Below are 143859 nucleotides of genomic sequence, written 5' to 3' on the forward strand. Positions count from 1 at the left end.
CTAGTCCCAGCTGCTCCACTTCCAATCCAGCTCTCTGCTACGTCCTGGGAAAGCTGTGGAAGATGGCCCAAGTCCTTGGGCCCTTGCGCCTGCGTGGGAGACCCAGAAGAAGCTCCTGGCCCCTGGCTTCTGGCTGTGGATTGGCCCAGTCCTGCCATTGCGGCCATTTGGGGAGTGAACCAGCAGATGGAAGGCCTTTCTGTCTCTCCCTCTCTGCCTGTAACTCCACCTCTCAAATCAAGCAGTGGGAGGAGGAATTTTCATTTTACTTCACAGCCTCTTGGCTATGAAACGTGGAGGAAGAGGGTGGGGACGCAGCTTCACAGGGAGAGCAGGCGCAGGCGCAGGCTCGGCAGCCGCTCAGTGTTCCACTGCCGTGCTTTTCTGCCCCTTGTTCTAGAGCCTCTGCCATTGCATCACACTGATCTTCTAGCACGTCATGATTTTCTGAGTTGTTCTCTTCCTTTTTCCTCAGCATGTTTCAGTCTTTAATTAACTCATTTATTAAGAGGGTAAGCCACTAACTTTTCAAAAGATAATTTTCATAGTGTCATTTACGGTCCTAAATGTGGATAGACAGATCCTGAGTGTGCATTTTGTTGCTCGTTAATTGAAAGTTGAATTCTCATGTATGGAAGAGATTACTTCTGTTTGTCACTAGCAAGGAGAGGAAACTTGTCTCTGTGCCAATCACTTATTTGTTGGGATTTTAGGGGAGCAATAGATAACATCCCTTTTTCTCCCTGCCACTTTAGAACTAGAAGGAGATACAGGAGTCAAGACAGAGTAGAATCTCACCTGCTTTGTGAGACTATGATCTGAGGAAATAGCCAGAAACCGCTCATTGACCTGTTTGCTTCCCCTTGAATGGAGCTTGCACCAGCCCTCTCCCCAGCCCCATCAGAACTTGCCATCAAGCCCCCGTATGGCTGGGGATGCAGGAGAAATGCAGATTTGAAGAGAAAAAGGGTAAGGAGCCAGGCCAAAATTTTTTTCCTTAAAGATTTATTTATGAGGCTTGTCCTGCAAGGCCACACTGTCGGCAAGAGCAGGGTGATGGTGTTCTTCCCATGGGAAGCATGGGGACAGGCTTCAGTAACATGTCCAACTTTATTCACAGCCACGTACACTGTTAAAGGGCAGGCAGAAGGGGCGTAACTAACTCGGGACAGAACTGACACTGGTGCCGATATGACTCTCTAATCAGCTTGAAGGTAGCTCTCCTGGTGGACCTGGGCCATACCCGGTAGCAGTTTACCTGATTGGCAGAAGGCAGAGGTGGGGTGAAATGTGCCTGGGGGTCCTGCCGCCTGCCAGCAGTCAGGCTAACTGCATGGGCTAGGCAGGCAGCCTCACAGGATCACCCAGTTCTTTACTTGAAAGGCAGAGAGTTACAGAGAGGTAGAGGTGGAAAGAAAGAGGTCTTCCATCCACTGGTTTACTCCCTAAATTGCTTCAATGGCCAGAGCTGCATCGATCCAAAGCCAGGAGCCAGGAGCTGCTTCTGGGTCTCCTATGTGGGTGCAGGGGCCCAAGGACTTGGATCATCCTCCACCACCTTCCCAGGCCATAGCAGAGAGCTGGTTCAGAAGTGGAGCAGCCAGGACTCGAACCAGTACCCACATGGGATGCTGGCATTGTAGGCGGTGGCTTCTCCACCATGGTGCCGGCCCCTCTTTTAAGTTTTTATGTATTTGAAAGGGAGAGACAGAATCAGATACAAATCTTCCATATGTTGGCTCACTTCTTGAATGCCTGCAACATCCAAGACCTACCTGGACCTCAATCTGGGTTTCTTTTCTCAACACATAACTGCTGTAACAAATAGCTACTAGTATTAGAAGCCACCACAGATTTACTGTTTACAGCCTGGTCTTTAGTTCAGACATCAGGCAAACTCAAATTACTGAATAGTGTTGAGGAAAATATTAAACAGTTGCCTTAATAACACTGGAGATTTTCAGTGTGCATTGCTAATAGGGAGCTTGTGGTGATCTTGGCCATGGAGTGTGATGCTGAAAGTGGAATTTAGAATGCTTTACTTAGTAATTGATTTCCAAATGGATAGCAGACAAAAAAAAAAAAAAAAAAGAATAGATGTAGGGATATTAAATAGTTGCTCAATGTGAAATGAAGGAATGCCTGAATTAGATTAATTACACATGAGAAGTCCAGGGAAGCCAGGCCTAATGCTGTGCTAAGCCAGAAGAACCGTGTGGCTGTGAACAGGACCAGGCTCTCCAGAGAGAGATGTTGGAAGGTGGTGGCCCTGTGGGTCCACCCTGCTCTGCCTGTCCTCCCTCCCTGTGGGAGGTGATTGTGTGTAGGGTTGGAGACCAGCTGATAGGCAAGCATTTTATTTAGTCAGAAGCAGGGTGAGTGGGAGGGCACATGTAGAATGAGAGGATAAACTATAGACATAAACACCTGTAGAGTAATCTTAATGATGCGAGTACAGAGGATACTCCATGGTGCAATGAAAAATACGAGATTGGAAGTCAGACGTCAAAAGTTCAAATCTAGAAGTCCTACTGTTTACTGGTTATATAGCTTTGGCATTTTTCATCCATAAACTATGTAGAAAGTCATAAAAGTTATTTTCTGTAAAGGGATTGTCTAGTTAATTCCAGGTTTATAATGTGAAAGGTATTTGTAAATAGTTTGATATGAGTTCCTAAGATAACCTGTCACTTTGTTATATGTATTTTATTTCCTTTAGGCTGACTGCAGTGTCCAAGATGCATGAAGGGAATCACTTCCAGGTTATGTCTATTTCTTCTGGAAAATAAGGCTTGAGTACAAAGGTGGCACCAAATAAATCAAGAATGAAAGCCTCAACAAATGTTTAACAAGAGGGGTGGAGTTTTTCTGTGTTGTGTTGAGAATCCATCCTTGTGTTTAGTCAACTGGAGTGTGTACATGGACTTTTTTTTTTGAAAGATTTATTTTATTTATTTAAAAGACAGAGTTACAGAGAGAGGTAGAGCCAGAGAGAGGTCTTCCATCTGCTGGTTCACTCTCCAGTTGGCTGCAACAGCCAGAGCTGTGCTTATCTGAAGCCAGGAGTTTCTTCTGGGTCTCCCACATGGGTGCAGGGGCCCAAGGATTTGGGCCATCTTCTACTGCTTTCCCAGGCCACAGCGGAGAGCTGGATAGGAAGTGGAGCAGCCAAGTCTCAAACCGGCGCCCATATGGGATGCTTGCACTGCAGGCGGCAGCTTTACCTGCTACACCACAGTGCTGGCCCGTACATGGACTTTTGATAGTGCTTCCTGCCTTTAGCCAATAGGACAGTTTACTCCTCCAACACCTGACGTAGGTGAAAATTCAGGAATTTGTTGGGGTCGATATTCTGATAAGGTTGTATCTTCTTCCCTCTGAGGATGATTTGTTTACAGTCTTCGCTCCCTGCACATGTGGGTACAAGATATCTGGCAAAGTCAGAAAAGCCTGCTATAGATTTTGTCTCCAAATCCAAGAATTGATCCTTTGCAAGGTTATACTGCTTTTATGAGTATTTGAAAATAAAAAAGAGGTGGTGGTAGAAGAGATTGCAGGTTATCTCTGTTTCTTGTCCTCCTCTTCTCTCATAAAAGAATTTTTAGCTGGGTACATGGCTGACTAAAATAAAAGTTAGCCTGCCGTGGCTGTGTGATTGCCAGTGAGGGTGAGCAGAGGTGCTGCGTGCAGCGTCTGGCTCTGGCTCATGCCCCTCCCCACTTTGCTGCTGCCTGGCCTGAACATGTGGTGGGGAGCCATCTGGGACCAAGTGGATGTGGATGTGAGCAATTCCTTGGGTAGGAATTTCCGAACTTTGCTGCACATTAGAATTACCCCAGGGAGCTTTCAAAAGTCCCAGTGCCCAGGCTACCCCCTGTACTGATCAAATGAGAATGTTTGGGAGTGGGAGCCAGGAATCAGTGTGTTTTTTTTTTTTTTTTAACTTTATTTGCAAGGCAGAGTTACACATAGTTACACAGAGAGAGGAGAGGCAGAGGGGTGGGGTTTGTTCCATCTGATGGTTCACTCCCCCAGTTGGCGACAACGGCTGGAGCTGCACTAGTCTGAAGCCAGGAGTCAGGAGCTTCTTCCAGGTCTCTCACATGGGTGCAGGGGCCCAAGCACTTGTGCCATCTTCTACTGCTTTCCTAGGCCATAGCAGAGAGCTGGATTGGAAGTGGAGCAGCTGGGTCTGGAACCGGTGCCCGTATGGGATGCCAGTGCTTCAGACCAGGGTGTTAACCCACTGTGCCTCAGTGCTGGCCCCAGGATCAGTTTTTTTTTTTTTTTTGACAGAGTGGACTGTGAGAGAAAGAGAGAGAGAAAGGGCTTCCTTTTGCTGTTGGTTCACCCTCCAATGGCCGCCACGGCCGGTGTGCTGAGGCCAGCGCACCGCGCTGATCCGATGGCAGGAGCCAGGTACTTATCCTGGTCTCCCATGGGGTGCAGGCCCAAGCACTTGGGCCATCCTCCATTGTACTCCCTGGCCACAGCAGAGAGCTGGCCTGGAAGAGGGGCAATCGGGACAGAATCCGGTGCCCTGACCGGGACTAGAACCCGGTGTGCTGGCGCCGCTAGGCGGAGGATTAGCCTATTGAGCCGCGGCGCCAGCCAGGATCAATGTTTTTAAAAAGTGTCCCAGTGGTTTCATTATGCCGCAGTTTGGGAATCACTGCCTCTGGGATTGCAGGGTGAAAGCATTGAAGAAGTCTGTGTTGCTGACAGTGGACCGGTCTAGGGACTGTGTGCAGCAAGGCCATCACATGTCTGAGAACTGGACTTGAGCTTCTGTAAGCCCATTGTTTGCAGTCTCTCCTCCAGCAACTGAACCTAAATGCCTATCGGTGTATAAATTCATATGTCTGTGTACCAGGGTGAGTTCCTGTCTTCCAAGCTGACCACCTGCAGTTCACAGGATAGTGTTGTTTCCATGTTCTAGTTTCCAGGAGACCATTCACATACGGGCTCAGAAGTTTTTTTTTGAGATGCTCTGGCAGTAACTACTTAGCACTTTAAGTTTACCCACGTTGTTACATGTATCATTAGTTCATTCCTTTTTGTTGCCGAGTAGTTTTCCATTGTAGATATTGCCACAGTGTTTACACATTCACCAGTGGAGGGCTATTATGAGTAAAGCCGTTAGTATTGTGAGCCTGAGTGTTTAGTTCTCTTGCGTAAATGCCTAGGAGTAGAATTGCTGGGTTATCTCAGTATATATTTACATTTAGAAGAAACTGTCCAAAGTGTCTGTCCTGTTTTATGTTCCTGCCAGCAGTGTATGACAGTTCTAGTTTGTTCTATCTATGCCACATGTGGTCATGTCAAGTTTTCTGTTTTACCATTTTAGTTGGTGTGTAGAGTGCTTGTTTACCATTCATATATCTAGTTTGATAAGTGTTCAGACTTTTGCCTTTTTTATTTAAAAAATGATTTTTCTTTTTTTTATGACTGAGTTTTGCGAATGCATATAAATTCTGGATGTGATACATGTTTTGCGTATATTGTCCATGGCTTGTCCTTGCATTCTTTTGAGAGTATTTTCAGAGTATCCCCCTCTTCCCCTCCCCCTCCATCTCTCTCCCTCCCCCTCCCTCCCTTCCTCCCTCCCTCTCTCTCTCTCTCTAACTCTGCCTTTCAAATAGAAAAATTAATCTTAAACTATCTTATGAAGAGCAGGTTTTAATTTTGGAAATTTCATTTATGATTTTTTTCTTTTATGAATAATGTTTTTGGTACAGTATCTAAGAAGTTGCTTTCCAGTCTTTTTTTTTTATATATAGATTTATTTATTTATTTGAAACAGACTAAGTGAGCTTCCATCCGCTGGCTCATTCCCCAGTTGGCTTCAATGGCTAGAGCTGCGCCGATCTGAAGCCAGGAGCCAGGAGCTTCCTCCAGGTCTCCCACATGGGTGTAGGGGCCCAAGAACTTGGGCCATTTTCTACTTCTTTCCCAGGCTATAGTAGAGAGCTGGATCAGAAGTGGAGCAGCCAGGATTCAAACCAGCACCCATTTGGGATGCTGGCTATGCCACAGCACCAGCCCCTGTGAGGGGTATTGATCAGTAGAGCTATCTTTTCTTGCATTTGTCTTGTCCTATTTTGTATCAGGGTAGTATGAGGGTCTTTGAGGAAGTTCATAGAAAGTGTCCATTGGGGGCAGTGTTCTGGTGAGGTGGGTTAAGCTGCCACCTGTGATCTGGCATTCCATATGAGCACCAGTTTGAGTCCTGGCAGCTCCCCTTCCAATCCAGCTCCCTGCTAATGCATATGGGAAGGAGCAGAAGATAGCCCTAGTACTTCGGCCCCTGGCACCCACATTGGAGACTCAGATGGAGTTCGAAACTCCTGGCTTCTGCCTGGCCCAGCTCTAGCTGTTGGCAGCCATTTGGAGAGTGAATCAGCAGATGGAAGATCTCCCTCCCTCCCTCCCTCCCTCCCTCCCTCTCTCTCTCTCTCTCTCTTTTTCTTTGTAACTCTGATTTTCAAATAAATAAATCTTTTAAAAAAATGTATACTATGAAAAAACTACATGTGGATTTCAAAACTTTGGGCGCCAAAATAAACTTACCTTTTATTCTATTTTTTTTCCCAGAAACCTTTTATTTAAGGTATACAAACTTCATGCATTTAATAAATACAAATTTAGGAATGTAGTGATTCTTCTCACCCTACCCACCCACCCTTTTTCCTCCTCCCTCTTCTATTCCCATTCTTATTTTTTACTAAGATCTATTTTAAATTAACTTTATATACATAAGATTAATCTTACACCAAGTACAGAGTTCAACAAATAGTATTAAAAATAAGATAAAACAAAACTGTTCCTCTAATGAGTACTCAAACAGTATATTTCACTTTGTGTTTCTATGGGGGTGCAAACGGTTGAAATCTTTACTTAATGTATACTAAACTGATCTTCTGTAAAAAAAAAAAAAAAAAAAAAAAAGAAAGAAATTATCAATTCCCAACTTGACTCTCACTGGGATTAAACATGACAATAGGTCTGATCTGATTTCATCATCATTTAAAAAAAATCATCTATTATTTTTCACTTTATGTTTCTGTGTGGGAGCAAACTGTTGAAATCCTTACTTAATGTATACTAAGCTGATCTTCTGTATATTAAGATAATTGAAAATGAATCTTGATGTGAATGGAAGGGGAGAGGGGTGGGAAAGGGGAGGGTTGTGGGTGGGAGGGACGGTATGGGGGAGAAGCCATTGTAATCCATAAGTTGCACTCTGGAAATTTATATTCATTAAATAAAAGATAAAAAAAAAAAGAAAATCATATGATCAAAATCAATAAATGCAAAAAAGTAAAAAAAAAAACAAAAAAAAACAAAAAAAACAAAACTGTTCCTTAACAGTCCAGACAAGGGCTGCTCAAAGTCATCCCATGTCAAAGTGTCAATTTCACCTCTATAGATTACCTCTTAGGTTCTCTGTTAGTTACCACAGGTCAGGGAGAACATATGGTATTTGTCCTTTTGGGACTGGCTTATTTCACTAAGTATAATGTTTTCCAGTTGCATCCATTTTGTTGCAAATGATGAGATTTCTCTCTCTCTTTTTTTAACAGCTGTGTAGTATTCCAGGTGTACATATCCCATAATTTCTTTATCCAGTCTTCAGTTGATGGACATCTGGGTTGAATTCAGTCTTTTTTTTTTTTTTTGACAGGCAGAGTGGACAGTGAGAGAGAGACAGAGAGAAAGGGCTTCCTTTGCCATTGGTTCACCCTCCAGTGGCTGCTGCCCCTGCGCACCGCGCTGATCTGAAGGCAGGAGCCAGGTTCTTATCCTGGTCTCCCATGGGGTGCAGGGCCCAAGCACTTGGGCCATCCTCCACTGCACTCCCTGGCCACAGCAGAGAGCTGGCCTGGAAGAGGGGCAACCGGGACAGAATCCAGCACCCCGACTGAGACTAGAACCCAGGGTGCTGGTGCCGCAGGTGGAGGATTAGCCTATTGAGCTGCGGCGCAGGCCTGAATTCAATCTTAGCTATTGTGAATTGAGCTGCAATCAACATGGGAGTACAGATAACTCATATGGTGATTTCATTTCCCTTGGGTAAATTCCCAGGAGTGGGATGGGTGGGTCATATGATAGGTCTATATTCAGATTTCTGAGGTATCTCCATACTGTCTTCCACAGTGGCTGTACCAGTTTATGTTCCCATAAACTTAACTTTTAAATACATTTTTTTTCCATAAAATTTTTGAAGAACCTTAGTCTTACCTCCATTTTCTGGAGGAGATTGTGTAGACTTGGTATTACTTCTTCCTTCAGCCTTAGAATTCAAAGGGAAACCTCTTCCGTCTATTATGTTGCCATCTCCTCTCCTTTAGCTCTGTGTCACAGGGCGGTGTTCTTTCGTCTTCTGCCCTGTCCCTCCCCCACCTGAGTGTGCTGTGGAGCAAAGTGCAAGTAGGAAGTAGCTCCCCTTTTATCTGTGGCTGGTCTGCTGTCCTTCAGCAGTTCACAGATAATTTCAGCCTGGTGCGTCTGACCCCTCTGCTTGGTGGTGCCGCGTTCCGCAGTGCTTCGCCTCTGGTGACTTGGTGCTGAAGTTGTGCCTCTGGCAGTGTGTGTCTGTCTGTCTGGATTTCAGATTGCTTGGATAGCTTTCTGATGGGGTTAAGGAGAGTAATGATTATGAGGATAATTTGGCTTTTTCTTATTAGGACCTTATCAGTGATCTTTCCAGCACTTTCGACATCAAAAGTAGAAGCCAAAAGTCAAAACTGGTGTGTTCTGCCATGTTTATCATGTTTATCAGTAAAGGGCTTTACTCCATGGAAACAGATATTTCCGAGTCTGAATGATGAAGAGTGTCTTCATATTCTAAGACATGGTGGCTGTGGAGTTACCAGTGCTGCCAGCTTTCTTGAGTGATAGACATTGTACCTTTTATTTATGTTCTCTGAGGCTTTAGTGTCATGAGTCAGACATTGCCTCAGGCAGTTATTTTAAGGTTTCTTGCAAGGTTTATGCCTCATTTTAAATTCCTTGGTCCTTGGCTAGACAGGTTTTCTCATTCCTGGGCTAATCTTGTGGCTGAATTTGAATCAGTCTCCAAATGACGAGTTTTCAGATGCCCTCTGCTGACTTCCCAGACCTTGAGTAGGGATGTGGCCCTTGGGAGTGTGTGTCATGGTGATGACGTCCTTATCCTTAGTTTTTGTTCTAGTCCCAAAGAGGCTCTACTGGGACACATTCCCAAGCTGGTCTTTACCTTGTTAGTCTCTCATGCTCTGACGTCTTCTAAATGACTGAGAAGTTGCAAGGTTTGATCTCAGTGGCGGGAGGGGCCAGCATGTCGGCACTCTTTACTGTTCTGGAAAGAACATGTGAGACCAGAGTGAGAGATCTGTGACAGGAGGTAGTGAAGTGGATATGGGGAAAAACATGAGCTGTTCCTGATTTGGTCCTATCAGGGTGAGCCGTTGTCTGACAGTTTTGAGAATTGCTCCTCTGAGCTTCCTCATTTCCTGGTCTTTGCTGGTCAAACTGGAGGCTTGATGCTTAGGTACTCACAGTACTGTGGTCCTTTATGCAGCCCAGACCAATTTATCCTTGACAGTGTAGTTTGCTTTCTCTCTGGTTTGGTCAACAATGTGGGGAGTCATCCTGGTAGATATCCTACTTCTAGTTGCTAGCTTCTCCTATCCTAGTTGATCTTCCATATTTAAACCAGAAATAACACCCTATAATTGCTGCTTAACAGCCTTAATAACTGCTTTTTGTCTGGTAAGCCCAAATATAGTCTTTCATCATTCTGATTAAAGGACCACTACTTGCTTTGCCATGGTGATGGCCAACATTACTATTATTACGTTCATTCCTGTTGAATCCAGATGCAGCTTTAGATATTTTCATTATGCTGTGTTCCAAGCAGCCACAAATAATTAGGAGTTGGCTGGTAACATGAAACCTGTGTTGGTTTGGGTTCCCCAAGAAGCAGAGTCTGAGACAAGCATATGAGTGCAGATAGTTTATTTTGGAAGTTATCCTAGAAAATGTCCCAGTTGTTACTGTGGATACCCACATGTGTGTCCCACTAGAGGACTGAAGACCAAGATACTCAGAGGTGCAGCAACCAAGAGATGAGGAAGCTGGAGTCTTTGCGTACCACTCGTTGGCTGAGGTCTGCTTGTTGGGGGTATGAAGCATTTCCTGTTTGTTCTTGGTGCAGGCTAAGGTTGCGGTGTCAGCCAGTGAGACGGTTGCAGGGAGAGCAGTCTGCAGCAGAGGTGCATGCCCAAGGCGGGCCATGCTCCATGGGCAGATGCCTTGTGCAGTTAGCTGGTTTAATGCCCTGCCACCACCTTCCTGAAGTGTTGAGTAATTTTGAACAAGGGACCCCCAAGTTCTGTTTTTCACTAGATTCTACAAAAAATAGCTAGACCGCGCTGTAGCAGGTAGGGAACATTTGGCCCACAGGCCGTATAAGACCCACAAAATCACTCAGTTGGTCTGGCCCTGCCAAGGCAACCACAGGTGGGACCTACAATTCACTAAATCTGTAGCAGGCTGATTTTTATTGATAATTTTTTATGACCCATGATTGATGTCATAAATATCCAAATGGCCTTTGGCAGAAAAAAGGTTCCTCACCCTGCTTGGTAAGGGAATGTGAGTAGGGCTTCAGTTGCTTCTGTTAAAAACCAGTATCATATTTATCATTCTTGTAAATTTTAAAATAGAGGCTATTCTTTTTTTTTTTTTTTTTTTTTTTGACAGGCAGAGTTAGAGAGAGAGAGACAGAGAGAAAGGTCTTCCTTCCATTAGTTCACCCCCCAAATGGCCACCATGGCTGGTGCACCACGCCAATCCAAAGCCAGGAGCCAGGTGCTTCCTCCTGGTCTCCCATGCAGGTGCAGGGCCCAAGCACTTGGGCCATCCTCCACTGCCTTCCTGGGCCACAGCAGAGAGCTGGCCTGGAAGAGGAGCAACCGGGACTAGAACCGGCACCCCAACCAGGACTAGAACCTGGAGTGCCAGTGCTGCAGGATTAGCCTAGTGAGCCAGCCAAAATAGAGGCTATTCTATGCCTGTTGTCCAGGACTACACTTACCATGGGATGTGCTCAATGAATGTTTTAAATGATTACATTTTGTTTCCTGTTTTTGTTTTTGACAAATGAAAGTCTCATTGAAGTGAGAACCCCAGGGTCCTCATCTCCAGTCCTTCCTCCTAGCTACCCATCCTCACTGGGTTCTACTCCTGCTTCTGTCTCCCTTCATGTACTTGTGACGTGGGTGTCACAACCTTTGAGCTGGAAGGGAACAAAGGCAGACATGTCCTAGTGTGGGTAAAGGATTGGAATTGAACTTGCTGCCGAAGGATGGTGGAGGCAGGAAGAAATCTTTCATAGGGAGTATATTGTAGGCAGGAACGTGGCAGGTAGAAGAATACTTGGGATTTGTGGGCTATGTTAAAGGGTCTTATGTTAGTTGCTTCTTGCTCTGTTTTCCTTGAAGATTGGTGATTGAAAACAGTGAACATTTCTCTCACAGTCTGTGAGTTAGCAATCTGGAAGTGGCTTAGATGAGTAGCTCAAGCTCAGTGTCTTTATGGCATGGCGGTGGCATCTCCAGAGTAGTGACTTAAAGAGAGAGCATAAAGAAAGCGACAGTGTTCTCTCTCTCTCTCTCTCTCTCTCTCTCTCTCTCTCTCTCTCTCTCGTGTGTGTGTGTGTGTGTGTGTGTGTTTACTTATGTGAAAGGCAGAGTTACAGAGCTGGGCTGATCCAAAGCCAGGAGCTTCTTATGGGTCTCCTGTGTAGGTGCAGGGCCCCAAGGAGTTGAGCTGCCTTCTGCTTTCCCAGTTGCATCAGCAGGGAGCTAGATCAGAAGTAGAGCAGCTGGGATTTGAACCGGTGCCCATGTGGGACTCTGGCATTGCATGCAGTGGCTCTTCCTACTACGCCACAACACGGGCCTGCTACGATGTTCTTTATAACCTAGTCTCAGAGATCACATACCATCATTTCTGCCTTATTCTGTTTGTTAGAAGTGTGTCATTAAGAGCCCACCTCAAAGGGAGGGAAATTAGGCTCTGCTTATTTCAAGGGAAGAGCACCAAAGAATTTGTAGATATATGGGAAGATGGCCACTGAGTTTAAAAGATTACACTTGGTATGTGTGCGGCCTTTGGAAGTAAATTCCCATGCACTTTACCTGTGAAGTTGCTGATTTGATTTGCATTGTTTAGTCACCCTTTCCATTTGATGATACAGTAAGCAGGGTTAATAACTATCCTTTTTTGTCTGAGAAGATAAAAAAGGACCCCAAACCTTACAGTGGACAAATATGGAAGGAAAATATGTGAGTGTATTATCAAGGGGATATGGTAGTAGTTTTCACTTTTTTTGTTTTTAAAGGTTTATTTATTTGAAAGTCAGTTACAGAGAGGGAAGGAGAAACAGATCCAGGGCCAATGCTGGCATCCATGTGGATGCTAGTTCAAGCCTCTAAGGCTAGCTTTTCACCAGGACTGACACAGGTCTTTACGAATGCTGTGTTCAATGCCCAGCAAATTACGAGACTTCTAGTCTGGCTACCACTGACTATATCACATGCAGACACCACCCCTGTGCAGTGTATCTCTGGATGCCGTTCCCTATGGTCCTTCGGCTCACTGTTTCTCTGTTCTTAGATGGTTTTTTTACACTAAGGAGCCGCAGAGATGAGAGTTACAGACTTCCAGTGCTCCCCCCACCCCGGCTGTCTTCTCTGTGTGTCTCTACCTTGCGTGTTCTCACTGTCCCACCTTCTCCCCTTTCACTTTGTCCCCTCCACTCAGTGAAACTGCTGGGCCATGTTAGAGTTCCTTCTCCCCGGGCTGTGTCCCAGGAGCAGTGTCCAGAAGGAAGCTGGGCTCTTTGCATACATCATTTATGTGGACCATTACATTCCTTGGTTGCCAGCTTTTTTCATTCTGTTTCCCAATTCAGTTTAATCACTTGTTAATAATTTATTTGGTACCAAAGAAGTACAGTGTAATAAGAAAAGAAGCATCTGTTAGAAAAACAGCTCAAGGGGCTGGAGCTGTGGTGTAGCAATGCTGGCATCCCATCCCATGTGGGCACTGGTTCGAGTCCTGGCTGCTCCACTTTGATCCAGCTCTCTACTATGGCCTGGGAAAGCAGTGGAAGATGGCTCAAGTCCTTGGATCCCTGCACCTGCATGGGAAACCCCGAAGAAGCTCCTGGCTCCTTGCTTTGGATCAGTGCAATTCTGGCTGTTGGCTCCATCTGGGGAATGAACCAGTGGTTGGAAGACCTCTCTCTCTGTCTCTTTGTAACTCTGCCTTTCAAATAAGTAAATAAGCATTTTTTATAAAAGAAAGGTATCACCAAAAAGAAGCCAGACAACTTGGCCTCGCCGCTTTCATTGCCCTTCTTCTCTTGGGGAGCACAGTCTCTGGGACTCTGAGTTCAGTGTCTGAGTATATTTTTTTTAATATGATTATCTGAATTTGTAGTGGTTAAGGCACAAGAATAAATCTACTCTATGTTATTCTGTCATGGCCCCAAAGCAAAAGTCAGTAGACTGAATTCTTTTTTTTTTTTTTTTTTTTTTTTTATTTTTGACAGGCAGAGTGGACAGTAAGAGAGAGAGAGAGAGAGAGAGAGAGAGAGAGAAAGAAAGAAAGGTCTTCCTTTGCCGTTGGTTCACCCTCCAATGGCCGCCACGGCCGGTGTGCTGCGGCCGGCACACCGCGCTGATCCGATGGCAGGAGCCAGGAGCCAGGTGCTTTTCCTGGTCTCCCATGGGGTGCAGGGCCCAAGCACTTGGGCCATCCTCCACTGCACTCCCTGGCCACAGCAGAGAGCTGGCCTGGAAGAGGGGCAACCGGGACAGAATCCGGCGCCCCGACCGGTACTAGAACCCGGTGTGCCGGCGCCGCAAGGCGGAGGATTAGCCTAGTGAGCCGCGGCGCCGGCAGTAGACTGAATTCTTAATTCAAATTGTTATAATTTTACTTTCTAAAATTAAATTTGATTCTTGAAAAATAACTAGAAAATTTTTAGTTTCCTGTGTTTTGTAACCATTTTCAAATTTTGTCATATTTTCTTTATACATAGTACTGGTTATGTCATTTTCTCTTTCATGATGCAAATATTGATGTTTTATGAAATTCTTCACTGCTCCATCAGTGTGAGAACTGGTAGAAACAACAGTGAAATATTGGCTATTTTACACTTCGTATCCACTTACTGCTCTGAACTGCTCTTTCTGCATTTACAGTGCTTTGTGTTAATCCTTTGACATGGGTTAAATATGGATTTTTGTTTCTTCCAATTTTTGGGCTACAAATCCAGGACAACTGTAAAGCAAAATCATAGTTTAAGGTTACTTTGGGCCCAACCAAATTATAAAACCAGTTTGGGTAACATATCTGCGTGATTGCTGACTGGTGTTTGGAAATTCTCAAAAAACAGTTGTTTGCTTTTTTTCCTCTTTCAGAGTAACTTTCCTGACGGTCTTGTGTGTGGTATGAAACATCCCTTTTCTGACTGTAAAGAAATGCCCCAGGTTTGTTGGGCACAGAATCTCTCCCAGGTTCTCCCTACAGAAACTGTCTCTGAAGACTGTCCTGTGTGTGCTGGACCCCACACACCTAAGAAAACCGAGACTGACGTGTCTGCAGATTTAGCAGATGCCCCAGGGTAAAGGCAAGTTTCTTCCCCGGAGTCCTGCCTGTGTTTGTATTTTGGCTTAGAGGATTATACTCTTGCTTGTACTTTTATACTTTTGGATACATTTTACATTTTTTTTAAAAAAGATTTATTTGAAAGGAAGAGTTACAGAGAGAGAGAAAGAACAAGAGCTTCCATCCACTGGTTTACTCCCCAAATGGCTGCAGCGGCCAGAGCTGGGCCCATGCTGAAGCCAGGAGCCAGGAGCTTCTTCCAGGTCTACCATACAGGTGCAAGGGCCCAAGGACTTGGGCCACCTTCTGCTGCTTTCCCAGGTACATTAGCAGGAAGCTGAATCAGAAGTGAAGCATTTGGGGGCCGGCGCTGTGGCACAGAGGGTTAATGCCCTGGCCTGAAGCGCTGGCATCCTGTATGGGCGCCAATTCTAGTCCCAGCTGCTCCTCTTCCGATCCAGCTCTCTGCTATGGCCTGGGAAAGCAGTAGAAGATGGCCCAAGTCCTTGGGCCCTGCACCTACATGGGAGACCTGGAAGAAACTCCTGGCTCCTGGCTTTGGATCAGCGCAGCTCCATCCGTTGCGGCCTTCTGGGGAGTGAACCAGTGGATGGAAGACATCTCTCTCTATCTCTACCTCTTTCTGTAACTCTATCTTTCAAATAAATAAATTAAAAAAAAAAAAAGTGAAGCGGTTGGGTCTTGAACTGGTGCCCATTTGGGATGCCAGCACTGTAGGTGGAGGCTTAACCTGCTGTGCCTCAGTGCTGGCCCCACTTTTTTACATTTTATCTCAGAATTTTCCAAGTTGTTTTTATTAGGAGTCCTACGACTCAGTCTCCCACATTACTGGAAATGGAATCCCCATTAACTCCTGATTAATTCCTGCATTTAACCTGACACTAGGATCGCTGCTGGGATGCAGCACCATCTACTTGGCCAGTGCTGCTCTAAGTGTACTCTGTGGGCTAATGGTGGTCTGTGGCCCGGTTCTAACCATTCCTCAGTAAGATCCATACAGAAACTGGGAGTGAGGGTGAGCCAGTGAACTCTGCCTTTTCTCGGACTGGTAATAAGCAGAGATGCTCCATTTTGTGTCATGTCCTTTGGTCATCAACTGTTGATTAATGAGTTTGAATATCATGGCCTCTAAATTAGGATGGTTTTCATTTTTATTTTTAAAATTTCTATTTGAAAGGCAGAGGGAAAAGAGAAGAGGGGGAGAGAGAGAGAGATTCTCTGGTTCACTTCCCTGTAACAGCTGGGGCTGGGCCAGACCAAAGCCAGGAGCTGGGAACTTAATGCATGTCTCCCATGTGGATGGCAGGGACCTAAGTACTTGAGCCATTAGCTTCCAGCTCCTAGGATGTGTGTATTAGTGGGAAGCTGGAATTTGGAGTACAGCTAGGGCTCAAACCTTGGTACTCTGATAGGGGATGTGGGCACTGCACAAAATGCCCATCCCAAAGATGGCTTTTTAGAGTTTTGTGGGCAGTTAGATAAAACTGATGAAGTCATAGATGCTCTGCCTAGAAATATGTGCATGTATAGCAAAATATAAAGGTATGTGTTACACAGATTTTCTTAATTATTATAAACAGTGTGTTTTTAAAAAAGATTTATTTTATTTGAAATAGAAGATATTCCATCCATTCGTTCACTCTTCAAATGGCCACAACATTCAGGACTAGGCTAGGCTGAAGTCAGAACGTAGGGACTCTTATCAGGGTCTCCCACGTAGGGAGTAGGGACCCAAGTATTTGGGCCATCACCTTCTGCCTCCTGGTGCATAAACTGAAGTAAACAAAGGCTAGACTGAAAAAAACACAAGGGAGTAAGTTGAGTCATTTGTTAATCATTCAACCAGTCTCAGATCACTATTCCAGGAATTGTGTTATTTTTCTATCCCTCAGCACCTGAACTGCTTCCTGCATTAAGGATATTCCACACTTGCATAGCCTTGGTGGGAGGCAGGAACCAGTTCTGTCCATGGAAAAGGAAAGTTCTCTTTCCCCAGCATTAGTGCAGTTGCCACTACATGAGGCTTGGGCTCTCCCAGTCACATGATCCATCACCTGCCAGGCTCTGATCAGGATGGGATGCAAAATGCCTCTTAAGATGGCGCTGAATGGGGCTGGTGCTATGGTGTAATGGGTTGAGCTTTGCGTGCTGCACCGGCATCTCATATGGATGCTAGTTTGAGTCCTGGTTGCTCCACTTCTGATCCAACTCTCCTGCTAATGGATGGACTGGGAAGGCAGTGGAAGATGGCCCAAGTGCTTGGGCCCTTGCACTCATATGGGAGACCCGGAAGAAGCTCCTGGCTCCTGGCTTCAGATCATTCCAGCTCTGGTTGTTGCAGCTATTTGGGGGTGTGAACCAGTGGATGGAAGACTTCTCTCTCTATCTCTCCCTCTCTCTCTAACTCTGCTTCTCAAATAAATGAATTTTTTTTTTTTTAATGGCATAAACGTTGGGGCCAGTGTTGTGGCATAGAAGGTTAAGCCTCTGCCATCCCATGTGGGTGCTGGTTCAAGTCCAGCTACTTTACTTCTTTTTTTTTTTTTTTTTTGGACAGGCAGAGTGGACAGAGAGAGAGACAGAGAGAAAGGTCTTCCTTTGCCATTGGTTCATCCTCCAATGGCTGCCACAGCCGGCGCACCGCGCTGATCCGATGGCAGGAACCAGGTACTTCTCCTGGTCTCCCATGGGGTGCAGGGCCCAAGTACTTGGGCCATCCTCCACTGCACTCCCTGGCCACAGCAGAGAGCTGGCCTGGAAGAGGGGCAACCGGGACAGAATCCAGCGCCCCGACCAGGACTAGAACCTGGTGTGCCGGCGCCGCAAGGTGGAGGATTAGCCTAGTGAGCCGCGGCGCCGGCTTTTTTTTATTTTTTTTATTTTATTTTTTTTTTGGACTAGCTACTTTACTTCTGATTCAGCTCCCTGCTAGTGGCCTGGGAAAGCAGTGGAAGATGGCCTAAGAGCTTGGGCCCCAAACCTGAATGGGATACCCAGAGGAAGTTCCTGGTGTCAGATTGGCCCAGCTCCAGCTGTTGCGGCCATTTGGGGGGTGAGCCAGCAGATGGAGGACATGTCATTCTAACTCTGCCTCTCAAGTTTCAAATAAATGAGTGTCAGTAGTGACTGCGTGCCAAGCCACAGGGTCCATGTCCAGCTTTATGGTGTCAGCCGTAGGGGAAGTAGTACCTGTGTGGGACTTGATCTAGGGTAGACTTGTGGATTCTGTTCCTGGCTGTGTAGCTAGTCTTGAGCTTAGTCCTGTGTGACATATATGCACACATGTGTATGTAAATTCCTTATGTTTGGGGCCGGTGCTGTGGCACAGCAGGTTAACGTCCTGGCCTGAAGTGCCAGTATCCCATAAGGGTGCTGATTCTAGTCCCGGCTGCTCCTCTTCTGATCCAGCTCTCTGCTATGGCCTGGAATAGCAGTGAAAGATGGCCCAAGTCTTTGGGCTCGTGCACCCACATGGGAGACCTAGAAGAAGCTCCTGGGTCCTGGCTTCAGATCAGTGCATCTTCTATCTGCTGGCTCACTCCCCAAATGGCTGTTGCGACCAATTGGAAAGTGAACCACCAGATGGAAGACCTCTCTCTCTCTGCCTCTCCTCTCTCTGTGTAACTCTTTCAAATAAATAAATAAATCTTTAAAAAAATTCCTTTATGTTTAAATTAGAAAACCTTGCATTCCATCATTTAAGAAGTGAGTGATAAATCTGTGTGGGGAGTAGATTCAGAAAGCAGCATTGAGAGATTTATACTGAGCTGAGAGTCCTGTCCTATATCTTCCATCTGACTAAATCTGTCTCTCAGTAGAGGAAGTGACACGTATCTCCCAGCGTCATGCCTCATAATCAGCTAAATAGACTCTCCCTTTCCCTGGAACAAACAAGACTGTAATGTGGATTTAAGACCCGTCTTCCCCTGGGCATTTGGTGGTCACTGACCTCAGTGGTTCCCAATCTGGTGGGGCACCAGGATTGCTGCTGCATTTGTTATAAAGCATCCAGGTCTCTAAGCAGATCCACCATCTCAAGTATTGCACACAAGACCAAGGACTGCTTATTTACAGGCCTTATGGGGGAGGCTGACGCACAGATATGGGAGTTCTGGTCACTGTTCTTGCTACCTAACCATGTGGTCTGAAGACCAGCAGCGTCAGCAGCAGTCATGTCCTAGATGCAGAATCTCCTATTCAATTACAGACCGTCTGAGCCTTACGTACCGTCCAGACGTACCAGCTCTGCAGCAACACTGGAGGTCCAGGGCTCATTCCTTGTTCTTTTTCTCTGACAGCCAGTCACTCCGTTTTTGTGGCATCACCCCTCATTTATTTCCCTGGCTCACACATTTCTCCTCGATGTCCCCAAACTTCTCTGTCCAGCTGCCAGTCCAACCACTTCAGCTGCAGTTCTGTAGACGTCTTGGCGTCCGCGTCTCTGCACTGAAGGCTGGCACTGTGCCCTCCTCACCTGTGCACCTGCTGCAGCCTTCCACCTCTCCACTCAGGGCAACTCTGCCTTCCTGATGACACAGTGTCACTTTTCACACCTGTATCTCAAACCCTTGGTTCAGTCTGTTAGAAAACTCATCTCAGAGTCTGTAGAATACCACTTCCTGGTGTGTCCAGTGCTCACAGCCCAGCTGAAGTACCTGACATCTCCAGCCTGGAGCTGGAGTCCTGAACTGCTTCCTTATCATTTCCCTCCTGCCTCACCCCCGACTATTCCTGTGGGGAGCAATTCGGACTAGACTAAGTTACTGGAATTAAGACTTATTCTATGCATCTGCTCTCCCACAATATGGCACTGGGAGAGAAGAAAACAGCTTTTACACAGCTGCCTCCAGTTCAACCAATAAACTGTAGGACTTGCTCCTGATTGGAGAGCAGCGTACTCGGCGTGTGGGCAGCCGAGTTGGGATTGGCAGAGGAGGACTATAAAGGAGGAGAGAGACGGCATGCACCAGGAACATCTAAGGGGAACATCTAAGGGAACACCTGTGCAGCCCCCGAGAGAACCGGCCGGCGGTGTGCCGCTCCCCTGCGGAAGTGGGGAATGTGGCCAGGGGGAACTGCCCTTCCACGGAGGTGGAAGGGACAGTAGCCAACCCGGGAAGAACCAGCAGCAAACCCGGGGAGGGCCGAGCAGATGAAAGAACAGCGCAGGGTCCTGTGTCGTTCCTCCACGAAGAGGGGGAGCGACATAATGGTGCCGTGACTCGGATATGAAGCCTAGGCAGGGTTTAGTGTTGCTCCTCCACGAAGAGGGGGAGCGACATAATGGTGCCGTGACTCGGATAGGAAACCTAGGACGGATATGAAACTTAGGAGGGAAGAAACGGGAAGAACTGGGAAAATACCGGAGAGAGAGACTAGCAAACAGCCTAGGGAAAAGCCGGACGAAAAAGGTGCCGGAAGAAGCTATTGAAACCCTAGGCATAGACTCGGATACGGACTACGGGGGGAAGCTGGGAGAAATCTCTAAGGTCGAAAGCGAAAGTGAAAGCTAGAACAAACAGACTCGGATGCGGACTGTGGGGAGAGGCCAGGAGAAATGAGGGAGGAGTATTGTTGGAGGAAAGCTTGGGGAAACATACCGGGTAGAGAAAAATGTTAGGGAAATTGAAGCCGCGGGGGGCAGACCAAGGCGGAAACGAAAGCCACTTTGGGATTCTCAAGTTAGCCCGGGAATAGGGGGCGAAAAGTTGAAACCAGAAGCGGAAACGTAAGCCGGATTGGGATCCGTCTGATTAGCCCGGGGAGCAAAGGACGGGAAGCCAAATCGTGGGGCGGAGACATGAGCTGGGTTGAATTCGCCAGGCTAGCCCGGGGAACTTGGATTGAATGCTAGTGGTGGAGACGTGAGCTACGCTGTGTGACTCGTGGAGGCTGCCGCGCGCAGACAGAGCGTGCGGGGCTCAAGTAGATAGGGAACGCTGGGCTAAAGCGAAGCTGCGCAGATGAGAGAGGCGCAGGCTGAAGCGGCTCAGAGCCGGAAAGCTGCCGAGAAGCAGCCTCGGGGCGCCGGGAAGCCGCGGGGATAAGAGAAACAGAAGTTTAGAAGTAAAATGAGAGAAATAGGAATGTTGGCAGACAGAAGTAAAATGGGAGAAATAGGAATGCCCGGAGATAGAGAAATAGAGAAATAGAAAGGCCTCCCCACAATACTGCAATGAGAAGGCTTGGATTCGGTCTGCCCGATTAGTGAGGCGATGAGCACCTGCGGGCGGCTAGCAGCTTATGCGCCGCAGGTCACCGAAGACAGGCACGAATTAACATCAGTAAGGCCTCCCCACAATACAGCAATTAGGAGGCTTGGATTCGGTCTGCCTGATTAAGGCGGTAAGCACTAGCAGGCGGCTCGACCAGAGTGTGAGCCGCAGGTCACCGAACACAGGCACGCATCAGCGCCTAAAAACCTCCTCACAACATGGCGAAGAGAGGACCCGGATTCGGTTTGCCTGATTGATAGGACTTGTAAGAACCTGTGGCAACTCTAGCAAGCAGAGCAGAGTGTGTGCCGCGGGACACCGAAGACAGGCGCATATCAACGCCAAAAAATAAAAAGAAAGGGGGATCTGTGGGGAGCAATTCGGACTAGACTAAGTTACTGGAATTAAGACTTATTCTATGCATCTGCTCTCCCACAATATGGCGCTGGGAGAGAAGAAAACAGCTTTTACACAGCTGCCTCCAGTTCAACCAATAAACTGTAGGACTTGCTCCTGATTGGAGAGCAGCGTACTCGGCGTGTGGGCAGCCGAGTTGGGATTGGCAGAGGAGGACTATAAAGGAGGAGAGAGACGGCATGCACCAGGAACATCTAAGGGGAACATCTAAGGGGAACATCTAAGGGAACACCTGTGCAGCCCCCGAGAGAACCGGCCGGCGGTGTGCCGCTCCCCTGCGGAAGTGGGGAATGTGGCCAGGGGGAACTGCCCTTCCACGGAGGTGGAAGGGACAGTAGCCAACCCGGGAAGAACCAGCAGCAAACCCGGGGAGGGCCGAGCAGATGAAAGAACAGCGCAGGGTCCTGTGTCGTTCCTCCACGAAGAGGGGGAGCGACAATTCCCACAGCACGTAATTCTAACAAGTATTTTATTTACTCTGAGTTTATCTGTCTCTTCACATTGGCAGACATAATCCCCAAGACTGGCCTGTTTTTAGTTCACTGATCTAGAGATAAATAGTGTGGTGCACACAGTGCTCAACAGATATACTTGAATGATCAGTTTAGAGCACCCCCACCACCACCACCACACACTGTCAGAATTTTTTAAGATTGATTTGAGAGGCAGAGTTAGGGAGAGACAGAGGTCTTCCATCTGCTGGTTCACTCCCCAAATGGCCGCAACAACCAGAGCTGGACTGATTTGAAACTAGGATCCAGGAGCTTCTTTTGGGTCTCCCATGCAGGTGCAGGGGCCCAAGGACTTGAACCATCAAATACTGCTTTCCCAGGCAATCAGCAGGGAACTGGTTCAGAAGTGGAGCAGCCAGGACTTGAACTGATGCCCATATGGGGAGCTGGTGCCACAGGCGGAGGCTTAGCCTACATGTCACAGCGTTTCTTGATGGAAGTAACCTCAGAGCAAATGCTTTGTGGCAGCTACAGAACAGTGTGCTGTCACATAGACGACTGCTCTCACATGGGAGTCCGTGCTGCCTGTACTTTACTCATAAGTGCTGTGCTCCCTTTTTCTCTCGGCTTTTGGTTTCCAGTCCTGCACAGCTCAACACATGATGACATTTCTGTCTTGGGAAAAGATATCCTAGCCTTATGAGCTCCATCTTCCAACCAAATATAAATAAAGATTGGAGTCTGCTGTATAAGTCCATGATTTTTGATTTGAACTGTATGGGTGTGAAGAGGGCATAGGTGAACAAACAAAATAGAAACTTAACAGCAGTTTATTAAGGTGAGAAGTTATGGGATCTTTCCTCTTTGCTATCCTACAGTCTGGATCCTTGAAAAAGATTGGGGAAGAAACAGAATAACAGTTGAGCGAATGGTCCAGAAGGAGGGCAAGAGTTTGATGGGTCTGAAAATCCATCTCGTGGTATCACAGACCCTCCCTCTGCAGGGGCAGACTGGGCCGCGGCCGGCGTGCTCGGAGTCGGCCATGCTCCCCAGTTCTTCCCATTATGCTGGTAGAACGCAGACATTCAGATGCTGACTGCAGAAAGGAATCAGGAGCTCCTGAGGTCAACGGTGGTGTCTTGAACAGATCTTGCCACGCTGAGTCTCGTACAAAGCAGCTGTCACACTGAGGAATAGTCAGGAAAGAACTCAGATCAGCTGCTCCAAGTGGTGACCTGAGAATGTCCTGACCCGGAGACTCCCCAGGGCCCCTCTCCCACCTAGACCCTCCAGGGTCTCACCTGTAGAAGCTGTGAGAGACCCATCAGAGTCCTGGGTACTGTCGCTGCCTGGGGCAGAACAAACAAGACCTGGTCAGAGGCCACGGGAAGTGTGGATGCAGGAGGAGTGGTGGGGTGCATGGACTCCCCCATGGCTCTGTCCACACTGCCCCAGGGCCTCAGGGGTCACCCCCTTCATCCTTACTTGCAGCCTGAGTGTAGCTCCCCCCTTCTCCACCTGTGAGAAGAAAATAGCCGGTCAGAGGCCAGCGAGCAGCAAGGGTTACGAGACCCTAAGGAAGCTTCCCGGCCCGTGACTGCAGACCTTGGGCAAGAGGGGGACACAGGGGAGGAGGTCTGCCGGAGGCAGGTAGCTCCCCTTCTGGAGGGTTCTCAGCCGGGCCCTTCCGCTCTGGCCGACCAGGTTCAGGCCCCCATCACTGCAGTCCCCAAGGTGGTAACTTGGTCCTTTATTTTCACACGTGGGCTACAGTAGCGTAAGTGTTCCAGTACCTGTGTGTGGACTGTGCTTCCTGTAAGCGAGGCAGGGCACACTTCTACCTGGCACTTCAGTCCATCAGTGAGACAAGAAAACCCCATCCTTCACCCTTCCCTACCTGAGCTCTTCTTCCTCTTTATCACAGCAATGAGCATTGCTGCGGCGACCACAGCTCCAAGAATGAGGCCAGCGATGGTTCCCACGATTAGTGCTGTGGGCTGGGATGACCGCTCTGGGAAAGGGAGGGAAGACGAGGGGCCCTGCTGTGGTTTGGGTATAGTTTGTTCTGCATGGTTTCTATGGCAGAAGTTCGTTCCCCAGCATGGCAGTGTTGAGCTGGGGTACCTTTAAGAAGTGGGTCCTGGGACACTGCCTGTGCTGCCTTTGGAAAGAATTAAGGTAAGACCCTGAGTTAGGGAAGAGCCCCTCCCTGTCTCACGATGGGGCTCTCTGCGCACAGTCCCCTGCCACTGTGGTGCCATTTGCCACAAGGCTCTCACCAGAGCTGAGCTGAGCTGATGCTGGCACCATGCCCTTGAACCATTAGAACTGAAATAATAAACCTCAGGTATTTCACTACCATGATGGACAAATTATAAAAACCAAGTCTCAACCCTGACCCTGCTGACAACTTCATGTTTTCCCTGACAAGAGGCCCCACCCCTTCTGCCCTCCTTACCCCATGTCAGGGTGAGGGGCTCGGGCAGCCCCTCGTGCTGCACACGGCACGTGTATCTCTGCTCCTCCCCAGAAGGCACCACCACAGCCGCCCACTTCTGGAAGGTTCCGTCGCCCCCAGGCCTGGTCTCCACGAGCTCCGTGTCCTGGGTCTGGTCCTCCCCATCCTGCTGCCAGGTCAGCGAGATCTCCTTAGGGTAGAAGCCCAGGGCCCAGCACCTCAGGGTGGCCTCTTGGTCAGAGATGGGGTGGTGGGTCACACGTGTTTCTGGGGGGACTGAGGGGGAAAATAGGGAAATTCAGACATTTTGCATTACCTCCCAAGGACCACGGAAGCAGTTCTCATGTGACCATCTGGGAAGGGACAGGGCGGCTGCAGAGGAGGAAAGTACAAACTGACACCACCCTGGGCTCAGCTCACGGTAGGGGGCCCCAGGTCTCTCAGGTTCTGGCCTGGGGGAAAGACCCTGAGACCTGGAAAAGCTGCACTCAGCCCCTGAAAGACATTGGGTGCAGGGCCGAGAAAGCCAGAGAACGTGACCCATGAAACCCAAGAGTAGTGCGGGTCAAAGGGAACTGACCAGTTATTTTAGGAATTATCTTAAAAAAAATTTTTTTTTGACAGGCAGAGTTAGACAGTGAGAGAGAGAGAGAGGGAGGGAGGGAGAGAGAGAGAGAGAGAGAGAGAGAGAGAGAGAAAGAGAGAAATGTCTTCCTTTTTCTGTTGGTTCACCACCTAAGTGGCCACTACGGCTGGTGTGTTGCAGCCGGTGCGCTGCACCAATCCGAAGCCAGGAGCCAGGTGCTTCCTCCTGGTCTCCCATGCGGGTGCAGGGCCCAAGCACTTGGGCCATCTTCCACTACACTCCTGGGCCATAGCAGAGAGCTGGACTGGAAGAGGAGCAACCGGGACAGAATCCGGCGCCCCGACCAGGACTAGAACCAGGGGTGAATCCACCGCAGGTGGAGGATTGGCCTAGTGAGCCATGGCGCCGGCCAGGAATTAGCTTTATCTTTCGATCCTGGAGAGGCTTGACCCCTTACTGTCCTGAGAGAAGGGCTGGCTTCAGTGACTCTCTAGTACAGGACCTGGGTTCCCTCTGGACCCAAGGGAGAGCAGTGTTCTGGTTGGCACCACTTTCCTCTCCTCTCGGGAGGCAGGTGACGAGACGGGAGGTCCGGAGGTGCCTTACGTACCTGGGCTCTGCAGCGTCTCCTTCCCCATCTCCAGGTATCTGCGCAGCCACTCCACACACTCCCCCTCCAGGTAGCTTCTGCGGAGCTCAGCTTGACCGCACGCCTCCCACTGGCGCTGGGTGATCTGAGCCGCCGTGTGGGCTGCGGTCCAGGAGCGCAGGTCCTCGTTCAGGGTGATGTAGTCGGCGCCGTCGTAGGCGAACTGTTCGTACCCGCGGAGGAGGCGCCCGTCTGGCCCCAGATGGCAGCCGCACATAGACTGGTAGGTGTGAGACCCTGGCCCCGGCCCCGCCCCGTGGTCAGTCGTGGCCCCAGGGCGACACCGACGCGAGGTGACTGTCAGAGCCTCCTCCCACCCCGCCCTGAAGTCCCTCAGGTTCCTCTGGGGTCACAGGAGACTGGCGCCGTCTCAGCCTCGTGCGCGGCCCGGGCGCACGGACGCCGGGGACAGGCCGTGTGCGCCTCCTGGTCACGTACCGGCCTCGCTCTGGTTGTAGTAGCCGCGCAGGTTGTCGAGCATAACTCGGTAGTTCTGTGCGCTGCGCTTGACGAACCGCGTGTTCCGGTCCCAGTACCCCGGCTCCACCTGCCGCATCCACGGCGCCCGCGGCTCCACCCTCTGGTTCTCGGCGTCGCTGTCGAAGCGCGCGAACGGCGTGTCGTCCACGTAGCCCACGGAGATGTACCGGGCTTCCCCGCGGCCCGGCCGGGACACGGCGGTGGTGAAGAACTGCAGGGAGTGGGAACCTGCGGTCCGAGGGCGCGGCGCTGAGCTCGTGTCCTGGGTCTGGTCCTCCCCATCCCGCTGCCAGGTCAGTGAGATCTCCGCGGGTAGAAGCCCAGGGCCTAGCACCCCAGGGTGGCCTCCCGGTCAGAGCCGGGGTGGTGGGAGGAGCGTGCCGGGAACCGGAGAGACGGAGCCCGGGCTGGGGGCCTGTGGCAGAGCGCAGGACTTGCCGGTCAGCAGGGGTCGCAGGGCACGGAGAGGTTGCGGGAGGGGTCAGGACAATGGGTGACGATATGTTGGGGGACACTGGGCCGGGACGGCGGCTCCCCCGGGTTCCTGAGCCCCTGTCCCGTGGCGTCTACTCTTCTACCCCGCTGAGGCCGTCTCCGCACCCCGACCTCGCACTCACCTGCCCGGGTCTCTGCCAGCACCAGGGCCCCCGAGAGCAGCAGGAGGGGCCGGAGCCCCAGGGTCCCCATCCTCGAGTTCAGGGGCAAAGACTGAGTCCCGACCAATCAGCTAGGACTTTAGGCTCAGGAACGGGCGAGGCTGATCTAGAAACCAATGGGAGTGAGACCCGAGCTCGCGTCACCGGCGTGCGGGCAGAAGAACCAGAGCCGGGTTGTGCGAGGGGAAGTGAAAGTGCCCTGTCCTGGGACCCTGACCCCACGCGGCGCACAGCGGCTCCCAGAGTTCTCTTCCCGCAGTGCTCCAAAGTTTTCTATTCCAGGGTCTCTACATGCGCTCAGGAATCGGTGAGGACCCCGAAGGTAATTTATTTTTCTGGATTATATTTAGCAATATTAAAATTAAGACCGTTTAAAAATACTTCGTTCAGAAGGTTAATAACCATTGTATGTTAAATTATTTTTAAATGTGAGAAGTGGCTATTTTCCAAAGTAAACAGAACAGTGAGAAGAGTGGCATTTTTACAGTCCATATTTTTGCAGGTGCTTTTCTATATGACATCTAGATTTTTGTATCTACTTCTGCATTTTACCTGGTATTTTGATCAAAGCATATTAAAAAAATCTAGTTTTACAAAAATATACAGGAAAATATTTTTAAAAAAGGATTTCTTTATTTGAGAGGCGGAGTTAGAGAGAGAGAGAGAGAGAGAGAGAGAGAGATATCTTCCATCCACTAGTTAACTCCCTAAATTGCCTCAATGGCCTGGAGCTGGGCCGATCAGGAGCCAGAAGCCAGGAGCCAGGAAGTTCTTCTGGGTCTCCCATGTGGGTGCAGGGACCCAAGCACTTGGGCCACCTTCTGCTTTCCCAGGTCATTAGTAGAGAACTGGATTGGAAGTGGAGCAGCTGGGACTTGAACCAGTGCCCATATGGGATGTTGGTGCTGCAGGTGGAGGCTTAACCTACGCCATAGGGTCGGCCCCTTGATTGTATTTTTTTTAAATTTCTCAAACAGATTTTTATTAAGCAGCAAAGCAGAATTGCAACACAATTTAAATATTTGTCAATTATTTTAACAACAGGTATGCAAATGTTTGCAGTAATTACATATTTATATAGCTAATGCCATCCATCAAATCTTACATTAATACATAAGATTATTTCATGATAAAAAGTAGGAAAACTTAATCATCATAAACTATATTAGTTGATCTCTTTTCCTAGAATATTTTAATATTATTTCTGACTTTGATTATTCCCTTACCAATCTATAAACTAAATTTTAAAAATTGTTAAAGGATGGTGAAACTCTGCAAACCAAGTTGAGTTTACAGAAAATTCTTGGAGAACAAATAAGAAAAAAAATACTTGGGCCAGCACTGTGGCACAGCTGGTTAAGTCTGCAGTGCTGGCATCCCATATAGACACCAGTTCAAGTCTCAGCTGCTCTACTTCCAATCCAGCTCCCTGCTAACACACCTGGGAAGGCAATGGAGGATGGCCAAGTGCTTGGGTCTGGAAGAAGCTCCTGGCTCCTGGCTCCTGGCTTAGGCCTTGCCAGCCCTAGCTATTGTGGCCTTTGGGGAGTGAACCAGCAGGTGGAAGATCTGTGTCTCCTTCTCTCTCTATAACTCTGCCTTTCAAATAAATAAATCTTTTTAAAAAAATACTGAGCAAGATAATCAATTAGTACATATGTAAAGCTCTCCCAATTTATTCATGATTCTGATACTAATATACTCAAGGAATCTTGCAGTTGATTTTGTGTATACTACAAATAAACCCTGAGACCAAACTCTTTGTAACTATTCTCTTCCAGTGATGTCTTACATAAGATTAAATAATTCATTTTCATATATATTCCCCCAAATATATACCCCCAAATATATACTCTGTTCCAGAGGTAACACAAACCCGGAGTGAAAACATTTGGAGTTGTTTTACTACTGTTTACCAAGTATTTTTATATCTTATTTTATTTTTCCACAAGATTTTCTAAAAATGCATTTTTTAAAAAAAATTTCTGCATAGTTTTTAAACACACATGACTAGAACCAAGTGGATTATTTTGTACAAAAGGAAGCTTTTTATTTATTTATTTATTTAATTTGAAAGGTAGAGTTACAGAGAGACAGAGGGAGAAGGAGAGGGAGAGGGAGAGGGAAGGGGAAGGGGAGAGGGAGAGATATCTTCTATCCGCTGGTTCACTCTCCAGATAGCTACAATGACCAGAGCTGGGCTGATCCAAAGCCAGGAGACAGGAGTTTCTTCCCAGTCTCCCACATGGGTGCAGAGCCCAAGGACTTGGGCCATCTTCTACTGCTTCTTCTGGGTCTCCCATGGAGCAGCAGGGACTTGAACTGGTGCCCATATGGGATGCCCGCATTACAGGCGGTGGCTTTACCTGCTACATCACAAAGCCAGCCCCAAGGAAATTTTCTTTCTTTTTTTTTTTTGACTATTTATTCTTTCTTTTTTGTTAAAGATTTATTTATTTATTTGAAAGTGAGAGTTACACAGAGAGAGAATGAGAAGCAGAGAGAAAGAGAGAGGGGTCTTCTCTCTGCTGGTTCATTCCCTAGTCAGCCTCAATGGCTGGAGCTGTGCCAATCCGAAGCCATGAGGCAGGAGCTTCTTCTAGGTCTCCCATGCGGGTGCAGGGGCCCAAGGACCTGGGTCATCTATTGCTTTCCCAGGCCATAGCAGAGAGCTGGATGGGAAGAGGAGCAGCTGGAACTCGAACCTGTGCCCATACGGGATGCTGGCACTGCAGGCAGCAGCTTTACTCACTACACCACAGCGCTGTCCCCTATTTACTCTCAAGGAAAAGAAAAATTTTTTTAAATCCTCCATCTGTTTTCAATTGATGAAAGAGAAACCAGCAATCCTATCTCATTACTAAACATCACAAATGACAAGCTCTAGCTGAGAAAGTGTCTTATTTTTGTTAAGTTTCAACAATTAGGGTTCAGGTTACATCATAGATGATTACTAAAATTACTTTTACAAATGTTAAACTGTTTTCTTTGGGGAATGGGTTGGGAAGGAAGAGGCAGATGGGGCAGAGGCATGGCACGGTGCACAGGTGCATCAAGCCATGCATTCGGCACATGAGCTTGGCCACTTTTTCACAACATGCTGGGTTTTCCTTGTATATCTTGCCAGTCATAAAAGATAACTCTAAGCCTATAAATGAAAGCAAATTCAATAAAACATTCATCTTTGAGTGTCATAAAGTTATAACACTGGGATGTTATAAAGTCTCTACAGTACATTTGCACATTTTCATCATAGACTAACATAATACACAAACTTGTGGAAACATCCCGTTAAGTAGTCCATTTTGCCTACATCTGACATTATCTTTGTAATTATTCAGTTAAGCCACAATAAAAGTACTGTAATTTTGGGAATCTATGGAAGTTTTATAGGGGGAAAAAATAAGGGTCAGCAGCCACTCCATGAGAGAAGGGACTTCAGTCCTCTACTTCCTTTTGCTTTTTGTGTCAGTTGTTTGAAAAACACCAGAAGCTGACATGAGGCTTTCTGTATATTGTCCAAGAACTTGGTTTTCTGATTCTAACTTCAGAGTTTCTTCCTTAACTGCATGTACTTTTGTAGACAGATCTTCAAGTGTGTGCTGAGTGCAAACACTTGGTTAGTAAGTTGTGTATTTTCTTCCAGTTCCACCTGATTTCCAGCACCAGCTGCATCCGTCAGCGTTCATCATCTTGGATCAAGAACTTTTTGGGCCTTGGATGTCAAATCCTTGATGAATGTTCTTCCATCTGAGGCACAGAGAAAGGGAGGGATTGAGAGGTTGCTTCAGGCCAGGGGACTCAGATCAACTGTGCAATGAGAATGTTTTCAATAATGTTTTCGAATAACTGAGGATATTAATGTTTGATACTACACTGGGATGATGCGAGTGTTAACTGCTGCTGCTGCTGCTACTTCTTTTTAAAGATTTATTTATTTATTTATTTATTTGAGAGGCAGAGGCAGAGAGAAAGAGAGAGAGAGAGAGAGAGAGAGAGAGAGAGAGAGAGATCTTCCATCTGCTGGCTGCAACAGCCAAAGCTGGGCTGATCTAAAGCCAGGAGCTAGGAGCCCCCTTAGTTCTCCCACACAGGTACAGGGGCCCAAGCACTTCAGCCATCTTCCATCTGCCTTCCCAGGCCATCAGCAGGATGCTGGATTGGAAGTGGAGCAGCCAGGGATGGGATGCTGGCACTGCAAGAGGCAGCTTTACCTGCTACACCACAGCGCCAGCCCCCAGTGTTAGTTTTTTGAATGTTCCTTGCAGTGTAGAACCTGCAATATTATTATTGAATATTTCATATTCTGTTACGTTAAAACCCACAGGTCTTCCTTACACGTTGAGTGGATCCTGTTTTAATGCTTGAGTTTTTAAAAAGTATTGCCTTATTTCATCAAGTTGTGTAGATCTTCCAGTGTCAACACATGGAATTATAAATTGTAAAACAAAACAAAACAAACAATGTGTGTTAATATTACCACAGATTCCTCCAGAGAAGGTTTTAAGAATTGACAGGCTGTGAGTAGTGGGTATAAGTTCTTCAAAATTATAATTTTCTCTTGAGAGCTTACATTTTATTATTGGCAAAAATACTGTCAGTGGATTATCTTGAAGGGACAGGCTGATGGTATTCTCAGAAAGTGTTGGCTAAATGTCTAAATAATCGTTGTTTCTCTGTCATTCATTCTTTCAAGTAAAAATAGTATTCCGTAAAAGAATGCTAGGAGTCACGAGCATCATCTGGTTCTTCCACATGGGTGCAGGGGCCCACGCACTTGGACTATCTTCTGCTGCCTTCCCAGTCACACCAGCAGGGAACTGGATCAGAAGTGGAGCAGCTGGGACTGGAACTGGGATCCATATGGGATGCAGGCATTGCAGACATTTGAGGAGTAAATCAGCAGGTGGAAGATTCTCTCTGTCTCTCCTTCTTTCTTGCTCTGCATTTCAAATAAATAAATAAACAAATAAATAATTTTTTAAAGAAAATAGTTCTTGCAATAATAGGCCTAGGACAATGGTGTTGGAGATGGAGAAGAAAGACAGGAATGTGGGGAAGAGGGGTTGATCTGCTTTTTACTTTGAGGATCTGAGCTGCTGAGGGAGAGTGCTTCTTCCCCACCATTCCTACCAGCCTGGCAAGCAAGGTCAGTTCCCTGAATGTTTTGCTGACCTACTCGGCTTTCCCACTGGTGCTGTCTTTCCTCAGTGCCTCTATTTCGGTCAAGAAGAGGCACTCCTGGGCCTGGAGAGCTCCCAAGTCCATCTGTCCTTAGACACAATCCAGTGATTCTTGGTTTGCGTCTTGTGCTAGAGAAATAAGCAGGAATTGATGAGCTGGAACCTGGAGTCCCACTGAACAGGATGTATCAAGGACTATCAATGACTTGTTGCTTAGAGCTTTGTGGAATTCTGTATTTGTTTCTCTGGAGCTAATGTGGGGTATATAAGTGTGTAGGAAAATTTACACAGAAGATGCCTGCAGTGCTGGCATCCCACATGGGAGCTAGTTCAAGTCCTGGCTGTTCTACTTCTGATCCAGCTTTCTGATATGGCCTGGGAAGGCAGTGGAGGATGTCCCAAGTCCTTGGGCCCCTGCAGCCATGTGGGAGACCCGGAAGAAGCTCCTGGCTCCTGGCTTCAGATTGGCACAGCTCCGGCCATTGCAGCCATCTGGGGAGAAATCAGTGGATGGAAGACCTCTCCCTCTGTTTCTACCTCTCTGTAACTCTGCCTTTCAAATAAATAAATCTTACCTATTAGGCCACAGCACCGTCCTCAAAATAAATAAATACACCTTAAAAAAAATGGTGTGAATGGGGCTGGTGCTGTGGCATAATGGGTTGAGCCTCTGTCTGTAGCACCAGCATCCCATATGGGTGCTAGGTTGAGTCCTGGCTCCTCCACTTCTGATCCAGCTCCCTGCTGATGGCCTGGGAATGCAGGAGCTTCCCACATGGGAGACAGGATGGGGGTTTCAGGTTCCTGGATTTGGCTTGGCTCAGATCCAGCAGGTGTGGCTATTTGAGGAGTGAACCAGCAGATGGAAGATCTTTCGCTCTCCGTCCCTGCCCCTGATACTCTGCCCCTTAAATAAATAAGCAAACACATTAATTAATTATAAATAGATCTTTTAAAAAGTGAGAATCAAGCACTTGCTCTTGGTCCTATACACAGAAAGTTGACTGTCAGCATGAGGGAGTCCACTTCCTCACTGAGGTTGTCCTCTTAGATGGAGCTCTGGGCTGCGGGAAGAGGGGGACCTGGCTTAACCTGTGTGGTTAAGAGTGAGCCAGTTAGAATCTTCTTCCTACAGGATCTGAGCAGGTTCACAGCTTTTTAATGGATCAATCTAGATATCACTTGTAAATCCTTGCTTAGTGTGTTTCCTTGTTGCTGTTAAGGTTTTTCTTCATTTCATTTCCCAAAAGATTCACATCAATATTACAGCAACAAAGATATTTTTCAAGTGCCTAACACAACAATCATGTTTCCCCTCTGTTCTCTCTCTCTCTCTTTTTTTTTTTTTTTTTTTTTTTGGACAGGCAGAGTGGACAGTGAGAAAGAGAGACATAGAGAAAGGTCTTCCTTTTTCTGTTGGTTCACCCCGCAATGGCCGCCGCGGCCGGCGCACTGCAGCCGTTGCACCACGCTGATCAGAAGCCAGGAGCTGGGCGCCTTCTCCTGGTCTCCCATGCAGGTGCAGGGCTCAAGCACTTGGGCCATCCTCCACTGCACTCCCTGGCCACAGCAGAGAGCTGGACTGGAAGAGGAGCAACCAGGACAGAATCCGGTACCCTGACCAGGACTAGAACCCGGTGTGCGAGTGCTGCAGCCAGAGGATTAGCCTATTGAGCCGCGGCGCCGGCCTCCCCTCTGTTCTCTTGCAGTGCGCTCAGGGATGGCTTTGGGCACTAACACGAGGCATCGCTTCACTTAGCACTGTGCTGAGCTCAGCCAACACTGAGCTGCTTTCCACTCCCAGGTGCTAAAATAAGGTGCTTGCTGTGGAGGATTGGAGGGAAAAGCCGAGTGGAAGTTGGAATTGAGGAAGAGACTGGTAGCAGTCTGTCTCCTTTCTCCATGCACCAAGCAATGGTTAATTGCCACCACATGCCCTGCACTGTTTACCTGTGTCCTCAGGTGCTTGATGCTGAGATGTGGTTGAGGCCCATGTCAAGTGCTGTCTGCCCTTTTCCTCATCCAAAAGTCAATACCAAGAGAATTCATTCTGAACACACACTTGGTGAAGAAGAAAGGAAGGAGGGTAGGAGCAAAAACCTGGGTTTTCCCAGAGAGCTCCCTCTCCTGTGACCTGGAGTAGTTAGCTTGAGGGAGGAGATTAGGAGAAATCCAGGAAAAAAAAAAAAAAAAAAAAAGGATAAGGAAGGAGTAAAATTACCCACTGTCAGAGTGAGTCATCCCCTAAGGAACTGAAATAGACCTGTTCCATTTAGAAAAATATATGTATTTTATTTATTTGAAAGGCAGAGTGACACAGAGAGGCAGAGACAGAAAGAGTTCTTCCATCCACTGGTTCACTCCCCAAATGGCTGGGAAAGTCGAGTCTGGGCCAGGCTGAAGCCAGGAGCTCTGTCCAGGTTTCCCATGTGGTTGCAGAGGCCCAAACACTTGGACCTTCTGCTGCTTTCCCAGGCACATCATCAGAGAGCTGGCTCAGAAGTGGAGCTGCCAGGACTCAAACCAGCACCCATTTGAGATGCCGGCGTTGCAGGCATCAGCTTAACCTCATGCGCACCGCAACAGCCTGATGCTGCTCCATTTCAGTGTTCTTAAGGAAGAACACCTTCCTCCTAAGGAGGAACACCTGGTGTTTTAGGCAAAGATTTGAGTGAAAGAGGTTGACCCACCTTCTGCTTCCAGGTCCTGCTACAACGTTGCTGTTCTATGTACTTTGTCTTTTCTTTATATACTAAATAAGTAAAATAGTTCATTTGATCCATTGTCAATATGTTCTATATGCATGATGGGACTTCAGCAAGTTTGTGGAAAAATGACTTAAAAGGTTAGTTTATTATGGTGTCAATTATTTTTATAATTCATGAACACTGTTTTCTTTTTAAAGATTTATTTATTTGAGAGGCAGAGTTACAGGGAGTGACAGAGAGAGAGAGAGAGAGAGAGAGAGAGAGGTCTTCCATCGCTGGTTCGCTCTCCAAATGGCCACAATGGCTGGACCTGGGCTGATCCGAAGGCAAGAGCCAGGAGCCAGGAGCTTCTTCCAGATCTCCCACGTGGGTGCAGAGGCCCAAGGTCTTGGCCATCTTCTACTGCTTTCCCAGGCCATAGCAGAGAGCTGGATCGCAAGTGGAGCAGCCAGGACTCGAACCAGCACCCATATGGGATGCCGGCGCTGCAGGCTTAGCCTACTACGCCACGGCACTGGCCCCCACAGTGTTTTTATAACACATTCATTCCATGAATCTTTTGAAGACCCCTCTTGTATTTTTTTTTCTGTCAATGACTTTCAACTCTGCTGTGCTTATCTCTTATTGCCTACTGGATCGTAATTCCTTTAACAATTTCCTGGCCATAGTCTGTGATTTTACAGGTATTTAATGTTTTTAGAATTATCTCGTGGGATCTGTGTTGTAGCATAGTACTTTAAACTAATGATTGCAATGCCAGCATTCCATATCAGAGTACTGGTTTGAGTCCTGGTTGCTTCATTTCTGATCCAGCTTCCTGCTAATGCACCTGAGAAAGCTTTGGATGATGGACCAAGTACTTGGATCCCTGATACTCACATGGGAGACCCAGATGGAGTTGCTGGCTCCTGACTTGTGGCATTTGGGGAGTGAGCTACCAGATGAAAAACTCTCCTTCTCTGTCTCTCTCCCCTTCCCTAAGTCTGCCTTTCAAATGAATGAATGAATGAATAAGTAAATCTTAAAATAATTAGGGGCAAGTGTTGTGGTGCAGTGGGTTAAGCTGTCACCTACAACACCAATATCCCATATGAATGCAAGATTTGAGTTGTGACTGCTTCACTTCCTATCTAGCTCCCTGCTAATATACCTGGGAAAGCAGTGGAACATAGTCCAGGTACTGGGCTTTTGCCACCCATGTGGGAGACCTGTATGGAGTTGCTGACTCTGGGCTTTAGTATGGCCCAATCCTGACCATTGTGGCCATCTGGGGCATGAACCAGTGGATAGAAGATCTCTCTTGCTCTGTCTCTCCTCTTTGTAACTCTGCTCTTGAATAATTAAATAAATCTTAAAAATTATCTCATCACAGTATTTCAAAAAGCAATCCTTTTGAAATCTCAAGTTGACTTCATAAACCCCCAAATTCCAATGTCTCAACACCAGGGAAGACTGTTTTTTGGTAAATCTACTGCCCAGTGTGGTTCTAATTAAACAGTGTGTTCAAAGGCTGGGAGGTAGTACTGTCTGCTCCTTGCAGTCACTCAGGGCTTCAGGCTGACAGCATGTTCTGTGTGGCTCTGAAGGCTACCATCATGTCTATCCAGAAGCAGGTAAATCAAGCATGTAGAAAATGTATATGGAGCTTTTCTAATTGATTTATGAATCTTTATAGATAACATGGATAATTATACTTTTCCTATTTTTGTTTCCCACTCCTAAATTTATTTTTTTTTTAAAATTTATTTGAAATAGTTAGAGAGAGAGGTAGAGACAGAGAGAGGTCTTCCATCCCATGGTTCACTCTCCAGATGGCAGCAATGACCAAAGCCAGGAGATCCAAAGCCAGGAGACAGGAGCTTCTTCCTGGTCTCCCATGTGGGTGCAGGGCCCAAGGACTTGGGCCATCCTCCACTGCCCTCCCTGGCCACAGCAGAGAGCTGGACTGGAAGAGGAGCAACGGGACAGAATCCGGCCCCCTAACGGGGACTAGAACCTGGGGTGCCAGCGCCACAGGCAGAGGATTAGCCAAGTGAGCTGAGGGGCCGGCCTAATACTTTTCATTTTCTAGATGGAGAGAAGGTGAGGAGGGCAGAGGCAGAGGGGAGGTGGTGAAGAGAACTGTGAAGAGGATTGTGGGGAGCAACTCAGACTAGACTGTTACTGGAATTAAGACTTATTCTGGGCCGGCGCCGCGGCTCACTAGGCTAATCCTCCGCCTAGCGGCGCCAGCACACCGGGTTCTAGTCCCGGTTGGGGCGCCGGATTCTGTCCCGGTTGCCCCTCTTCCAGGCCAGCTCTCTGCTGTGGCCAGGGAGTGCAGTGGAGGATGGCCCAGGTGCTTGGGCCCTGCACCCCATGGGAGACCAGGAAAAGCACCTGGCTCCTGGCTCCTGCCATCGGATCAGCGCGGTGCGCCGGCCGCAGCACACCAGCCGCGGCGGCCATTGGAGGGTGAACCAACGGCAAAGGAAGACCTTTCTCTCTGTCTCTCTCTCTCACTGTCCACTCTGCCTGTCAAAAAAAAAAAAAAAAAAAAAAAAGACTTATTCTATGCATCTGCTCTCCCACAATATGGCGCTGGGAGAGGAGGAAACAGCTTCTACTCAGCTGCCTCCAGTTCAACCAATAAACAGCAGGACCTGCTCCTGATTGGAGGAGGGCAGCGTACTCGGCATGTGGGTAGCAGAGTTGGGATTGGCGGAAGAGGACTATAAAGGAGGAGAGAGACAACATGCACCAGGAACATCTATCTGAAGGAACACCTGTGCAGCCCCCGAGAGAGCCGGCCATTGGTGTGCCGCTCCCCCGCAGAAGTGGGGAAAAGTGGCAGGGGGAACCGCCCTTCCACGGAGGTGGAAGGGACGGTAGCCAACCCGGGAAGAACCAGCAGCAAACCCGGGGAGGGCCGAGCAGACGAAAGAACAACGCAGGGTCCTGTGTCGTTCCTCCACAAAGACGGGGAGCGACAAGGATGAGGCAAGAGAGGTGCAGAGAGGAGGAGAGGTGCAGTATGGTTCAGACGTGCAGCACTTAGAACTGTCGTTTAATGACTGAAACATCCATAGTTCACAGGCCAGGGCTTGGTGTTGTGCAGACACTGAAGGGTATGGTTCTCCTGCAGCTTCCAGGGGGGTAGGCAACCACTAGAGAATGTCTTACTGTAGGTTTCCTCCATGTGGTGGGCCACAGTTTCAAGGGAACTTTCTAGGGGATGATGAGGACCATCAGTGCAAGAAAGGAAAGCCCTCCTTGCTGCACTTGGTTCCAGACAGCAATTCAGCTCCTCTGCACCATCATTCCATGTTCTCTTCAAGCCCAGACCACACCTGTGCTCGTCCTGGTGCTCTGCCTGGTGATTCCACCCCAGTCCTCCTCCCTCCTGAGGCCCTGGCTTCTTGGCCTTTATTACCTGTGGTTGCCACAGCTGCTCACATGCAGTCTTAAGTGGATGTGAGAGGTCCAAGAGATGTTCCTGAGGCTCACCTGATGCTCCCACTGTGCTCCCCATGATGGTCAGGAGCTGTTATCCCTACCCTCACAGTGGCTCCCGCCTTTGCCTGCTGCTGACTGGCAGGTGGAGCCCAAAGTAAACAGGTGGTAGTCACACCTTAGCTCTGGGTTTAAGGGGACTCTTAGTGTGTTCCTTGTTGGGAGCATCCTGCTCTGGAACCCAAACTTCTAGACCAGAAGAGTCTGCTGAGGGCATGGGAAGCACAAACATCCAATGTGGGCTACTGGACTTAGGTGTAAGAGTTATTCTTTCTTACACCCATGAGTGTCAGAGATCCACTTAGCCCACCTTTTGTAAAATTAGTACCCAATCAAAGCTGTTGCTTTCAATCTTGGTGCATTCTTCATTGTGAAGGATAACCCCATTGTTTCAGGTGTCATCTTTGAAATAATAGTATTGGTGCATCCTCAAGGCCATTCCAGTGCCATATGAGCTGCCACAGTCTGTGTGCAGCACTGTGGGATAGCCCTAATAGAGCTCTTCTGCTGCTTTCCTAGGTGCATTAGTAGGGAGGTGGATCGGAAGTGGAGTAGCTGGGACTTGAACTGACGTCCATATGCGATGCTGACCCAGAAAGCTCCAGGTTCCTGGCTTCTGCTTGGCCCAGCTGTGGCCATTGCTGCCCATTGGGAAGTGAACCAGCAGATGGAATATTTCTCTCTCTCTGCCTCTCTGAACTCTGCCTTTCAAATAAATAAATGAATATTAAAAAAAATCAAAGCCTGTGATGGTCTGAACAGCAATGGACACAATCCCAAACCCCATCCACACTGGGCTTTTCCTGTCTTTATGTACAACACAGCCTAGCAAATACATGGATTCTGGAAGATGCTCAGGTATTCTATTTATTTATTCTCAAATTTTAGGAATACTCTAAATAGAAGATGTGTGTGTGTGTGTGTGTGTGTGTGAATATAAAACATTTAAATTGGGGCCAGTGCTGTGGCATAGTGGGTAAAGCCATTGCCTGCAGTGCCGGCATCCTGTGTGGGTGCTGGTTTGAGTCCTGATTACTCCATTTCCAATCCAGCTTCCTACTAATGTGCCTGGGAAGGCAGTGTTTGATAGCTCAAGTGCTTGAGTCCCTGAACCCATGTGGGAGACCAGGAAGAAGCTCCTGGCTTTTGGCTTTGGATCAGCCCAGCTTTGGCAGTTGCAACCATTTGGGCAGATGGAAGTGCTCTATCTACTCTCTCTCTCTCTGTCTATGCCTCTCTGTAATTCTGCCTTTCAAATAAATAAATAAATAAATCTTAAAAAATCATTTAAATTGAAAATGTTGACACTACAATACATCCAATAGTTGTTACAGATGCAATTAGTATATTCTATAACTGCCAGGGTAATGTTATTTTTTCCTTTAAGGAAACTGTAAGTGACACTCTGGTTTAGACGTGTATCCTCACTCTTCAGAAAGCCCACGTTCTATCATGGTGACGTATGGTCAGACTTCACAGCCACAATTGTTAAACACTTGGATCCACTTGGATCGAGTTATAACAAAGCTTTTTTTTTTTTTTTTTTCAAAAGGACGCTGTACACATTTATTTATCAATTCTGGTACCTTAATCATTAACATACAGAAACATGCATCATGAGACGCAAAAAGCATCGGCCATCCCTGCTGCCTGTTAGCAACTTGTCACTCCTGAGCAACCTCAGCTCACTGAGGACTGTGGTCATTTTTCCCATTCATCCTGACAGAGGGAGTGATCTCAGTACAAATGCAACATATTACACAATTCCTTACAAAAGCGTCACACGTTAAACCGAAGTATTCCACAGACTTGCTACAGGCTATAAGCTCTGTCTCCGTCTCCAGCGATCCAACTCGACGTCTGGGCATAATGGTGCCTCTCTCAGCATGGCTGGCACGCCGATGAGTATCTTCAAACAGGAGGCGCCTCCCACGCGTCCTGAGGGCTGCACTCTGAGCCGGGTCGGTCCTGGACCCCTGGGCGGGCTTCCTCTCTCACGCCGAGGTCCGGGCCTGCAGCGGCGAGGCCTCTGCGTCCCGCCGGTAGAGGGAGCGCGCTCCCCGGCACCTTTGGTGGCCGGCTGTTCGCAGGGTCTTCCCGCCAGGGAACTTGGGCGCACCTGGCCTAGGTCAGGCTGCTTTCTTTCACTAAACGTTCTCCAACCGCCCTGCCGCTTCCCGCTGTCCAGGGGAAGAGCCACAGTGGCCAAGCAAAAAAAAAAAAAAAAAGCAAGCAAACAAACAGAAAACCAGAAAACCCCATGGCCTCTTGCTCTGCCAGGAAAAGACCAAGCCGCTGTGCTAGGGTTTCATCATCCCTTCATTAATCCATCATACTCTCATGGTAGAAATTAAAAAAATAAAATCAGCCCCGACCCGCGGGAGGCCGGCGGCGATGACCCGTGAGAGCCTTTTCCACAGGGACTGGGGCGAGCCCCGTCTCTCCCGGGTCAACGAGACGGGTGCAGCCCGTCCGTAGAAGAAGCGGAGGGGGCACTCACCGGCCGCGCCCTGGCTGTGGTAGCACAGCGCGGTGTGCGGGTTCCCGCGGGAAATCTGTGCGTGTCCCGGACCCAGTGCCCCGGGTCCACCTGCCGCATCCATGGCGCCCGCGGCTCCATCCTCGGACTCGCGGCGTCGTTGTCGGGGAGTCAGCGCCGGGTGGGTTCGAGTTGGGTGCTGGATGGGCCGGGGGCGACGGAGACGCGGCTCTCTCCGCGGTCCAGTGTCCTGGCGGTGCGGTCTCCCGGCTCCTGCCCTCCTGCCCCGCACTCACCCCCGCACTCACCTGTCAGGGTCTCGGGCAAGGCCAGGGCCCCAGAGAGCGGCAGGAGGAGGGTCCCGTAACCCCACGGCACCCACCCTGGGCGTCTGCGGAGAATCTCAGGCTTGCTGGTTCCGGGTTTGATAACCTGGGTCCGGCGGCCCTGATTGGCTTTTCTGAAAGCGGACGTGCAATGGGAGTGGGAACTGATGACAGAAGGATCTGACCTGGATTGAGAGAGGAGTGGGATTGGGGAGACCCGAAGTCTGCCCGCTGGGCTCCGCCACTGCAGACGCAGCGCTCGGGACTAAGCCTGGAGCCACGCTGGACCTGGGGCTGCGTGGATTCTTTTCCCGCGCCGAGCGCTCGCCATCACGCCACCTCCGAGAGCTCGCCATCACGCCACCTCCGAGAGCTTGCCCAGGAGCTAGTCAGCGGTTCGGAAGCGTTTTGGTTTCCGAGTCTCTAGATTCTCTGAGAAATTAGTGCGGATTAAAAAAAAAAAAAAATAGTGGGAGGGTTGTTTGGCCGCATCTATGAATCTTACAGTGTAGACTCATTTAATTTCAAGTTACTAGATAAACAGTGGGTACTGTTAGGGTAACTCCCACCAGAAAAGACTGTAAGTATTGGGAAACGGTTGGTCTAGTGGATACATGCGCCCTGATATCCTAACCTTGAGAACTTACATTTTTTTCTCCATTGGCAAAAATATCATCAGTGGGTACTGTCGAACGAACCAACTCCTGTTCGGTTTTGAGAAAGTGTTGGCGAAATAGCTAGGTCCAGGTGATCATGGTTTCTCTGTCTTTGCTGCTGCTTCTTTTTTATATAGAAAGCTTTTATTTATCACTTCTTGGCTTTTTGGGTAAGATCAAATGTAGAAAGTTTTTATCTAATAAATATAAATTTCATAAGTACAACTTTGGATTATAGCGGTTCTTCCCCCCATACCTGCCCTCCCACCCCCACATCCCACCTCCTACTCAATCTCCCATCCCATTCTTCATTAAGATTCATTTTAATTATCTTTATATATGCAAGATTTAACAATTGACACTCGTATATATGATGTGAGTGATCACCCGAGGCTCTTGTCATGAGCTACCAAGGCTGTGGAAGACTCTTGAGTCCACAAACTCCGAAGTTTTTTAGTCAAGGCCATAGTCAAAGTGGAAGTTCTCTCCTCCCTTCAGAGAAAGGTACCGCCTTCTTTGATGGCCCCTTTTTCCACTGGGATCTCACTCACAGAGATCTTTCATGTAGGTCATTTTTTGCCAAAGTGTCTTGGCCTTCCATGCCTGAAATGCTCTCATGGGCTTTTTAGCCAGATCTGAATACCTTAAGGGCTGATTCTGAGGCCAGAGTGCTGTTTAGGGCATTTGTCATTCTATGCGTCTGCTGTGTGGTCTGCTTCTCATGTTGGGTGGTTTTCTCCTTTTTAATTATTTTTTTCAAAATACTTACTTTAATTTGAAATTCAGAGTTACACAGAGTAGAGGCAGAGAGAAAGAGAGAGAGAGAGAGAAAGAGAGAGAGAGAGAGAGAGGTCTTCCATCCGATGGTTCACTCCCCTTTGGCCACAATGGCCAGAGCTGTGCTGATCTGAAGCCAGGAGTCAAGAGTCTCTTCCAGGTCTCCCATGCGGGTAATGGGGCCCAAGGACTTGGGCCATCTTCTACTGCTTTCCCAGGCCACATCAGGGAGCTGGATCGGAAGTGGAGCAGCTGGGTCTTGAACTGGTGCCCATATGGGATGCTGGCGCTTCAGGCCAGGGCATTAATCCACTGCACCACAGCGCCGGCCCCTCTCCTTTTTTATTCTATCAATTATTATTAACTGACACCTGGTCTTATTTATGTGATCCCTTTGACACTTAATCCTATCTTTATGATCAGTTATGAACTTAAATTGATCACTTTAACTAGTAAGATGGCATTGGTACCTGCTAACTTAATGGGATTTGGAGTCCCATGGCAAGGTTTTAGCTTTACCCTCAGGTGTAAGTCTGTGGGAATGTGTGTCGAGCTGTACATCTCCTCCCTCTCTTATTCCCACTCTTATTTTTAACAGGAAGGGATCACTTTTCAATTGGATTTAGACACCTAAGAATAATTCTGTGTTAAGTAAAGAGTTTTACCAATGGTCTTAAGTAGAAAAAGAGGATACTGAAAAGAATAAAATAGTAAGTTATTCCTCGACAGTCAAGAAGGGCTGATCAAGTAATTGCTTCTCATAATGTCAGTTTCACTTCTACAGGTTTTCTTTTAAGTGCTCAGTTAGTTGTCACAGATCAGGAAGAATATATGATATTTTCCCTTTGAGACTGGCTTATTTCACTCAGCATGATGCTTTCCAGGTTCCTCCATTTTGTTGCAAATGACCAGATTTCAATTTTTTTTATCATTGTGTAGTTTTCTATAGGGTACATATCCCATAATTTCTTTATCCAGTCTTCCATTGGTGGGCATTTAGGTTGATTCCATGGGATATGCACTCTGTCCTTGATTCTTTCTTTCTTTATTTTTTAAAATTTATTTGACAGAGTTAGACAGTGAGAGAGAGAGAGAGACAGAGAGAAAGGTCTTTTTTCCATTGGTTCACTCCCCAAATGACTGTTACGGCCAGAACTATGCCAATCTGAAGCCAGGAGCCAGGTGTTTCCTCCTGGTCTCCCACACGGGTGCAGGTGCCCAGGCAGTTGGGCCATCCTCCACTGCATTCCCAGGCCACAGCTGTGAGCTGGATTGGAAGAGGAGCAACTGGGAGTAGAACCTGGCACCCACATGGGATGCTGGCGCCGCAGGCAGAAGATTAACCAAGCGAGCCACGGTTCTGGCCTCTGTCCTTGCTTCTTTCAGGCATAAAGGTATTCCATAGAAAGGAAGGGTCTAGTACAGCTAACAACGTGATTGTCATTGGCACAAAATCCTACTTTGGATGTAGCCTAATTGCTTAGTTGTATTTTCATTTGGTTACATAAGAAGATGTCTTGATAATGTAAACTTCAGAATGCAGACTTAATAAAATTAATATTTTTGAAAACTTCAGCTTTTTAAATAAAATTCAACTAATGTAATAAAATTAGTATTTTTGAGAACTTCAACTTTACAAAACAGGACATGTTTTAGTGAAACTGGCTTTATCCCTTCAGCAGTTTAGAGGTGGTGAAGATTGTAATTACTGCTGCCGTTTGGTCTCCTGGCGTCCATCCTTGCTGAATTTGCTTTTAGTGAAATAATGTATTAGTGGTATCTTAAAGTAGTTTTCACTCTTGGATCATGTGAATGGATCTCAGCAACTCCGAGGATTCCATAGAACACTGGAGAAGGCTGCAGAAACGTAGCTTTTTTTTAAATTAATTTTTTTATTTAATAAATGTGAATTTATAAAGTGCAACTTTTGTATTGTTGTGCCCCCCCCACCTCCCTTCCTCCTGCGGCCCTCCCCTCTCCCACTCCCTCTCCCATCCCACCCTTCATCGAGTTTCATTTTCAATTACCTTCATATACAGAAGATCAACTTAGTATATACTAAGTAAGGATTTCAACAGGCTGCGCTCACACAACTGCACAAGGTATAGGGTATTGTTCGACTATTAGTGTTGTCTTTAAGTTTCATAGTAAAACACATTAAGGACAGAGATCCTACGTGGGGAGCCTGTACCCAGTGACTCCCATTGTTGATTTAACAATTGGCACTCTTATTTATGATGTCAGCAATCACCCAAGGCTCTTGCTATGAGCTGTCTAGGCTGTGGAAGTCCCTTGAGTTCACCAGCTCTGAACTTGTTTAGTTAAGGCTGTATCACAGTGGAGGTTCCTTCTTCCCTTCGGAGAAAGGCGCCTCCCTCCTTGATGGCCTGAGAAACGTAGCTTTGAGATCTGCTGTTCCGAATAGACAGTGGATACTCCCTGTCTGACTCTGTCCTGTTTGCTTCTTCATTTCCCAGCATTCTGGTACCTGAGCAGGACTCCCTGCCTCCCCAAGCTTGGCTAGTGCTCGGCTTCTAAGAGAAGAGACCCCCTCTGTTGCCTGATGGTGTGCTGCCTTGGAACAGAGGTGGCCGCATGAATTTCCCCCTTTGGAGCTGGGAAAAGTTTGTGAGGTCAGGTGGAGATTCACTCAGGACACATCTTGCTTTCAAGTATCCATGTCCCTGACAGCCATCTGATGCAATCTCTAGCTTTCACACAGAGGTGACAAAGTGTGGTCTTTTTTTTTTTTTTTTTCTGTGTCTGATTTGTTTCACGTAATGGTGTATTCTCCAGTTCCATCTATTTTGCTGTGAATGCCAGGATTTCATTTCTCACGTGACTGTCTAGTGTTTCACTACATATATTTACCCCATGTTCTCTTTGTATTCATCCATCAATGGATACCTAGGTTGACTCCATATCTTGGCTATTGTGAACAATGTTGCATTGAACATGGGAGAACAGCTATCTCTGATAAGCCAATTTCATTCCCTTCATATATATATCCAGAAGTGGGATAGCCAAGCCTGATAGTAGTTCTATTTTCAGCTTTTTGAGGAACATCCATATTGCTTTAATGGCAGCTAGCAGGTGGGATGAGGGAGAGATCTTTAGGTCTTTGGGGCCCTGCCCTAGGAAGCTACTTCTTGAGGGTTGGTTATTTAAGCTGAGTTCAGTCCAGCTTCACTCTGTGTTTCCTGGATCACCATGTGATAATTCCTGTGTACCTGCTATGCCATGTCGGGTTTCCCCAAGATGAAGGCATGAGGCTGCCTGATCTGAGCTGTGAGCTCCAAGCTGAAACATGACCAATCTTTCCCAAGATGCTCCTGTCCCTGTCTGGTCTTTTAGTTTAAGAAAGGTTGATCGATACATTAACATTTCTTGGTGTCAGAAATTGTATCTAAAGCAAGCTCTCACGTTCTCCCTGGCAGCCTTCTGGACCAAGGCACTGAAGGCCGACACTGCCTCATGCCCTCTCCTCTCCGCACAGATGCTCGGTGCACCAGGAGGTCCCCTGGTTCCAGATTCCAGTGCTGCAGGTTGGGATTTGGAAGTCAGGAGGGTTCTCCTTTGCTTAGGGCATCAGACTTAGTCCATATGGGTGTGGTGCAGACTCCAGTAATTGTTTTTGGTTGCATGGGAAGGGACACCATTTGGTTGCTACAAAACAGTCATCCCACGTGCTCAATCTTTTTCTGCTGTCCAGCTGTCTCCTGGCACTCTAACTATTTTCATGACTAAATTGGTTAGGTCTCTGGACCAAACAACCTGAATGACTTAAAGCTTTGATGGCCAGAATGAGTTCTATGGAAATTGTACAACTTGTTTATTATCATGTGTGGTTAGAACAGAGGGAAGAATGAACCTCCCAGAGACAGTGGAGGGAATCTTTTAAGTGATATTTTCAGGAATCCAATGTCCCAAGAATACGTTTTTGTTTCTTGAAAGAAAATAACCCAAATAAATTAGAAAAGAAACTAGCACTTGTGATAATAAAACAAAATCAGCTGGTGCTTCCCTGGCAAGTGCTGCTGTCACTTCTCCTATTGCTTCGTGTCTGCCCCTCTCCTGCCACCTCCTCCAGAGCTCACTCTTCCTCTTCCTCTGAGTCCTGCCCCCCCTTCTTCCCTGACATCCTGTACTTTCCAACACTTCTAAGTTTCCTGTTTCTTCTTGATAGCTCCTTTTAAAATCCTAACAACAGTGAATGGGAGCAAACACAATGGGAGCCTACAGTCCTGCATAAAATCAAAACTTTTAGCTTATGGGCTTCCCCCATCCACAAAGGAACTCCTGGAATTCAAACACTGTAGTGTAATCATTAGCACCTGCCAACCTGGCTTTTCAGATCTTTGCAAACCTGTTCTCAGGCTCCCAGGAAATGTCCTGGCCTAGGGATGGTTGCTACCTGCTGGAGGGAAGGAATCCCTTGAGAATATTAACCTGGCTGTTAGCCAAGTGTTCAAAAAAGCAGGAAAACAGGCAGCTGAATTATGAAAGAACAGTCTCTTGACTTTCCCCCACCAGGTAAACTGGATAAACCACCCAGTTTTGCACCCAAGGAAAGAACCCATCCTTGGTTACTTTACTGATTTGCAAAGAACCTGTATTTTACATAACCCGTTTACACTGGTCCTTCTCTGTCAATAACAGCAAAGCAACACAGTTCAGGGAAAACCGTTTCTGTTTCATTGTAATCAGATCCAGGGAGCCCCACAGATAAGCCTCAATCACCATGAATTGGAAACACCCACAGGAACAAGTATCCAAGGCACATTTAATTGCTGGCAAATCTCCTAGCACAGGGGACTTTTTGCCAACCAAGATCTCCTTCTGCCTCTACTCTAAGCCAAGCCACTGAAAAAGTGTTGTGGGCTCCCCTCTCACCATCCATGTTCCCCAGTCGGTGGAAGCCCAGTTCTTTCCTCCACACTCATCACTTCTGCACCAGCTGCCTGACTGTGAGCTCACCTTCCTTCTCTGATTTCACTTCCTCTCAGTGTCACCCAGTGCAGGCTGCTGAGTCTGGCAGCCCTGCTGCCCCTTCCAGAAGATGCCACTCCTTATGACTGTCTTGCTCTGTCTGATCAGCTTCTCCCACCCTGTGCTGGTGCTGTGGGTGTGCCTGGCACGGAGTCCCAGTCAGTATCCAAGCCAGGAGCTGGAGTTATGGGATCAGTGCTGGCTCCAGGAGCTGGTAGTCTTAGAGACTCCCAGCTATTGCCCAGATCCAGAGCTCTAAGAGTAGTGGTAATGCTGGGTGGAGGAGGCAGGTCCCACAGATGCTGTCTGTGTGGGTGGCTGCATCTCTGAGAGTGCTTTTGACTCTATGACAGCAGACAAGCTGTCTTGGGCCACTCTGTGGGGCTGTTTGCTGTGGTGCATTGAGTGCAGTGATCTCAGGCCCAAGCAACAGGTGAACAGCTGTGCTCAAAGTCCTGGAGCTTCTATGGGAAGGACTAGGGCCCTGAGCCTGATGTTGGGCCTCGCAGAGCCCAGGAACTCTCCCAGCGATCCCAGCAAGCAGTAGAGTTGTTGTGTTGTATACAGCCCAGTTCTGTGTCCCAGTGTGCAAGGTTTTGCTGGGCGAGGCAGAGCTCACAGGCATAAGCCAGAGTTCCCTGGGCGTGTGCTGGGTGGGGTCACTGTGCATGGGTGGGGCAGGAGCTCAGAGTGACAGTTGAGGTGGGTGCGATGCAGCACTCTGGCTACTGTCAGTGAGGGGAAGGTGATCCTGGAGGCGACTGAGGTGGAGTTCATATCCCTGCCTTTCACTGTTCCGAGTGAACTGATTGATTCATTGCTCAGAGGGAGCACACGGTCCCAGGGAACTTCACCCCTCCCCCACCCTGATGTGCACACCGTCCAGAGTGCCTGCACACTCTGTCCTGCACCTGCGCCCTCTGTCTGATCCCATGACAAATCCATCCTAGTGTGCAGGGAGCCCTGAGCCTCCCTAGGCAGACTGGACAAGTGCAAGGGAACCCAGCCAGAACCAGTGATATTTCAAGTAGTGGAGGAGGAAGGTATGGGGAAGAACATGATATCCAAATCAGACAGGTCAGGCACCTAATTCTAGAGTCCTAGGGGATATCATTCCAAAAGCCCTGCTCCCACTGTCTGCTGCAGTGCAGAGTGCTGGGTGGGCTGGGGCACTGGCTGCTGGCCTATTGGGCCCAGTATGACCTGGGGAGCTCATTTGGCCTTGCTCCCAGGCAGGACTGTCTTTGGGGTCCCTGGAAGAAGAAGAAGATAGCAAGGGCTTCTGTCTCCCAGCACAGCATGCATTGCACCAGTGACTCCTCTCTCAATATGGTGTCACACCAGCACTGCCGTGGCTTTGAGTGGTGGCAGAGTGAAAACAGTGTGAGTTCTTTCTTTGAAGCAAAGTTGAGTCTTGCAGGGACCCTCCTCACTGGGCTTCTGTCTGTGGTGAGTGGATTCCTCCTGGGGAGGGGGGTGCCTGGCTGAGGGATCCGTGCTGATGGGCTCCACCTCCGCTCTCCTGCTCACCGATTCCCTACACCAAGGACCCCTCAGGCTGTGTGGCTGGAGCTGCAGACACCACTGGCTTGGCTTTGTTCTGCTTTGTCCTCTCTCTGTGCTGCTACACCTTCTATCAGTGTCCTGCTGTGTTCCCAGTGTTCTGTTACTGCATGCAGGGGCTCTTCCTCAGGTGCTTTGGATTTTCTTGGAAAAGGTGGAAGTGAAAGTTGAATTTCCCTGTACAGTCATCTTAATCACCCAGATAAGTGCTATTAAAACCACTTAAATTTACATAGCATCTTTTATTTCTTAAAAAAGATTTCTTTGTTTCTTCTAGTTTTACCTGAGTCCCATTTTCTATGCTCAGTAATGTCCCAGGCCCTGATGGTCCCAGGGTCTTTATCACCCTCTCAGGTTGGCTCCCAATCTTCTGGCTGGAAAATATCCCAGGATCTCTCCTGTGAGTCAGAGATTTCCACAGAGGATGACTGAATTCTGAGAACAGGTTTCTATGTACGTTCTGACTGCTGTCTTATGAATACGGCCTCCTAGAGTTTCACTTTCTCTGAAAGCCTGGAAAATATGCTCAGATCTTTCTGGGATTCATTCTAATAGAAGAAAGAGGAAATTTATGGGTAAATAACCGAAATAATAGATATTTAACCCAATCTCTGTGACTAAGGATGGCTTTGGGAACTAACACGAGGAATCATTTCGCTTAAAAGTGTGTTTACACAACTCTGGAATCACTGAGCCTTTTGCTCCCCCCAAGGAGATCCTTGTGATAACCAACAGTATTGTGGTTGCCTTGGAGGGTTGGAGGGAAAGGTGAAGTGAAGTTGGATTCAGAAAGATAAAAATGAATGGGAATCATGTTGTATCTGTCTCCATCCCACTTGAGCCATGGTGATTTCCCCGTCTTGTGCTATTCACCTATGTCCTCAGGTATTCTGTGCAGAGATGTGGTTTGGGTCCATGTGAGGTCCTGTCTGTCCTTTTCTCCATCTGAAAATTAACACCAAGAAAATTCATCCTGAACACACACATGGTGAAGAAGGAAGGAAGGGACAGTGGGAGAAAAAGTCTGATTTTTCCTAGAGATATTCTGTCTCCTGCAGCATGGAGTGCTTAGCCTCGGGGAGGCAAAAGGGCTGACTTCAGAGAAGGAAGGAAGGAAGGCAGGCAGGCAGGCAGGAAGGGCTGGGATTGTGGCACGGTGGGCTAAGCCAGCATCTGCCATGCTGGCATTCCATATGAGCACTGATTTCAGTCCCACCCAGTTGCTCCACTTCAGATCCAACTCCCTGCTAATGTGCCTGGGAAAGCAGCAGTGGATAGCCCACACATGGACAGCCCCACAGCAGAGCTAGGGGTGGACAAAGTGAGCAAAGAGAGCTGGCTTCAAGGAGAGATGGGCAGTGTTGCAGTGTAATTACGCAACCTTTCAAGTCTTGTCCCCATATGGAGGTGGACTCATGGACAAGCAGCGGGGTCTGGATGGGGAAGCACCAACCTGAGAAAGCCATCCTGGTCCTGGAGAAGCAGCTCCTCAACATGTACCAGATACAATTCAAGGGGTGCAAGCACACACCCCACATGGTACCCTGTGAAGCAGCTTTATCAGGGAACACCCATAAACAGAGAGGGAGCAGAAACCATTTTCCCAGGGTCTCATTGTCCTAGGCAGGGAGTCTGAGCCCAGCATAGCAGATTGTGTTCCTGTGGCCACCGTCCCAGAACTGAGGATGCCCCAAATACCCTGCCCTGACCTGGGACAGCCACGAGGACCGTCTGTGGTCTGTGGCCCAATGGCAGGCCCTGTTTGGGAAGGGGTCTGTTAGAGTGGGCAAGTCTGACCTCAGGGGTGGCTGGTGGTACCTGCTCTTCTGTGGACTGAGCTCAGACCCTCAGACCTGCTGTGCTGTCCAACAGCGTGCCTCATCATCCAGGCTCTGCCGCCACTGCTCCCCAGCCTCCAGACCCACACACACCCTCCGAGGAGTCTCCCAGAATGCCAAGCTCGGACTCCACAGAGTTGCCCCCACCCTACTGTCTTCCAGATCCTGCTGCAACACTGCCATTCTTCTGGGCGCTGTGCCTTCTCTGCTTCTCTACATTAAATAAGTAAAACAGTTTATTCACGACATTCTCAACATGGGAACCTCAGGCATACATGAGGGGACTTCACTGAGTTTATGGAAAAATGATTTAAAGTATAAATTAGTTGTTACCCAGTTTTTTTGAAATTACGCACAGTATTTCATGATAGTTGCTTTCCTTGAATTTTCAGAAGACTCCTGTATTTTTTGTTAATGACTTCCAACTCTGCAGTGTTTAGCTCTTATTTCCTACTCGATACTGGTTTTTTTCAACAATTCATGGACATATACTGTAAGTTCTACAGGTAGACTTTATGATTAGAGTTATCTCATTCAGTATTTCACAACTTTCTTCTCAAATTTGACTTAATACAATGGTGGACATTTGTTCTCCTCCAAGTAAGTTGTGATTAGTAAAAGGCTATTATCAATTAGTGTCTCCACTCAGTGGAAGACTGTTTTTGGTTGATCAGCTGCCCAGTATTTCCTTTTTTAAAAAATTATTTAAACTTATTTCATATATATATATATGTACATCTATATATATCACACAGAGAAAGAGGGAGAGGGAGAGGGAGAGAGAGAGAAAAAGAGGGAGAGGGAGAGAGAGAGAAGGAAGAGACAGATAGATTTCCCAGGGTTGGGACAGGCCAAAGCTAGGAGCCAGGAGCTAGGAGCTTCTTCTGGATATTCCACGTGGGTGCAGGGTTCCAAGCACTTGGGACATCTGCTGATCTCAGACACATTGGAAGGGAGCTGCATTGGAAGTAGAGCAACCAGGATTCAAACCGGTGCAGATACCGGTGCCTGTGCTGCAGGCAGCAGTTTTACATCCATGCCACAGTGCCAGCCCCTGCCCAGTGTGTTTCTAATTCAGCAGTGTGTGGAGAGGCTGGGAGGTGGCACTGTCTGGTCCACGCATTCAGGGTTTCAGGCTGACAGATTGTACTGTGGTCTAAGTAGTTCCTAAGGTTACTATCATTTTCCAAAAGAAAGATGAAAGCAAACAGAGCAGCATGCAAAATGATCTTTTCTTATTGATTTAGAATCCTCCTGATAGAGAGTAAAGATACCTATACTTCTCCGATTTTTTTTCTACCAAACCAAAATTTCAAATAGAAATGATCATCTATTTTACTTTGTGGCTTCTGGGTTTGGATTATACTTAGAAATTCCTTTGTGATCCGAAGGTTATAAATTGTTGAGCATGAGTTGTTTCAGCAGCGAGGAAGTGGAGAGGAGGAGCAATGTGGAAGTGAGGAAGGAGACAAGGGCAGGTGTGCAGAGGAAGAGGCGGTAAGGAGAACAGCTCTAGCACCCAGCACCACAGGCCACAGGCCAGGGCTTGGTGTGCTCTGTGCTGTGGTTGTGGAGTCTGGTTCTTTGTAACCGACCACATGGTAATGAGTTATACCAGGAATATGCAGGTCATTTGCAGAATGGGCAGCAGTCCTCAGTGGCATCATGCCCAGGGGCTGAGGCATACATGACTCTGCCTGAGACAGGGAATGCAGATGCGGTCCAAAAGCACCTGCTACAGTTTCTGCCTCCATCCACTCAGTTCTGCTTTGTTCTTACATTAGGTTTCCTCCATGTGGTGGGTCACAGTTTCAAAGGAACGCTATCAAGCCCAGACCACACCTGTGCTCGTCCTGGTGCTCTGCCTGGTGATTCCACCCCAGTCCTCATCCCTGCACTCTGAGGCCCTGGCTTCTTGGCCTTTATTACCTGTGATTGCCACAGCTGCTCACATGCAGTCTTAAGTGGATGTGAGAGATCCAAGAGATGTTCCTGAGACTCACCTGATGCTCCCACTGTGCTCCCCATGATGGTCAGGAGCTGTTATCCCGCCTTTGCCGGCTGCTTGACTGGCAGGAGGAGCCCAAAATGAACTGATGGCAGTCACACCTTAGCTCCTGGTCTAAGGAGACACTAACTGTGTTCCCTGTTGGGAGCATCCTCCTCTGGAACCCAAACTTCTAGACCAGAAGAGTCTGCTGAGGGCATGGGAAACAAACTCCATGTGGGCTACTGGGTTTAGAGTTTGTAGAACTATTCGTTCTTCTTCTTCTTTCCATTTTTAAGGGTTTATTTTTTTTAACTTTTATTTAATGAATATAAATTTCCGAAGTACGACTTATGGATTACAATGGCTTCCCCCCCATACCGTCCCTCCCACCCACAACCCTCCCCTTTCCCACTCCCTCTCCCCTTCCATTCACATCAAGATTCATTTTCAATTATCTTAATATACAGAAGATCAGCTTAGTATACATTAAGTAAGGATTTCAACAGTTTGCTCCCACACAGGAACATAAAGTGAAAAATAATAGATGATTTTTTTTTTTTTTGCATTCAAGGGCTCATGGCTTTTTTTTTTCTTTTTTTTTTTAACTTTTATTTAATGAATATACGTTTCCAAAGTACGAATAATGGATTACTATGGCTTCCTCCCCATACCGTCCCTCCCACCCACAACCCTCCCCTTTCCCACTCCCTCTCCCTTTCCATTCACATCAAGATTCATTTTCGATTATCTTAATATACAGAAGATCAGCTTAGTATACATTAAGTAAGGATTTCAACAGTTTGCTCCCACACAGAAACATAAAGTGAAAAATAATAGATGATTTTTTTAAAATGATGATTAAATCAGATCAGACCTATTGTCATGTTTAATCCCAGTGAGAGTCAAGTTGGGAATCGATAATTTCTTTCTTTCTTTCTTTCTTTCTTTCTTTCTTTCTTTTTTCTTTCTTTTTTTTTTTTTTTTACAGAAGATCAGTTTAGTATGCATTAAGTAAAGATTTCAACAGTTTGCACCCCCATAGAAACACAAAGTGAAATATATTGTTTGAGTACTCGTTATAGCATTAAATCTCAATGTACAGCACATTAAGGACAGAGATCCTACATGAGGAGTAAGTGCACAGTGACTCCTGTTGTTGACTTCACAAACTGACACTCCTGTTTATGGCATCAGTAATCTCCCTATGCTCCAGTCATGAGTTTCCAAGGCTATGGAAGCCCTCTGAGTTCTCCGACTCTTATCTTGTTTAGACAAGGTCATAGTCAAAGTGGAGGTTCTCTCCTCCCTTCAGAGAAAGGTACCTCCTTCTTTGAAGACCTGTTCTTTCCACTGGGATCTCACTCACAGAGATCTTTTGCCAGAGTGTCTTGGCTTTCCATGCCTGAAATACTCTCATGGGCTTTTCAGGCGGATCCGAATGCCTTTAGGGCTGATTCTGAGGCCAGAGTGCTATTTAGGACATCTGCCATTCTATGAGTCTGCTGAGTATCTCACTTCCCATGTTGGATCAGTCTCCTAAGGGTTTATTTTTTATTTGAGAGGCAGAGTTAGAGAGAGGCAGAGGAAGAGAGAGACAGAGAGATCTTCCATCGGCTGGTTCGTTCTCCAAATGGCCACAACAGCTAGAGCTGCGCCGATCCCAAGCCAAGAGCCAGGATCTTTTCCCAGGTCTCCCAGGTGGGTGCAGGCATCTGAGAACTTGGACCATCTTCTGTTGCTTCACCAGGCACTGCAGTAGGGAGCTGGAACAGAAGTGTAGCAGCTAGGACTTGAACTGGTGCCCATAGGGAATCCAGCATCATAGGCAGTGGTTTCACCTGCTATGCCACAGTGATGGCTCCAGCTGTTCTTTCTCATTGTCAGAGACTCTGTGTCCTCTCATGCTGTTACTTTCACCCTTGGCGCATTCTTCACCTGAAAGACAACCGCATCGTTGCGAGGTGTTGTGGTTGACCTACTGGCATAGCTGCACCCTCATGAGGCCGTTCTGCCGCTGTATCAGCTGGCAGAGTCTGTGTTGCAGGGTGAAGCAGGCCCAGTAGCTCTCAAGGCCCTGTGCTCACTGCTGGATGCTCTTGGTGGAAAGCAGTTCCCACAGGCTGGGGCACTATTGTGTGGGAGCCCTTATTGGAAGATCATACCCATGTGAGCCCTTAGTTCCGAATATGACACTGTGGGAAGGAAGAGCAAACCCATATCTGGGATACTAAGGAATCCTGATTTTTCCAGAGTGAAAGAGTACACATGTACACTTGTTATCAACTATGATTGGTTTCCACAAAGGGTGGTGACCTATTGGAATGGATTTCTTACAGGAAGATCAGCTGTGGCTGTAAGCAAACCAGGCTTGTTGAAGGGAGCCCAAGCCCTTGGTCCTTGAGTGGCTGCATCTCTGCCACCCTGGACACTCCCTTCCTGAGCCTGTTATCCAAGCACCAGTGTAGCTAAGGATGGAGGCTGGCTCACGTCTTCTGACTGAGCAACTGTTTGCTTGGTGGTTAGTCTACTTATAAAATTGGTTATTTAGTGCTGATTTTGAGGATAAGTTTCCTGGGAAATGATTGGTATTCTTTGGTAATATCAGTTTTTTTTTTTTTTTTAAGCTTCGTGTTTCTTCTTGCCTTGCACTGAAGTTTGATAGTTGGTGGGAATCCCCTCTTCCAGACTTGCTGGACTGGTCTCACTGATGAAAGCCCTTCACACCAGTAGGTGGGTGTGACAGTCCTGGCTGAATGGGGTGCAGCAGTTCTGTTGAAGTGTAAGCACAGCAGTGTAGCTTCCATACAGCTCTGTCAAGTGAGGTTGTCAGAGTCGACAAATATTTCAGGATTCCCCAGTGGCCAAGGATGTGGGTGTTCCTAGCTACTATGAGTGCTGATGACATTATCTGTGGGACTAAGGTAGATGGTTTTCTCCTGAACTCTCGTTTTCCTTCATGGTGAAGTCAAGGTGCTTGGGACCCCTCTTCACACCCAGTTCAGCTCACAGGGCCTCTTGTGGTGGTGTCTTGGGTTTCTGATACATAGTGCATCTCTGGAGACAGACCTGAAGTTCTAGCATGTATCGATGGACCATGGCTCTAGGTCTGGGGTGGTGGTGGCACTGTTGTCTGTGTCACTGGTATTTCCACTGCCACATTGTTGATTGTGTGAGTCTGAGTTGTTTATGGACAGTCTGGAAGCAGAATCCAGGTTGTGGGGCCCCACTACAGGGACTGCTCCAACATCTGGACTTGGCAGCTTGTGGAGAGGAACAAAACCAGAATCTAGAATGTGGTCACTGCGCAGCCACCACCTGTCCAGGACCAGGATGGACGTGCCTGCTGCAGTGGTTTTTCTGGTGTCCACTGTGCAGGTGTTCATGGAGCAGTTGTATCCAGAGTGGCTCTGGTTTCTGAGGGGCAGACACATACAAGGAACTGAAGTTGGAGGGCAGAAATGAGTGGAGATACAGTGGCCTTTTGCCTGTGAGGTAGTTGCTGTGAGCAGAGTGCCTGTGGTGTGGGTGTTTGTGGGGAAGCCATGGCTCACAGGTCTCTGGTGGGTTGGAAGAACAGTAGCCCCAGTCCTGTGGTGACACAATGGTATCTCCCTCTCTGGGGATTCCGAGGCAGCACTGTCCACTGGTCAGCTCAGCTGCTGATGTCTTTTGCAGAGGAAACCACCGGTGGCTCTGGGCAGCCTCTGCCACATGACTGTCATTCATGGTGGCTGCCCTTTGTCTTTGTCTTTGTTCCTGTCCCTTCTCTGGTGTCTCAAGGGTGTGATTCCCCAGTGATCCTTCTGTGTGGTTATTCTCGTTTTTTTTTTTTTTTTTTTTTTTGTGGCTGCTGCTTCTTCACTGTAAGCCTGTGCCTACTCAAAGATATTTGTGTTCATGAATAGTGGTGATGAGGGGAATGAAGGCTCTGCCTACTTAATAGTATCCATATTTTATTCTTTTGAAGGCTCTCCAAATGGAATGGATTTCTTAGTATCATTTTAAGGTTGCTCACTACAAATATATCAAACTATTGGTTTGTATCTGAATTTATTTATTTTTGACATGCAGAGTTAGACAGTGAGAGAGAGAGCCAGAGAGAAAGGTCTTGCTTCCATTGGTTCACCCCCAAATGGCTGCTATGTCCAGCGCGCTGCACCGATCCAAAGCCAGGAGCCAGGTGCTTCCTCCTGGTCTCCCATGCTGGTACAGGGCCTAAGGGCTTGGGCCATCTTCCACTGCCTTCCCGGGCCCCAGCAGAGAGGTGGAGTGGAAGAGGACAGAATCCGGCACCCCAACTGAGAGTAGAACCTGGAGTGCCAGCGCCGCAGGTGGAGGATTAGCCTAGTGAGCCAGGGCGCTGGCCTGTATCTGAATTTTGTGTCCTGGAACTTTGATGAATTCCTTCGTTCTGAATTTTTTACTGGATTCCTATATACAAGATCAGGTTACCCACAAATGGAGATGGTCTCACGCTTTCCCATATGCATGGATATTACTTGTAGGAAATAATTTTCCTGTGCTCATTAAAATGATACAACGGTTTTTGTTCTATTGATACATTATATTACTTGAATTTCAGATGTTAAGGCAACCTTGTTTTCCTAGATAAAATTTACCTCATCATGGTGTCTATCTCTTCAATATGGTGCTGTTTTTGGTTAGCTAGGATTTTTTGAGAATTTTGAATATATATCCATAAGAGATATTTGTGTGTAGCTTTTTCTCATGAGCAGTAGTGACCTAAAAGAATGAGCTGAAAAATGTGACTATTTTCTTCTCTTCCATTAATTGGAAGAGTTTGTGCAGAATTAGAATTCATTCTTAAAAACTGAGCTTTAAAAATTCTTTCCAGCTGGCACCGCAGCTCACTAGGCTAATCCTTCACCTGCGGTTCTGGCACTATGGGTTCTAGTCCCGGTGGGGGTGCTGGTTCTGTCCCAGTTGCTTCTCTTCCAGTCCAGCTCTCTGTTGTGTCCCAGGAAGGCAGTGGAGGATGGCCCAAGTCCTTGGGCCCTGCACCCGCATGGGAGACCAGGAGAAGCACCTGGCTCCTGGCTTCAGATCGGCGCAGCGCACCGGCCGTAGTGGCCATTTGGGTGGGTGGGTGAACCAATGGAAGGAAGACCTTTCACTCTGTCTCTCTCTCTCACTGTCTAACCCTGCCTGTCAAAAAAAAATTATTTCCTTGATTATCAAACATTTTTTGTGGTGTTTATTATATACCTAGTGTGTCCTAAACACTTTGCAAATGCTCACTATTCTAAACCTCATGTGATCCTATAAGGTGAAAACTATTATCGTTGCCCCCATTTACAAATGAAGCAGACACAGAAGATTGAGCCACCTCCCACATGTCTGACACCCAGTAGGAGACAGAGCCATGATTCAAATCCAGGCAGTCAAACTCCTCAGTTCCCACAGAAAGCCAGTTGGCAGGATTGCTGCCCAATTCTTTAACTATTTGGTAGAACTCACCAAGAAAGCCATTTGGACCATCAGTTTGATCTCTGGGAGTTTTACAAAAGTATGACTGATTCAGTGACTTCACTTGTTCCAGACATTTTCAGCATGTTTACTGCTTCTTGGGAAGGAAGAATTCAAACTATCCCTCTTTGCAAACGATATGATTCTTTATTTAGAGGATCCAAAGAACTCTACTAAGAGACTATTAGAACTCATAGAGGAGTTTGGCAAAGTGGCAGGATATAAAATCAATGCACAAAAATCAACAGCCTTTGTATACACAGGCAATGCCACGGCTGAGAAAGAACTGCTAAGATCAATCCCATTCACAAAGCCACAAAAACAATCGAATACCTTGGAATAAACAACCAAGGACGTTAAAAATCTCTACAATGAAAATTACAAAACCTTAAAGAAAGAAATAGAAGAGGATACAAAAAAATGGAAAAATCTTCCATGCTCATGGATTGGAAGAATCAACATCATCAAAATGTCCATTTTCCCAAAAGCAATTTATAGATTCAATGGCAATACCAATCAAAATACCGAAGACATTCTTCTCAGATCTGGAAAAAATGATGCTGAAATTCATATGGACACACAGGAGACCTCGAATAGCTAAAGCAATCTTGTCCAACAAAAACAAAGCCGGAGGCATCAAAATACCAGATTTCAGGACATACTACAGGGCAGTTGTAATCAAAACAGCATGGTACTGGTATAGAAAGGGGTGTATAGACCAATGGAACAGAATAGAAACACCAGAAATCAATCCAAACATTTACAGCCAACTTATATTTGATCAAAGATCCAAAACCAATCCCTGGAGTAAGGACAGTCTATTCAATAAATGGTGCTGGGAAAATTGGATTTCCACATGCAGAATCATGAAGCAAGACCCCTACCTTTCACCTTACACAAAAATTCACTCAACATGGATTAAAGACTTAAATCTATGATAACCTGACACCATCAAATCGTTAGAGAACATTGGAGAAACCCTTCAAGATATAGGCACAGGAAAAGACTCCTTGGAAAAGACCCCAGAAGCACAGGCAGTCAAAGCCAAAATTAGCATTTGGGATTGCATCAAATTGAGGTTTCTGTACTTCAAAAGAAACAGTCAGGAAAGTGAAGAGGCAACTGACAGAATGGGAAAAAATATTTGCAAATATGCAACAGATAAAGGCTTAATAACCAGAATCTACAAAGAGATCAAGAAACTCCACAACAACAAACAAACAACCCACTTAAGAGATGGCAAAGGACCTCAATAGACATCTTTCAAAAGAGGAAATCCAAATGGCCAACAGACACATGAAAAAATATTCTGGATAACTAGCAATCAGGGAAATGCAAATCAAAACCACAATGAGGTTTCACCTCACCCCGGTTAGAATGGCTCACATTCAGAAATCTACCAACATCAGATGCTGGCGAGGATGTGGGGGAAAAGGGACACTAACCCACTGTTGGTGGGAATGCAAACTGGTAAAGCTACTATGGAAGACAGTTTGGTGATACCTCAAAAACCTGAATATAACCCTACCACGTGACCCAGCCATCCCACTCCTTGGAATTTACCAAAAGGAAATTAAATTGGCAAATAAAAGAGCTGTCTGCACCTCAATGTTTATTGCAGCTCAATTCACTATAGCTAAGACATAGAATCAACATAATGCCCATCAACAGAAGACTGATAAAGAAATGATGGGATATGTACTCTATAGAATACTATACAGCAGTAAAAAATGAAATCTGGTCATTTGCAATGAAATAGAGGAATCTGGAAAACATCATGCTGAGTGAAATAAGCCAGTCTCAAAGGGACAAATATCATATGTTCTCCCTGATTGGTGAAAGCTAACTGAACACCTAAAAGGAAACCTGTTGAAGTGAAACGGACACTATGAGAAACAATTACTTGTTCAGCCCTTGTCCTGACTGTGGAGGAACAGCTTACTATTTTATTCCTTTTAGTATTTTTTTGTTCTACTTAATACCATTGGTTGAACTCTTCAATTAACACACAATTATTCTTAGGTGTTTAAAATTAACTGAAAAGTGATCACAGTTAAATATAAGACCGGGCATAAGAGAAGGAGATGTACTGTTCGGTACATGCTCACTTGGACTTACCCCTAATGTTAGAGCTAGAAACGTGCCAGGGGATTACAATTCAATCCCATAAAGGTGGCATGTACCAATGCCATCTTACTTGTTAAAGTGATCAGTTTAAGTTCATAATTGATCAAAAAGATAGGATTAAGTGTCAACGGGATTACATAAATAAGACCAGTGTCTGCAAATAATAATTGGTAGAATTAAAAAGGCTAGAATGATCCTACATGGGAAGCAGGATACACAGCAGACTCATAGAATGGCAGATGTCCTAAACTGCACTCTGGCCTCAAAATCAGCCCTTAAGGCATTCAGATCTGGCTAAAAAGCCCATGAGAGTTTCTAAGGCATGGAAAGCCAAGACACTGTGGCAAAAAATGACCTACATGAAAGATCTCTGTGAGATCCTGGTAGAAAGAAGGGGCCGTCCAAGAAGGAGGTACCTTTCTCTGAAGAGAGGAGCGAACTTCTACTTTGAATATGGCCTTGTTTAAATAATGTCAGAGTTTGTGGACTTAAGAGGCTTCCATAGCCTTGGCAGTTCATGAACAGCCTCCAGTGATCACTGACATCATAAATAAAGGTGTCAATTGTTAACAACAGGGGTCATTGTACACTTGCTCACCATGTAGGAAGTCTGACCTTAATTTGTTGTACTATGAGAATTAATGGTAAAACGAGTCTTCAAACAGTGCTTTATACTTTGTATGTCTGTGTGGGTTCAAACTGTTGAAATCTTTATTCAGCATAGAGTTGTTCTTCTATATATAGAGATAATTAAAAATGAATCTTAATGAAGAATGGGATGGGAGACGGGGTAGGAGATGGGATTGTTTGGGGTTGGGAGGGCGGGTATGGGGGATGAAGCAGTATAATCCAAAAGTTGTACTTATGAAATTTATGTTTATTAAATAAAAGCTTTCTATTAAATATCAACAAAACAAAGAGCTTCTTCTTGGAAAGGATGAACAAAATTGACAAATCATTAGCTATACTAGTAAAAAGAATATTCACATAAATAAAATAAGAAATGACTAGGGAGATGTTACAATTAATACCATTGATATAATCAGGTTATTAATATAATTATTGAGTACATGGCAATATATTTGATAACTTACAAGAAAAACACAAATTTTTCGCCACATAATTAATCTTACCAAGATTAATTCATGAAGAAACAGGATATCTAAGCAGGCCAATCATGAGTAGTGAGGTGGAGTCAGTAATTAAAATTTCTTTAAAAAGTCCCAACAATGAACAGCCCAGGGTGAGATGGCTTCACTACTGAGTGCTACCAAAATATTTTTTTATTTTCTAAAAAGATTTATTTTATTTATTTGAAAGTCAGGAGTTACAGAGAAAATGGAGAGAGAGATTTTCCATCCAGTGGTTCATTCTCCAAATGGGTACAATGGCCTGGGCTGGGCCAGGCCAAAGCCAGGAGCCAGAAGCTTCATCTGGGTCTCCCCTGTGGGTTTGGGGACTCATCCATTTGGTCCATTTTGTGCTGATTTCCCAGGCCATTAGCAGGGAAGTGGATCGAAGTGCAATAGGCAGGTCTCAAAACCGTACCCATGCTATCTCTTTTTTGAGCATGCCCACACTCCTTCCTGGGTCTGTCCTTTTGCTTTGTATGGAAATAAATCTTGCTTTTCTGCTGCCCTTTACCTTGTTTCATCCTTGAATTCACTCCTGTGCTAAAGGCAAGAACCTGGACCCAGCCACCCCACAGTGCTGCTTGAATGAGTACAGAAATATAGAAAGGACCTGGGAACTAATAATCAGTAGACACTGGAAGAATTCTGAGGTACAGACCAGAGAAGCCTAGATTTCCTTGAAGGGATTGTTGCTTTAAATGCAAGTATGGATGTGGAATGTAATGCTATATGTACGGCCTCTGTCATCTTAGAAAACACATGTATCATCATGAGCAGAGCAAGACTCAACACATGGACACCAAAGGCCATTGTGGTGAGGTCTCCAGTGGAAATAAGGCACATGTGACTGGAGACTGGTGGGAAGGTAAGCCTTGTGACAAAGACGGCAAGGTGGGAACCCAGCACCTGGCACCTTGGTCTGGCATCTCTAGCCTCCAGAAGCGCATGGAAGTGAATGTGTGTGTTTTAAGACCCCATTGATGTGATTTCCTTTATGGCCACACAAGCTGAATAAGGTGCATCTAATGAAGGGAATGCTTAAATATCTCTTGTGCACTGGGTTATACAAAATAACAAAACAAGAATTGTGTCACAGAGTGAAGTGAGAGAGGCCTGGAATGTTCATAAAGGTAGAGAAAATTAGGCTGAGGGTGAACGGGCTGTGTATGAACAATACACACAACAGTGCTAATAAAGAAAGCAATGCAGTATAGCTCAACACTGAAATGGTCTTCACTGACCAATTCTGCTGGGGCGAGGACTGACAGCCTACAGTGTTGGTAATGGAGGCAGGCAACTGACATTCATACACATCACCGATGGCAATGTATTCTAGTTCAGTTCACCTGGCGCACACTCTGGTTGTTTCTATTAATGTACAAATGTTCATGATCATTGGCTTCATCTTCCTTCCAGGACTTTATTCTCAGAAATGGTCTTAGGACTCTGCAAAGACATTATACACCCACAAGAGATATCAGATAGTATCAATGGCTCCAGCCGCTCAAATGAAATTGATGTTGTAATTAAAGCTTTTTCACCCTGGTGAATGGATAAATAAAATGAAGTATATCCATACCCTAGGGTAATATTCAACAATAAAAGGGACAAAATGTGTAAACCTCAGACATTATTATAAGTGAAAGAAGCCAGATACAAAGGACCATATATTGTTTGATTCCACGTATATGAAATGTTTGGAAAAATAAATGTATATATATTACAAAAGCAAATTGATGTTTGCCTGGAACTGAGAGTGTGAAGACAAGTGACTGCAAATTGGCACAAGGAATCTTTCAAGGGGATGGACCATTTCTATGATGGGACTGTGGTGATGGTTTTGCAAATCTGTAAACTTAGTACAAATTAGAGCTTTTCATGAAAAAAAGGAAACTTCAGACGAACATGTCTCATGAATCCTTAACCAAGTACCTGCAAATGGAATAGAATATATTATGGCCACAACAATTTTATTCAAGGATGCAACATTGAATGAGTATATAAAAATCAATCTAATTTCCCAATTAATGGAAACAAACATAGGATCATCTTCTTGTCGAGAAAGTATTATAAAAATAAACATTTACCTATTCATGATAAAACAATCTTAGCAAATCAAGAATAAAAGACAACTCTTTTACTCTAAAAGGGAAGGAGTGGGCGTTGTGGTGCAGTGAGTTAAACCATGCTTCCAAAACCATCATCCCCTATCAGAGTACAGGTTTAAGTCCTGGTGCTCCACCTGCAATCTGGCTTCCTGCTGATGTACCTGAGGATGACTCCAGTACACGGACCCCTTCTAACCATGTAGGAGACCCAGATGGAGTTCTGAGTTCCTGGCTTCAGCTTGGCCTGACCTTGGCTATTGTGGGCATTTAGGGAGTGAACCAGCAGATGGAAGAGCGCTCTCTCTCTCTCTCTCTCTCTCTTTCTCTTTCTCTCCTCTCCCTACGCTCTCAGTGCCATTCTGCCTACTGAAAGAAAGATCTATTAAAAAAAAGACCAAGACAAGGATGCTCTTTTTCACTACTCTTTAGAGCAATTAAACAAGAAAAAGAAATAAAAGGCAATAATAATGGAAATTAGGAAATCAAACTGTCTCTGTTTACAGATCACATCATATATATATATATATATTAAAATTTGAAAGACTCTAGCAAAAACAGAATCAGCAAATTATGTTATTAGAGTTGCCAAGACAAAAAATCAACATGCTAAAAAAAATCAGCAGTATTTCTAGAAAGCAATGAAAACTTTCTGAACAAGAAATCAAGAAATTAATTCCACTTACAACTGCTACAAAAATAATATTAAATACTCAGAATAAACTTAGCCAAGGAGGAGAAAGTTCTTTACAATGAAAACTGTAAAACATTGATCACGTAAATTGAAGAGTACAGAAATAAATGGAGACACACACCACCTTCATGGAGAGGAAAAATTGGCATTTTTAATGTATCTTTAACACCTGTAAAACTTGCTGTGCTGTTAGGGCTCCTCCTCCCTCACTGCATCCTGCAAAACCTGTCCAGGAGGGAGCTGGATAACTGTAGCCCTTCCCTCTTTCAATGCCTTCTCTCAGAGATCAGAATTCCTGTTGCCCAGTGTCTGGATACTTGAATGGTTTTTCCTATGTCTGTCTGAGTTTGTAGTGTTTAAGGCACAAAAATAAATCCAATTCTTGTTATTCTATCATGTCACAAAGCAAAAACCAATGAACTTAATTTTTATAGCCAATTATTTTTGATAAAGATTTATTTAATTTTAAAGCAGAGCAACAGAGACAGGGACACACACACAAACACAAAACAGCTGACTCACTGAGTGGAGGGGACAGAGGTGTGAATTAGGAGAAGCCTCAACAGTGGGAACATGCAAGATGAAGGCACACAGAAAAGACAGAAAAAAGGAAAGGAAGTTGCATAGGGCCTCCCTGGGGTCTTCAGCTCATTATTTCATGCACGTAAGGGAACTAGTCTAGTACAGGGGAAGAATCACCTGAGGTCTGTAGGTAACAGTGCCCAGTGCTACACAGAGCTGGAAATAGTGCCTGTTCCCAGCAGCCAGAATGAGCCTCATAAATCGCTGGGATTCAACAAGCTATTCTGAAGAGTTTTGAGTCAGGAGGGGTGACTATTTAGCCCAGGAATAAATAGTTTCTACTTTGTCCTTCAACTATTAAAAGTAAAACCCCTGGCAGGCGCTGCATCTCAATAGGCTAATCCTCCGCCTGTGGTGCTGGCACAAGGGGTTCTAGTCCAGGTCGGGGCACCAGATTCTGTCCCGGTCACTCCTCTTCCTGTCCAGCTCTCTGCTGTGGCCAGGGAGTGCAGTGGAGGATGGCCCAAGTGCTTGGGCCCTGCACCCGCATGGGAGACCAGGAGAAGCACCTGGCTCCTGGCTTCGGATCAGCGCAGCGCGCCGGCTGCAGCAGCCGCTAGGGGGTGAATCAATGGAACAGGAAGACCTTTCTCTCTGTCTTTCTCTCACTGTCTACTCCGCCTGTCAAAAAAAAAAAAAAAAAAAAGTAAAACCCCAAAGTCTCAAACATCTCCGGAATAACTTAAATTTTGCCAATAAGAGGTGTTAAAGAATATTCATGGTACATAAATATCTCTTGCACATAACCTTGTAAAGTAGCAATGTCTAGTATCAAAATAATCAGGCAGGAATAAAAACAGGGAAATACCACTCATAAGACAGAGAAATCAATCTAAGCTAAAACTGACACTGTGGTTAGAATGAGTAGAAAAGAAATTTTAAAAGTTACTATAAATATATTCCATAAGTTCAAAATTTACAAAATAGAAATGAAAGTTACATAAAAGATGAAAATCAAACCTGTATGGATAAAAATGGTGAGGTGTAAACAATGGATGTCTGGTGCAGTATTGGTAGACTGAATCATGGAAAAAAAGTCATATTGTACACAGTTCAATATTTTTGAATGATTTATTTATTTACTAATTTTTTAATTTGAAAGGCAGAGTTACAGAGAGAGAGAGAGATGGAGAGACAGAGAGAAAACGCTTCCATCCAATGGTTCACTCCCTTAATGGGCACAATAGCTGGAGCTAGACCTATCTGAATCAGGGGCGTGGAGCTGATTCTGAGTCTCACACGTGGTTGCAGGACCCAAAGTACTTGGGCCATCTTCCACTGCTTTCCCAAGTGCATTAGCAGGGAGCAGGATTGGAAGTAAGCATCAGGGACTCGAACTGGCACCCATATGGGATGTGGACACCACAAGCGGCCACTTTACCTCTACATACAGGGCCATCCCTATAAATATTTTTTTTATAAAAATAAAAGCAAGCAAGAAAAAAGGGTACTTGTCATCCCTAACCCTGTTCCAGGAAGCCCAGTGTGGAGAAAAACATTTTGTTTCCCTTACTTAAGTACAGTCCTTGGACTTGAAATCCAGCACAAGGCCCGCCATGATAAAAACCAGTGTCTAACAGGGACCCACGGCTCTGCTCCTGGGTTCTTATCCACAGACTAAGATTTTGGACTTGCATTAACCAAGAGACCAAGGGATCAACTCCACCACCCTTCCCCCAGTCTCTGGAACAAAGCAGAGCAAGACACAAGCCAAACAGGAGTAGGGTAGGAGAGGGAACTTAGGACCTTGCCTTACAGCTCAGAGCCAGGTGGCAGCAATGAGACCCAGCACCTGGTGAAGCCCAAAGGCTTCTACCTACAGGTCAGAACTTGCAAATGAAGCCTCAAGAGTTCCCTTGGCATTGGAGCTCTGTGTTGCAGTGAGACAGACTTGTTTCAGCATGTATTACTACCAGCTTCATAGGGGTCTAGCCTGCACCCCAAAGACTACCCAGCCCAGGAACTGTGAAACCCACTTGTGATGTGGCTGAGTGACAACCTGCTTGGCTAAAAGGTTGTCTTTAGTGCCCCTCCCCTGACCTTGGGCAGAAGGCAAGGAGCTACAGGACTCTGAATTGGAACTCAGTGCTGAGCTGATAAAATCCACACTGGCCAGATCCTAATGGTCTCCGTCTATACATTAGTGGTTGCAGGCAGAGCTTCTAAGACCTGCTCCAGCACCAGGCAAAGACTTGTGCCCCACTGGGATGGGCTTATCTCAGTGTATATCACTGCCAGCCTCATGTGTGTCGGGCATACACCCCTGGGATTACACAGGGTCTGCTGACCGTGTGTCCCAGGTCAGCATCAGGTAGTCCCAGCTCCGGAGTGTGCCAGCTCAGTATCAGCCTGACTACCCACGAAGATGCTCTTATCACCCCTTCCCCACCCTTGGGCAGATAGCAAGGAACCACAGGGCTGTGTTTGGGAAGGCAATGGAAGATAGCTCAAGTATGTGGGCCCCTGCCACCTATATTTGAGACCAGGATGGAATTCCTGGCTCCTGGCCTGGCTACTGCATGAATTTGGAAAGCTAACCAACAGATGGAACCCTCTCTGTCACTGTGCCTTTCAAATAAATAAATCATTTCTTAGAAATTTCAAGGGAAAGAAACAACACAAAGGAATCCCAGTACACCTGATTGCAGACTTCTCAGCAGAGACGGTACAGGCCAGCAGGGAGGGGATGAGACACTGTCACAGTTAAAGGAATAATACTGCCACCAAGAACACTGCACCCAGAAAAGCTATCCTTTAGATATGAAGGAGAGATAAAGACATTGCCAGACAACAAAAGCTGACAGAATTTGTCACCACCAGACCTGTTCTACAAGAAATGCAAAGTTTCTAAACTGAAGTGAAGGAATGCTAATGAGGAGGATTAAGATACTCACGGGGGGGGGGGCGGAGCCAAGATGGCAGAATAGTGAGGATGCGCACTGATAGTCCGGGAAAAGATAGGTTGATAAAAGAGGAATTACAGTAATCACAGGGAAAGGCTCGGGGTGGGGGGGGGGGGAAATGCAGAGGAAACCCTTCTGGATCTAGTGGATGTGACACAGATGACCAGCGGGGAGAGCAGGGATGCCCACGGCTCTGAGTCCACATGTTGGCGCTGGAAGGGGAGGTGAGCTCAGTAACCCGAGACATTGGCGGGAAATGGCAGACAGATTCTAGAGGGAAGCAGGCTTGAGGTGGGAAAATTCACCAGACTGACTACAGGAGAAAAGGAAGAAAAACAAAAGTGGGGGGGTGTGGGGAGCAACTCGGACTAGACTAAGTTACTGGAATTAAGACTTATTCTATGCATCTGCTCTCCCACAATATGGCGCTGGGAGAGGAGTAAACAGCTTCTACGCAGCTGCCTCAAGTTCAACCAATAACCTGCAGGAGCTGATCCTGCTCCTGATTGGAGGAGAGCAGCATACTCGGCGTGTGGGTAGCAGAGTTGGGATTGGTGGAAGAGGACTATAAAGGAGGAACATCTAAGGGGAACATCCGAATAACATCTGAGCAGCCCCCGAGAGAGCCGGCCGGCGGTGTGCCGCTCCCCCGCGCAAGTGGGGAAAGTGGCAGGGGGGCCCGCCCCTCTACGGAGGTGGAGGGATGGCAGCCAACCCGGGAAGAACCAGCAGCAAACCCAGGAAGGGCCGAGCAGACAAAAGAACAGCGCAGGGTCCTGTGTCGTTCCTCCGCGAAGAGGGGGAGCGACAGGGGGGGTACTGGTACGGGCAAGTTTCTCTCTCTGCCAACTTTGCAAAGGGGAGTAAGAGACAAAGAGCAGGTGCCATTCTGGATATACATAACAAAAGGGTAGAGCTAATGAACTGAGGCGGGGTGGGGTGGGGGCAAGAGACAGCGGGTGAGAGAACTCACAGAGGTCACATGAGTACTCTCCAGAGATGCTACAATTCAGTAACCTAGGCGACCTGGTGGGAGACCGCAGGTGAAACTGAGCCCACACAGATTCTTTGGGTGGTCTGTTGGAAAAAGCAGATGAATGATATACACATAGAAGCCAGAGATCGGAAGTTAAATACCATCAGTTCTGCTCAGCTGTGCAGTATTACTTACCTCCTGAATAAAAATATTAAATAAATAAATAATAAATAAAAAGAGATTTACCATGCATAACCTGAGGATGTCACCTTTGCACACCCTTAACCTTGAAGAACCAAGCAGAGCTCTCTGGTGACACCCATCTCAAGCCTCCAAGGCTCCTCCAACAGCAGACAGTCCACTTAACACAGACACAGTGTGTATATATATATATATATATATATATATAAACCTTACAGTGAGGGAAGAAGAATTAACTATGCCAAGCAACAAACACAAAAATCGAGGGAACAAGATCAACGAAGACACTATGATGCCTCCAAATAAACAAAACACCCCAAGCCAAGATTATGAAGATGATGAGATAGAAGAAATGCAAGATACGGATTTCAAGAAATTTATGATAAGAACATTTAGAGGTTTTCAAAAGCAAATTCTTGAACTACAGAAATCCTTATTGGACAGGATAGAAAATCTCTCTCGTGAAAATGAAATTTTAAGGAAGAATCAAAATGAAATGCAGAAACTAGTAGAACAGGAAAGTGTGATAGTGAAGAGAAATCAAAATGAAATGAAGAACTCAATAGATCAAATGACAAACACATTAGAGAGTCTAAAAAACAGAGTCAGTGAAACAGAAGAGAGAATATCGGACTTAGAAGACAGAGCACAGGAAAACATACAGTCAAACCAAAGAAAAGAAGAGGAAATCAGAAATCTAAAAAATATTGTTGGGAATCTACAGGATACTATTAAAAAAAACCAACATTCGAGTTCTAGGAGTTCCTGAAGGCATGGAGAGAGAGAAAGGATTAGAAGGCCTTTTTAGTGAGATACTAGCAGAGAACTTTCCGGGTTTGGAGAAGGACAGAGACATCCTAGTACAGGAAGCTCAGATCTAGAAAAAATGATGCTGAAATTCATATGGACACACAGGAGACCTCGAATAGCTAAAGCAATCTGTACAACAAAAACAAAGCTGGAGGCATCACAATACCAGATTTCAGGACATACTACAGGGCAGTTGTAATCAAAACAGCATGGTACTGGTACAGAAACAGATGGATAGACCAATGGAACAGAATTGAAACACCAGAAACCAACCCAAACATCTACAGCCAACTTATTTTTGATCAAGGATCTAAAACCAATTCCTGGAGCAAGGACAGTCTATTCAATAAATGGTGCTGGGAAAACAGGATTTCCACGTGCAGAAGCATGAAGCAAAACCCCTACCTTTCACCTTACACAAAAATCCACTCAACATGGATTAAAGACCTAAATCTATGACCCGACACCATCAACTTATTAGAGAACATTGGAGAAACCCTTCAAGATATAGGCACCGGCAAAGAGTTCCTGGAAAAGACCCAGGAGGCGCAGGCAGTCAAAGCCAAAATCAACTATTGGGATTGCATCAAATTGAGAAGTTTCTGTACTGCAAAAGAAACAGTCAGGAGAGTGAAGAGACAACCGACAGAATGGGAAAAAATATTTGCAAACTATGCAACAGATAAAGGGTTAATAACCAGAATCTACAAAGAGATCGAGAAACTCCACAACAACAAAACAAACAACCCACTTAAGAGATGGGCCAAGGACCTCAATAGACATTTTTCAAAAGAGGAAAGCTAAATGGCCAACAGACACTTGAAAAAATGTTCAAGGTCACTAGCAATCAGGGAAATGCAAATCAAAACCACAATGAGGTTTCACCTCACCCCGGTTAGAATGGCTCACATTCAGAAATCTACCAACATCAGATGCTGGCGAGGATGTGGGGAAAAAGGGACACTAACCCACTGTTGGTGGGAATGCAAACTGGTCAAGCCACTATGGAAGTCAGTCTGGAGATTCCTCAGAAACCGGAACATATCCCTTCCATACGACCCAGCCATCCCACTCCTTGGAATTTACCCAAAGGAAATTGAATTGGCAAACAAATAAGTGGTCTGCACCTTAATGTTTATTGCAGCACAATTCACAATAGCTAAGACCTGGAATCAACCTAAATGCCCATCAACAGTAGACTGGATAAAGAAATTATGGGATATGTACTCTTTAGATTACCATACTGCAGTAAAAAACAATGAAATCCGGTCATTTGCAACAAAATGGAGGAATCTGGAACACATCATGCTGAGTGAAATAAGCCAGTCCCAAAGGGACAAATATCATATGTTCTCCCTGATTGGTAACAACTGACTGAACACCAAAAAGGAAACCTCCTGAAGTGAAATGGACACTATGAGAAACGGTGACTTGATCAGCCATAGCCCTGACTGTTGATGAACAACTTAATACGTTATCCCTCTTAGTGTTTTTTTTTGTCTGTTCTATTTAATACTATTAGTTTAATTCTGTAATTAATACACAGTTATTCTTAAGTGTTGAAATTTAACTGAAAAGTGATCCCTGTTAAATATAAGAGTGGGAATAAGAGAGCGAAGAGATGTACAATTTGGGACATGCTCAAGCTGATTTGCCCCAAACAGTAGAGTTAGAAACATACCAGAGGATTCCAATTCAATCCCATCAAGGTGGAATGTACCAATGCCATCTCACTCGTCCAAGTGATCAGTTTCTGTTCACAATTGATCATAATGAAAGGACTAAGAGTCAAAGGGATCACATGAACAAGGCTAGTGTCTGCTAATACTAACCGATAGAATAAAAAAGGGAGAGAACGATCCAACATGGGAAGCGAGATACACAGCAGACTCATAGAATGGCGGATGTCCTAAACAGCACTCTGGCCTCAGAATCAGCCCTAAAGGCATTCGGATCCGCCTGAAAAGCCCATGAGAGTATTTCAGGCATGGAAAGCCAAGACACTCTGGCAAAAAAAACAAAAACAAAAACAAAAACAAAAACAACAACAACAAAAAAACAAAACCTAAATGAAAGATCTCCGTGAGTGAGATCCCAGTGGAAAGAACAGGTCTTCAAAGAAGGAGGTACTTTTCTCTGAAGGGAGGAGAGAACCTCCACTTTGACTATGACCTTGTCTAAACAAGATAAGAGTCGGAGAACTCAGAGGGCTTCCATAGCCTTGGAAACTCATGACTGGTGCATAGGGAGATTACTGATGCCATAAACAGGAGTGTCAGTTTGTAAAGTCAACAACAGGAGTCACTGTGCACTTACTCCTCATGTAGGATCTCTGTCCTTAATGTGCTGTACATTGTGATTTAATGCTATAATGAGTACTCAAACAGTATTTTTCACTTTGTGTTTCTACGTGGGTGCAAACTGTTGAAATATTTACTTAATGCATACTAAACTGATCTTCTGTATATAAGGAAAATTGAAAATGAATCTTGATGTGAATGGAAGGGGAGAGGGAGTGGGAAAGTGGAGGGTTGTGGGTGGGAGGGAAGTCATTGGGGCGGGGGGAAGCCATTGTAATCCATAAGCTGTACTTTGGAAATTTATATTCATTAAATAAAAGTTAAAAAAAAATAAAAAAAAAGAAAGGTTGATCAATACATTAACATTTCTTGGTGTCAGAAATTGGATCTAAAGCAAGATCCCACATTCTCCCTGGCAGCATTCTGGACCAAGGCACTGAAGGCCGACACTGCCTCATGCCCTCTGCTCTCCGCACAGATGCTCGGTGCACCAGGAGGTCCCCTGGTTCCAGATTCCAGTGCTGCAGGTTGGGATTTGGAAGTCAGGAGGGTTCTCCTTTGCTTAGGGTATCAGACTTAGTCCATATGGGTGTGGTGCAGACTCCAGTAGCTTTTTTCTGTTGCACGGGAAGGGATACCATTTGGTGGCTATGAAACAGTCAGCCTGCCGTCACCATAGCTCACTTGGCTAATCCTCTGCCTGCGGTTCCAGCACACCGGGTTCTAGTCCCGGTCCGGGTGCCGGATTCTGTCCCGGCTGCTCCTCTTCCAGTCCAGCTCTCTGCTGTGGCCCAGGAAGGCAGTGGAGGATGGCCCAAGTGCTTGGGCCCTGCACCTGCATGGGAGACCAGGAGTAAATACCTGGCTCCTGGCTTTGGTTAGGTGCAGTGTGCCGACGTATCAACCATTTGGGGGGTGAACCAATGGAAGGAAGACCTTTATCTCTCTCTCTCTGTCTAACTGTGCCTGTCAAACAACAACAAGAACAACAAAAACAGCCTACATGACTAAATTGGTTATGTTTCTGGACAAAACAACCTGAATGACTTAAAGCCTTATTGGCCAGAATGAGTTCTATGGAAATTGCACAACTTGTTTATTTGCATGTGCAGTCAGAACAGAGGGAAGAATGAACCTCCCAGAGACAGTGGGAGGAATCTTTTTAGTGATATATCCAGGAATCCAAGGATCCCAAGAATACGTTTTTTTTCTTGAAAGAAAATATTCACAAATAAATCAGCGGTCAACAAGTTAGAAAAGAATCTAGCACTTGTGATAATAAAACAAAATCAGCTGGTGCTTCCCTGGCAAGTGCTGCTGTCACTTCTTCCTGTTGCTTTGCGTCTGCCCCTCCCCTGCCACCTCCTCCAGAGCTCACTCTTCCTCTTCCTCTGAGTCCCGCCCCCCCTTCTTCCCTGACATCCTGTACTTTCCAACACTTCTAAGTTTCCTGTTTCTTCTTGATAGCTCCTTTTAAAATCCTAACAACAGTGAATGGGAGCAAACACAATGGGAGCCTACAGTCCTGCATAAAATCAAAACTTTTAGCTTTTGGGCTTCCCCCATCCACAAAGGAACTCCTGGAATTCAAACACTGTAGTGTAATCATTAGCACCTGCCAACCTGGCTTTTCAGATCTTTGCAAACCTGTTCTCAGGCTCCCAGGAAATGTTTTGGCCTGGGGATGGTTGCTACCTGCTGGAGGGAAGGAATCCCTTGAGAATATTAACCTGGCTGTTAGCCAAGTGTTCAAAAAAGCAGAAAAACAGGCAGCTGAATTACGAAAGAGCAGTCTCTTGATTTTCCTCCACCAGGTAAACTGGATAAACCACCCAGTGTTGCACCCAAGGAAAGAACCCATCCTTGATTACTTTGACCAATTTGCACAGACCTTGTATATTTACATAACCTGTTTACACTGGTCCTTCTCTGCCAATAATAAAGCAACACAGTTCAGGGAAAACCCTTTCTGTTTCATTGTAATCAGATCCAGAGAGCCCCACAGATTAAATCTCAATCACTGGGAATTGGAAACACCCTTGGGAACAAGTATCCAAGGCACATTTAATTGCTGGCAAATCTCCTAGCACTTTTTGCCAACCAACATCTCCTTCTGCCTCTACTCTAAGCCAAGCCACTGAAAAAGTGTTGTGGGCTCCCCTCTCACCATCCATGTTCCCCAGTCGGTGGAAGCCCAGTTCTTTCCTCCACACTCATCACTTCTGCACCAGCTGCCTGACTGTGAGCTCACCTTCCTTCTCTGATTTCACTTCCTCTCAGTGTCACCCAGTGCAGGCTGCTGAGTCTGGCAGCCCTGCTGCCCCTTCCAGAAGATGCCACTCCTTATGACTGTCTTGCTCTGTCTGATCAGCTTCTCCCACCCTGTGCTGGTGCTGTGGATGTGCCTGGCACAGAGACCTAGGCAGTATCTAAGCTAGGAGGTGGAGTTCCTAGCTACTATGAGTGCTGATGGCATTGTCTGTGGGACTAAGGTAGATGGTTTTCTCCTGAACTCTTGTTTTCCTTCATGGTGAAGTCAAGGTGCTTGGGACCCCTCTTCACACCCAGTTCAGCTCACAGTCCCTCTTGTGGTGGTGGTGCCATGGGTTTCTGATACATAGCGCGTCTCTGGAGACAGACCTGAAGTTCTAGCATGTATCGATGGACCATGGCTCTAGGTCTGGGGTGGTGGCGGCACTGTTGTCTGTGTCACTGGTATTTCCACTGCCACATTGTTGATTGTGTGAGTCTGAGTTGTTTATGGACAGTCTGAGAAGCAGAATCCAGGTTGTGGGGCCCCACTACAGGGACTGCTCCAACATCTGGGCTTGGCAGCTTGTGGAGAGGAACAAAACCAGAATCTAGAACGTGGTCACTGTGCAGCCACCTCCTGTCCAGGACCAGGATGGACGTGCCTGCTGCAGTGGTTTTTCTGGTGTCCACCATGCAGGTGTTCACGGAGCAGTCGTATCCAGAGTGGCTCTGGTTTCTGAGGGGCAGACACATACAAGGAACTGAAGTTGGAGGGCAGAAATGAGTGGAGATACAGTGGCCTTTTGCCTGTGAGGTAGTTGCTGTGAGCAGAGTGCCTGTGGTGTGGGTGTTTGTGGGGAAGCCATGGCTCACAGGTCTCTGGTGGGTTGGAAGAACAGTAGCCCCAGTCCTGTGGTGACACAATGGTATCTCCCTCTCTGGGGATTCCGAGGCAGCACTGGCCACTGGTCAGCTCAGCTGCTGACATCTTCTGCAGAGGAATCTGCTGGCGGCTCTGGGCAGCCTTTGCCACATGACTACCATTCATGGTGGCTGCCCTTTGTCTTTGTTCCTGTCCTTTCTCTGGTGTCTCAAAGTTGTGGTTCCCCAGTGGTCCTTCTGTGTGGTTATTCTCTGATTTTTGTGGCTGCTGGTTCTTCATTGTAAGCCCGTGCCTTCTCAAAGATATTTGTGTTCATGAATAGTGGGGATGAGGGGGATGATATCTATATTTTATTCTTTTGAAGGCTCTCCAAATGGAATGGAATATTAATAACATTTTAAGGTTGTTCATTACAAATATATCAAAGTATTGGTTTTTGTGTCTGAATTTTGTGTCCTGGAACTTTGATGAATTCCTTCGTTCTGAATTTTTTACTGGATTCCTATATACAAGGTCAAGTTACCCACAAATGGAGATGGTTTCAATATGCATGGATTTTACTTGTAGCAAATAAATTCCTGTGTGCATTAAAATGATAAAATGGGTTTTGTTCTATTGATATATTATATTACTTGAATTTTGGATATTACTTCAACCTTGTATTCCTGGGATAAAATCTACCTCATCATGGTGTCTATCTCTTTTAATATGGTGCTGTTTTTGGTTAGCTAGGATTTGTTTAGAAATTTTGAATATATATTCATAAGAGATATTTGTGTGTAGCTTTTTTTCATGAGTTTTAGTGGCCTCAAAGAATGAGCTGAAGAATGTGACTATTTTCTTCTCTTCCATTAATTTGAAGTTTGTACAGAATTAGAATTCATTTTTAAAAACTCATCTTTAAAAATTATTTCCTTGCTTATCAAACATTTCTCGTGGTGTTTAGTATATACCTAGTATGTCCTAAACACTTTGCGAATGCTCACTATTCCTTTTTTTTTTTTTGAAAGGCAGAGTAGACAGTGAGAGAAAGACAGAGAGAAAGGTCTTTCTTTTCTGTTGGTTCACCCCCTAATGGCCGGCGCACCACGCTGATCTGAAGCCAGGAGCCAGGTGCTTCTCCTGGTCTCCCATGCGGGTGCAGGGCCCAAGCACTTGGGCCATCCTCCACTGCACTCCCTGGCCACAGCAGAGAGTTGGACAGGAAGAGGAGCGACTGGGACAGAATCTGTCGCACCGACCGGGACTAGAACCCCATGGGCCGGTGCCGCAGGCAGAGGATTAGCCTATTGAGCCGCGGCGCTGGACGTGAATGCTCACTATTCTAAACCTCATGTGATCCTATAAGGTGAAAATTATTATTGTCACCCCCATTTTACAAATGAAGCAGACACAGAAGATTGAGCCACCTCCCACATGTCTGACACCCAGTAGGAGACAGAGTCAAGATTCAAATCCAGGCAGTCAAACTCCTCAGTTCCCACAGAAAGCCAGTTGGCAGGATTGCTGCCCAATTCTTTAACTATTTGGTAGAACTCACCAAGAAAGCCATTTGGACCATCAGTTTGATCTCTGGGAGTTTTACAAAAGTATGACTGATTCAGTGACTTCACTTGTTCCAGACATTTTCAGCATGTTTACTGCTTCTTGGCTGGCTTCAGTAGTTGGTCCATAAAGGCACTTGTCCATGCTATCATCTAAGTTATCTATTTTTTTGGCATACAGTTGTTCATAGTACATTTAAAAATCCTTTTTATAGTTGTAAGGTTAGTAATAATGCCCCATCTTTTCTGATCCCGATTATTTGAGTTTATTTAGCTTTTTATGAGTCCACGTGATAATTTTTCAGCTTTGTTCTTTTCATAGAATCCTATTGGGTTTCATGGATTTTCATTCTTGCTTCTCTATTCTCTAATCATAATTTCCACTCTGGTCTACTATTTCCTTCCTTGTGCTTGCTTTGGGTTTGGTTTTCTGTTCTCCTTTCCTTGTCTTAAGGTGGAAAGTGTGGTTACTGATTTCAAATTTTTTTTTCCTTTTTACCATAGGCATTTACAGGAATACATTTACTGTAAGTACACTTTTAGTAGCAAGCCACAAGTTCTGGCATGTCATCCCTTCATTTTCATTAATCTGAAAGTATTTTATAATTTCTGTTTTGACTTGACCCACTGATTATCTAGGAGTGAGTTAGTTTCCATCTATTAGTAAATCTCCAAATTTCTTTCATTCCATTGATGTCAGATAACATGTTTCGCATTATTTCTATTAATTTAAATTTATTTTTATCCTTTTAGTGTATTTCATATTATTTTAAGTGAGACATAAAACTGTACACATTTATGGGCACATTGTGATGTTCACTACACACTACATTTTCCTCATCTATCATCAGTAGATGAACACTCCATTATTGGGCTGTGAATAGTGCTGTGACACACACAGCAGTGATCATGTCTCTTCAACGGACTGATTTCATTTCCCTCTATAAAGCCCAGTCATGGGACTTCTGGGTCATATGGTAGTTCTGGTCTCATTTTTTCAATGAAATCCCTAGACTGCTTCCCCCTGTGAGTTGACTAATTCACGTTTCTACTAGTGGTATGCAAGTGTCCCTTTCTCTGCACTAGCACTTGGTATTTTGACTTTTGATAATGTCCATTCTAGTTGCAGTGAGGTGATATATCAGTGCGGTTTTATTTTGCATTTCCCTGACAATGAATGATGTTGAATGTTTTCTGAGGTATTGCTTGGTCATTTGTGTGTCTTCCTTTTAGAAATGTTTAAATTTACTACTCATTTCCTAATTGGAGTATCTGTTCTGTTGCTATTGAGTCCTGTATATTAACCATTTGTCAGATGTATCACTTATAAGTATTTTCTCCATCGTGCAACTGTCTCCTGACTTTGTTGATTGTTTCCTTTGTTGTGCAAAAGCTCTTTCATTTGATGAGGTCAAGTTTGTCTATTTTTTTTGCTTTGTTTTTGTTTCCTGTGCTTTTGAGGCCTTAGCCAAAAAATCCTGGTGGATTCCAATGTGCTAAAGTATCCCCCCTATCTTACTCTACTTAACCTCAAATTTTAGGTTTCTCATTAGGTCTGTGATCTGTGTTGAGCTGATGTTGTACCTGGTGAGAGTTAGGGGCCTGGCTTCATTTCTAAGCATGTGGATATCCTGTTTCCTCAGTACCAGTTATTGGAAAGGATTTCTGATCTGATGGCAGGAGCCAGGTGCTTCTCTTGGTCTCCCATGGGGTGCAGGGCCCAAGCACTTGGGCCATCCTCAACTGCACTCCCTGGCCACAGCAGAGAGCTGGCCTGGAAGAGGGGCAACCGGGACAGAACCCGGTCCCCTGACCGGGACTAGAACCCGGTGTGCCGGCGCTGCAAGGCGGAGGATTAGCCTACTGAGACACGGCGCCAGCCGGAAAGGATTTCTTTTTCCAATGTATGGCTTTAGCACCTTTGTCAAAGATTAGTTGTCAGTAGATGTTTGGTATATGTTTAGGTTCTCTGTTTTGTTCCATTGCTCCAAGTATCTTTTTTAATGCTAATACCATCATGTTTTAAGTACAATAGCTTTTTAAAAATATTTATTTATTTATTTGAAAGTTGGAGTTACAGAGGCAAAGGCAGATAGAAAGAGGTCTTCCTTCTGAGGTTCATTACCCCCAATGCCTACAATGGTGGATTGGGCCAATCTTAAGCCAGGAGCCTGGAGCTTCTTCCAGGTCTCCTGCTTGGGTGCAGGGATCCAAGCACTTGGACCATGTTCTACTGCTTCCTCTGGCCAAAGCACAGAACTGGATCAGAAGTAGAGCAACAGGGATTTGAACCGGCGTCCATATGGAATGTCAGTGCTGCAGGCAACGGCTTTACACCTACACCACAGTACTGTCCCCACAATGGATTTTTTAAAAAGTTTATTTGTTCATTTTTGTTTAGTTGAGACAGAGGGAGGGAGAGATAGCGAGACACAAACACACACCCACCCATGTGCGCGCGCGCGCGCGCACACACACACACACACAGAATGTTCTTCCATCCACTGGTTCACTCTCCACATGCCCTGCAGTAGCTGGGCCTGGCACAAGCTGAAGGCAGGAGCCAGGAGCTCCATCTGAGTCTCCCAGGTGAGTGACAGGGACCTAAGGGCTTGACTCATTCTCTTCTGCCTCCAAGGTGCATTAGTAGGATGATGGATCAGAAGCAGGGGTGTGAGAATCCCAGGCACTGCAATACGGGGTGCAGATGTCCCAAGTGGTGGCTTAACCTGCTGCACCATGATGCTCACCTCTCTCTATGACTGTATTTTGAAATCAGTTAATATAATGCCAACTACTTTGATCTTTTCGCTCAGGATTGCCTTGACTACAATTAGTGTGGTTTCATACTAATTGTAGTAGTGTTTTTCTAGCCCTTGTTATTTTGATAGGGATTGCATTCAATCTATAAATTTCTCTGAGTAGTATGGAGATTTTAATAATACTGATTCTTCCAATCCATGTCCATGGTATGACTTTCCATTTGTTTATGTCCTCTTCAATTTCTTACACCAAAGTTTGCACAGTAGTCAGGACTGGTCCAGGCAAAAGCCAGAAGCCAGAAATGAATCCTGAGTCTCTCACAAGGGTGTCAAGGAGCCAAATATTTGAGTCATCATCTGCTGTCTCCCAGGGATGCACCAGTGGGAAGCTGGATCAGAAGCAGAGTAGTGGGCACTCCAGTCCAGGTACTGCAATACGAGATGTGGATGATGCGTGTGGTGATCTAAGTACTGCATCACATACCTGCCCCAGTTTTATAACTTTCCTTGTAGAGATCTTTCACCTCGCTGGTGAAATTATTTCTAGGGTTTTTTGGTAGCTATTGGAAATTGGATTTCTTTTTTTATTTCTTTCTGTAATTGGTGTTTAGCAATGCTGCTAATATTTCTAAGTTGACTTTATATCCTGCAACATTTCTGAATTAATTAATTAACTAAGTAATTAATTCTATTTGAAAGGATGAGTTACAAGGAGGCAAAGGCAGAGGCAGAGGCAGAGAGAGAGAGCTTCCATTCTCTGGTTCACTCCTCAAATGGCTGCAACAGCCAGAGCTGGGCTGATGAGTGCTAGCACTGGATGTCGCGGCTCCACTGGCCATGCGATAGCACCAGCCCCTGCTGAATTCATTTATTACTCCTAATAATTTTTCCAAAATTTATTTATTCATTTGAAACTAGATTACATAGAGAGAGGAGAGGCAGAGATGAGAGAGGTCTTCCATCTGCTGGTTCACTCCCCAATTGGCTACAACAGCTGGAGCTGCGCCAAGGGAAAGCCAGGAGCCATGAGCTTCCTCCGGAGCTCCCATGCAGGTGCAGGGCCCACGGGCTTAGGCCATCTTCCACTGCTTTACCTGGCCATAGCAGACAGTTGGATTGGAAGTGGAGCATTAGCTCTTGAGCAGGCACCCATATGGGAAGCTGGCACTGCAGGCAGTGGCTTTACTGGCTACCCCACAGAGCCGGTCCCTGTAGGTTTTTAAAAAAGATTGATTTACTTAGCAACAGAGAGAGGAGAGACAGAGACAGAGATTGATCTTCCATCCACTGGGTCACTCCACAAATGGCTTCGACATCCACATCTAGGTCAGGGCAATGTCAGTGCCAGAACTCCATCCTGGTCTCCCACATGGGTGACAGGGGCCCAAGTACTTGAGCCATCCCCTGCTGCCTTCCCAGGCACAGTGGCCACAGTAGCAGGAAGCTGATTTGGAAGCAGAGCATCTGGGACTGGAACTGGTGCTCTGAGAGATATGCCAGCATCAGAAGCAGCAGTTTAACCTGTTGTGGCACAACACTATGCCCAGTTCTAGTAGTTGCTTGTGGAGTCTTTTGGATTTTCTATATGTAAGAGTATATCATCAGAGAGCAGCGGCAATTTGACTTCTTCTTTTCTTTGTGCACTTGCCCTGTTTAGGACTTCTAGTACTATGTCGAATAAAAGTGGTAGAAGTTGGCATCCCTTAGCTTTTCCCCATTTAATATTATGTTAGCTATTGGCTTGTTATGTGTAGTTTTTATTATGTTGAGTTATGTTCTTGGGAGACTTAATTTGTTCTATTTTTATAATGGAGGGATGATGGATTTTATCATATGCCCATTCTGCATCTATGGAGATGATCATATGACTTTCATCCTTCACTCTGTTAGTAAGATGTATCATGTTTATTGATTTGTGTATGTTGAATCCTTGTATCCCTGCATTGAACATCAACTGATCCTGGTGAATCATCTTCTTAATATTGTATTAGATTTGGTTTGCTTGTATTGTGTTGAGGAGTGTTGTATCTATGCCCAGCAGATTTTTTTAAACTTTTATTTAGTAAATATAAATTTCCAAAGTACAGTTTATAGATTACAATGGCTTTGCTCCCATTATTTCCCTCCCACTCGCACCCCTCCCATCTCCCGCTCCCTCTCCCCTTCCATTCACATCAAGATTCATTTCAATTCTCTTTATATACAGAAGATCAGTTTAGCATATATTAAGCAAAGATTTCATCAGTTTGCACCCACACAGAAACACAAAGTATAAAATACTGTTTCAGTACTAGTTATAACATTACTTCACATTGGACAACACATTAAGGACAGATCCCATATGAGAATTAAGTACACAGTGACTCCTGTTGTTGGCTTAACAATTTGACGCTCTTGTTTATGGCATCAGTAATCTCCCTATGCTCCAGTCATGAGTTGCCAAGGCTATGGAAGCCTTTTGAATTCGCCGACTTTGATCTTATTCCGACAGGGTCATAGTTAAAGTGGAAGTTCTCTCCTCCCTTCAGAGAAAGGTACCTCCTTCTTTGATGGCCCTTTCTTTCCACTGGGATCTCACTCACAGAGATCTTTCATTTAGCTCCTCCTCCTCCTCCTCCTCCTCCTCCTCCTCTTCTTCTTCTTCTTCTTCTTCTTCTTCTTCTTCTTTTTTTCCAGAGAGTCTTGGCTTTCCATTGCCCAGCAGATTTTGACATCAAGGTAATGTTGGTCTCTCAGAATGAGTTTGGAGCAATTACGTCATTGTATATATTTTGAATAATTTATGGATAATTGTTTTTAGTTCTTTGAAAGATAGAATTTGGCACTGTAGCCAAATGATCTTGAGCTTTTCCTTGAGGGGATACTTTCTCGTACTGATTGAGTCCCATTACTCATTTTTGATTTGTTTCACTCTCAATTAGGTGTGTCCAGAAAGATGTCTATTTCTTCTTAGTTATCAAATTTATTTCTGTATCGTTTATAGTAACCTATAATGATTTTTTTGTATTTCTGTGATGTCATTTGTTTTGTCTCCCTTTGCATCTCTAATGTATTTATCTGAACCTACTCTCTTTGTTAGCCTTAGCTAAGTTTATGAATTCTTAGATAACTTTATCAATTTTTCAAAGAATCAGCTCTTCATTTGATTTGTTATGTTTATTTGCTCTTCATTTATTCTGTTTTTAGTTGTACTGTTTCTTTCCTTCTACTAATTTTGGATTTGATTTGTTCTTGTTTTTGTAAGTCCTTAAGAGACCAGGGTAAGTTGTTTGAGATCTTTCTGCTATTTTGATGTAGGCATTGATTACTATTAACTTCCCTCTTAGTACTGCTTTGATATCTCAAAGATTTTGGAATGTTTCCATTTTCATTCATTTCAAGAATATTTTTTAATGTTTCCTTTTTTCCCTGATCCAGTCATTGCTCAGGAGTAAGTTGTTTAATTTCCATGTATTGAGGTAGTTTCCAAAGTTTTTTGTTTGTTTATTTGTTATTGGTTTCTAGTTTTATGACTTGTGGACAGAAAATATATTCAGTATTATCTGTATTTTAAACATGTTAGAAACTTGTTTTGTGACTAAGTATATGCTCTATCTTGGAGAATGTTGCATGTGCTGCTGAGAAGAATGTGAATCTGCAGTTGTTTGATGCAAAATCTGTAGATGCTTGTTAGGTGCAATCAAACCAGGATGCAATTTAACTCTCTTGTTTTTTTTTTTTTTGTTGATTTTCCTTTTTAAAAAAAGACCTATTAATTGGTCCAAGATGGCAGAATAGGAAGGGAGCTTACTGTTTTAGCCCAGGAGAAGATAGCTTAAAAAAAGTGGAGAGAGTGTAGTCTCAGGTAAGAGTTAGGGAAAAAACGGCAGAGGGAACTCTACCAAAATTAGAGGGACAGGGTAGACCTATGTGGAGGACCTGGGTGCCCATGCTCAGGACCCAACAGCCAAGAACATACTCACCAGCACTGAAAAGTGAGGTGAGGCAAGCCCACAGAAGCCCAAGCCACTGGCAAAAAAGGGGCAGGAAGAGCCTAGAGGGGACGAGGCTTGAAGCCCCGTGGGGGAAAAACATACGAGACAAACTAGAGGAGTGAGAGAGAAAAAATAAAAGGATTTTAGGGACACGTTTCTCTCTCTCCGATCACCTCACAGAGAGGTACAAGCCAATAGAACAGGCGCCACTTTGAACATATGTAATAGCTGCACCAGCTCATGTCTGCACCTGGCAATCAGCCGAGCAGAGACTCCTGTCTCTTGTGGGGAGAAATAACAGGAGGCTAGGAGCTTGTGACTCTGTGAAACTACTGAACCAGGACTCTGAAAAAAAAAAAAAAGACTGAGGGTGTGTGGGAGAACTCACGATGTGGCTGGGGCCTTGAGCAGTCTCAGTGGGAGACGCCACAAGCTTGGGGGTTCCTGGTTACCCAGTGAGAGACATTTCTGAGGAATTTGAACTTACACTGAGGATTGCACAGATCCTTTGTGTTGTCCTGGGGACAGAGCAGATGAATATTATACCCACTGGGGCTAATGCTCAGGCACTGGTCTCCATTGAGGAGAAGAGCTCAGCTGAGCAGAATATACTTCCTTCCCGATTAAAAAAAAAAGGGAGAGAAGATTACCACACCAAAGTTGGGTGTGTCACTTAGGCACACCCTTAACCCTGGAGAACTGAACAGAACTCTCTGGCCACACCCACTACAAGTCTCTAGAGATTCATTGAAAGCAGACAGTCCAATAAACTAGAGTCATAGTACAACGATAAATGCTGATATTTTGAAAAACTAAGCAAAACTTACACACCATTGGCCCAACTAACCAAAAAAAGGAGCGTGAAGACCAAGATCAACAACATGAGAGATGAATAGGGTATGCAACTGTTACCAAAGAAGCAAAGGGTCCTTGTCTTCATGCAAGAAAGAATTCAGGTGTGAGACAGAGAGCAGAGAAAAGCAAAATAGCAAGGTTTATTAGGGTAGGGACATCTGTAAGAACGGATGGGCAACTTTCCAGACAGAACCTGAGAGAGCGTGCGTAGTTCACATTTAGTCTGGGATTTTTTAGGGGATGGGTCTTGCCTTCCTGCCTTTTCCCTCCTCCTCTCCTTCTTCTTCTCCCAAACAAAGGACTTGTTGGGTGTAAATATGAAAAATTGCTTTCTGAGTTTTTCCCCCTGAAGTTATCAGACAGGGGAAGCCTGGCTGGTATCACCCCACCTTAGATAAAGGGTGTTTATCAGGCCAGGTAGAAGGGGCAGGACCCCCTGGAAGGTCATCAGGATCTGGGTGGGACTCTGAAGTGCTTATACTAGTCAGTACCTGGAAGGTTCTTGGGTAGAAGGGGCAGGACTCCCTGGAAGGTCATCAGGATCCGGGCAGGACTTTGAAGTGCAAGATGCTGGGCTTCTGGAGCTTCTGCAGTAGGTGCTGGTCTTCAGGTCTTTCTCATACACATATAGGCTCAATTTCTGACTTCCTACCTAACATAACAACAGACCACAAAAATAAAGAGTCATCTGAAATTATTACAAAGAGTTGTATGCAGCAAACTGAGAAATCTAGCAGAAAAGGATAGATTCCTGGACATACAACCTACTTAATGAAACCATGAAGACATAGAAAACCTAAACAGACCCATAACCGAGTCAGAAATTGCATCAGTAATAAAGGCCCTCCCAACAAAGAAAAGTCCAGGACCATATGGATTCACTGCTGAATTCTACCAGACATTTAAAGAAGAACTAACTCCAGTTCTTCTCAAGCTATTCAAAACAATTGAAAGACATAGAATCCTCCCAAATTCTTTGTGAAAAGCCAGGATTGACCACATATTAGGCCATAAAGCAAGTCTCAGCAAATTCAAAAGAATCGAAATCATACTATGCAGCTTCTCAGACCACAGTGGAAGGAAGCTGGAAATCAGCAATTCAGGAATCCCTAGAGTATATACAAACACATGGAGACTGAACAACATGCTCCTGAATGAACAGTGGGTCATAGAAGAAATCAAAAGAGAAATCAAAAAATTTCTGGAAGTAAATGGAGATAACAACATGACATATCAAAACTTATGGGAAACATGAAAAGCAGTGTTAAGAGGAAAGTTTATAGCATTAGGTGCCTACATCAAGAAATTGGAAAGACACCAAAGAAATGAACTATCAATGCATCTCAAGGATCTAGAAAAACTGCAGCAAACCAAACCCAAAACCAGTAAGAGAAGAGAAATAATTAAAATTAGAGAAGAAATCAACAAAATTGATTACAAAAAACATTACAAAAGATCAGCAAAACAAAGAGCTGGTTTTGTGAAAAAATAAAAAAATTTGACACACCATTGGCCCAACTAACTAAAAAAAGGAGAGAAATGATGCAAATCAATAAGATCAGATGAAAAAGGGAATGTAACAACAGACACCACAGAAATAAAAAGAGTCATCAGAAATTACTACAAAGAGTTGAACGCCATCAAACAGGAAAATCTATCAGAAATGGATAGATTCCTGGACACATACAACCTACCTCAATTGAAGCATGAAGACATAGAAAACCTAAACAGACTCATAACTTAGTCAGAAATTGAATCAGTAATAAAGGCCCTACCAACAAAGAAAAGTCCAGGACCAGATATATTCACTGCAGAATTCTACCAGGCATTAAAGAAGAACTAACTCCAATTCTTCTCAAACTATTCAGAACAATTGAAATAGAGGGAATCCTCCCAAACTTTTCCTATGAAGCCAGCATTACCTTAATTCCTAAACCTGAAAAAGATGTAGCAGTCTAAGAGAATCACAGACCAATTTCCCTGATGAACATAGACACAAAAATCCTCAATAAAATACTGGCCAATAGAATGCAACAACCCATCAGAAAGATCATCCACCCAGACCAAGTGGGATTTATCCCTGGTATGCACGGATGGTTCAATGTTCACAAATCAATCAATGTGATACACCACATTAACAGACTGCAGAAGAAAAACAATATGATTATCTCAATAGATGCAGAGAAAGCATCTGATAAAAAACAACACCCTTTCATGATGAAAACTCTAAGCAAACTCGGTATGGAAAGAACATTCCTCAACACAATCAAAGCAATTTATGAAAAACCCACGGCCAACATCCTATTGAATGGGGAAAACTTGGAAGATGGCTTCACTACTGAGTGCTACCAAAATATTTCTTTATTTTCTAAAAAGATTTATTTTATTTATTTGAAAGTCAAGAGTTACAGAGAGAAATGGAGAGACAGAGATTTTCCATCAGTGGTTCATTCTGCAAATGGCTACAAGGGCCTGGGCTGGGCCAGGCCAAAGCCAGGAGCCAGGAGCTTCATCTGGGTCTCCCCCGTGGGTTTGGGGGCCCAGCCACTTGGTCCATTTTGTGCTGCTTTCCCAGGCCATTAGCAGGGAAGTGGATGAAGTGCAGCAGGCTGGTTTTAAAACTGTACCCATGCTCGCTCACTCTCTCTCTCTCTCTCTCTCTCATGCCCACATTCCTTCCTGAGCGTGTCCTTTTGCTTTGTACGGAAATAAATCTTGCTTTTCTGCTGCCCTTTACCTATGTTTCATCCTTGAATTCCTTCCTGTGCTAAAGGCAAGAACCTGGACAGCCGCCCCACAATGCTACTTTAATGAGTACAAGAAAGATAGAAAAGACCTGGGAACTGGTAATGAGTAGACACTGGAAGAGTTCTGAGGTGCAGACCAGAAAAGCCAAGATTTCCTTGAAGGGATTGTTGCTGAAAGTGCAAGTATGGATGTGAGAGGTGATGCTATAGGTTATGCCTCTGTCATCTTAGAAAACACATCATGAGCAGAGCAAGGCTCAACACATGGACACCAAAGGCCACTGTGGTGAGGTCTCCAGTGGAAATAAGGCACATGTGACTGGAGACTGGTGGGAAGGCAAGCCTTGTGACAAAGACGGCAAGGTGGGAACCCAGCACCTGGCACCTTGGTCTGGCACCTCTAGCCTCCAGAAGCGCATGGAAATGAATGTGTGTGTTTTAAGACCCCATTGATGTGATTTCCTTTATGGCCACACAAGCTGAATAAGGTGCATCTAATGAAGGGAATGCTTAAATATGTATTGTGCTCTAGGTTATACAAAATAACAAAACAAGAATTGTGTCACAGAGTGAAGTGAGAGAGGCCTGGAATGTTCATAAAGGTAGAGAAAATTAGGCTGAGGGTGAACGGGCTGTGTATGAACAATACACACAACAGTGCTAATAAAGAAAGCAATGCAGTATAGCTCAACACTGAAATGGTCTTCACTGACCAGTTGTGCTGGGGCGAGGACTGACAGCCTACAGTGTTGGTAATGGAGGCAGGCAACTGACATTCATACACATCACCGATGGCAATGTATTCTAGTTCAGTTCACCTGGAGCACACTCTGGTTGTTTCTATTAATGTACAAATGTTCATGATCATTGGCTTCATCTTCCTTCCAGGACTTTATTCTCAGAAATGGTCTTAGGACTCTGCAAAGACATTGTACACCCACAAGAGATATCAGATAGTATCAATGGCTCCAGCCGCTCAAATGAAATTGATGTTGTAATTAAAGCTTTTTCACCCTGGTGAATGGATAAATAAAATGAAGTATATCCATACCCTAGGGTAATATTCAACAATAAAAGGGACAAAATGTGTAAACCTCAGACATTATTGTAAGTGAAAGAAGCCAGATACAAAGGACCATATATTGTTTGATTCCACGTATATGAAATGTTTGGAAAAATAAATGTATATAGATTACAAAAGCAAATTGATGTTTGCCTGGAACTGAGAGTGTGAAGACAAGTGACTGCAAATTGGCACAAGGAATCTTTCAAGGGGATGGACCATTTCTATGATGGGACTGTGGTGATGGTTTTGCAAATTTGTAAACTTAGTAAAAATTTGAGCTTTTCATGAAAAAAGGAAACTTCAGACAAACATCTCTCATGAATCCTTAACCAAGTACCAGCAAATGGAATAGAATATACTATGACCACATCAATTTTATTCAAGGATGCAACATTGAATGAGTATATAAAAATCAATCTAATTTACCCAATTAATAGAATAAAGGCAAACAAACATAGGATCATCTTCTTGTCGAGAAAGTATTATAAAAATAAATATTTACCTATTCATGATAAAACAATCTTGGTAAATCAGGAATAAAAGACAACTCTTACTCTAAAAGGGAAGGGGTGGGCGTTGTGGTGCAGTGAGTTAAACCATGCTTCCAACACCAACATCCCCTATTATAGTATGGGTTTAAGTCCTGGTGCTCCACCTGCAATCTGGCTTCCTGCTAATGCACCTGGAAAAGCAACAGAGGATGACTCACTCAAGTACATGGACCCCTTCTAACCATGTAGGAGACCCAGATGGAGTTCTGAGTTCCTGGCTTCAGCTTGGCCTGACCTTGGCTATTGTGGGCATTTAGGGAGTGAACCAGCAGATGGAAGAGCGCTCTCTCTCTCTCTCTCTCTCTCTCCTCTCCCTCCACTCTCAGTGCCACTCTGCCTATTGAAAGAAAGAACGAAAGATAAATCTTTATTAAAAAAGAAAGACCAAGACAAGGATGCTCTTTTTCACCACTTGTTAGAGCAATTAAACAAGAGAAAGAAATAAAAGGCAAAGAAAATGGAAATTAGGAAATCAAACTGTCTCTGTTTACAGATCACATCATATATATATATATTAATAATTCTAACTCCAGCAAAAACAGAATCAGCAAATGATGTCATTAGAGTTGCCAAGACAGAAAATCAACATGCTAAAAAAAATCAGCAGTATTTCTATAGAGCAATGGAAAACTTTCTGAACAAGAAATCAAGAAATTAATTCCACTTACAACTGCTACAAAAAATAAAATTAACTACCTCAGAATAAACTTAGCCAAGGAGGAGAAAATTCTTTACAAAATGAAAACTGTAAAAACATTGATGAAATAAATTGAAGAGTACAGAAATGAATGGAGACACACACCCCCTTCATGGACAGGAAGATTTGGCATTTTTAATGTATCTGTAACACCTGTAATTCTTGTTTTCTGTTGGTAATAAGGAAACATTACCGACTAGGTAAGTTATAAAGAAATCAGTTTTGTCCTGGCTCTAGGTTCTGGTTCCTGGTTTGGGGCTGCATCAGGTGATGGCCTTGCTGGCAAGAAGTGACAGATGTGGGGAGCAACTGGGAGCAACTCGGACTAGACTAAGTTACTGGAATTAAGACTTATTCTATGCATCTGCTCTCCCACAATATGGCGCTGAGAAGGGAGAAACAGCTTTTACACAGCTGCCTCCAGTTCAACCAATAAACTGTAGGACCTGCTCCTGATTGGAGGAGAGCAGTGTACTCGGCATGTGGGATTGGTGGAAGAGGACTATAAAGGAGGAGAGAGACAACATGCACCAGGAACATCTAAGGGGAACATCTGAGGGAACACCTGTGCAGCCCCCGAGAGAGCCGGCCGGCGGTGTGCCGCTCCCCTGCGGAAGTGGGGAAAGTGGCAGGGGGCCCGCCCCTCCACGGAGGTGAAGGGACGGTAGCCAACCCGGGAAGAACCAGCAGCAAACCTGGGGAGGGCCGAGCAGACAAAAGAACAGCGCAGGGTCCTGTGTCGTTCCTCCGCGAAGACGGGGAGCGACATAATGGTGCCGTGACTCGGATATGAAGCCTAGGCAGGGTTTGTGTCGTTCCTCCATGAAGAGGGGGAGCGACAACAGATACTTGAGATGATGGAAAATCTAAATATCCTCAATTGTGTGATATTTAATGTACTGAAACATGATAAAGATGTACAGCTATTATCTGTCAATGGAAAAGTAAATAAAAATATTGAATCCTTTTAAATGGACCTAGGGACATGGTCACAAAGTCAAATCCTGCTGCAGGCTTCCTGTGAGGCCAGGAATCTCCATGCTCTGGGGACTCCAGGGCTGACCCCAGAGGCATTCTGTGCCATTTCTTTCACTGCTCCTTTTCTTGCTACTTCTGTGCTTTGAAACGGCATGCTACAGTTCTCCTCCTTTGTATTTCAGTTTTATGTGTCATTTTTATTGGATAGTTCCCTTTCCCAATATACTTATTTTATAATTTTGGTCAGCTCAGGATTCAGTGTCTACATTCTTATAACCATGTAAATGCTAGGAACAAGCAGACTAGTAGCTGTAATTACTTATCTTTTGTTAATTGACTTTTTCATTTCCCTGGATTTAAGCAATGTCTGTTCCTTCACTTGGTTAGTTTCTTTCATACTCATTACTAAATTTCTCCCAAACTCACTTCTAGCATCTCCTCCATGGTTAGAATTTGTCTATCAAGGTTCGTGTGTTGGAAACATGATCCCTGATGTGGTGGCGTTTGTAGATGGGGCTGATGGGAGTTGTGTGGGTCTAGAGGATTCCACACTTGCTAACGTTGAACGCCATCAGACCAGGAGCAGTTTGCCCACTCTGGCCTCTGCGGCCCCCTCACTTGCCCTCTCACCCCCAGGCCTGTGAGAGTGCAGGAGGAAGGACATTGCCAGAGCCTTGACCTTGATCTTGGACTTCACAGCATGCAAAACTGTGACAATAAACCTCTGTTCTGTATCATTTACCCCATCAGTGGCGTCCTACTAGAGTAACACAAATGCACTTTATTCTCATGAAGACATCCAAGCAAGTCCAGTGCCCACCACGTCATCTTTGTGAAGGTGCCTGTCCCACAGCTCTGGCCGGGCCAGGCATGGCCTCTGTGCTTACACACCTGGGAAGGGCTGACATCACGGACCTCCTTCACTCTCCCTGAACAGCCCTTGGCTTCTCCCTTATGCAGGCTCCTCGGTTGCCTTCATCCTGTTGGCTCCCCCTTAGGTTTTCTCCACCATTTTCATTTCCCATCATCCAGCATGAGGAGGTCTAAGGGACACGGAAAATAAGACACTGACACCATAGCCTCTGAAAATGTCTGTAGGCTATCCTTGACTTACTCCAATTTTGCTCCATGTACTGAGTGGTTTTTAATCCCAAGAGGAAACACCTGAGGCAGGGTAACTCTGTAAAGAGGAGAGGTTATTTTACTCACAGCCCTGGAGGCTCATGCACCAGGCCCTGGCACTGGTCCTCTGGCAAGACCTCATGGTGGAACACGATGACGGGCTGCCTGCAAGAGAGAGGAGAGACTATTTGAATGTGCCATGGGATATTCTAACGAGTTAAATCTTTTAAATGATTGTCGCTTCTAAGTTGGAAGATATAAGGCTAAACAAAATTATCCTTGGGGTCATCATTAATTCCAAAGAACACACAGAGATCCTAGAGCCAAAACTTCTGAGACCTACTGACTTACCCCCGAGCCTGGACTCGGGAAGACGGTGTGGAAGGAGCCTCGGTTCCGGGTCCTACAGAAACCTGGGGTCAAATCTCAGATGCCGCGTGGCTCTCAGGGTCTGGGTCCGAGGGCGGGGTGTGTGTGTGGGGGGGACTGGGCCAAGAAGCCAAGAGGCAGGGAGTCTCTCATCCTGGAGTTGCATTTCCCCTCTCAGGATTCCAGACAGATCCTTCTGCCTGGACACTCGTGACGCAGGCCCGCTTCTCACTCTCATTGGTCGACTAGTTTCTAAAGGAGCCAATCAGTGCCGCCGGTCCGATTATAAAATCCTCAAGGAGCAGCAGTGACTCAGATTCTCCCAAGACTCAGATGATGGGATCCATGGCGCCTGGGACCCTCCTCCCGCTGCTCGCTGGAGCCCTGACCCTGACCGAGACCTGGGCGGGTGAGTGCGGGGTTGGGAGGGAGATGACCTCTGCGAGACAGGAGCGGGAGTCGGCACCGCAGGACCTCGGATCCCGGGGTAGCTTCTCCTCCCCGCCCCCCGCACTCCCCCCTCCCACCTTGGCTGCCCCGGTCCCGCCCCCTCCCCTTCCCAGGCCCTTGTGCAGTCACCTTGTGCAGCCTCACCACCTTTAGTCCTGTGCACCTCGGACCCAGGAGTCCCGCGCAGGACCCCAGCCCCTGTCGCCCGCAGGCTCGCACTCCATGAGGCATTTCTTCACTTCGGTGTCCCGGCCTGGCCTGGGAGAGCCGCGATTCCTCGCCGTGGGCTACGTGGATGACACGCAGTTCGCGCGCTTCGACAGCGACGCCGCGGCTGCGGGTATGGAGCCTCGGGCGCCGTGGATGCGGCAGGTGGAGCCTAGGTACTGGGACATGCACAGGCAGAGATTCGAATGGGGCACACTGAGTTTCCGGGAGTACCTGAGCAACCTGCGCATCTACTACAACCAGAGCGAGGAAGGTGAGTGACCCGGGCAGATTGCAGTCCGCGGCCCCTTCCAGTCCCAGGTCTCCTCAGAGCTTCACCCTGTGGCCTTGGGACACGCGCATCTCCTTAACCAGCAAGAGCGGGGGGAGGGGGGGGACTCGCTGTGGCTGGGTTTCAGTTGAGGTGGTAAAAGGCGCTGACCTTGGAGGGGCCTTGGCTCAATAGGCTAATCCTCCACCTGCGGCGCCGGCACACCGGGTTCTAGTCCCGGTCAGGGTGCCGGATTCTGTCCTGGTTGCTCCTCTTCCTGTCCAGCTCTCTGCTGTGGCCTGGGAGTGCAGTGGAGGATGGCCCAAGTGCTTGGGCCCTGCACTGGCAAGGGAGACCAGGAGAAACAGTTGGCTCCTGGGCTGCAGCGGCCATTGGAGGGTGAACCAACGGAGAAAGGAAGACCTTTCTCTCTCTCACTGCCCACTCTGCCTGTCAAAAAAAAAAAAAAAAAAAAAAAGGCGCTGACCATTATATCGCTGCACGGACTCTGGGAACACTGGGCAGTACTGGGTGCATTTGTTCTGGGAGCGGGGGAGTTCTTGAGGTGCCAGGGCTGAGTACTGGGCACGGCGGGGCCAGGGTCTCACACCATCCAGGGGATGTATGGCTGCGAAGTGGGGCCAGACGGGCGCTTCCTCCGGGGATACAGTATCTTAGCCTACGACGGTGCCGACTACCTCGTCCTGAATGAACACCTGCACTCCTGGACCACGGTGGACACCAGGCCTAACATCTGGAAGCCCGAGTGGGATGGGAAGCAGTGCACGTCCTACCTGGAGGGCGCGTGTGTGGAGTGGCTCCGTGGGTTCCTGGAGATGGGGAAGGAGACCCTGCAGCGCGTAGGTACGTGGGGCCACGGGGCACCTCCCTATCACGGGTCAGTCTCCCAGCCCGAGTCTCACAAGAGAGAGAACAAGAGAGTATCCAGGTTAGAGCACTGCCTCCCTCAGCTCCGGAGGCGGAAGAATCCTGCTGGGTTTCCAGATCCTGTGTGAAGCAGTGAATCTGAGGGCCCGCGCTTCTCTCTGGCATCATTAAGGGATCCAGTCTCTGCCGTGTTGAAAAGTAAGAGGATCCCCGAAATTACTGAGCCGTATGACCTTCAACCTTGGGTGTCAGGGCCCCCACCCGAGGTCTCCAGAGGACTGATTTCCCTTTTCAGTCTTTGACCTCCACTCAGGTCAGACATGAACTCTCTGAGACCTGAGCTTCATACCTGGGCTCACTCTGATTCTAGAACTTTACAGGAATGGGCGATTATTCCAGATATCTGAGTCCAGCCTGGTGTCTGAGGTCTGCACTCACTGCCCCACTCCAAGTGTCCTGTCCATTCTTAGGATGGTCCTGGGGCTACTTCAGTGGTCCATGGGAGATCCAGCAAAACCTCTGAATTTCTTGAATCTTCCCTTCAGATCCCCCCAAGACACATGTGGCCCACCACCCCATCTCTGACAAGGAGGCCACCCTGAGGTGCTGGGCCCTGGGCTTCTACCCTAAGGAGATCTCGCTGACCTGGCAGCGGGATGGAGAGGACCAGACCCAGGACACGGAGCTCGTGGAGACCAGGCCTGGGGGCGACGGAAGCTTCCAGAAGTGGGCGGCTGTGGTGGTGCCTTCTGGGGAGGAGCAGAGATACACGTGCCGTGTGCAGCACGAGGGGCTGCCCGAGCCCCTCACCCTGAGATGGGGTGAGGAGGACAGGAGGGGCGGGGCCTCTGAGGGGAGGGCAGAGCCCTGCTGGGGCCTTTAGCAGGAGCAGGGCTGAGCCCTGGGGTCAGAGCCCTCACCTCCCCTTCCCTTCTCAGAGCCTCCTGCTCAGCCCACCGCGCTCATAGTGGGAGTAGTTGCTGGCCTGGTCCTCGGAGCTGTGGTCACAGCAGCTGTGGTTGCATTTGTGATGAGGAAGAGGAAGAGCTCAGGTAGGGAGGGGTGAGGGCTGCAGTCTGAGTTTTCCTTGTCCCACTGGGAGCTGCTGCCTGCTTACTGGGAAGTACCAGTCATACATGTGCTTACATGCACACACATGCTTATCAGGCTAGGGGCCCTGTTAGCTGGTGCTCTCTTACAAAGTGTGTATGAGAATGAAGGTGAAGCATCACCCTGATGACTGCCGTGATGGGGACCTGATTCCCGGCATTGGAGGTCGCTGGGGAAAGCCCCTTACTGAGGACAGACCTCCAGGGAGGTGGTTGCTCCATTCCTTCTCTTCTCCTGTCCTCCTGTTTCCTGATCTTGCCCTGGGCCTGCAGTCATGTTCTGGAAACATCCTTGGGGTCCAGGACCTCATGGCCTTGCCTTATCCTTGGCCTCATGCATAGTATTTTCATTCTACAGTTAATAATGGAAGGAGGTATGCTGAGTCTACAGGTGAGTGTGACGTGGGGAGGTCCCTGAGACCCCCATGATTGCTCCTTCAGCCACACCCCTTTTGGCTCTGACCAGATCCTGTTTTATTCTATCGCAGACAGCAAGAATTCCCAGGATTCTCATATGTCTCTCACGGCTTCTACAGGTGAGACCTGGGAGAGGGGACTGGGCAGAGAGGAATTTTTTTTATTTGAATGTTGAGTATATGGTGGGCTGTTCAAAGTGTCACCACATAAGGTGACTGATCTGAGTTGTTCCTCATTGTTTACAGCCACAGCATGAGACGTGCCTTGTGTGGCACTGCGTGACGCAAGCTTTGTTCAAGACCTCTCCTCCCGGAGCATCCACTTTAAGAGTTCCTGACTTCTCCTTCTCAGCTTGCATCTGAATGTGTCTGTGTGATGATGCCATGAAGTAGGATGCTGGGAGGCTGGCCTTACATGCCCACCAAGGCCTCCCCCACTCTGACCTGTATTCTCTTCCCAACCAACTTCCTGTTCCAGCTACATGGGGCTGGGATGTCTCCATCGTTTTAACCACGAACTGCAACAATGGACTCCAACTTCTTACTTCCCTATTGGGAGTAAGAGTCTGGAAAGAAATAATTTTTTAAAATTCTTCCCTGAGATTTTGATTGTTTAATTAGAGAATAATAAGAGCTTTCCAATTTGAGAGGTGAAATAAATGGAAGGTGACCTGAGCACCTCTGGGAATCCATGTGTTTGCTAGGTTGAGTCTGTTACAGGCAGGGACAGAAACTGAGGACTTTCGATGAGGGGCCCAGTGTTGTGCAGCCGGGCCCAGTTATGCTCACTCCATCGTGGGCTTTGATAATCGCTTTGTAGCTGGCTCCTGGTTTCAGCCTGTTCCAGCCAGCACTGTTGCTGCCAATCAAGTAGTGAAGCAGTGAATGGAAAAATATCTCTCTCCTCATCTTTTTAATAAATGTTTATTTATTTAAAAAATGACTTGATAAAATTCAGTTCATTGGCTTTTGCTTGGGGCCACAAAAGGATAACCAAGTCTGTATGTATTCTTTTTACTTAAATTCTACCAATTCAGATAGACATATGAAAAAATAGACAGCTATCCACACGGTGGACAACAGGTATCCCAGGGTCACCTTGGCTGCCCCTTTGATCTTGTGCCACAGTAGTAGTTGTCCAGCCAGGATCTTTGATCTTAGAACTAGGATAAAGCCCAAGCCTTATCCTAACACTAGCACCATGGGCAGTGAGAGCTTGTGTGGGCAAGCCCTCAGCTCTAACCTTTTCAGTATTGGGTTCCATGGAGGACTATGCCTGCTCTTGTTATGAGCTAGGTTCCTTTCTTCTCCAGCAGTCTGCTGTCTCTGACAGCAGGGTGACTTGTCTTTCCTGTCTCACAAGGCCCAGAGCAGCCCCTGCTGACAGCAGTCCCTGTGGTGCAAGACAGGACTTTTCAGACCTATTCAGACCTATTCAGCCCTGCCCTTATTCTGGGGCTGTTTTCTAGGTTGTTATTTCTGTGTTTTTTTTTTTTTTTTTTCCAGTCTTTTTAAAGGAACAAGATTCCTAGGCAGGCACCAGCAGCATAAGCCTCCCATGTGGCACCGGTTTGAGTCCAGGCTGTTCATCTTCCAATCCAGCTCCCTGCTAAGGCCTAAGAAAAGCAGAGAGGATGGTCCAGGTACTTGGGCTGCTGCTGCCACCCCTGTGGAGGATCCAGAGGGAATCCTGGTTCCTGGTTTCATCCTGGCCCATCCCCAGCTATTGCAGTCATTTTGGGAGTGAACCCATGGATGAAAATCTCCCTCCCTCCCTCTCTCTCTCTCTCTTTGTGTGTGTCTCTCTCTTTGTACCTGTCGCTCTGCCTTTAAAATAAATAAATCTTTGTATAAAATAATTGGCTATAAAAATTCAGTTCATTGGCTTTTGCTTTGTGACATGATAGAATAAGAAGAATTGGATTTATTCTTGTGCCTTAAACACTAGACTCACATTGACATAGGAAAAAACAGACAAGTATCCAGACACTGGGCAACAGGAATTCTGATCTCTGAGAGAAGGAATTGAAAGAGGGAAGGGCTACAGTTATCCAGCTCCCTCCTGGACAGGTTTTGCAGGATGCAGTGAGGGAGGAGGAGCCCTAACAGCACAGCTGACTCACTGAGTGGAGGGGACAGAGGTGTGAATTTGGAGAAGCCTCAACAGTGAGAACATGCAAGATGAAGGCACAAAGAAAAGATAGAATACAGGAAAGGAAGTTGCATAGGGCCTCCCTGGGGTCTTCAGCTCATTATTTCATGCACGTAAGGGAACTAGTCTAGTACAGGGGAAGAATCACCTGAGGTCTGTAGGTAACAGTGCCCAGTGCTACACAGAGCTGGAAATAGTGCCTGTTCCCAGCAGCCAGAATGAGCCTCGTAAATCGCTGGGATTCGACAGACTATTTGGAAGAGTTTTGAGTCAGGAGGGGTGACTATTTAGCCCGGGAATAAATAGTTTCTACTTTGTCCAGCAAATACTAAAAGTAAAGCCCCAAAATCTCAAACATCTCCTGAATAACTTAAATTTTGCCTATAAGAAAAGTTCAAGAATATTTATGGTACATACAAGTATCTTGCAATAACCTTGTAAAGTAACAATATCTAGTATCAAAAATATTCAGGCATGAAATGAAAGCAAAAAAATACCATTCATAAGACAGCAAAATCAATCTAAGCTAAAACTGACACAAAGGTTAGAATGAACCAAAATGAAATTTAAAAGTTACTGTAAATATATTTCATAAGTTCAAAAGTTAAAATAGACATGAAAGATACATAAAAGATCACAATCAAACTTGCACAGATGAAAATCCTGAGATGTAAACACTGGATCAGGTGCACTTATTGGTAGACTGAATCATGGAAGAAAAGATCCCTGACCTTAAAGACGAACACATTGAAACTTTCCAAAACTACATGAAAATTTTTGCAATGCAAGTTGTTTATGATATTCACATACGATCTGTATAATAATAACAGTACTAAGTGGAAGAGGAGGAAATAGAGTTAAATGGAGTATAATTTTTGTATCTCACTAAAATTAAGATAGTATAAATCTGAAGTTGTTTCATATGAGACATGTTGTACACAGTTCAAGAGCAATTGTCAAGAAAATTGTAGCATACATCCCTAAGGGAATTAACATATTATAATAGAAAATATCTGCTTAATGGCTGGTGTTGTGGCATAGCAGGTAAAGCCATCTCCTGCAATGCTTTCATCCTATATCAGGGTCATTTCTTGTCCCAGCTGCTGCACTTCCAATCCAGCTCCCTGCTAATGGCCTGGGGAAAGTAATGAAAGATGGCCCAAGTGTTTGGACTCCTGCTACCCACGCAGGAAACCTGGATGAAGCTCCTGGCTCCTGGCTCCAACCTGACCTGGCACTGGCCATTTTGGCAATCTGGGGAGTGAACCAGCAGATGCAAGATTCTCTCCCTCCCTCCTTCTCTCCCTAAATCTGACTTTCAAGTAAATAAATAAATCTGTTTTTAAAATGCAACTCCTTAACAATGCAGAATCAGAAAACAGGGACTATCAGAGGAAAACAGACGTGAAATAGAATAAACAAGCCCCTCAAGGTCCAGAGATGAACACACTGGGCAAGAGTGAGGTCAGACTCTGTAGTCTATAGGAGGGGGACAAGTTTCAGATTCAAAGTTTAAAACAGACTGACATTTTAAAGGTGAAAAAAAGGATATATTAGGAGCATCCACAAGAAAGCTGGAGTGGGTCACAAATATCAGACAAAACAGACTTTGTAAATTATAGCAGAGATAAACAGGGGCATTTTGTAATGATAAAAGTGTCAGCCCATCACAAAGAAACAATAATTATATATGTGCCTAAGGACCAAGAACCAAAATATAGTCTCACATAACACAATTATGTTTTGATAAGTAACAGATCACAGAGAGAGAGAGGTGATCCCATAAGATTTTATCTCTTGATGAAATCATAGCTGTTTTAAGCTGTATTAGTAGATCCTATGATGTCATATTCAAGAAAATCACCTAACCATGCATCTCTCAGAATGTACCCTTGTCATTAAGCAATACATAACTGTGCATGAAGACAAAACTGATAGAAAGGAAGACAGAAATGCAAAAATAGTAGTTCGAGACTTCACCTAAACACTCCACACTCAATAGTGGATATAACAACTAAGCACAAGATCAAAAAAGGAACAGAAGAACTGAACAGCAATGTAAACTATCAAGACCTAACAGGCATCTATAAATACCACACTCAACAACAGCAGAATATACATTGCTCTCAAGTGCATATGGAACATTCTTCAGGATAGACCATATGTTAGACCATAAGGCAAACATTAATAAATGTAGGCTTCTAGCAAGATGACGGCTGAGAAAGAAGACACTGGGGTGATCCATTTGCCACAGAGTCACTAATTTGAGTATCTATTTGTGCATCAACTCAGCGTTGTGGTGCAGCAGGTTAAGCCACACAGGTTATGCCGCCACCTGCAAAGCTGGCTTCCCATGTGGACACAGGTTCAAGTCCTGGGTGCCTCACTTCCAATCCAGCACCTTGCTTATGTGCCTGGCAAAGCAGTGGGAGATGTCCCTTGTGTTTCGGCTCCTGCCACCCACATGGGAAACCTAGCCACAGTTTCTAACTTTGGCCTGGCCTGACCCAGCCCTAGGTTTTGTGGCTGTTTGGAAAGGGAGCCAGAGGATGGAAGATATCTCTCTTTATCTCTCCCTACATTCCTCCTTCTCTCCCTCCCTACCTCGCTACCTCCCTCCCTCCTTATAACTGAGCCTTTCAAATTAATAAATAAATCTTTTAAAATATTTATTTATTTATTTAAGTGAAAGGCAGGGTTACACAGAGAGACAGAGAGAAGTCTTCCATCCACTGCTTCACTCCCCTAATGGGTACAACAGCTGGAGCTTTGCCAATCCAAAGCCAGGAGCCCGGAGCTTCTTCCGGGTCTTCCATGAGGATGCAGGAGCCAAAGTGCTTGGTCCATTTTCCACTGCTTTTCCAAGTGCATTAGCAGGGACTGGATTGGAAGTGGAGCAGCTGGGACTTGAACTGCCAGCCATATGGGATGCTGGCACTGTAGGCGGCCACTATACCTCTATGCACAGTGCTGTCCCCATAAATACTTTTTATAAAAATGAAAGCAAGAAAGGAAGAATTGCCATTGTCACTGCTCACCATGCTCTCAGGATAGGAAGAGTGAATTAAGCCCAGTCCTTGGACTTGAAATCCAGCACAAGGCCCGCCATGATAAAAATCAGTGTCTAAAAGGGACCTACAGCCCTGCGCCCAGGCCCCTATCCACAGACTAAGATTTTGGACTTGCATTAACCCAGAGGTCAAGGGACCAGCTCCAATACCACTACCCACCAATCTCTGGAACAAAGCAGAGCAAGACACAAGCCAAATAGGAGTAGGGTAGAAGAGGCAACTTAGGACCTTGCCTTACAGCTCAGAGCCAGGTGGCAGCAATGAGACCCAGCACCTGGCGAAGCCCAAAGGCTTCTACCTACAGGTCAGAACTTGCAAATGAAGCCTCAAGATTTCCCCTGGCATTGGAGCTCTGTGTTGCAGTGAGACAGACTTGTTTCAGCATGTATTACTACCAGCTTCATAGGGGTCTAGCCTGCACCCCCAAGACTACCCAGCCCAGGAACTGTGAAACCCACTTGTGATGTGGCTGAGTGACAACCTGCTTGGCTAAAAGGTTGTCTTTAGTGCCCCTCCCCTGACCTTGGGCAGAAGGCAAGGAGCTATAGGACTCTGAATTGGAACTCAGTGCTGGGCTGGTAAAATCCACACTGGCCAGATCCTAATGGTTGTCGCTCCCCCTCTTCATGGAGGAACGACACTAAACCCTGCCTAGGCTTCATATCCGAGTCACGGCACCATTATGTCGCTCCCCCTCTTCGCGGAGGAACGACACAGGACCCTGCGCTGTTCTTTCGTCTGCTCGGCCCTTCCCGGGTTTGCTGCTGGTCCTTCCCGGGTTGGCTACCGACCCTTCCACCTCTGTGGAAGGGCGGTTCCCCCTGCCACTTTCCCCACTTCCGCGGGGGAGCGGCACATCGCCGGCCGGCTCTCTCGGGGGCTGCTCAGATGTTCCTCAGGTGTTCCCTTCAGATGTTCCTGGTGCATGGTGTCTCTCTCCTCCTTTATAGTCCTCTTCCACAAATCCCAACTCGGCTACCCACACGCCGAGTACGCTGCTCTCCTCCAATCAGGAGCAGGATCAACTCCTGCAGGTCATCACTCAAGTTGGCGAGAGGCAGCTGCGTAGAAGTTGTTACTCCCTTCTCAGAGCTATATTGTGGGAGAGCAGATGCATAGAATAAGTCTTAATTCCAGTAACAGTCTAGTCCGAGTTGCTCCCCACAAATGGTCTCTGTCTATACATTAGTGGCTGCAGGCAGAGCTTCTAAGACCTGCTCCAGCACCAGGCAAAGACTTGTGCCCCACTGGGATGGGCTTATCTCAGTGTATATCACTGCCAGCCTCATGTGTGTCGGGCATACACCCCTGGGATTACACAGGGTCTGTTGACTGTGTGTCCTAGCTTAGCATCAGGTAGTCCCAGCTCCGGAGTGTGCCAGCTCAGTATCAGCCTGACTACCCACGAGGATGCTCTTATCACCCTTTCCCCACCCTTGGGCAGATAGCAAGGAACCATAGGACTGTGTTTGGGAAGGCAATGGAAGATGGCTCAAGTATTTGGGCCCCTGTACTTGAGCCATCTTTATATTTGAGACCAGGATGGAATTCCTGGCTTCTGGCTTCAGCCTGCCACACCCTGGCTACTGCATGCATTTGGAGAACTAACCAGCAGATGGAACTCTCTCAGTCACTGTGCCTTTCGGATAAATAAATATAAGTATTTATATATTTGGGGTGGTTCCAAGATGGTGGAATAGGGAGGGAGCTTATTGATCTAGTCCAGGAGAAGATAGTTTAATAAAAGTGGAGATATGTTGTCTCAGGTAAGAATTAGGGAAAAAAACATTAGATGAAACTCTTCTGTATTTAGAGGGACATGGTGAGCCTATGTGGAGGGTGTGGGTGCCCATGGATCAGGACTCCAGCTGCCGAGAGCCTCCTCACCAGTGCTTGAAAGTGAGGTGAGACAAGACCACAGTAGCCAGATGCACTGTGGGAAAAGTGGCAGGAAGAGCCTAGAGGGAACGAGGCTTGAAGCCCTATGGGAGAGAGTACACCAGTCTAACTGAGGAGAGAAAAAAAGAAAATGGACAGTACAGACACGTTTCTCTTTCTCCAATCACCTTACAAAGGTGCACAAATTGATAGAACAGGTGCCATTTTGGACATACATAATAGCTATGCCAGCTTGGGGCTGCGCCCAGCAATCAGCCAAGCAGAGAAACTTGACAATGGTGGGGAGTAATTCAGGAGATAAGACCTAGTAACTGTGTGAAGCTTGAACTGGGACTGTGAAAAAAAAAAAAAAACAAACAGAGGGTGTGTGGGAGAACTCACGGTGTGGCCGACACTTTGAGTAGTCTCAGGGGAGGTGCCACAAGCTTTGGTGGTCCTAGCTAGCTGGTGAGAAACATTGCAGTGGAATCTGAGTTTATACTGAGGACTGCACAGATCCTTTGTGTGGTCTCTGGGCCAGAGCAGATGAATATTATACACACTGGGGCTAGCACTCAGGCACTGATTGCCATTGAGGAGAAGAGTTCAGCTGAGCAGAATTACTTCCCTTCTGATAAAAAAAAGAGAGAGATAGAGAGGGAAGATTTACCATGCCAAATCTGGGTGTGTCACCTTAGGCACACCCTTAACCCTGAAGAATTGAACAGAGCTCTCTGGCCACACCTACCGCAAGCCTCTAGAGAGTCACTGGAAGCAGGCAGTCCAATTACAAATGCCATACAACAAACACAACAATCCAAGAAACAAGAACAAGGAAAACAAGACACTCAAAGGACATGACACATAAGTACAAGATTATGAAGATGATGAGGTAGAAGAAATGCAAAAAATGGAACTCAAAAAATTGATGATAAGAATATTTAGAAGTAACTAAAAACAAATTCATGAACTACTGGAATATATGCAGGACATGAAAGAAAATCTCTCTCATAAAAATGAAATCTTAAGGAGGAATCAAAATGAATGAGGAATTTAGTAGCACATGAAATTGAGATCTTGAAGAGAAAGCAAAATGAAATGAAGAATTCAATAGAACAAATAAAACACACAGTTGAGAGCCTTAAAAACAGAATCAGTGAGGCAGAAGAGAGAATATCAGACTTAGAAGACAGAGCACAGGAAAATATACAGTCAAACCAAAGAAAAGAGGAGGAAATTAGAGATCTAAAAAATATTATTGGGAATCTATAGGATACTATTAAAAAACCCAACATTTGGGTTTTAGGAGTTCCTGAAGGCATGGAGAGAGAAAAAGGATTAGAAGGCCTTTTTAGTGAGATACTAGCAGAAAACTTCCCGGGTTTGGAGAAAGAAAGTTTCATCCAAGTGTAGGAAGCACACGGAACTCACAATAAACATGATAAGAAGAGATCCTCACCACAACACATTGTAATCAAACTCTCCACAGAAAAACATAAAGAAAAGATTCTAAAATGTGCAAGAGAAATGCCATATTACTTTCAAAAGATCTCCAATCAGACTCACAGCAGATTTCTCATCAGAAACCTTACAGGCTAGCAGGGAATGGCAAGATATAGCCCAAGTACTAAGAGAAGAAAACTGCCATCCCAGAATATTATATTGCAAAGCTCCCATTTGTGAATGAAGGTGAAATAAAGACTTTTCATATCTTCTGTATATAAAGAGAATTGAAAATGAATCTTGATGTGAATGGAAGGGGAGAGGGAGTGGGAAGGGGGAGGGTTGCAGGTGAGAGGGAAGTTATGGGGGGAAAGGCATTGTAATCCATAAGCTGTACTTTGGAAATTTATATTAATTAAATAAAAGTTAAAAAAAGATAAAAATATAAAAAAAGACTTTTCATAGCAAACAGAAATTGAAAGAATTTGTCACCACTCGTCCAGCCCTGCAAAAGATGTTTAAAGATGTGTTACACACAGAAACACAGAAACATGGCCATCAATATGAAAGACAGTAAAGGAAGAAAATCTCTCAGTAAAAGATCACAGGAAGTTCAAACTATACACTAGAAACATCTGGAAAAATAGCAGGGCAATGTCACCACTTATCAACAGTCACATTGAATGTAAATGGCCTTAACTCTCCAATTAAAAGGCACAGACTGGCTGAATGGATTAAAAAAAAACCCATCTATTTGCTGCTTACAAAAAACACATCTTCTGACAAAGGTACATGCAAACTTGAAGAAAAAGGTTGGAAAAAGATATTATATGCGGCCGGCGCCGTGGCTCAATAGGTTAATCCTCCGCCTTGTGGCGCCGGCACACCGGGTTCTAGTCCCAGTTGGGGCGCCGGATTCTGTCCTGGTTGCTCCTCTTCCAGGCCAGCTCTCTGCTATGGCCCGGGAGTGCAGTGGAGGATGGCCCAAGTGCTTGGGCCCTGCACCCCATGGGAGACCAGGAGAAGCACCTGGCTCCTGCCTTTGGATCAGTGTGGTGCGCCAGCCACAGCGCGCCAGCCGCGGCGGCCATTGGAGGGTGAACCAACAGCAAAGGAAGACCTTTCTCTCTGTTTCTCTCTCTCACTGTCCACTCTGCCTGCCAAAAAAAAAAAAAAAGATATTACATGCAATCAGAAACCAAAAAAAAAAAAAAGCTGGCATAGCCATCTTAATATCAAACTTTTAAAAGATGTAAAGAAAGGCTATATAAAATGATTAAGATATCAATTCAACAGGAAGAAGTAACTATTATAAATGTATATGTACCTAATTACAGGGAACTATGCTATTTAAAAGATATTGTAGGGGCCTTAAAGGGAGACTTAGTCAACACTATATATTAAATGGACCTAACAGATATCTACAGAGCTTTTCATCCTACAGTTGCAGGATAAACATTCTTCTCAGCAGTACATGGAACTTTCTCTAGATTTGACCACATACTAGGCCATAAAGCAAGTCTCAGCAAATTTAAAAGAATTAGAATCATACCATGCATCTTCTCAGACCACAGTGGAATGAAGCTGGAAATCAGCAACTCAGGAATCTGTAGAGCATATGCAAACACATGGAAACTGAACAACATGCTCCTGAATGAACAGTGGGTCATAGGAGAAATCAAAAGAGAAATCAAAAACTTTCTGGAAGCAAATGAGGATAACAACACAACATATCAAAGCTTATGGGGAACAGGAAAAGCAGGGTTAAGAGGAAAGTTTATAGCAATAGGTGCCTACATCAAGAAATTCGAAAGGCACCAAATAAATGAGCTATCCATGCATCTCTAGGATCTAGATAAACTACAGCAAACCAAACAAAAAACTAGTAAGAGAAGGGAAATAATTAAAATTAGAGAAGAAATCAACAAAATTAAATCCAAAACAATACAAAAAATCAGCCAAACGAAGAGCTTGTTTTTTGAAAAAAATAAATAAAATTGACACAGCATTATCCCAACTAACCAAAAAAAGGAGAGTGAAGACCCAAATCAATAAAATTGGAGATGAAAAAGGGAATGTAACAACAGACACCACAGAAATAAAAAGAGTCATCAGAAATTACTACAAACAGTTGTATGCCAGGAAACTGGGAAATCTATCAGAAATGGATAGATTCCAGGACACACAACCTACCTAAATTGAACCATGAAGACATAGAAAACCTAAACAGACCCATAACTGATTCAGAAAATGAGTCAGTAATAAAGGCCTCCCAAACAAAGAAAAGCCCAGGGCCGGATGAATTCACTGACGGTTTCTGCAAGATATTTAAAGAAGAGTTAACTCCAATTCTTCTCAAATATTTGAAATACAGGGAATTCCCTTGAAATACAGGAAATCCTTTCAAATTCTTTCTACAAAGCCAGCATCACCTTAATTCTTAAACATGAGAAAGATGCAGCAGAGAAAGAGAATTACAGACCAATTTTCCTGAGGAACATAGATGCAAAAGTCCTCCATAAAATTCTGGCCAATGAAATTCAACAACACATCAAAAAGATCATCCACCCAGACCAGGTGGGATTTATTTCTGGTATGCAGGGATGGTTCAGCGTTGCAAATCAATCAATGTGATACACCACATTAACAGACTGCAGAAGAAAAACCATATGATTATCTCAATAGATTCAGAGAAAGCATTTGATAAAATACAACACCCTTTCATGATGAAAACTCTAAGCAAATTGGGTATAGAAGGAACATTCCTCAACACAATCAAAGCAATTTTTGCAAAACCCACGGCCAGCATCCTATTGAATGGGGAAAAGTTGGAAGCATTTCCACTGAGATCTGGTACCAGACAGGGATGCCCACTCTCACCATTGCTATTCAATATAGTCCTGGAAGTTTGCCAGAGTCATTAGGCAAGAAAAAGAAATCAAAAGGATGCAAATTGGGAAGGAAGAAGTCAAACTATCCCTCTTTGCAGATGATATGATTATTTAGAGGATCCAAAGAACTCTACTAAGAGACTACTGGAACTCATAGAAGAGTTGGGCAAAGTAGCAGGATATAAAATCAATGCACAAAAATCAACAGCCTTTGTATACACAAACAATGCCACGGCTGAGAAAAAACTTCTAAGATCAATCCCATTCTCAATAGCTACAAAAACAATCAAATACCATGGAATAAACTTAACTAATGATGTCAAACATCTCTATGATGAGAATTACAAAACCTTAAAGAAAGAAATAGAAGAGGATACCAAAAAAATGGAAAAATCTTCCATGCTCATGGATTGGAGGAATCAATATCATCAAAATGTCCATTCTCCTAAAAGCTATTTATAGATTCAATGCAAAACTAATTAAAATACCAAAGACATTCTTAGATCTGGAAAAAATGATGCTGAAATTCATATGGACACACAGGAGACCTCGAATAGCTAAAGCAATCTTGTACAACAAAAACAAAGCCAGAGGCATCACAATAGCAGATTAAAAAAAAAAAACTGCAGGGTAGTTATAAACAAAACAGCATGGTGCCGGTACAGAAACAGATTGATAGACCAATGGAACAGAATGGAAACACACCAGAAATCAATCTAAACATCTACAATCTACTTATATTTGATCAAGGAGCTCAAACCAATTCCTGGAGCAAGTAAAGTCTATGCAACAAATAGTGCTGGAAAAACTGTATTTCCATCATGACGAAGTATGAAGTAAGACCCCTACCTTATACCTTACACAAAAGTCCACTCAACATGGATTAGAGATCTAAATCTATGACCCAACACCATCAAATTATTAGAAAACATTGGAGAAACCCTGTAAAATATAGGCACAGAAAAGACTCCTCGGAAAAGACGCCTTAGGTATAGGCAGTCAAAGCCAGAATTAACAATTGCAATTACATCAAATTGAGAAGTTTCTGTACTGCAAAAGAAACAGGAAAGTGAAGGGCAACTGACAGATCGGGAGAAATATTTGCAAATTATGCAACTGATAAGGATTAATAACCAGGATCTACAAAGAGATCAAGAAACTCTACAACAACAAAAGAAACAACCCACTTAAGAGATGGGCCAAGGAACTAAATAGACATTTTTCAAAGAGGAAATCCAATCAGCCAACAGACACATAAAGAAATGCTCAGGATCACTAGCCATCAGGGAAATGCAAATAAAAACCACAAAGAAGTTTCACCTCACCCTGGTTAGAATGGTCCTCATACAAAATCAAGAGACAAATGCTGGTGAGGATGTGGAGAAAAAGGCACACTAATCCACTGTTGGTGAGAATGCAAACTGGTAAAGCCACTATGGAAGTCAGTTTGGATATTCCCCAGAAACCGGAACATATCCCTTCCATACGACCCAGCCATCTCACTCCTCGGAATTTACCCAAATGAAATTAAATTGGCAAACAAATAAGTGGTCTGCACCTTAATGTTTATTGCAGCTCAATTCACAATAGCTAAGACATGGATTAAATCTAAATGCCCATCAACGGAAGACTAGATAAAGAAATTATGGGATATGTACTCTATAGAATACTATGCAGCAGTAAAAAAAAATGAAATCCGGTCATTTACAACAAAATGGAGGAATCTGGAAAACATCATGCTGAGTTTAATAATCCTGTCCCAAAGGGACAAATATCATATGTTCTCCCTGATCTCTTACAACTAACTGAGCACCTAAAAGGAAACTTGTAGAAGTGAAACTGATACTATGAAAAACAATGACTTGATCAGCCCTTGTCCTGACTGTAGAGGAACAGCTACCTATTTTATTCTTTTTAGTATTTTCTTGTTCTACTTAAACCATTGGTTAACTCTTTACTTAACATAGAATTATTCTTAGGTGTTTAAATTTAACTGAAAATTTATCCCTGTTAAAAATAAGAGAGGGCATAAGAGAGGGAGGAGACGTACAGTTCGGCACATGCTCAATCGGATGTACCCCTAAGGGTAAAGCTAGAAACATGCCATGGACTCCAAATCCCATTAAGTTGGCAGGTACCAATGCCATCTTACTAGTTAACGTGATCAGTTTAAGTTCATAACTGAATATAAAGATAGGATTAAGCAGTGTCTGCTAATAATAATTTATAGAATTAAAAATGAGAGAATGATCCAACATGAGAAGTGGGATATACAGCAGACTCATAAAATGACAAATGCCCTAAACAGCACTGTGGCCTCATAATCAGCCCTTAAGGCATTTGGATCTGGCTAAAAAGCCCATGAGAATTTCTCAGGCATGGAAAGCCAAGACATTGTGGCAAAAAAATGACCTAAATGAAATATATCTGTGAGTGAGATCCCAGCGGAAAGAACGGGCCACCAAAGAAGGAGGTACCTTCCTCTGAATGGAGGAGAGAATTTCAACTTTGATTATGGCCTTGTCTTTATAAGGTCAGTGTTTTTGAACTCAAGAGACTTTCTTAGCCTTGGCAGCTCATGACAAGAGTCTCGGGCGAGGCCGGCGCCGCGGCTCAACAGGCTAATCCTCCGCCTAGCGGCGCCGGCACCCCAGGTTCTAGTCCCGGTCGGGGCGCTGGATTCTGTCCCGGTTGCCCCTCTTCCAGGCCAGCTCTCTGCTGTGGCCCGGGAGTGCAGTGGAGGATGGCCCAAGTGTTGGGCCCTGCACCCCATGGGAGACCAGGATAAGTACCTGGCTCCTGCCTTCAGATCAGCGCGGTGAGCCGGCTGCAGCCCGCCAGCCGCGGCGGCCATTGGAGGGTGAACCAACGGCAAAGGAAGACCTTTCTCTCTGTCTCTCTCTTTCAGTGTCCACTCTGCCTGTCCAAAAAGAAAAAAGAAAAAAGAAAAAAAAAGAAAAAAGAAAAAAAAAAGAATCTCGGGTGATTACTGACGTCATAAAAAAGAGTGTCAATTGTTAAATCAACAATGGGAATCACTGTGCAACTACTCCCCATGTAGCATCTCTGTTCTTTTTTTTTTTTTTTTTTTTTTGACAGGTAGAGTGGACAGTGAGAGAGAGAGACAGAGAGAAAGGTCTTCCTTTACTTTTGGTTCACCCTCCAGTGGCCGCTGCGGCCGGCACGCTGTGGCCAGTGCACCGCGCTGATCCGAAGGCAGGAGCCAGGTGCTTCTCCTGGTCTCCCATGTAGGTGCAGGGCCCAAGGACTTGGGCCATCCTCCACTCCCGGGCCACAGCAGAGAGCTGGACAGGAAGAGGAGTGACCGGGACAGAATCTGGCGCCCCTACTGGGACTAGAACCTGGTGTGCCAGTGCCGCAGGCGGAGGATTAGCCTAGTGAGGGGCGGCGCCGGCCGGATCTCTGTTCTTAATGTGTTGTACTGTGCAAATTAATGTAAAACTAGTATTCAAGCAGTACTTTATACTTTGTATGTATGTGTGGGTGCAATCTGTTGAAATCTTTACTTAGTATATACTAAGTTGATCTTCTGTATATAAAGATAATTATAAAAGAATCTTGGTGAAGAATGGGATGGGAGAGGGTGTAGGAGATGGGATGGTTTGCAGGTGGGAGGGTGGTTATGGAGGGGAAGAAACGCTATAATCCAAATCTTGTACTTTTGAAATTATGTTTATTAAATAATAGTTTAAAAAATTAAAAAAAATCATCCAAGAAAGATTTATCTATTTATTTGAAGGTCAGTGTTACAAAGAGTGAAGAAGTGCTGGTTCACTCCCCAGTTGGCTGCAACAACTGGAGCTGCGACGAGCTAAGCCAGGAGCCAGGAGCCAGGAGCCAGGAGCTTCTTCCGGGTGTCCCACCTGGGTTCAGGGGTCCAAGGTCTTCGTCCACCTTCCACTTATTTCCCAGGTCATACCAGAGAGCTGTGTGGGAAGTGGAGGAGCCGGAACCAGTACCGGTGCACAAATGAGACTCCAGCACTGTAGGTGACGGCTTCACCTGCTATGCTACAGAACTGGCCCCAATAAATCTCTTCTTTTCTTAGAAGCTGCAAGAGAAAGAACAACACAACGGGACCCCAATGCACCTGATTGCAGACTTCTCAGCAGAGACCGTACAGGCCAGCAGGGAGGGGATGAGACACTTGCAGAGTTAAAGGAAAAATACTGCCACCAAGAGCGCTGCACCCAGAAAAGCTGTCCTTTAGATATGAAGGAAAGATAAAGACATTGCCAGACAACAAAAGCTGAGAGAATTTGTCACCACTAGACCTGTCCTACAAGAAATGCAAAGTTTCCAAACTGAAGTGAAGAACCACTAATGAGTAGGATTATGGTAAAAAAAAACTCACTGGTGGGAGTATTAATCAAATATAGAAATTCAGATGCTCTGGCGCAATGCTTTTCATGCTGTGTAAGCTATTGACATCTTTAGTATGAAGATAACAAATAAATGTAATAGTATGTTATGACAGGCAATACAGAAAAATGACAGCACAAACATTCAAACTGTTAGGGAAAATGAAGTGCATTGAATAGTCCTTTATATTTCTAATCTCTCTTTATTTTCCTATATTTATAAGCACTAAGTTTCTATCATTTAAAATAGTTTGTATAACCAGCACATGATTCTGTAAGCCTTGTTCGTACCACAAAGCAAAATTCTATAATAAACTTAAAAAACAATAAGCAAAGAACCCAAATGTAGTACTAGAGAACATCACTTTACCACAAAAGATTATGAGACAGGGAGAAAGTGAGGGGATGGGATGGAGGGAGGAAGGAGGGGAGTTACAAAAGGAGGAAAGAAGAGAGGAAAGCTGGGGCCAGCGCTGTGGCGTAGTGGGTAAAGCCATCGTCTGCAGTGCCGACATCCTATATGGGCGCCAGTTCGAGTCCCAGCTGCTCCACTTCCAATCCAGCTCTCTGCTGTGGCCTGGGAAAGCAATAGAAGATGGTCCAAGTCCTTGGGCCCCTGCACCAACATGGGAGACCTGGAAGAAGCTCCTGGCTCCTGGCTTCAGATCATCACAGCTCTGCCCGTTGCGGCCATCTGGGGAGTGAACAAGCACATGGAAGACCTCTCTCTGTCTCTGTGTCTGACTGTTTCTCTCTTTCCCTCTGCTTCTTCTCTCTTTGTGTAACACCAACTTTCAAGTAAATATATCTTTTTTTTTTTCAACAGGCAGAGTGGACAGTGAGAGAGAGAGAGACAGAGAGAAAGGTCTTCCTTTGCCGTTGGTTCACCCTCCAATGGCCACCGTGGCCAGCGCGCTGCGGCCAGCGCACCACGCTGATCCGATGGCAGGAGCCAGGAGCCAGGTGCTTTTCCTGGTCTCCCATGGGGTGCAGGGCCCAAGCACCTGGGCCATCCTCCACTGCACTCCCTGGCCACAGCAGAGGGCTGGCCTGGAAGAGGGGCAACCGGGACAGAATCCGGCGCCCCGACCGGGACTAGAACCCGGTGTGCTGGCGCCGCTAGGCGGAGGATTAGCCTAGTGAGCTGCGGCGCCGGCTCAAGTAAATATATCTTTAAAAAAAAGAAGAAAGGAAAGCTAAAAGGAAAGGAGAGAGAGAAAGAAGGAGGAAGAAAACTAACAAGAAAACAATTATAAAACTGCAGTATAAGACCTTACTTATCAATATTTACCTTAAATGTAAATGGATTAAATTCTCCAATTAAAAGGTATAGAATGACTGAATCAATAACAATAGTAAAAATTACAACTATATTCTTTTTACACAGATAGACTGAAAAATGAAAGAACAGAATAAGATATTCCATGCAAGTGGAATCCAAAAGAAACCACAAACAGCCTCACTTATATCAGACAAAAAAGATTTTACATGCAAAGCAGTAAAACAGGACAAGAAAGATTCATTATATAACAATAAAGTGCTAATCCAGCAATAATACATATGCACTCAACATGAGAGCATCCAGATACATAAAACAAATATTAATAGGCCTAGAGAGAGAGAAAGAGAGAGAGAGAGAGAGAGAGAGAGAGAGAGAGAGACTCCAATATGATAATAGTAGGGGGCTTCAGTGCTCCACCTTCAGCAATGGACAGATCATCCACACAGAAAACCAACAAAGAGGCGTGAGCCTGTAGTTCAGCAGTTAAGCTGCCTCTTGTGACACAGGCATCCCAGAACGCTGACTCCAGTCCCGTCTGCCCTGCTTCTGTTCCGTCTCCCTGACAATCCCCAGGGAAGGCAGCAGAAGATGGCCTAAGTCCTGGGTCCCTGCCACCGGGAATTCAGCCCAGCCCAGCCTGCCCCTGCAGCTGTTTGCAGAGTGAATCAGGGGACAGAAGATTTCTCTCTGTCTCTCTCTTTCCCTGTTGCTTTCACTCTCTCTCTAGCTTTTTCAAATAAATAAGTCTTTTTTAAAAAGAAAATTATCAAAGAAACAACATCCTGGTTTGATTGCACCTAACAAGCATCCACAGATCTTTGCATCCAACAGCTGTGGATACACGTTTTTCTCAGCAGCATATGCAACATATGCAACATTTTCCAAGACAGATCACACAGTTCGTACAAAACAAGTCCCAAACATTTTTAAAATACAGATAATACTGAATATATTTTCTGACTACAAGTCAGAAAACCAGAAACCGATACCACACACACAACAAAAAACACTGGAAACTACCTCGATCTATGGAAATTAAACAATTTACTCCCATACAATAATTGAATCAAGGAAAAAAGGAAATATTAAAAATATTCTTGAAATGAATGAAAATAGAAATATTGCAAAACCTTTGAATTATCAAAAGCAGTAATAAGAGGGAAGTTGATAGTAACCAATGCCTACATCAAAAAAGCAGAAAGATCTCAAACAACTTACTGCTGCATCTTACAAAACAAGAACAAATCAAATCCAAAATTAGTAGAATGAAAGAAACAGTACAACTCAAAACAGAATAAATGAAGAGCAAATAAACAAAACAAATAAAATGAAGAGCTGGTTCTTTGAAAAATTGATGAACTTAGCTAAGAATTAATCAATTTTTGTAAGAATTGATAAACTTAGCTAAGGCTAAAAAAGAGAGAAGATTCAGATAAATAAAATTAGAGATGAAAAGGGAAACAACTAACAACACAGAAATAGAAATAATCATTATAGGTTATTATAAATAATGATACAGAAAAAATTTGATAACTAAGAATAGACATCTTTCTGGACACACCTAATCGAGAGTGAGACATGAAGTAATAGAACACTGATACAGATCAACAAAGAGTAGTGGGACCAAACCGCTACTAGAAAGTCTCCCTCAAGGAAAAGCTGAAGACCACTTGGCTATAGTGCCAAATTCTATCTTTTAAAAATTAACACAATTATCCATAAATTACTCAAAAATATATACAATGATGTAATTTCTCCAAACTCATTCTGAGAGAAAAACATTACCTGATGTCAAAACCTGACAAGGACACACAGAAAAAGAAAGCTATACATCAATATCCATGATGGGTATAGATAAAAAACTCCTCAACACAATACAAGCAAACCAAGTCTAATAGCATATTAAAATGATTACTCACCAGGATCAATTGGTATTCAACCCAGGGATGCAAGGATTCAACAAACACAAATCAATAAACATGATGTATTTCACAGAGTGAAGGATAAAATAATATGATCATCTCAGTAGATGTAGAAAGGGCATATGATAAAATCCATCATCCCTGCATTATGAAAACAGAATAAATTAAGTCTGCCAAGAACATACTCAACATAATAAAAACCACATATAAGAAGCCAAAAGCTAACATAATATTGAATGGAGAAAAGCTGAAGGATGCCTTCTTTTACCACTTTTATTTGACATAGTACTAGAAGTCATAAACAGGGTAAGTAGACAAAAGAAAGGAGGAAGTCAAATTGTCACTGCTCTCTGATGATATACTCTTACATAGAGAAAATCCAAAAGACTCCACAAGAAACTACTAGAACTGGGCATAGTGTTGTGCCACAACAGGTTAAACTGCTGCTTCTGATGCTGGCATATCTCTCAGAGCACCAGTTCCAGTCCCAGATGCTCTGCTTCCAAATCAGCTTCCTGCTACTGTGGCCACTGTGCCTGGGAAGGCAGCAGGGGATGGCTCAAGTACCTGGACCCCTATCACCCATGTGGGAGACCAGGATGGAGTTCTGGCTCCTGACATTTGCCTGACCCAGATTCTGCTGTTGCAGCCATTTGTGGAGTGACCCAGTGGATGGAAGATCAATCTCTGTCTCTGTCTCTCCTTTTTCTCTGTTGCTAAAAAAATCAATCTTTTTTAAAAAGCCTATTGGTGCCAGTGCTGTGGCATAGCCGGTAAAGCCACTGCTGGCATTGCCAGCTTCCCATATAGGTGCTAGTTCTAGATCCAGCTGCGCCACTTCTAATCCAACTGTCTGCTATGGCCAGGTAAAGCAGTGGAAGATGGCCTAAGCCCTTGGGCCCTGCACCAGCATGGGAGCCCCAGAAGAAGCTCCTGGCTCCTGGCTTTCAATTGGCACAGCCCCGGCTGTTGTAGCCAATTGGGGAGTGAACCAATGGATGGAAGATTTCTCTCTCTCTCTCTCTCTCTGCCTGTCCTACTCTCTCTGTGTAACACTGGATTTCAAATAAAAAATAAATCCTTAAAAAAACCAATTAGGGGTAATAAATGAATTCATCAGGGGCTGGTGCTGGGGCGTGGCCAGTAGAGCCACCACCTGCAGGGCCAGCATGCCATATGGGTGCCTGTTCAAGTCCTGGCGGCTCTGCTTCTGATCCAGGTCCCTGCTGATGTGCATGGGAAAGCAGTAGAAGATGGCCCAAGTCATTGAGAGCACTGTGCACACATGGGAGACCAGAATGAAGCTCCAGGCTCCTGGCTTTGGCTCAGTCTAGCTCTGGCTGTTGCACCATTTGAGGAGTGAACCAGAGAATGGAAGCTCTCTCTCTCTGCCTCTGCCTCTGCCTTTGCCTCCTTGTAACTCAGCCTTTCAAATAGAATTAATTACTTAGTTAATTGATTAATTCAGAAATGTTGCAGGATATAAAGTCAACTTAGAAATATTAGCAGCATTGCTAAACACCAATTACAGAAAGAAATAAAAAAAGAAATCCAATTTCCAATAGCTACCAAAAAACCCTAGAAATAATTTCACCAGCGAGGTGAAAGATCTCTACAAGGAAAGTTATAAAACTGGGGCAGGTATGTGATGCAGTACTTAGATCACCACACGCATCATCCACATCTCGTATTGCGGTACCTGGACTGGAGTGCCCACTACTCTGCTTCTGATCCAGCTTCCCACTGGTGCATCCCTGGGAGACAGCAGATGATGACTCAAATATTTGGCTCCTTGACACCCTTGTGAGAGACTCAGGATTCATTTCTGGCTTCTGGCTTTTGCCTGGACCAGTCCTGACTACTGTGCAAACTTTGGTGTAAGAAATTGAAGAGGACATAAACAAATGGAAAGTCATACCATGGACATGGATTGGAAGAATCAGTATTATTAAAATCTCCATACTACTCAGAGAAATTTATAGATTGAATGCAATCCCTATCAAAATAACAAGGGCTAGAAAAGCACTACTACAATTAGTGTGAAACCACACTAATTGTAGTCAAGGCAATCCTGAGCGAAAAGATCAAAGTAGTTGGCATTATATTAACTGATTTCAAAATACAGTCATAGAGAGAGGTGAGCATCATGGTGCAGCAGGTTAAGCCACCACTTGGGACATCTGCACCCCGTATTACAGTTCCTAGGATTCTCACACCCCTGCTTCTGATCCATCATCCTACTAATGAACCTTGGAGGCAGAAGACAATGAGTCAAGCCCTTGGCTCCCTGTCACTCACCTGGGAGACTCAGATGGAGCTCCTGGCTCCTGCCTTCAGCTTGTGCCAGCCCCAGCTACTGCAAGGCATGTGGAGAGTGAACCAGTGGATGGAAGAACATTCTGTGTGTGTGTGTGTGTGTCTTGCTATCTTCCTCCCTCTCTCTGTCTCAACTGAACAAAAATGAACAAATAAACTTTTAAAATATCCATTGTGGGGTCAGCATTGTGGTGTAGGGTTAAAGCTGCTGCCTGCAGCACCGATATCCAATATGGATGCCAGTTCAAGTCCTGGTTGTTCTACTTCTGATCCAGCTCTCTGCTATGGTCTGGGAAAGCAGTAGAACATGGTCTAAGTTCTTGGGTCCCACACCTAAGTGGGAGACTTGGAAGAATATCTAGGCTCCAGACTTAAGATCAGCCCAGCTCTAGCCATTGTTTCCATTTGTGGAGTGAACCAGTAGTTGGAACACCTCTTTATGTATCTCTGCCTCTGCTTCTTTGACATCACATTTCAACTAATAAATAAATGTTTTTTTTAAAAAGCTATTGTACTTTTTTTAACTTTTATTTAATGAATATAAATTTCCAAAGTACAGCTTATGGATTACAATGGCTTCCCCCCCATAACGTCCCTCCCACCCCCAGCCCTCACCTTTCCCACTCCCTCTCCCCTTCCATTCACATCAAGATTCATTTTCGATTCTCTTTATATACAGAAGATCAGTTTAGCATACATTAAGTAAAGATTTCAACAGTTTGCTCCCACACAGAAACACAAAGTGAAAAATAATAGATGATTTTTTAAATGATGATGAAATCAGATCAGACCTATTGTCATGTTTAATCCCAGTGAGAGTCAAGTTGGGAATTGGTAATTTCTTTTCTTTTTTCTTTTCTTTTTTTTTTTTACAGAAGATCAGTTTAGTATACATTAAGTAAAGATTTCAACAGTTTGCACCCCCATAGAAACACAAAGTGAAATATACTGTTTGAGTACTAGTTATAGCATTAAGTCTCAATGTACAGCACATTAAGGACAGAGATCCTACATGAGGAGTAAGTGCACAGTGACTCCTGTTGTTGACTTTACAAATTGACACTCCTGTTTATGGCATCAGTAATCTCCCTATGCACCAGTCATGAGTTTCCAAGGCTATGGAAGCCCTCTGAGTTCTCCGACTCTTATCTTGTTTAGACAAGGTCATAGTCAAAGTGGAGGTTCTCTCCTCCCTTCAGAGAAAGGTACCTCCTTCTTTGAAGACCTGTTCTTTCCACTGGGATCTCACTCACAGAGATCTTTCATTTAGGTTTTTTTTTTCCAGAGTGTCTTGGCTTTCCATGCCTGAAATACTCTCATGGGCTTTTCAGCCAGATCCGAATGCCTTTAGGGCTGATTCTGAGGCCAGAGTGCTGTTTAGGACATCTGCCATTCTATGAGTCTGCTGTGTATCTCGCTTCCCATGTTGGATTGTTCTCTCCCTTTTTTTTATTCTATCGGTTAGTATTAGCAGGTACTAGACTTGTTTATGTGATCCCTTTGACTCTTAGTCCTTTCATTATGATCAATTGTGAACAGAAATTGATCACTGGGACTAGTGAGATGGCATTGGTACATGCCACCTTGATGAGATTGAATTGGAGTCCCCTGGTATGTTTCTAACTCTACCATTTGGGGCAAGTCAGCTTGAGCATGTCCCAAATTATACATCTCTTCCCTCTCTTATTCCCACTCTTACGTTTAACAGGGATCACATTTCAGTTAAATTTCAACACTTAAGAATAACTGTGTATTAATTACAGAATAAACCAGTCATATTAAGTAGAACAGACAAAAAAACTACTAAGAGGGATAATGTATTAAGTTGTTCATTAACAGTCAGGGCTATGCTGATCAAGTCACCATTTCTCATAGTGCCCATTTCACTTCAGGAGGTTTCCTTTTTGGTGTTCAGTCAGTTGTCACCAATCATGGAGAACATATGATATTTGTCCCTTTGGGACTGGCTTATTTCACTCAGCATGATGTGTTCCAGATTCCTCCATTTTGTTGTAAATGACTGGAATTCATTGTTTCTTACTGCGGTATAGTATTCTAAAGAGTACATAGCCCATAATTTTTTTATCCAGTCTACCTTTGATGGACATTTAGGTTGGTTCCAGGTCTTGGCTATTGTGAATTGTGCTGCAATAAACATTAGGGTGCAGACCGCTTTTTTGTTTGCCAATTTAAATTCCTTTGGGTAAATTCCAAGGAGTGGGATGGCTGGGTGGAACGGTAGGGTTATCTTCAGGTTTCTGAGGAATCTCCAGACTGACTTCCATAGTGGCTTGACCAGCTTGCATTCCCACCAACAGTGGGTTAGTGTCCCTTTTCCCCCACATCCTCGCCAGCATCTGTTGTTGGTAGATTTCTGTATGTGAGCCATTCTAACCGGGGTGAGGTGAAACCTCATTGTGGTTTTGATTTGCATTTCCCTGATTGCTAGTGACCTTGAACATTTTTTCATGTGCCTGTTGGTCATTTGGATTTCCTCTTTTGAAAAATGTTTATTGAGGTCCTTGGCCCATCTCTTAAGTGGGTTGTTTGTTTTGTTGTTTTGGAGTTTCTTGATCTCTTTGTAGATTCTGGTTATTAACCCTTTATCTGTTGCATAGTTTGCAAATATTTTTTCCCATTCCATCGGTTGTCTCTTCACTCTCCTGACTGTTTCTTTTGCAGTACAGAAACTTCTCAATTTGATGCAATCCCAATAGTTGATTTTGGCTTTGACTGCCTGTGCCTCCTAGGTCTTTTCCAGATACTCTTTGCTTGTGCCAATAACTTGAAGGGTTTCTCCAATGTTCTCTAGTAACTTGATGGTGTCAGGTCTTAGATTTAGGTCTTTAATCCATGTTGAGTGGATTTTTGTGTAAGGTGTAAGGTAGGGGTCTTGCTTCATGCTTCTGCACGTGGAAATCCAGTTTTCCCAGCACCATTTATTGAATAGACTGTCCTTGCTCCAGGAATTGGTTTTAGATCCTTGATCAAATATAAGTTGGCTGTAGATGTTTGGGTTGATTTCTGGTGTTTCAATTCTGTTCCATTGGTCTATTCATCTGTTTCTGTACCAGTACCATGCTGTTTTGATTACAACTTCCCTGTAGTATGTCCTGAAATCTGGTATTGTGATGCCTCCGGCTTTGTTTTTGTTGTACAAGATTGCTTTAGCTATTCGAGGTCTCCTGTGTGTCCATATGAATTTCAGCATCATTTTTTCCAGATCTGAGAAGAGTGTCTTTGGTATCCTGATTGGAATTGCATTGAATCTATAAATTGCTTTTGGGAGAATGGACATTTTGATGATGTTGATTCTTCCAATCCATGAGCATGGAAGATTTTTCCATTTTTTGGTATCCTCTTCTATTTCTTTCTTTAAGGTTTTGTAATTTTCATCGTAGAGATCTTTAACGTCCTTGGTTAAGTTTATTCCAAGGTATGTGATTGTTTTTGTAGCTATTGTGAATGGGATTGATCTTAGCAGTTCTTTCTCAGCTGTGGCATTGCCTGTGTATACAAAGACTGTTGATTTTTGTGCATTGATTTTATATCCTGCCACTTTGTCAAACTCCTCTATGAGTTCCAATAGTCTTTTAGTAGAGTTCTTTGGATCCTCTAAGTACAGAATCATATCGTTTGCAAAGAGGGATAGTTTGACTTCTTCCTTCTCAATTTGTATTCCTTTGATTTCTTTTTCTTGCCTGATGGCTCTGGCTAAAACTTCCAGAACTATGTTAAATAGCAGTGGTGAGAGTGGGCATCCCTGTCAGGTGCCAGATCTCAGTGGAAATGCTTCCAACTTTTCCCCATTCAATAGGATGCTGGCCATGGGTTTTGCAAAAATTGCTTTGATTATATTGAGGAATGTTCCTTCTATACCCAATTTGCTTAGAGTTTTCATCATGAAAGGGAGTTGAATTTTATCGAATGCTTTCTCTGCATCAATTGAGATAATCATATGGTTTTTCTTTTGCAGTCTGTTAATGTGGTGAATCACATGATTGATTTGCGAATGTTGAACCACCCCTGCATACCAGGGATAAATCCCACTTGGTCTGGGTGGATGATCTTTCTGATGTGTTGTTGTATTCTATTGGCGAGAATTTTATTGAGGATTTTTGCGTCTATGTTCATCGGGGATATTGGTCTATAATTTTCTTTCAGTGCTGCATCTTTCTCTGGCTTAGGGATTAAGGGGATGCTGGCTTCATAGAAAGAATTTGGGAGGATTCCATCTTTTTCGATTGTTCTGAATAGCTTGAGAAGAAATGGGATTAGTTCTTCTTTAAATGTCTGGTAGAGTTCAGCAGTGAATCCATCTGGTCCTGGGCTTTTCTTTGTTGGGAGGGCCTTTATTACCGTTTCAATTTCTGTTTCAGTTTTGGGTCTGTTTAGGTTTTCTATGTCTTCATGGTTCAATTTTGGTAGATTGCATGTGTCCAGGAATCTATCCATTTCTGATAGATTTTCCTGTTTGCTGGCATACAAGTCCTTGTAGTAATTTCTGATGATTCTTTTTATTTCTGTGGTGTCTGTTGTTACGTTTTCTTTTTCATCTCTGATTTTATTGATTTGGGTCTTTTCTCTTCTTTTTTTAGTTAGTTGGGCCAATGGGGTGTCAATTTTGTTTATTTTTTCAAAAAACCAGCTCCTCGTTTGGCTGATTTTTTGTAATTTTTTTTGGATTCAATCCTGTTAATTTCTTCTCTGATTTTAATTATTTCTCTTCTCCTACTAGATTTGGGTCTGGTTTGCTGCAAATTTTCTAGGTGCTTGAGATGCACTGAAAGCTCATCTATTTGGTGCCTTTCGAATTTCTTGATGTAGGCACCTATTGCTATAAACTTGCCTCTCAATACTGCTTTTGCCATATCCCATAAGTTTTGATATGTTGTGTTGTTATCCTCATTTACTTCCAGAAAGTTTCTGATTTCTCTTTTGATTTCTTGAATGACCCAGTGTTCATTCAGGAGCATGTTGTTCAGTCTCCATGTGTTTGCATACTTTCTGGGGTTTCCTGAGTTGCTAATTTCCAGCTTCATTCTGCTGTGGTCTGAGAAGCTGCCTGGTATGATTCTAATTCTTTTAAATTTGCTGAGACTTGCTTTATGACCTAGTATGTGATCAATCCTAGAGAAGGTTCCATGCACTGCTGAGAAGAATGTAAAGTCTTTAGATGTAGGATTGAAAGTTCTGTAGATATCTGTTAGATCCATTTGGGCAATAGTGTCGATTAAATCTGCTGTTTCCTTGTTGATCTTCTGTCCGGACGATCTATTACTGAGAGTGGAGTGTTGAAGTCCCCCAGTACTATTGTATTGGAATCTAAATCTCCCTTTAAGTCCCTTAACATATCTTTTAAATAGACCGGTGCCCTGTAATTAGGTGCATATACATTGATAATAGTTACATCTTCCTGTTGAATTGAACTCTTAATCATTATATAGTGTCCCTCTTTGTCTCTCTTAACAGTTTTTGTATTAAAGTTTATTTTGTCTGATATTAATATGGCTACACCTGCTTTTTTTGGTTTCTGTTGGCATGGAATATCTTTTTCCAACCTTTCACTTTCAGTCTGCATGCATCTTTGTTAGAGAGATGTGTTTCTTGTAGGCAACAAATAGTTGGGTTGTGTTCCTTGAGCCAATCAGCCAATCAGTGTCTTTTAACTGAAGAGTTAAGACCATGAATGTTTAATGTGACTATTGATATGTAGTGACTTTGCCCTGCCATTTTCCCAGAGATATTTTCTAGTATATGCTTTGAGCTTCCCATGCTCTTTTACTGGTGATTTTTCTTCCTTTACCTTCTTTCATATTGATGGCCATGTTTCCATGTTTCTGAGTGTAGCACATCTTTAAGTATCTTTTGCAGGGCCGGACGAGTGGCGGCAAACTCTTTCAATTTCTGTTTGCTATGAAAGGTCTTTATTTCACCTTCATTCACAAATGAGAGCTTAGCAGGATATAATATTCTGGGCTGGCAATTTTTCTCTCTTAGCACCTGTGCTATGTCTCGCCATGCCCTGCTAGCCTGTAGTGTTTCTGATGAGAAGTCTGCTGTGAGTCTAATTGGAGATCCTCTGAGAGTAATCTGACGTTTCTCTCTTGCACATTTTAGGATCTTTTCTTTATGTTTCACTGTGGTGAGTTTAATTACCACGTGTCGTGGTGAGGATCTCTTTTGGTCATGTTTATTGGGGGTTCTATGAGCTTCCTGTACTAGGATATCTCTGTCCTTCTCCAAACCCAGAAAGTTCTCTGCTAGTATCTCACTAAAAAGGCCTTCTAATCCTTTCTCTCTCTCCATGCCTTCAGGAACTCCTAGAACTCGAATGTTGTTTTTTTTAATAGTATCCTGTAGATTCCCAACAACATTTTTTAGATTTCTAATTTCCTCTTCTTTTCTTTGGTTTGACTGTATGTTTTCCTGTGCTCTGTCTTCTAAGTCCGATATTCTCTCTTCTGTTTCACTGACTCTGTTTTTTAGACTCTCTAATGTGTTTGTCATTTGATCTATTGAGTTCTTCATTTCATTTTGATTTCTCTTCACTATCACACTTTCCTGTTCTACTAGTTTCTACGTTTCATTTTGATTCTTCCTTAAAATTTCATTTTCACGAGAGAGATTTTCTATCCTGTCCAATAAGGATTTCTGTAGTTTAAGGATTTGCTTTTGAAAACTTCTAAATGTTCTTATCATAAATTTTTTGAAATCCATATCTTGCATTTCTTCTATCTCATCATCTTCATAATCTTGGCTTGGGGTGTTTTGTTTATTTGGAGGCATCATAGTGTCATCGTTGAATTGTTCCCTCGATTTTTGTGTTTGTTGCTTGGCATAGTTAATTCTTCTTTCGTCACTGTGTGTTTGTTTGTTTGTTTGTTTTTTTATTTTATTTTATACTGTGTCTGTGTTAAGTGGACTGCCTTCTGTTGGAGGAGCCTTGGAGGCATGAGTTGGGTGTGGCCTGAGAACTATGCTTGGTTCTTCCAGGTTACGGGTGTGCAAAGGTGACACCCTCAGGTTATGCGTGGTAAATCTCTCTCTTTTTATTTATTTATTTATTTAATTTATTCAGGAGGTAAGTAATACCGCACTGCACGGCTGTGCAGAATTGATGGTATTTAGCTTCCGAACTCTGGCTTCTACCCAAAGAGTCTGTGCAGGCTCTGTTTCTCCTCTGGACTCCCACTGGGTTGCCTAGGCTACTGAATTGTAGTGACTCAGTTCCTTAGCTCTCCCCTGTTGTTATGTAAATCCAGAGAGGGGGCCTGCTGTTTGTCTCTTGCTCGCCTTTTGCAAGGTTGGCGGAGAGAGAAACTCGTCTGTACCAGTACCCCACCCCACCTTTTTTTCTTCTCTCCTGTAGTCAGTCTGGTGAACTTTCCCGCTCCCCTCTGGATCTGACCGCCGTTTCCCCACCAATGTCTCGGGTTACTGAGCTCACCTCCCCTTCCAGCGCTGATGTGTGGACTCGGAGCCCTGGGCATCCCTGCTGTCCCCGCTGGTGTCTGTGTGACATCCACTCCCCTTCCTGCACTAGCGCGCAGACCCTGCGGCTCCCGCGGCTCGGCTTCCGCGCGGTGGGTGACCTTGTTCTCCCAGTAGGTCCTCTGAGTCACAGCCACTCGATCCAGAAGAGTTTCCTCTGCAGTTTTTTCCTGATCCTTTTTCTGAGGCTACCGTAACTCCACTTTTATTAAACTAAATTTTCCTGGACTATCGGTGCGCACCCTCACTATTCCACCATCTTGGCTCCCCCTTCAAAAACTATTGTACTTAAAACATGATGGTATTAGCATAAAAAAGATACTTGGAGCAATGGAACAAAACAGAGAGCCTAATCATATACCAAACTTCCACTGACAACTAATCCTTGACAAAGGTGCTAAAACCATACATTGGAAAAGGAAATCCTTTCCAATAACTGGTACTGAGGAAACAGGATATCCACATGCTTAGAAATGAAGCCAGGCCCCTAACTCTCACCAGGTACAACATCAGCTCAACACAGATCACAGACCTAATGAGAAACCTAAAATTTGAGGTTAAGTAGAGTAAGATAGGGGAGATGCTTTAGGACATTGGAATCCACCAGGATTTTTTGGCTAAGGCCTCAAAAGCACAGAAACAAAAGCAAAAAAAAAAATAGACAAATGGGGTCTCATCAAATGAAAGCTTCTGCACAGTAAAGGAAACAATCAACAAAGCAAGGAGACAGCTGCACGATGGATTCAACACTTATACTGATACATCTGACAAAGGGTTAATATCCATTAGCAACTCAAAAGCAAAAGAACAGATACTCCAATTAGGAAATGAGTAGTAAATTTAAACATTTCTAAAAGAAAGACACACAAATGACCAAGCAATACCTCAGAAAACATTCAACATCATTCATTGTCAGGGAAATGCAAATAAAACCACACTGATAGATCACCTCACTGCAACTAGAATGGACGTTATCAAAAGTCAAAAGATGGGGCCAGTGCTGTAACACAGTGGGTTAAAGCCCTGGCCTGAATTGCCGGCATCCCATATAGGTGCTGGTTTGAGTCCCGACTACTCCTCTTCTGATTCAGCTCTCTGCTATGGTGTGGGATAGCAGTAGAAGATCGCCCAAGCCCTTGGGCCCCTGTACCCGTGTGGGAGACCTGGAGGAGGGTCCTGGCTCCTGGCTTTGGATCGGCGCAGCTCAGGCTGTTGCAGCCATCTGATGAGTAACCTTGCAGATAGAAGACCTCTCTCTCTGTCTCTACCTCTCTCTGTAACTCTGTCTTTCAAATGAATAAAATAAATATTTCATATATATATATATACACGTATATATAAAGTCAAATGATACCGAGTGCTAGTGGTGATGCAGAGAAATGGGACACTTGCACACTGCTAGTAGAATTGTAAATTTGTCAACTCATTGGGGGAAACAGTCTAGGGACTTCACTGGAAAAATGAGACCAGAACTACCATATGATCCAGCAGTCCCATGACTGGGCTTTATAGAGGGAAATGAAATCAGTTAAAGAGACATCATCACTGCTGTGTGTATTGTAGCACTATTCACAGTCCAAAAACGGAGTGTCCATCTACTGATGATATATGAGGAAAATGCGATACATAAACACAATGAAAGACTATCCAGTCATAGAAAGGATGAAATCTTGTCATTTGCAACAACATGGATAGAAAAATTTTCATTATGGTAAGTGAAGTAAGCCAAGCATAGAAAGACAAGCACCGCATGATCTCACTCATATGTGGAATGTTATAAAGTTGATCTCATAAACTGTAAGAGTATAATGGTGATTATTGAAGGCTGGGGAGAGTAGACATGAGGGAGAAATAATAGGGAAAGTTTGATTAATAAGCACAAAGTTATAGTAAGCAGTAATGAGATTGGTGTTCTATTGTGAAATAGGGTGACTACACATAATGATCATGAAATGCATATTTCTTTTTTAAGAAAAACCTAGAAGAAAGTATTTTGAATGCTTATACCATAAAAAATTGTTGAACATTCGAGGGAATAGATGTGTTTACCCCGATTGAACATTATAGAGTGTGTGTGTGTAGTGAACATCACGTGGTACCCATAAACATGTACAGTTTTTGTGTCACTTAAAATGACATGAAATACACTAAAAAGATAAAATAAATTTAAATGAATAGAAATAATGTGAAACATGTCTCCTGACCACAATGGAATGAAATGAATAGCTGAAAGAAATTTGGAGATTTACAAATATATGGAAACTAACACACACCTAGATAATCAGTGGGTCAAATCAAAACAGAAATTATAAAATACTTTCAGATTAATTAAAATGAAGGGATGACATGCCAGAACTTGTGGCTTACTACTAAAAGTGTACTTACAGTAAATGTATTCCTGTAAATGCCTATGGTAAAAAGGAAGAAAAATTTGAAATCAGTAACCACACTTTCCACCTTAAGACAAGGAAAGGAGAACAGAAAACCAAACCCAAAGCAAGCACAAGGAAGGAAATAGTAGACCAGAGTGGAAATTATGATTAGAGAATAGAGAAGCAAGAATGAAAATCCATGAAACCCAATAGGACTCTATGAAAAGAACAAAACTGACAAATTATCACGTGGACTCATAAAAAGCTAAATAAACTCAAATAATCAGGATCAGAAAAGAAGGGGCATTATTACTAACCTTACAACTATAAAAAGGATTTTTAAATGTACTATGAATAACTGTATGCCAAAAAAAATAGATAACTTAGATGATAGCATGGACAAGTGCCTTTATGGACCAAGTACTAAAGCCAGCCAAGAAGCAGTAAACATGCTGAAAATGTCTGGAACAAGTGAAACCATTGAATCAGTCATACTTTTTTAAAACTCCCAGAGATCAAACTGATGGTCCAAATGGCTTTCTTGGTGAGTTCTACCAAATAGTTAAAGAATTGGGCAGCAATCCTGCCAACTGGCTTTCTGTGGGAACTGAGGAGTTTGCCTGCCTGGGCTTGAATCTTGACTCTGTCTCCTACTGGGTGTCAGACATGTGGGAGGTGGCTCAATCTTCTGTGGCTGCTTCATTTGTAAAATGGTGACAATAATAGTTTTCACCTATGGGAATCACATGAGGTTTAGAATAGTGAGCATTGCACAGTGTTTAGGAAAACACCAGGTATATACTAAACACCACAAGAAATGTTTGATAAACAAGGAAATAATTTTTAAAGCTGACTTTTAAAGAATGAATTCTAATTCTGCACAAAACTCTTTCAATAAATGGAAGAGAAGAAAATAGTCACATTTTTCAGCTCATTCTTTGGGGCCACTAATATTCATGAGAAAATGCTACAGACAAATATCTCTTATGAATATATATTCAAAATCACCAACCCAGGCTCAGCTAGAAGTCCAATGCGCTATCCATTGTGCCACAGAGCAGCTAGATATATTCAAAATTTCTCAACAAATCCTAGCTAACCAAAATTATCACCATATAAAAAGATGTAGAAACCATGAAGAGGTAGATTTTACCCCAGGAATACAAGGTTGTCTTAACATCCAAAATTCAAGTAATATATAAATAGAACAAAAACCATTTTATCATTTTAATGAGCACAGGAAAATTATTTGCTACAATTAAAATCCATGCATATTGGAAAGCATAAGTGAAACCATCTCCATTTGTGGGTAACCTGATCTTGTATATAGGAATCCAGTAAAAAATTCAGAACGAAGGAATTTATCAAAGTTCCAAGACACAAGATTCAGATACAAAAATCAATATTTTGATATATTTTAATGAGAAACCTTAAAATGATACTAAGAAATCCATTCCATTGGGAGAGCATTCAAAAAATAAAATATCGGTATCATTAAGTAGGCAGAGCCTAGGTGCCTCACATCCCCACTATCCATGATCAAAAAACTTTGAGAAGGTGCAGGCTTACAATGAAGAACCAGCAGCCACAAAACAAAAACAAAAACAGAGAATAACCACACAGAAGGATCACTGGGGAACCACAACCTGGAGACACCAGAGAAGGGGCAGGAACAAGGAAAAAGGGCAGTCACCATGAATGGCAGTCATGTGGCAAAGGCTGCCCAGAGCTGCCGGTAGATTCCTCTGCAGAAGATGTCAGCAGCTGAGCTGACCAGTGGCCAGTGCTGCCTCGGAATCCCCAGAGAGGGAGATACCATTGTGTCACCACAGGACTGGGGCTACTGTTCCTCCAACCCACCAGAGACCTGTGAGCCATGGCTTCCCCACAAACACCCACTCCACAGGCACTCTGCTCACAGCAACTACCTCACAGGCAAAAGGCTACTGTCTCTCCACTCATTTCTGTACTCCAGCCCCAGTTCCTTGGCCACACTGTATGTGTCTACCCCTCAGAAACCAGAGCCACTCTGGATATGGCTGCTCCATGAACACCTGCATGGTGGACACCAGAAAAACCACTGCAGCAGGCACATCCATCCTGGTCCTGGACAGGAGGTGGCTGCACAGTGACCACGCTCTCGATTCTGGTTTTGTTCCTCTCCACAAGCTGCCAAGCCCAGATGTTGGAGCAGTCCCTGTAGTGGGGGGCCCATAACCTGGATTCTGCTTCCAGACTGTCCATAAACAACTCAGACTCACACAATCAACAATGTGGCAGTGGAAATACCAGTGACACAGACGACAGTGCCACCACCACCCCAGACCTAGAGCCATGGTCCATCGATACATGCTAGAACTTCAGGTCTGTCTCCAGAGATGCACTATGTATCAGAAACCCATGGCACCACCACCACAAGAGGGACTGTGAGCTGAACTGGGTGTGAAGAGGGGTCCCAAGCACCTTGACTTCACCATGAAGGAAAACGAGAGTTCAGGAGAAAACCATCCTACTTAGTCCCACAGATAATGCCATCAGCACTCATAGCAGCTATGAACACCCACATCCTTGGCACTGGGGAATCCTGCAAACTTTGCCAACACTGACCTCACTTGACAGAGCTGTATGGAAACTACACTGCTGTGCTCACACTTCAACAGAACTGCTGCACCCCATTCAGCCAGGACTGTCACACCCACCTACAGGTGTGAAGGGCTTTCACCAGTGAGACCAGTCCAGCAAGTCTGGAAGAGGGGATTCCCTCCAACTATCAAACTTCAGTGCAAGGCAAGAAGAAACACGAATCTTAAAAAAAAAAAAAACTGATATTACCAAAGAATACCAATCATTTCCCAGTAATTTATTCCTTAAAATTAGAACTAAATAATCAATTTCACCAAGCAAACAGTTGCTCAGTCAGAAGACGTGAGCCAGCCTCTATCCTTAGCTACACTGGTGCTTGGATAACAGGCTCAGGAAGGGAGTGTCCAGGGTGGCAGAGCTGCAGCCGCTCAAGGACCAAGGGCTTGGGCTCCCTTCAACAAGCCTGGTTTGCTTACAGCCACAGCTGATCTTCCTGTAAGAAGTCCATTCCAACACGCCACCACCCTTTGTGGAAAAAAATCATAGTTGAGAACAAGTGTACATGTGTACTCTTTCACTCTGGAAAAATCAGGATTCCTTAGTATCCCAGATATGGGTTTGCTCTTCCTTCCCACAGTGTCATATTCGGAACTAAGGGCTCACATGGGTATGATCTTCCAATAAGGGCTCCCACACAATAGTGCCCCAGCCTGTGGGAACTACTTTACACCAAGAGCATCCAGCAGTGAGCACAGGGCCTTGAGAGCTACTGGGCCTGCTTCACCCTGCAGCACAGACTCTGCCAGCTGATACAGCAGCAGAACGGCCTCTTTGGGTGCAGCTATGCCATTATGTCAACCACAACACCTCACAACGATGCAGCTGTCTTTTCTTTTTTCTTTTCTTTTCTTTTCTTTTCTTTTCTTTTCTTTTCTTTTCTTTTCTTTTCTTTTCTTTTCTTTTCTTTTCTTTTCCTTTCCTTTCCTTTCCTTTCCTTTCCTTTCCTTTCCTTTCCTTTCCTTTCCTTTCCTTTCCTTTCCTTTCCTTTCCTTTCCTTTCCTTTCTCTTCTCTTCTCTTCTCTTCTCTTCTCTTCTTTCTTTCTTTCTTTCTTTCTTTCTTTCTTTCTTTCTTTCTTTCTTTCTTTTTTGACAGACAGAGTGGATAGTGAGAGAGAGAGAGACAGAGAAAGGTCTTCCTTTTTGCCTTGGGTTCACCCTCCAATGGCCGCCACGGCTGGCGCGCTGCGGCCGGCGCACGGTGCTGATCCGAAGGCAGAAGCCAGGTGCTTCTCCTGGTCTCCCATGGGGTGCAGGGCCCAAGCACTTGGACCATCCTCCACTGCACTCCCGGGCCACAGCAGAGAGCTGGCCTGGAAGAGGGGAAACCGGGACAGAATCCAGCGCCCCGACCGGGACTAGAACCGGTGTGCCGGCGCCGCTAGGTGGAGGATTAGCCTATTGAGCCACGGCGCTGGCCGCAGCTGTCTTTCAGGTGAAGAATGCTCCAAGTAACAGGTGAAAAGTAACAGCATGATAGGACACAGAGTCTCTGACAATGAGAAAGAACAGCTGGAGCCATCGCTGTGGCATAGCAGGTGAAACCGCCGCCTATGATGCATGATTCCCTATGGGCACCAAAGTCCTAGCTGCTACACTTCTGATCCAGCTCTCTGTTGCAGTGCCTGGGAAAACAGTGGATACTCTACATTCCAAGACCCTGCACCCACCTGGGAGACCTGAAAAAAGCTCCTGGCTCTTCGCTTGGGATCAGCCCAACTCTAGCTGTTGTGGCCATTTGGAGAATGAACCAGCAGATGAAAGATCTCTCTGTCTCTCTCTGCCTCTGCCTCTCTGTAACTCTGCCTCTTGAATAAGCAAAAAAACCCTTAAAATGAAAATAATAAGAAGAAAGAATAGTTCTACAAACTCTAAGTCCAGTAGCCCACATTGGATGTTTGTGCTTCCCATGTCCTCAGCAGACTCCTCTGGTCTAGAAGTTTGGGTTCCAGAGGAGGATGCTCCCAACAGGGAACACACTAAGAGTCTCCTTAAACCCAGAGCTAAGGTGTGACTTCCACCAGTTCACTTTGGGCTCCTCCTGCCAGTCGAGCAGCAGGCAAAGGTGGGAGCCACTGTGAGGGTAGGGATAACGGCTCCTGACCATCATGGGGAGCACAGTGGGAGCATCAGCTGAGCCTCAGGAACATCTCTTGGATCTCTCACATCCACTTATGACTGCATGTGAGCAGCTGTGGCAACCACAGGTAATAAAGGCCAAGAAGCCAGGGCCTCAGGAGGGAGGAGGACTGGGGTGGAATCACCAGGCAGAGCACCAGGACGAGCATAGGTGTGGTCTGGGCTTGAAGAGAACGTGGAATGATGGTGCAGAGGAGCTGAGTTGTTGTCTGGAACCAAGTGCAGCAAGGAGGGCTTTCCTTTCTTGCACTGATGGTCCTCATCATCCCCTAGAAAGTTCCCTTGAAACTGTGGCCCACCACATGGAGGAAACCTACGGTAAGACAAAGACTAACAGAGAGCATGGAGGCAGAACCACAGCAGGTGCATTGGAACCGCATCTGCATTCCCTGTCTCAGGGAGAGTCATGCATGCCTCAGCCCCTGGGCATGATGCCACTGAGGACTGCTGCCCATTCTGCAAATGACCTGCAGTTCCTGGTATAACTCATTACCATGTGGTCGGTTACAAAGAACCAGACTCCACAACCACAGCACAGAGCACACCAAGCCCTGGCCTGTGGCCTGTGGTGCTGGGTGCTAGAGCTGTTCTCCTTACTGCCCCTCTTCCTCTGCACACCTGCCCTTGTCTCCTTCCTCACTTCCACATTGCTCCTCCTCTCCACTTCCTCGCTGCTGAAACAACTCATGTTCAACAATTTATAACCTTCGGATCACAAAGGAATTTCTAAGCATAATTCAAACCCAGAAGCCACAAAGTAAAATAGATGATCATTTCTATTTGAAATTTTGGTTTGGTAGAAAAAAAAATAGAAGTATAGGTATCTTTACTCTCTATCAGGAGGATTCTAAATCAATAAGAAAAGATCATTTTGCATGCTGCTCTGTTTGCTTTCATCTTTCTTTTGGAAAATGATAGTAACCTTAGGAACTCCATAGACCACAGTACAATCTGTCGGCCTGAAACCCTGAATGCATGTGTCGCTCCCCGTCTTCGTGGAGGAACGACACAGGACCCTGCGCTGTTCTTTCGTCTGCTCGGCCCTCCCCAGGTTTGCTGCTGGTTCTTCCCGGGTTGGCTACTGTCCCTTCCACCTCCGTGGAAGGGCGGTTCCCCCTGCCACTTTCCCCACTTCCGCAGGGGAGCGGCACACCGCCGGCCGGCTCTCTCGGGGGCTGCACAGGTGTTCCTTCAGATAGATGTTCCCCTTAGATGTTCCTGGTGCATGTTGTCTCTCTCCTCCTTTATAGTCCTCCTCCGCCAATCCCAACTCGGCTGCCCACACGCCGAGTACGCTGCTCTCCTCCAATCAGGAGCAGGATCAGCTCCTGCAGTTCATCACTCAAGTTGGCAAGAGGCAGCTGCGTAGAAGCTGTTTTCTCCTCTCCCAGCGCCATATTGTGGGAGAGCAGATGCATAGAATAAGTCTTAATTCCAGTAACTCAGTCCAGTCCGGGTTGCTCCCCACAGCATGGAGCAGACAGTGCCACCTCCCAGCCTCTCCACACACTGCTGAATTAGAAATACACTGGGCAGGGGCTGGCATTGTGGCATGGATGTAAAACCGCTGCCAGCAGCACAGGCACCGGTATCTGCACCGGTTTGAATCCTGGTTGCTCTACTTCCAATGCAGCTCCCTGCCATGTGCCTGAGATTAGCAGAAGATGCACCAATTGCTTGGAACCCTGGAAGCTTGCCCCCACGTGGGAGATCCAGAAGAAGCTCCTGGCTCGTGGCTCCTATCTTTGGCCTGGCCCAGCATTGGAAGATCTCTCTCTCTCTCTCTCTCTATATATATATATATATGTATATATATAAAATATATATAAAACTTTGTCTTTAAAATAAATAACAATAAATATTTTTTTAAAAAGGGTACTGGACAACTGATCAACCAAAAACAGTCTTCCACTGTGTGGAGACATTTATTAATAATGTCTTTTCATCAACTGCCACTTACTTGCGGGAGAAGTAATGTGCAGTTTTGTATTAAGAGTAATTTGAGAAAAAAGTTGTGAAAATGGTGCAATGAGATAACTCTAATCAAAAAGTGTACCTGTAGAACTCATAGAATATGTCCATGAAGTTGTTGAGGAAACCAGTATCCAGTAAGAAATAAGAGCTAAACACTACGGAGTTGGAAGTCATTAACAGAAAAAATATGGGGGGCCAGCGCTGTGGCACAGCAGGTTAAAGCCCTGGCCTGAAGTGCCAGCATCCCATAGGGGTGCCACTTCGGGACTCGGCTGCTCCACTTCTGATCCAGCTCTCTTCTGTGGCCTGGGAAAGCAGTAGAATATAGCCCAAGTCCTTGGGCCCTTACACCCATGTGGGAGACCTGAGGGAAGCTCCTGGCTTCTGGCTTCGGATTGGCTCAGCTCTGCAGCCAACTGGGGAGTGAACCATTGGATGAAGATCTCTCTCTCTCTCTCTCTCTCTCTCTCTCTCTTTCTGCCTCTCCTCTCTCTGTGTAACTCTGACTTTCAAATAAATAAAATAAATCTTAAAAAAATACAGGATAGTCTTCTGAAACTTCATATAAAACAACTATTATGAAATACTGTGCATGATTTCAAAAAACTGCTAGCAAAGAACTTATATTTTAAATCATTTTTCCATAAACTCAGTGAAGTCCCTTCATGTATGCCCGAGGTTCCCATGTTGAGAATGCCGTGAATAAACTGTTTTGCTTATTTGATGTAGAGAAGCAGAGAAGGCACAGCGCCCAGAAGAATGGCAGTGTTGCAGCAGGATCTGGAAGACGGTGGGGTTGGGGGCAGCTCAGTGGAGTCCGTCTCTTGGCTCTCTGGGAGACTCCTCGGAGGGTGTGTGTGGGTCTGGAGGCTGGGGAGCAGTGGCGGCAGAGCCTGGACGATGAGGCACGCTGTTGGACAGCACAGCAGGTCTGAGGGTCTGAGCTCAGTCCACAGAAGAGCAGGTACCACCAGCCACCCCTGAGGTCAGACTTGCCCACTCTAACAGGTCCCTTCTCAAACAGGGCCTGCCATTGGGCCACAGACCACGGACGGTCCTCGTGGCTGTCCCAGGTCAGGGCAGGGCATTTGGGGCATCCTCAGTTCTGGGACGGTGGCCACAGGAACACAATCTGCTATGCTGGGCTCAGACTCCCTGCCTAGGACAATGAGACACCGGGACAATGGTTTCTGCTCCCTCTCTGCTTATGGGTGTTCCCTGATAAAGCTGCTTCACAGGGTACCATGTGGGGTGTGTGCTTGCACCCCTTGAATTGTATCTGGTACATGTTGAGGAGCTGCTTCTCCAGGACCAGGATGGCTTTCTCAGGTTGGTGCTTCCCCATCCAGACCCCGCTGCTTGTCCATGTGTCCACCTCCATATGGGGACAAGACCTGAAAGGTTGCATAATTATACTGCAACACTGCCCATCTCTCCTTGAAGCCAGCTCCCTTTGCTCACTTTGTCCACCCCTAGCTCTGCTGTGGGGCTGTCCATGTGTGGGCAGATGTGAAAAACCAAGGTCACTAAGCAGCTTGAACTGGGGGAGGCAAAGAGGAGGGAGATTTCCTGAGTGAGGACCACTGAGGACTCACCCACTAAGAAGACCAGGCACAGACAGAATGTGGGGGCAAGGAATCCTTTCAAGGCTGCACGTGGGGGAAGAGGAGCTCTGCTGCTGAGGTCCGAGTCTGCCCAGATCCCACACAAGGAAACAAAGGGAAGGCAGAGACTCTCCGGAAGAGCTGCAGACAGAGGGCACCATGTGAGCTCCAAGCAGAGCGACACTTCCCTCTCTGCAGGAGCCTGAGAACCCACTCCTCATGCAGCTGTCCCCACCCTGCCTGGAAGCCCTGGGGGAGATGCCCAGGGAGGGAGACAAACAGGAGCAGGTGCCCTGGCTGAGGGGCGTCTGATGTAGAATTGACACTGAGTCAATCACTCAGGCAAACCTTTGTCTAAAACACCAGGGAGGGGGGACTTTGTAAAGGAACACTGTCTGCTTCAGTTCCCTAGGGGAAAGGCCACCGGTACAGTGGGAAAAATTACCCTTTCTTTCTGACTACCTCCCTCCCTCCCCACCATGTCTCTTGAGCCCTCTGTTTCCTTCCTCCCTTTTTTAAAAATTAAGTATTTCATTAATTGATTAACTTGAAAGGCAGTGTTAGAGAAAGAGAAAGAAGGAGAGATATATTCCCTTTGTTTCCCCTTTGGTTCACTCCCCTAAGTGTCAGAGAACTGGTGCTGGGCCAGGGCTGGTCCAGGAAGAATCCAGGAGCCTAGAACTCCAGGTTACCACGTGGGTGGCACAGGACCAAGCACTTAGCCATCCACTGCTGCTCTCCCAGGCACATTTGCAGGGAGTTGGATCTGAAGTGGAGCAACTGGGACTCAAACTGGTGCTCATATGAAATGCCAGTGTGCCAGGTGCTGGCTTAGCCCACCGTGCCACAATCCCAGCCCTTCCTTCCTTCCTTCCTTCCTTCCTTCCTTCCTTCCTTCCTTCCTTCCTTCCTTCTTCCTTATCTGAAATTAGCCCTTTTGCCTCCCCGAGGCTAAGCACTCCATGCTGCAGGAGATAGAGGATCTCAAGGAAAACAGACTTTTTCTCCCACTGTCCCTTCCTTCCTTCTTCACCATGTGTGTGTTCAGGATGAATTTTCTTGGTATTAATTTTCAGATGGAGAAAAGGACAGACAGGACCTCACATGGAACTCAACCACATCTCTGCACAGAATACCTGAGGACATCGGTGAATAGCACAAGATGGGGAAATCACCATGGTTCAGTGATGGGGACAGAGACAACACGATTCCCATTCATTTTTCTCTTTCTGAATCCAACTTCACTTCACTTTTCCCTCCGACCCTCCAAGGCAACCCGCCCCCTTCTCTCATTTATCACATGGAGCTCCTTGGGGGAGCAAAAGGCTCCGTGAGTCCAGAGTTCTGTGAATACAGTAGAATTTTTTAAAAAGATTTATTTGGTTATTTGAAAGGCAGAGTTACACAAAGAGAGCAGGATAGAGAGGGGGAGGGGCAGAGGGAGGGGGAGAGAGAAAGAGAGAGTTCTTCCATCCTCTGCTTCACTCCCCAATTGACCGCAATGGCTAGAGCTGTCCCAATCTGAAGCCAGGAGACAGGAGCTTCCTCTGGGTCTCCCACGTGGGTAACACAGTGTTAAGAAAAATGATTCCTCATGTTAGTTCCCAAAACTAACCTTAGTCACGTAGATTTCAGTGAATATTATTTTGGTTATTTCCCCCTAAATTTCCTCTTTATTCTATTATATGAATCCCAGAATGATCTGTGCATCCTCTCTAGGCTTTCTGGGAAAAGTGAAATTCAGAAGGCCATGTTCATGATAAGACAGCACTCTGAACATACATGGAAACCTGTTCTCAGAATTCAGTCTTCTGTGTAAAGCACTGACTCACAGGAGAGATCCTGGAATATTTTCCAGCCAGAAGATTGGGAGCCAACCCGAAAGGGTGATAAAGAAACCTGGGGACCATCAGGGCCTGGGACACTACTGAGTATAGCAAATGGGACTCAGGTAAAACTAGAAGGAAATCTGGGAAGAAATTAGAGGTGAGTGTCTGGAAGTTAGGAAGATGGTAACTGCGAGGAGCTAACGATTGCCTCACGTTTCCAGAGAAAGTGGACTGGGCAGTTTCTGTGGGAGAATTTCTTTCTTGTGTAACTTCATGGTACTTAATAACGAGGTATCAAGGTGGATTTTAACATACATAAGCTATGACAAGGACCCTGATGCTCAGGAATATTAACCAGTGTGCTAAGGCCACATAACTGTGGACGGTTTATCCAGGGAACTTCCCCGCCTGTGTCTGTTGGGTTGGAGTCCGTGCTGTCCCCAGCCCACCATGCTGTCTCTCCAGGCCTGCAGACAGCACCCTGGGGGTTGGGGGAGGCCAGGATCACAGCACCTAGAGCACCATGGGCCCAAAGAGGTAGGAAAGACAGGGTGTGGCTCCAGGCTGTGTTCACCAATGCCCCCTCCTGAGAGCCATCACCATCTGAGTCTTGCTGTGAGGTTAGCCAGAGCCCAACAGCCACATCCCATGCATCCAAGGATGCTGTTCCCAGCTGTGGAGCCTGTGTTCTGCTCTCAGTGCTGATGGGAGGGGATGGAAAGGGGGTTGTGTCCATGGAAACAAGGCTGAGGGAGGAACTGGAGAGAGAGGTTTGCAGAAGGAAGTGGTTAAGGAGTGGAGGGAAAGTGAGCCAGGGAGGCTCCTCCCCTGGGCTGTGGTCTCTCAGCAGAGCAGCTCAGCTGTGTCTGCCCTCTGGGGGCTGGCTGGGGGCCATGGTCACATTACTGTAAACAGACCCAGGACTGGATCTGGTCACTGACCCCATGAAGGGCATGAGTTTGATTTAGACACTTCCTGGACACCTCCTTCTCTGACTGGTCCTGAGAAAACAACACTAAACAAGGAAGGTGAAGCTAAGGAACACCGGTAATGCCAGAGAACATCAGTGCTTCTGGCCTCAGAATCAGCCCTGAAGGCATTTGGATCCGGCTGAAAACCCCATGAGAGTATTTCGGGCATGGAAAGCCAAGACACTCTGGCAAAAAAAAACAAAAAACAAAAAACAAAAAACAAACAAACAAACAAACAAAACAAAACAAAACAAAAACCTAAATGAAAGATCTCTGTGAGTGAGATCCCAGTGGAAAGAACAGGTCATCAAAGAAGGAGGTACCTTTCTCTGAAGGGAGGAGAGAACTTCCACTTTGACTATGACTTTGTCTAAATAAGATCAGAGTTGGCGAACTCAAAAGGCTTTCATAGTCTTGCCAACTCATGACAAGAGCCTAGGGTGATTACTGATGCCATAAACAAGAGTGTCAATTTGTTAAGTCAACAACAGGAGTCACTGTGCACTTACTCCTCATGTAGGATCTCTGTCCTTAGTGTGCTGTACATTGTGATTTAATGCTATAACTAGTACTCAAACAGTATTTTTCACTTTGTGTTTCTATGTGGGTGCAAACTGTTGAAATCTTTACTTAATATATACTAAACTGATCTTCTGTATATAAAGAGAATTGAAAATGAATCTTGATGTGAATGGAAGGGGAGAGGGAGCGGGAGATGGGAGGGTTGTGGGTGGGAGGGAAGTTATGGGGGGGAAGCCATTGTAATCCATAAACTGTACTTTGGAAATTTATATTCATTAAATAAAAGTTTAAAAAAAGAAAAAAAAACAAAACCAAAAAAACCAAACAAACAAAAAAACAAAAAAAGGAAAACATCAGTGCTTGGTGCAGATAAAGAGGTCAAACTCACCCCAAATGTTGTCACCAGGGAAACCAGTTTTTAGAGGTCACAACGTCTGTAAGTAGTTGAACATGGATGCAAAGCTATCCTGGTCCAGGGCGCCTCCACCAGGCCGTGAGAGGGACAGCATGAAGATCCCAGGACAAGGGCTCAGGCATCTCTCTCTGCTTCTGTTCCTCACAGAAACATAAGATGCAAACGAGGCCAAACGTTCAGGCTCCCGAAGCCGTGGGCGCATCTCAGGTCCTCTATCCTGAGCCCTGAGCTGAGCTGAGCTGATTGGAGGTGTTTGATCACGAAGCTTTATGCCTGGGGTGAAAATAACACTGTATGAAAGGGAGCCAAGTGCCAGAAGTTCTGATTTCCCTACACACAGGTCAAGCCTCCTCACAGCACTGCTACCAGCATAGAGGAGAAGGAAAACTTTCTACTCAAGGATACCCCACTTCTACAGTGCTGGGCACGGCAAGTCACATGATAAATGCATTCATCATACAGCTGTGTGGATCAATTTCAGAGGGCGGTTCACTTCTTGACACAAGCGTAAGTTCAAGCAAGCTCTCCAAGGACGGCACCACATGCTCAAGACTGAGAGAGCAACTTAAGGTTCACAATCAACACAGACAGGCTCCTTTCATTTTTAGTGTCATCCACAACATCAATAAATATTTATGAATGGGACCATGTAACAGTCTGTGTTGGGAGAGCAGTTGAGATTAAAACAGCATGCAAGGATGTCCCACTGCTATGGTGTAGTGGGTAAAGCTGCCTCCTGCAGTGCCGGCAATCCACATGGACACCAGTTTGAGACCCGTTGGTCCACTTCCGATCTAGCTCTCTGCTATGGTCTGGGAAAGCAGTGGATGATAGTTCAAGTGCTTGAGCCCCTGAATGCGTGTGGAAGACCCAGAAGAACTTCCTGGCTCCGCTTCAGATTGGAGCAGCTCCGGCCATTGTGGCCCTCTAGGGACTGCACCAGCGCATGGAAGACCTCTCTCTCTCTCTCTCTCTCTCTCTCTCTCTCTCTGCCTCTGCCTCTCCTTCTCTCCCTGTGTAACTCTGACTTGCAAATAAATAAATAATCTTTTAAAAAGTAGCATGCAAGTTAAAATTGAGATACTCTGGTACAGTAAATAATTATTCAGTCACCCGTCCTTTTTAAAATGGCTTTCTGTTTCAGGGGCCTTGGCCATCAACTAGGACAGGGACCAAGGACACCAATGCTTTTTGTGATTCAAAAGTCAAGGTGTCCGCATCAGACAGCGATGACTTCTGCAGTCACAGAAAGTCAGTAATGGAAATTAAGCTGTAGAGAAATATAAGAAATCCCTGTGCCTCACTTGGAGAATAAAAGACCAGCTCCAGAGGTTCCATTCCAGCTGCTTTTCTATCCAGAGTGGACCTAGGCAGACACTGCTCACCTAGCCTCTCTTTGTATATTGTAAGATGCTACGTAGGGGCTGGCATTGTGCAAAGCAGGTTGAGCCACTGCCTGCATTGCCAGGATCCCATCTGGGCTCCAGTTCGAGTCCTGTCTGCTCCACTTCCAATCCTGCTCCCTGTTAATGGCCTGGGAAAGCAGCAGAAGTGCTTGAACCCTGCACCCACGTTGGAGACCTGGATAGAGTTCCAGGCTCCTAGCTTAAGCTTGGCCCAGTCCTGGCTGTTGTAGCCATTAGGGGAGTGAATCAGTAAATGAAAGCTCTGTGTGTGTGTGTGTGTGTGTGTGTGTTTTCCTTCTTTCCCTGTAACTCTGCCTTTCAAAGGAATTAATGAATCTTTTTTAAAAAATAAAAAATGCTATGTAAATTTAAGTGGTTTTAATAGCACTTATCTGGGCGATTAAGATGGCTGTTCAGGGAAATTCAACTTTCACTTCCACCTTTTCCAAGAAAACCCAAAGCTGCTACTTGTGGAGGTGAGCACCTGAGGAAGAGCCCCTGAATGCAGTAACAGAACACTGGGAACACAGCAGGACACTGATAGAAGGTGTAGCAGCACAGAGAGAGGACAAAGCAGAACAAAGCCAAGCCAGTGGTGTCTGCAGCTCCAGCTGTGGGGAGCAACCTGGACTGGACTGAGTTACTGGAATTAAGACTTATTCTATGCATCTGCTCTCCCACAATATGGCGCTGGGAGAGGAGAAAACAGCTTCTACACAGCTGCCTCCAGTTCAACCAATAAACTGTAGGACCTACTCCTGATTGGAGGAGAGCAGCGTACTCGGCGTGTGGGCAGCCGAGTTGGGATTGGCAGAAGAGGACTATAAGGGAGGAGAGAGACAACACGCACCAGGAACATCTAAGGGGAACATCTAAGGGGAACACCTGTGCAGCCCCCGAGAGAGCCGGCCGGCGGTGTGCCGCTCCCCTGCGGAAGTGGGGAATGTGGCAGGGGGAACCGCCCTTCCACGGAGGTGGAAGGGACAGTAGCCAACCCGGGAAGAACCAGCAGCAAACCCGGGGAGGGCCGAGCAGACGAAAGAACAACGCAGGGTCCTGTGTCGTTCCTCCACGAAGAGGGGGAGCGACACCAGCCACACAGCCTGTGGGGCCTTATTGTAGGGAAATGGTGAGCAGGAGAGCGGAGGTGGAGCCCATCAGCACGGATCCCTCAGCCAGGCACCCCCCTCCCCAGGAGGAATCCACTCACCACAGACAGAGCCCAGTGAGGAGGGTCCCTGCAAGGCTCACCTTTGCTTCAAAGAAGGAACTCGCTCGGTCTTCACTCTGCCACCCCTCAAAGCCAAGGCAGTGCTGGTGTGATGCCATAGTGAGAGAGGAGTCACTGGTGCAATGCATGCTGTGCTGGGAGACAGAAGCCCTTGCTATCTTCTTCTTCCAGGGACCCCAAAGACAGTCCTGCCTGGGAGTAAGGCCGACTTAGCTCCCCAGGTCCTACGGGCCCAATAGGCCAGCAGCCAGGGTCCCAGCCCACACAGCACTCTGCACAAAGTGGATTGTGGGAGCAGGGCTTCTGGAATGATATCCCCTAGGACTCTGGAAATAGATGCCTTCCCTGTCTGAATTGGGGATCATGTTCTTCCCCATACCTCCCCTCCCCACACCACTTGAAACATACAGGTTCTGGCTGGGTTCCCAGGCACCTGTCCAGTCACTTGGGGAGGCTCAGAGCTCCCAGCACACTAGGATGGATTTTGTCATGGCATCAGACAGAGGGTGCAGGCGCAGGACAGAGTGTGCTGGAACTCTGGACAGTGCGCACATCGGCAGGGGTAGGAGTGGGGGGGTGAAGTTCCCTGGGACTGTGCTCTCACTCTGAACAATGAATCAATCAGTTCACTCTAGCACAGTGAATGGCAGGGATACAAACTCCACCTCAGTCGCCTCCAGAGTAGGACACATTTCTCTCTCCGATCACTTTATAAAGGTGTACTGTGGTAGCTGAAAGAGCAGGCATCATTTTAGACATACATAACAGCTGCGCCAGCTTGTGTCTGCGCCTGGCAATCAGCGGAGCAGACTCCTGACTGGTGGGGAGAAATAACACAGGGCAAGGATCTTGTGATTGTGTGAAGCATCCGAACCAGGACTGTGAGAAAAAACAAAAACAAAAACAAGCTGAGGGTGTGTGGGAGAACTCAGGGTGTGACTGGGACTTTGAGCAGTCTCAGTGGAAGATGCCATGAGCTTAGAGATTCCCGGTTGCCTGGTGAGAGACACTGCTAGAGATGCTGAAATTACACAGAGGACTGTACAGATTCTTTGTGTGTTCCTTGTCACAGAGCAGATGAATATTATAGCCACTGGGGCTAGCACTCAGGCATTGGTCGCCATCGAGAAGAGCTCAACTGACCAGAATATACTTCCCTTCTGATTGAAAAAAAAAGAGAGAAAAAAAGAGAGAGGGGGCCAGCGCTGTGGCTCACTTGGTTAATCCTCCACCTGCGGCGCCAGCATCCTGTATAGGTGCTGGGTTCTAGTCCTGGTTGCTCCTCTTCCAGTCTAGCTCTCTGCTGTGGCCCAGGAAGGCAGTGGAGGATGGCTCAAGTGCTTGGGCCCCAGCACCCTCATGAGAGACTGGGAGGAAGCACCTGGCTCCTGGCTTTGGATCAGCACAGCGCTGGCCTTGGCGGCCATTTGGAGAGTTAACCAACTGAAGGAAGACCTTTCTCTCTGTCTCTCACTGTCTGTAACTCTACCTGTCAAATATATTAAAAAATCACTAAAAAAAGAGAGAGAGAAGATTGACCATACCAAACCTGGGTGTGTCACCTTAGTCATGCCCTTAACCCTGGAGAACTGAACAGAGCTCGCTGGCCACACCCATGACAAGCTTCTAGAGATTCACTGAAAGCAGACAGTCCACTTATCTACAGAGTCATAGTACAATGATAAAAGTCACCACAGTGGAAAAAAAAAAAAGAAGAAGAAACCAACGAGTATCTCAACAGATGCTGAACAACAAATGCAATAATCCAAGAAATGGGAATAAGGAAGAAAACATTATGCTCCCAAAAGAACATGAGACTTCAATACTAGATTATGAAGATGATGAGACAGAAGAAATGCAAGAAATAGAACTCAAAAAATTCGTCATAAGATTACATAGAAGTAATCAAAAGCTAATGCATGAACTATTGCAATCCATTCAGAGAGGAAGGCATTGGCTGAGATTCCAATGCCAGCTTGGAAAAAATACACATATTTTTGGAATGGGAGAGGGAGCAGGAGATGGGAGGGTTGCAGGTGGGAGGGAAGTTATGGGGGGGGGGGAAGCCACTGTAATCCAAAACCTGTACTTTGGAAATTTATATTTATTAAATAAAAGTTAAAAAAAGAAATCCATCAGAACATGAAAGAAAATCTCTCTTATGAAATTGAGATCTTAAGGAGTAATCAAAGTGAAATGAAGAATTCAATAGAACAAATAAAAAACGCAGTTGAGAGCTTTAAGAACAAAATCAATAAGGCAGAAGAAAGAATATTGGACTTAGAAGACAAAGCACAGGAAAGTACAGTCAAACCAAAGAAAAGTGGAAGAAATTAGAAATCTAAAAAATAAGGTTGGGAATCTACAAGATAGTTTAAAAAAACAATATTCATATTCTAGGAGTTCTTGAAGGCATGGAGAGAGAGAAAAGATTAGAAGGCCTTTATAATGAAATACTAATAGAAAACTTCCCAGGTTTGGAGAAAGAAAGAGACCTCCAAGTACAAGAGGCACACAGAACTCCCAATAGACATAATCAGAAAAGATTCTTGCCATGACACATTGTAATAAAACTCACCACATTGAAACATAAGGAGAAGATTCTAAAATGTTTAACAGAGAAATGCCAGATTACTTTCAGAGAATCTCCAATTAGACTCACAGCAGACTTCTCATCAGAAACCCTGTATGCTAGGAGAGAATGGCAAGATATAGCCTAAGTCCTAAGAGAAAAAAACTATCATTTCAGAATATTATACCCTGCAAAGCTCTCATCTGTGAATGAAGGTGAAATAAAGACCTTTCAAAACAAACAGAAACTGAAAGAATTTGGTAACATCCATCCAGCCCTGCAAAAAATGCTTAA

General features: G+C 45.3%; 2 protein-coding genes and 1 pseudogene across 10 annotated transcripts; 1 reads left to right on the plus strand and 2 right to left on the minus strand.

The window, feature by feature from the left end:
* Positions 1-22583: 22583 nt before the first annotated feature.
* Positions 22584-26652, minus strand: LOC100349247 (HLA class I histocompatibility antigen, B alpha chain). Of its 3 annotated transcripts, XM_008262668.5 has the most exons (8): positions 26560-26652; positions 25901-26170; positions 25424-25699; positions 24228-24503; positions 23667-23780; positions 23255-23287; positions 23071-23118; positions 22584-22955 (listed from the first exon to the last, which is right to left on the minus strand). In XM_008262668.5, the coding sequence occupies exons 1-8, from the start codon at positions 26627-26629 to the stop codon at positions 22951-22953; spliced, it is 1092 nt and encodes a 363-aa protein (XP_008260890.3). In that variant the 5' UTR covers positions 26630-26652; the 3' UTR covers positions 22584-22950. The 3 variants fall into 3 exon arrangements, with proteins under 3 accessions (XP_008260890.3, XP_069930394.2, XP_089190471.1); XM_070074293.2 differs by lacking the exon at positions 24228-24503; XM_089334345.1 differs by lacking the exons at positions 22584-22955; positions 23071-23118; positions 23255-23287 and having other exon boundaries at positions 23638-23780.
* Positions 26099-95999, plus strand: LOC100355380 (RLA class I histocompatibility antigen, alpha chain 11/11). 7 transcript variants are annotated; one of them, XR_016234722.1, is made up of 9 exons: positions 92033-92127; positions 92380-92649; positions 93247-93510; positions 93618-93732; positions 94080-94355; positions 94473-94586; positions 95002-95034; positions 95132-95179; positions 95306-95999. XR_016234722.1 is itself a non-coding variant. In XM_089334347.1 (8 exons), the coding sequence occupies exons 2-8, from the start codon at positions 92391-92393 to the stop codon at positions 95314-95316; spliced, it is 1005 nt and encodes a 334-aa protein (XP_089190473.1). In that variant the 5' UTR covers positions 26099-26235; positions 92380-92390; the 3' UTR covers positions 95317-95999. The 7 variants fall into 7 exon arrangements, 4 of the variants coding, with proteins under 4 accessions (XP_089190473.1, XP_008260893.4, XP_089190472.1 ...); XM_089334347.1 differs by lacking the exons at positions 92033-92127; positions 93618-93732 and adding an exon at positions 26099-26235; XR_016234721.1 differs by having other exon boundaries at positions 93247-93732.
* Positions 29921-30290, minus strand: LOC127493270 (short coiled-coil protein pseudogene; annotated as a pseudogene).
* Positions 96000-143859: the final 47860 nt, after the last annotated feature.

Source organism: Oryctolagus cuniculus, chromosome 5 (assembly GCF_051225735.1).
Source record: "Oryctolagus cuniculus isolate XC-2025 breed Fujian yellow rabbit chromosome 5, ASM5122573v1, whole genome shotgun sequence".
Taxonomy (NCBI): Eukaryota; Metazoa; Chordata; class Mammalia; order Lagomorpha; family Leporidae; genus Oryctolagus; species Oryctolagus cuniculus.

Coding starts and splice junctions, on each gene's coding strand:
- LOC100349247 (XM_008262668.5), bottom strand. CDS start 26,629: ATGGGGACCCTGGGGCTCCGGCCCCTCCTGCTGCTCTCGGGGGCCCTG. Junction 26,171..26,559: donor GCTGGCAGAGACCCGGGCAG/GTGAGTGCGAGG, acceptor CTCGGACCGCAG/GTTCCCACTCCCTGCAGTTC. Junction 23,288..23,666: donor AAAGAGGAAGAAGAGCTCAG/GTAGGGAAGGGT, acceptor TTCTTCTCACAG/GTGGAGAAGGGGGGAGCTAC.
- LOC100355380 (XM_008262671.5), top strand. CDS start 92,052: ATGATGGGATCCATGGCGCCTGGGACCCTCCTCCCGCTGCTCGCTGGA. Junction 92,128..92,379: donor CCTGACCGAGACCTGGGCGG/GTGAGTGCGGGG, acceptor TGTCGCCCGCAG/GCTCGCACTCCATGAGGCAT. Junction 94,356..94,472: donor GCCCCTCACCCTGAGATGGG/GTGAGGAGGACA, acceptor TTCCCTTCTCAG/AGCCTCCTGCTCAGCCCACC.